Source organism: Lacerta agilis, chromosome 7 (genome assembly GCF_009819535.1).
Source record: "Lacerta agilis isolate rLacAgi1 chromosome 7, rLacAgi1.pri, whole genome shotgun sequence".
NCBI lineage: Eukaryota > Metazoa > Chordata > Lepidosauria > Squamata > Lacertidae > Lacerta > Lacerta agilis.
This window is the reverse complement of record NC_046318.1, coordinates 50,842,613-50,964,508: the sequence shown is the minus strand read 5'-3', so window position 1 is coordinate 50,964,508 and position 121,896 is coordinate 50,842,613. Positions and strand designations below refer to the sequence as shown.

The window sequence follows — 121,896 nt, the reverse complement described above, 5'->3', positions numbered from 1 at the left end:
AAACTAAAAGGCCATGAGATTGTGTTACATACATTTGTGTGTTAGGTTAGTGAGGTAGTGCATGGTGTAGATTAGGGCAAAACAAGGCAAAGGTTTGAGGATTCAATAGCACCCTAGACACATCCTTGCAGGACACAGACCAGAAGTGCCAGAAGAAAGAAAGGACAATAGTTGTTTCAGCAGCAGTCAACCTCAGAGAGAGTCTTTGACAGTAGCTGTAACTTAGCTAGCTAGCTATGCCTTAGTGACAGCAACCTCCTCACCCTGTTTTAGCAATTGACTCTGAAATACATGGAGAGGCTGTGGTTTTTACTGGTGTTCCGCACTAGCAGCCTTGCACCCAGCCTTCCTTGAGAATTCTAAGGAACCAAGAAATCAGTGCAGTTTTGAAATCAGCAGTGAAAATCAGTGCATATTTGAAAGATTCAGTTCTCCATCATGATTCAGATTGGCATTCACTGTTATGAACTGGCAGGATGACATGGTGGAAGAAGAGGATCCCGGCAAAGGGTGTAACCAGGACTGGACACATCAGGGCAAGCAGGATATAGGGGAGTAAATGCGGGGATTCGGTGCTGGAGCTTCCCGTGTGTGAGTCTAGGCCACCCACACATGGGATACCAGTTGCTGGGGAAATGCGGCCAGCGTTCCACGTGCGTATTGGCACGGGCGCCGGCCAAGCCTCATAACCTGAAGTTGCGTGAGTAAGTCGGAAATGATGATGCCTCGGAAATGAATGGATGCCTCGAAAATGAATGGATGCCTCGAAAATAAATGGATGCCTCGAACTAACTTGAAGTTACTTGCGACCTCCTGTACTGTTACTGGTGTGAAAACAAATGAACTAAGGGCAAAGTTAAAGCACTAAGGTGAAACCCCTGACGTTTTTCGAAATTAAATTAAATCCAAACCTTTTCCCCAAATAAAGACAGACACCGATATATCTTTTATGGCTTTGGCTGACCCGCATAGGCTCTTTACACTTTGCTGTTCCTAGCCCTATGCTAAGGTTCCCTAAACTCTCAGTCCCTGCGCCGCCAAATCTTCCGCAATACTAAACTAAATAAAACTAAACCGCCAATTCTTCCGCGATCTAAACCTAAGCTAGGTCTAAGGGCTATCTAACCTTCACCGCCAAGTCTTCCGCGATCTAGACCCTAACTACCACCTGCACGCGCTTCCAACCCATCCAACCCTCAGCCCTAAAACCCTTAAACTAAACTTGACTGAACTAAACCCCAAAGCAAAAGAACGAACTGACCCAAAACAATCTGCTTCCTAAGCGGGGAGCCTCAGCCTTTTATTGATCAGCAAGTGTGACATCACGATTGATATATTAACCAATAAAACCACTGTTGCTGCCCTCCAAAAAGGCGGGAAGCAGAATAAACGTCCATTGACAACTTCAAAAACCTCTGGAACTACACTTTTTGGGTGGAGTGATCTTCAGTGGCAAAGTGCTCACTGAGTTTACTTTTACTTTCACTTTAGAACGGAAGGATACTAAAAATAGTACTTAAATAAAGCATTAATAAACAAATAACCGCGGATCTTAACGGATCCACGAAGTGTATTCCGACAAGTAAATACTCACAGGGTGACGAAGGATGGCATGGGGATGGAGGTCAGTGCACAGGAACCAGAGCAGCAGGAACCATCACCAGAGGACATGGCAGATTCCGAGGCATAGGGAGCAGCAGGAGAGGCACTCTAGGAGGCTGAGACAAGCAGGGGCCCACAGCCCAGCTCTCTAGCTGGCCAGGTGGGGCTCATTAGCTCTGAGAGGAGGTATGTGATTCCTCAGCTGGAGTAGGCTCTGAACAGGTGGTGGTCACATGCCTCATCAAGCCCTGATGCTGCAATCATCATACAGAGTATAGAAGGGAAGCAGAGCTGAGGTGCTGTATCTGCTCAACTGTCCATGTTGATGAACCTGGACTCAGATGCTGCTGTACCTCTATGGAACTGTTCTTTGGGTTTGACTCTGGACTGTATCTTGACTGTGGGACTTCAGACTTGGCTGCTTGGATTGACCCTGGACTGCATTTCCTGGCCTTTGCTTGTGTGGATTGACACTCAGACTTTGAACTTTGGACTTGCTGCCAGGTAGGCCAGGGGTTCAGGACATTCACTTACTTCTAAACATAGATGAATAACTTCTCCTTGATCTTCGGAAACATCATGTAAAATTTGGTTGTGATATCTTAAGTGGTCCAAATGTGATGTCTTAAGACAGGCATAGGCAATCTCAGCCCTCCAGATGTTTTGAGACTACAATTCCCATAATCCCTGACCACTGGTCCTGTTAGCTAGGGATGATGGAAGTTGTAGTCCCAAAACATCTGGAGGGTCGAGTTTGCCTATGCCTGTCTTAAGAAGTCCAAATGCAGAGTAAACAAATAACTTTGTAAAATAGATAGTAGATTGTTTTGCTTCATATCTGTATTACAGCAAACTTGTATAGTGGATATATATTATGTCTTTGTCTATAACAAGCAGAGAGCCTCACTTTCTAGTGGACAGTAATGCTAAGCCTTCATGGGTGAGAGACCTGATTCTATGGCTACAATCCTATCCACACTTACTTGGTAGTATCCCCATTGACCTCAATGGGGCTTACTACGAAGTAAACATGTATGAGATTGGACTGTTAGGTTCTCCCCCACCCATACAATAGCTGTTGGAAACTTCAGTTAAATCCAGATGATTACCTTTGCAGGGGGAAAATATCACTTGGTCAGAGAAGACTTCACCAAATGTCATTGATACATGTCAAGTCCCACCTCCCCAAACCCAAGAATTGCTTTGCTAAGCAGCTTTTATCTTCTCATCCCATTTCCAGGTTATATAATTTAGAAGGCATTGCAAAGAAATGAAATGTAGCAATGTCCCTAGAGATCAATTATAGGATACTACAGATGTCTGCATTCCACTTCTCTGCCTTCAAAAATACCAATGATTATGAGAAGAGGGAGTAGAAATTGTGTGTAAAACATTTTACCAGCATTGCACCATTGCTATACCAGCTTTTTGTATAGAAGGAAGGACACTTTGCTTTCAGCCAGGGGATCATGGGATCATAGGAAAGTTGTGCCTACCTGGAAAAGCATCATGGCAAGGAAAAGGTCAACCTGGCCCCATCCACCAAGCAGAGAACAAACAGCCGCAGGAAGCTTCCTTCTTCCCATCCTAGCAAGAAGAACTCTGGCTCCCCCTGCCAGTGGCCCTGACAGGGGTTGACTTTGGTCTTCCCAATTTCAGCTGCGCCCAGTGTGAGGCCTTCTGTTTTGCTCAATTCACGATGAATAGTTATGAATATGTCATAGTTATTGTGCCCTGCAGCACCCACTATGCTCGGTACCCCTTGCGATGGGATTGGTTGTGCTGCCCTTAATCTGCCTCTGGCCCTGAGACCACAGAAGCAATGGGGAGATAACCCTAGCCTCTGGCAATGGCCAGAGGAACAAGGGCTCTTACGGCATTTATTTGTTGTTGTTGATATGGTTGTAACTTGTTGTCTTCTGCCTTGGAGATAATTTGATCAAAATGCAGGGCATGCATTTATAAAATAAACTCAGTACATATCATCTGTTCTTCTCTATCACACCAAGGCCTTTTTTCCCTATCACTGATTTCAGCACAGAGGTGAGGAGGATTATTTTCCTGGAGATTGCAGCTGGGGAGGAAAGAGTAAAACATTCCACCCCCTTGTGCTGTGGTCCTGATAAAAACCGCCTTGGTACACTTACTGTTTCCGAAGGGGTAGTCATCTTAGTCTGTTGCAGAAAATGCAACAAGGACTCTAGTGAGTGGTACCTTGAAGACTAACCAATTTTATTGAGGCATAGGTTTTCATGGACTAAAGTTCACCACTTCATCAATAAGCAGAAACACCTGATATGGTTCATAGTGATACATTAAGCAACAACATACCCACAACAATGCTACAATCAATACACTAACACAGCTTCTCCCAAACTGTGGTCCATGATCTTCATTCAGGTGATCTATGGTGTCTCAGTGGAGTTGTGGCTGAATATGGGAGATGGCAGATCCATTGCATTAAATACTCATGTTGATTTTAATTGTATTTTACTGCTTTTTTATTCCCTATATTGCATTTTATTGTATTACAATTTGATAACGAAATCTAGCAAAGCACATTACAATTGCTATAACAGGAAGTCATTAAGTAGTCCTTCTCTGGTTAGCAATTTTCAGGTGGCCTGGGGGGAGGGGGGAGTGAGAACCAGTGCACTAGTAAAATTAGCACCAAGACCACTTGATAGGGTTTTTGTTTTTTTAATGGTCAAATACATATCGGTTATTTTGGACCAGGGATCAGCTCTGGATATTATATGTGAAACCTTAGCAAATAGTGTGCCTGTGAGCATCAGCAGTATGTTATTGCTTCATCACTGAGTAACCACTGAGTAACAGAGACAGTTTTGTGCCCTGGCAACTCTCCTTATAAATTAAACACTACAGACATGTAAACATTATGCACCACTCTAGCCAGATTCTGTTTCTTGACGGAGTTCCAAGTTTCAAGCGAGCAGCATTTCTCTAAAAGTTGAGATAGCTTAGCAAAAAAAAAAAAAAAGACGCTTTAGAGATGAGTGTGTGTGTGTGTGTGTGTGTGTGTGTGTGTGTTTCTCTAAAAGGGAAACACACACAATCTCTAAAGCTTCCTTTTTTTCTTTTTGCTAAGCCATCTCAACTAAAGCTTGTCAGCAGTTAGCCCAGCTTGGGTTCTATTTCAGTCACTTTCCCAAACTCCACTACTGCTGAGTTGTGGATTATCCTTTTCTTACAAACTCGAGCCTCCTTTGCATGAAGGTGAAACTTATAAATTATCAAAAGAACCACAAACAGTGCATCAATTAGGGGCAATGTAAATTGAGTGGATAAGGTGCCTAACAACTGGTCATTGTGCACATTCACCAGGCCTTATGGACAATGTGCATGAAATCTGTCCAAGAAATTGTGTATATCACCTGATCTGTATACACACTCTCCAGCAGCTCTTGGTGAATGTGCATGCGTCAACTGAATTTCGTAGGTTATGTAACCATTATGAATAATCCTCAATAGGCTTTGGGTAATCTCAACAAAGCCCTGGGGAGTGTGCATATGTCAACTGCATTTTGTACATTCTCCAGGCAGCATGCACATTATCTAGTCAGTATGCATAGTCTCCAAGAAACATGCCCTTGTTTTCTACCTCTAGTCCAGAAGCATGCAATCTGCACCACTTGGATTGCTTCTAACCTACTGCCTGACCTTGCCCGGGGCACAACAAACCCTCCCACTGATCAGCTGGGCAGTGAGAAGAATGAGTGGGAAAATGAAACAGTAGCTCCAATCTGCTAAAGTGTTCACTACAGCACAAGAAAAAAGGAGTCCTGAATATATGGGGGTGGAGCGAGAGCTGTCAAGGCTCAGGAGTGCAAGCAGTTTCCTGAAGAAAATATAAAATATACACAGAGTCACCACTGAAAAGACCCTTTCTTGGGTACCTGCAGTTTCTCTCTCATCCAATGCAGGGACAATTAGGGAGGGCCTCATTTGCTGATCTAAGGTTTTTCCACACTTTTTTGGCTGCCCCTTTGGGGAATGATATCACAAGTTTTTACTTAGACATTACTGAGGAAAAGCAAGAGGAAGAGGAAGGAATTCACGTTTTTGTCACACTCCCATGATTACCCATAATTTATTTAACAATATTTATATAACACTTAATTTAGAAAGCCTCTAAGTAGTTACATAATATGGCTGGTATTTGTATGATTACATATTATATCAACATACTTTAAAAATATGTAGGCATACATAACAAAATTATTAAAATACTGATGAAACCAACTGTTTTAAAAACGAATATAATATACAGATATATTTTTTTAATGTAGCTTTCATTTTTCAACAACAGATCTTTTTGCTAGATTCTTAGTTATCTCCCATTTGTAATGTCAAAATGCTCACAAATACGTATGGAAAGATGATAATGGTGTTTGAAATTCCTGCCTAGTACAAATGAACAAGCAATAACATTATCAGTGTATTGTGATTGTCTTCAAATTTCGTGTTCAATTTAGTGCAGACCCTTCTAACCAGACTGACTCATATTGGGGAAAACATGTGCACTTTGTCAAGTTTTTTTTTTTTTTACAAAACTGTTTGAGAGTTGAAGTTGGAACAGAAAGTTATGAGCTAATAAAAACCAGCTTTCTTATCCCATTCACTTGTTCAGTCCTTTTCAAAGGAAAACCACCCATGCAGATAGAAGGTAGTTTAATATTCAGTTGGTGGAGCTCATGTTTCCAGGTTCTTCCAAATAAATACTTCTTACTCCTGAATAAGGGAGCTTTATATCTAATCTGGATGGAGGAATGTTCATGCTAATGTAAAAGTTCCACCACAAGAGGATTTAAACACTTCCTAGCAAAGGGGGGGGGATAGCTGCATGGTTTCCTTTCAAATTAGACCAGACTCAATTTAGCCTATGATCGATTCATCCTCCTTATAGCCACGTAAGCGCTGAGGTAATTACAGTCACTTATCAATCATTATCATGCAAAGAATAGAGCTACCATACACGAAGTCAAGCCCATTAAGGAGTGTGTCTTAATATTAGGCATGACATACCTTCAAAAAAAGTTTCCAGATATCCTCATTGTGTAATTGTGTTGTCCAATTCTACCAAGTCAAATAAGACATTAATGATTTCTGATGGCTTCATAAAGCATGGCAAAAGCACAGCTCCTGTGTTATGCTGCTTCCCTGGAGAATGAGGGGTGGGGGTTGGGCTAAAATGTTCCCCAAACTGCCTATTTTCTTCCTTCCTTTCCCAGTTGTTTGATTGGACCTTCCTGATTCCTATGGCGAGGCAGTATAGGAAAGGGAATAAACATATTATAGGAAGCAGCAAGGTAGGAGGGAGAAAGAGCTTGTTTTGAGCAAATAGAGCCTTGCTCATAATCTACTGAGACTCCAAAAACAATGATACTTTCCTTTTGCACAAAATATTTCCTCCCCTTCTTTTCTTTTCTTTTCTTTTCTTTTCTTTTCTTTTCTTTTCTTTTCTTTACAATACTGGAATCTTCCCATGAGATTTTTCATATTAAACAAATCTTGCTTACCCGATAAACTCTTAGCTTTAGATTTTCTTCTTCTTCTTCTATTCATTAACATGATCAGACAGTTCTCTAGAGACTGATGCTGAATTAGCATCACCATCGCAGAAGCTGAGAGGGGAAAGCAGTTTAAGAATAAACTGGCCATAGATGACCTAAAGTCACACTGAAGCATGATCAAATAAAAGAATAAAGGATTCCAGGTGGTTGATGTTTCTATTGCCTGCTCTTGATGGGTTTAGACTTGATAGGTATGTAGCTTATGGGTATTTCTGGATCCAGTACGGTTGCTTGAGGCTCAGGTGGTCTTCCATTAGCTTCAGCTGGACAGAGAAGCCTAACGTCTGTTGCCTGTGCTCTGGTAACCTGTAAATTAGATTACTGCAACATGTTGTATGTTTTGGAAGCTTCAGCTGGTGCAGAATTTGGCAACCAAGTTGCTCACTGGGCAAGATGGTTTGAGCATATTACACCGATCCTGGTCCGACTGCACTGGCTGCCAATTAGTGTCCAGACCCAATTCAAATTCCTGGTTTTAACCGATAAAGCCTTAAATTGCTCAGGACCACAATGCCTCAAGGACCACCTCTCCCTTTATGAACCAACCCAGACCCTGCGATTGTCACCTGAGGCCCTTCTTTATGTGTCTCCTTCACAAGAGTTCCAGAGGGTGGCAACATGAGAACAGGCCTTTTCTGCACTGGCTCCTTGCTTGTCAAATGCTCTCCCCAGGGAGGCTTCAGAGGCAGATTTATGGAAGCATAGCCAGTTCATCTGCACTGGGCACCAAGCCAAGAGGGCCCTGCAGGGGCCACTGTAACAATGCACTTGACAGGTATGTAGGGAACAAATTTTGGTAGTGCACAGGGCACTGCTGAAATTTGAAAGCCCAAAGTCCGCCACTGGAGGCTTGTCTGTTGCCATCATTATACCTGTATATCTTTAGAAATGTTGTTAAATGGGATGGGGGAACCTGGAAAATGGTAAGGCAGCACAAGAGAGCCAGTGTGGTGTAGTGGTTAAGAGTGGTAGACTCATAATCTGGGGAACCGGGTTCGCGTCTCCACTCCTCCACATGCAGCTGCTGGGTGACCTTGGGCTAGTCACACTTCTTTGAAGTCTCTCAGCCCCACTCACCTCACAGAGTGTTTGTTGTGGGGGAGGAAGGAAAAGGAGAATGTGAGCCGCTTTGAGACTCCTCCTTCTCTGTCTTCAGTTTTGCCAGAGAAGCCTATCAGGACACTGGAAATGGCCGTTGCTTAGAGTCTTCACCGAATTTTGTACGAGGGAGTTAAAAAGAAAAGAGGTTGGAAACAAGATGAGGCTTCACCAGATTAACAATACAAAAACTGAGCAAATAGGTTTTTTTTAAGCACGTTGATATCAAGGGGTTGGTGGAGGTTTTGTAATTTGTTCATTCATTTCCGATTAGGACTTGCCTGCTGTATTTTGATGAATTTTTAAGTATCTTCCTCCATTGCCAAAATCTAGCCCCAAAGAACATGAAATACAAACATTAACATTACCAGTTTACATTATGGCATAGCACCTTCCAATGTTGGATTAAGATGTATACTGTGTTAGTTTAGTGCCATCAAGTGTCCAAAAATGAGAAAAGGCTCTGAATCTTTCTTTGTAAAACGCCATGCCTGTGGAGGCATTGATCTCTCAGTCTCCTTCCAACAGAAGCTGCAAGCTTGCCCTTATTCCCATGGACATCCCTGGTGACCCTGATGACACATTGATTCTGGTTCTGCTATGATGCTAGCTCATGCTCAGCTACTCTACCAGCCAATATCAGCATGTGTTCAAATAAATATATTTTTCCACTGATGTATTTTAACCAGCATATGGCTATGGAAACATGTGCACTTGTTTGTGTGCCTCCACAAAACTGTACTGATTATGGGGAAGGGGTGTAGCTCAGTGTCACTGCATGCAGAAGGTCCCAGGTTCTATCTCTTGCACCTTCAGGCAGGACTGGGACAAAACCCTGCCCAGAATCCTGGAGAGACACACCCAGGTCAGCGTAATCAATAATGACCTAGATGGGGGATTTTCAACCTTTTCAGACCCAAATGCACATTTGGGGACCTATTTCTTCATCTTTTACCTTATCGTTGCATGGTGGTAGTGCTCCTGCTGCGACCCAAAGTTATTTATGCCTTTCAAGTGTTATGGTTCCATTGGCTGCATCCAGTTAAAATGTACCTCTGTGCTTGCACAGATGTTTGGGTGTCTTTAGCATGTAGTACTTCACAACATTTCATTGTTCCCTCCATTGAAATATCAGATAGTGAACATGATGAAGATACGGTAGCATATATATCTAGAATAATCAGTATGTTATAGTGTGGTGTGCAGTTGCCATCTTAAGCACGGTTACTCAGAAACAAATCATACTGCCTTGATTGTGTTCAAGATTGTGGTCTTAGGCTGCAGTCCTGGGCACTTACCTGGGAGTAAATCCCATTGAATTGGCTTCCCAGTGAATGTATGTGTGCACATGTGATTGCACTGTTAATATAGCAAAACAAACAAAAACATCTAGGTTACAGTCTAGATTTGTCTTGTGGTCTTATTCCAATGAGACATTTGGTTTTCACCAATGCTTCCCTTTTGAAAGTGATTCCATGCAGGACCACACATGGAAATCTTCTTCAAAGATTGGTCATTCACATAACTTTTTAATCAGGCAGAGTCTTGTGGCATCTTCAGGGCCATCTTTAGCATATGCACCGCAGGGGTGCAAAGATTCGCCCAGCGCCTCCCAAATAAACTTTTATTGTGCTTATGCCACTATTATCATTTGATAAATAGCGCTCATGCCTGCGCGGCTCCAAAAGGTGTTGTGTGTGTGTTTTGTTTAAAACCAGCTTTTCTAAAGAAGACAAAGAACACATTGGGAGTCGGTGTAAAGACTCCACGCATGCGCTTACGGTCATAGGGAGGTGTCTGAAAGATGAGATGGGCGGGCATTGTGCGCCTGCGTGGGGGAGCCATCTCGGGGAGCCTTTCTTTGTGGCAGGCAGGCAGAGCAAGATCAGTCATGTCGAAGGTGCTGCTGACCCCACTGCTGCATAGCAGCTCAATACAATACACTTAGGCGACTTCAGCGGCGGGCGCTTGGCACCCCCCCCCCCAAAAAAAAAATTTAGCACCTGGGTGCCCTGCACCCCTCGGGGAAAGATGGCCCTGGGCATCTTAGACTAAAAATAAATAAATTATGGCATTCTCTTGCTTTCATAGGATTGTTTAACATGTGATTCTTCCATCACCAGAGGTTAAAAAGGGAACTGAACTAAAGCCAACAGCAACCCATGAATTCCTGGTAATGGATTGGATCATGACTGTAAAGAAAAACAAGTAATCTCTGTTTGCAAGGAGACATTTGTCTTCAATTAGCCACTAAGCTAACCAATTTTAATTGCTTAAGAGAACTTGTTTCTGTGGCAGTCAATCCTTAATGAAGTGGTTTTATTGAACTAACTTTCTAATTAACTAACGTCAAGATGAAGTACAGTGGTACCTCGGGTTAAGAGCTTAATTCGTTCCGGAGGTCCGTTCTTAACCTGAAACTGTTCTTAACCTGAAGCACGACTTTAGCTAATGGGACCTCCCGCTGCCGCCAGTGCATGATTTCTGTTCTTATCCTGGAGCAAAGTTCTTAACCTGAAACATTATTTCTGGGTTAGCGGAGTCTGTAACCTGAAGCGTCTGTAACCTGTACCTGCTCTGTGTTTAATTTAATTTAAGGACGTTATGTGTTGTAACCATACATGACCACAAGGAGGAGCTCTAAATCTGGGTTTTTCCTGTGTACAGTATTCAACATGCTAACATATTTTCTTGTAACAGAAGAGATATTCTACATTAAAAACAAACAAACGGTTGTTGTTTCAAAAATATGGGTTGCTTTATTATGGTCCATGACTGCATGCAACCCACACACCATACTGTAAAATAACAACTTTCCTTCTACCAAATGATTTGTGCTCTAGAACAGCGTTTTATGAGTTTCCTTGAGGCTGGTTTGTAGCCAGAGCTCTGGAAAATACTACATCTGTCTGTAAACACATGCCTAGCACACAGGGGACCCGTGGCCCTCCAGATGTTGTTGGGCCCCAATCATTGGAAATGCAAGCGCACCACAGACTTGTGTATCTGGGCAGTATGACATCAGCAGTTTTATTTTTGATTCCTATACGAACACCCGCTAGCCTGGAATTTGAGCTTTTCACACAGCTGCAGCACACTGGGTCAGCATCTTCATTGCGCCATCCACCGCGACCCCAATGCTCAGCCAGTGCCATTTCAGACCTCATGAACCTATATGCGAAACAGATGTTGCTTTTTGCCCCGGCGACGTGCCTCCCTTTGCGCTCGCAGGATCACTCCCTGCCTCTTCCCCAATTGCTCTGGAGAGCGCAGCGCTTGGGCCTAAAGTGACTGGCTAAAGCGGAGGGGGAAGACGAGGGCGCGCAGCCACAGCGTAACGCTGAGACACCTCCGGCCTTTCCCCACCGGAGAGCTCTTGGTTTCCGAGGGCCAGGAGAGAGCGCAACGCTGGGGCTGCCTTGAAATCCCCGCGCGCGGCCCAGGAGGCGGAGAGGCCCACCGCGGCCGAGAGAGGGCAGGCGATGCCTGGCAACAGCCCCAGCCGAGCTCCTGGGACTGCGGCCTCTGCAGTATAAATGGCCGGCCCTGGCGCTGCTCGGGGCCCCTGGCGGTGAGCGCGCGGGGTGCGCGCTACAAAGGAGCTGCACAGCGGAAGCGGCGCCGACTCGCCTCCATGGCCTTCATTCGGAAGCGGCGGCAGGAGCAGCAGCAGCTCTACTCCAAGGAGAGGTGCGTGAAGCGCCCCGGCAGGGCGAGCTTCCTCCCCTGTTGTTAGTGAGTGGGGCCGCCCTTCTCAAGCCTGGCGGGGGCAGCTGGGGGGGGGGCGGAAAAGCAGCGCGGCAAGAGGCGGCTCTGGCGTAATGCGCGCACCGGCCGGCTGCTCAGAAGCGCCCCGGAGTCACACAGTAAAGCTGAAGCCGGGCTGGCGAGGGTCGACCCCCCCCCCCCACCCCACGCCTGCGAAAGAGCCACCTCGGTCCTTTCCCCACGGTTAGGCCCCGCTCTCCCAGCCGCTCAGATGGGGGCGACCAAGATGCGAGGGGGCGGCAGGGGCGAGGAGGGCTGTCTCGTTTGGGGGCGACGAGCAAAAGCTGCCCGCTTGGGCATTGTTGCGAGGGGCGCGTTGCGCCCTCTGGTCCTGCACTGCTGCATGCGAAGGCGGCCCTGCGACGCGGAAGTCGAGCGGGGCGTGTTTTCTTGGGGCACCGCAGTGCCTGCTCACTGCCGGCTCGGCTCCGAGAGCTGCAAAGGATGCGCAAGGTGCGGCGAAAGCAAGTGGTGGTGGGGCGTTTGCGAGGGCATCGGGTGGCGCTTCATGTTTGGAATAGGCTTCCCTTCTCGCGCGCAAACCCGACCCGCGTAAAATTCCGCCCACTCGCCTTCGCTTTTTTTCTCCTTACGAAAAAAGAGCAACTTTCTCACTTTCTATCGTTTGGTTGTTCCTAGCGGTGCTTTGAGTAGAAAGTGTCAGGCCAATAAACTTTTGGTTGTATTTACTGGTGTAGCTGGGAGCTTTTGAGTGTTTGTATTGCTCCACCAGGTGTGATAAATTTGCTCACCGGCTTTAGTTTGTGCCAGACCTGACTTCCATAACCGGGACTGCCATGCAAGGAATATGTGAAGCATTTGAGCATGTGCAGAATGCATCTCCCCTGTCACTGAGTAGCTGCTGCAACTTGTGTTATAAACTTAGGATCATGGCTCACAGACGGGCATTTTTGGGGTGAGGGGCATGAGAGGATCGGATACATTTCCATAGCTGAAATGCAGATTGAAACATTAGGCTAAGGACATTTAGTTGTATTGGATATTAACTTTTTAATAAGTGTGAAAATATTTGCCCAATGCTTGTCGGCTGTTCTAGGACCTCATTGCACATACTGGCCAAAACATTGGCATTGATTGTACCCTCTCAACATTTCATGGATGAATAGATGAAACAATTCTTCCCATAGCCAAGAACTTGGGTAGGGCTTTGGTACTGTCTGGTAAGGTCAGGGAGGTGGGTCCATAGTGTGCCCTAGTTGGAGAATGGGGAGTTAGAACCAATCACAGGCCAGGCACAAATGGGCACTTAGGGTTCATACACCTTGTCATTTAACGGGGATAATAAACTTTCTGTACCTCCATTAATTCTCCATTCACCTCCAGATCCCTTCCTTCCTGCACTTCCCGCTCCCTCATTCTGGATTTTCTCATACCTGAGATAGTATGACCAAAAAAAAAAGAATCTTAGAATTGTAGAGCTGGAAGGGACCCCAAGGGTCATCAAGTCCAACCCCCTGCAGTGCAGGAATCCTGCTCACAGCCGTCCCTGGGTGGGCTTGAAGCACCAGCCTTCTAGTTAACAGCCAGTCACACCCACTTGCACCACAGGAGAATAGGGTATTTTCTCTTGGATTTAAACCATGTTTAAACATAAGAATGATCTTATGTTTATTGTGTTAATATTTATATGACTATATTAATATTTAAAGTTTTGACTCCTGCGTTAATGTTTGTGAACCACCCACAGGACATGGTTAATGGGCAGTCATTAGATGTCTAAATAAATGTCGGCTGACGTGGTGGGACCCTCTTTGTTGCAGTGTCCCGCTTGCATAATTGGCAGCATATGGTATAATGATAGGGGACTGCAGCATGATATTTTGCATTAGAAAGTTTAATGGGACTTCCAAATCTGCACACAGTTGTAGTCTTAATTGTGTGTCTCTTTCACTACTATGCAACATTGTTCTGTTGCCAGCGCCAGGTATGTTGATTCTGCCTGCAAGTAAGTCCCACTAACTTCCATGGGTCTTATAAACATGCTTTGGTTATTTAAAATGCAAGGCTTCCAGAGCAGATAGTGTAATTCCAAGTCAGGCATAATCTATCATGTTTTTCTAAAGAAAATAAACTAATAAAAATGGTATAATGGAATAGTTTATTCCCTTACTGCACCTTCCTCTTCTCCACTTTTTTTTTAAAAAAGCAAGCTTAATATGTTTCATACTTCTGTACAAACTTCAGGTTAACCCAAAGGACAAACATATATCTTAGCTCTTTGTTTAACTGTAAACACATCCTCCATATTTTTATCTTGCATCATGCCTTATTGTATCTTCAATATTACTTTTTGGTTCCTGAAATTCATTTTGATTGTGCAGATAAAATATATAACAGATAGACTTCTGCAGGGTATGTAGCTAGTGTGTGAAAATAGTCAAGATCTAAGGATCCTCAGGCATGCACCTCCAGACGATGGATACCTCAGGTGCCATCCTGGCATCCAGGCATATTCACTTGGTTGCAAATGGCTGATAGGTGCAAAATACATTTGGCGCCTGACGAATTTCAAACGCTCCATCTATGGTTCAGTGCCTAAGGCAAGAAGCACTGTGTAATGCAGTGGGCTATCAAGGATGGGGTTTAGAAAGCCCCTTCTGTCCCAGGTGAAATTGGAACCATTGGAGCAAGTCCTGAGAAGGGCCATTTCTGAGAGACTCTTGTCTGAAACTCTACTTGCACTTTGACGTGCTTTCAAACTGCTAGGTTGGCAGGAGCAGGGGCTGAGCAACAGGAACTCACCCCGTCGTGGGGATTCGAACTGCCGACCTTCTGATTCGCAAGCCCTAGGCTCTGTGGTTTAACCCACAGTGCCACCCGCGCCCCCTGAAACTCTGCAAAGCAACTGCTTAAAGTTGATGCTTAAGTAGATAAATCAAAGGTCTGACTCTGTAATCAGCTTCCTAGGTTCACATTTACTTCTTACTGACTACTTGAATAGACTGCTGCCTAAACTCTCTTCCTTGAATCTATGCAAACTAAAGGGAAAATCTGTACTCTGGCTGAAGCTGGCATTTACGTGTTTTGTTTGTGGGTAATCCCATAGTTGTACTAAAGGGGGATTTTTCATTGCATATCACAGTTTGTAGCTTGGGCCTCACTGTTGTGACCATTGCAAGTGTGGGTTCCCCACCTAAGCGGGGGAATGCCTTTGTGTGAAGACTCCAGTACTCCCTCCAATTTCTTTCTGAGCAATCATGCTGGAGGAGGAGGAGGCGGCGGCACTGGTCACATGCAAATGTTTCACAGATGAAGTTTCTGATGCAAAAGCATCTCTGCATTCTTAGCGTTAACACAGAGGTCACCAGCTGCTCAGCCTTAGAAGAAATATCACATGGGTATGAGACAGGGGAAATGGTTGAGGAAGAAAAGGATAGGTAGGCTGAAGCTAGAACATTATGAAAAGTAAGTTAGCTGTCTGCTTTGGGGGCGGACTATCCTTTAATATGTGTTTAATTTTCTGCACCCAACTCCAGAAGAAAACACTCTACCAGGTGGGCTGGGGCTGGGGCTGGATTCAGGGTTAGTAGATATCTTCTGGAAAGAGCCATAAGTTATTGACAGTTGTGGGTTTTTTAAACGAAAGTTTTTAGGACTGAAGGAAATTTCTTACTTTGCTTGAAATCTTACATATCTTAGAGTATGGAAAGTAAAATGCTCTGAGCAGAGTTTAATTGCATTTTCTGCAATATATTTCAAGCGTTTGTTACATTTATGATCTTTATATATCCTTACAACAGCTCCCTGCATTACTATCTTCCTATTGCAAGGGTTGTGGGTTTCCTAAGGCCACCAAGTGCATCGTCTGGCCAGCTGTATATCTTCAATACACGTGCGACCTGCAACAGCCTGTTGCATTGGGGCTAACCAGTTGTGCCCTTTTCCAGAAAGCTCCCTTCCATTCCCCATCACCCATCACTTTTCATTTCCTCCCCTTTAACATCCTATGGCCACTGAACATGCTTAACCCTCCTTATGGGGTGTGTGTGTGTGTGTGTGTGTGTGTCCCTCCTTAGAAAAACCACTCCAACATATTTTTGTACTTCTGCAAACCTAGGGGTTCCCCAAGCCATGGCATGTACCCTACTATTGTGTGGATGATGCCCACTCGGAGAATTAGTCCGCTCTCAGTACATCCATAACCTAACCTATAATATCCAGTGAAGAACTTTCTAATCATAAGCATCAAATAAAGGGCATGAGGCCATGCAACAACATTTCAGACCTTTGTAAGAATCGTGCCCTTGGAATTAATAGAGTCTGTGTAGCCACAAATGCCTGAAGGGTTGTCCTTTTAACTTCTACTTGGCAAGCTAAATCCGATCTTTGAGATTTGCAGATGCCTTACATACACACTGTTAACATTTATTTGTTTAGGTGATTTTCTGTATTGCTTTATGCCCCAAAGAAGTCTGAATGTGGTTTACGGTATTATAAAACCTGTCCCCAAAATGCAACAACAAAAATTCCACATTTTGAAGCAGCATGGAACAATCAGATAAGATGCTCTTAAAACATAAATACATACCAAAACAATAATAGGTGAGAGTCCATAATAACTACCAGCAGACTGAAAGAAAGAAAGAAAGAAAGCAGAGACTACTAATCCTACCCATCAAATATGCAAGCCTGCAATTGTAAGTAGCAGTAGACTCTCACTTCTGCTGTTGTATCTCCAATTTAAACTCAAAATAAAAGGTGGGGCAAAATTACACACTTCCCATCCCTGGTGCTCCCTGGTGCGTTCCCTAGGGAGCACTTACAATCATTCTTCCCCCTGTTGGTACCCACAAAAACAGCAGCAATCAAAGGTGGTGGTGCTTTAGCCCTTGGTGGAACCCAAAAGAGTTGACTTCATATTAAGAAATATACAGCTTGTAGGTAAAGGTGCCTTGAGTTGCTTGCAGTGAGAGCTTTTAATAAACAATAGTAATAAATATCACCTAGAAATGTGTTGGTATACAGTTTTTCAGAGTGCATGTGAGCATGCACATACAGGTTCTACCCATGAAAGCCTATACCATAATAAGGCTATTAGTCTAGAATATTTTTTTTTTGGTATTTGCTCTTTGTTTGTGGGTGTACGCAGTTTTTTTTATGATAATAGGCTACCACACTCTCCCCTCTAAATCTCTTACATTATCACTAACGATAGATCATCACTGCCAGATGGTGTAATTTGTGTTCTGTTTCCTGACAGATTAATCATAATATTTCAAGATCTGGTTGCTGGCAGAGGAAAGTTTTTATATTTGAGCAGAATGGAAATTTGGCAACAGACTGCTTAAAAGAAACAACAGCCAGTGTTCAGTGCAAAGTGGTCAGCTGTTAAACCCCCATGAAACCCCTGATCTAGCTGCTTCGCTTCCTTCATACTTCATGTGCCAATGCGTGGTAATTAGAGGATAACTTGCCGATTGCTGTGTCAGTGCAAATTAGCAATGTTTTGAATTAGGATGTGGATTCATGCGTCTATAATCTCAAATCCTTGTGAAAGTTGTGCTCCAGTCCAATGTGCAGATTTGTTTTCTACTGTTCCTTTCATTGGTATGGAAACAGTGGGTGGAAGACAAGTTTGCTGTGTTTTACCCCTCTACTATCGGGGTCATCATGCTTTTGAATACTGCCTAGTTTGCAAACTTCCCACAAGTGGCATCTGGTTGGCCACTGTGAGAACAGGATGCTGCTCGACTAAATGGGCCATTGGCCTGATCCAGCAGGTTGTTCTGTCCTTGCGTCCTTATGTTCATGCAACTAATGATAGAGTAAGAACTTCTTGAAGGCCCAAGTACTTGCTGCAGGTAGGTAGCCTTAGCTCAGTCTACCCTAAAGGGTTGTTGTTGTTGTTTTTTGCTTTGGATGACCGGTAGTTTAACTGAAAAAGAAAACTTGACCTGGAAATTCTGTAAGTGCAGTGAATACTGTCCTGAAAAACATACATTGTTAAGAGATTTACTTTATTCAATCCATCAAATGGAGTTCTTCATTTTGTATATTTATGTGACTGATAATGTTATGCAGTCATTGTTTCCCTTATGCTTATGGTTTGAATGAAAAACGATTGTGCTGTGCTCAGATGAACCTGCACTGGTCCGTGTACTGCCTGCTGCTTTGCTTCCTGTTTAGAAATCTCAACGGCTTATTCTTTCACATTGAGTGTTGCAGCTGTAGTGCCACTTGTTCCTTAAAAGTCAAAGCACAATGTGAGTGTGTTTATGTGTGTGTGTGTGTGTGTGTGCGTGCATTCACCAGCCTTGTAAACAGGTCCACAAAACTTAATAGGGTCACATCTATATCACACGTTTAAAGTACATGGCTTCCACCCTTTTCCAGGAAAAAAAGGGAACCATAATTTACCCATCACAGAACTACAGTTCCCAACACCCAGCACTATAGTTAGTTCCCAGGATTCTTTGAGGGAAGCTCTGTGCTTTATATATATATGGCGTGGATGTTTCCTGCCTTGCTGGGGTCTGGCAGAAGAGAGATGGAGAGCTCCATCCCTCCTCCAGCAGCCTGCTACATTTCCCTGCTGGGTGCAGAGGAGGGACAAAGTGTTTTGTCCCTTCTTTGCCTACCCATTCACTTGGGCTGCATGAAATTCCTTATTGCCTATGGCTATTGGGTATGTGCTTTAAATACAAGGCTAGGGTACATGCACACTTCATCATCCGTACCTAATGCCATGAACAGAAGTTCAGAAATCTATTGTCAAGATGTATGACTAGAAATTGGTAGAAATTTCCATCATAATTAGCTTTTTTAAATAAATAATGTGGCGGCCTGTTTACTAAATTGAGAGAGTGCATCATAATTGTTTTACCTTTCTGATGCACTTCATCTTCCGTGGTATTTTCACCTGGTTCTATAACTCATATCTTTAAGAAGCCAGAACTGGAATGCAATCTTGAGAATGGCCCTAAGTGCAGGTACCATATATTGGCTCATACTAAACAGCTTTAAAAAGAGAGAATTGGATTTGTCCAATTTTCAGATCTGAATTAATACTTCATGTTAAATTAGGCCTTAAAAAGGAAGGAGACTTGATGGATGAAGATCATTTCATAATTCACTGAAGCTTTAGAGTCCGCATACTGATTAAATATTTAAATTAAAGCCAAGAGCCCAATCCACAGCTTAGCTTTTATTGCAGTGTACCTCGTTTAATTGAAACAAAATAAAAATTAAAAAAAATTCCTTCCAGTAGCACCTTAGAGACTAACTTTGTTCTTGGTATGAACAAGTATTTGGTATTTTGTTTTGACTATGGCAGACCAACACGGCTACCTACCTGTAACTCGTTTAATTGAGTTGACCTGCCGGCTAAGTAGCACGGTTGGAAATTGGTTCCACTAAAATCCATGCATGTTTTCCATTGGTGTATATCTTGCTTTTAGTCGAAGTCGTTTGGTTCAGCTTGGGCTTTTGAAACTCACTATGATCAGCATGGGGAGGAGAGGGAGTTGGGAGGAGGTCTGGTGTTAGACTAGACTTGACTGACATCTACCGGTACTTCATTCCTTCCTTACCATACCTTTCACCTTTCTCATTCTACAAGCCTTAAGACTGATTCATGTAATCTCATCTATCACATGTTTACTGCCACTTTCATAATAGTTCTGTTATTTGAAACTGGTATTACGGGCCTGTCATTGCAAATAATTCATCTTCTTGCAACGGAATGATATGTCTGTTGATGGAAGCAAATTTAATGATGATCACCGGGTGGCAAGATGATAATTCAACTGGTAGTAAGACTTGGCCATTTTAGTGTTTTAGGAACATAAAGGTAAAGGTAAAGGGACCCCTGACCATCAGGTCCAGTCGTGTCCGACTCTGGGGTTGCGGCGCTCATCTCGCTCTATAGGCCGAGGGAGCCGGCGTTTGTCCGTAGACAGCTTCCGGGTCATGTGGCCAGCATGACAAAGCTGCTTCTGGCGAACCAGGGCAGCGCACGGAAACGCCGTTTACCTTCCCGCTGGAGCGGTCCCTATTTATCTACTTGCACTTTGACGTGCTTTCGAACTGCTAGGTGGGCAGGAGCTGGGACCAAGCAACGGGAGCTCACCCCGTGGCAGGGATTCGAACTGCCGACCTTCTGATCGGCAAGCCCTAGGCTCAGTGGTTTAACCCACAGCGCTGAATAATTCCTCAAGTACAGTGGTACCTCAGGTTAAGTACTTAATTCGTTCCGGAGGTCCGTTCTTAACCTGAAGCGTACTTAACCTGAAGCACCACTTTAGCTAATGGGACCTCCTGCTGCTGCCGCGCCGCCAGAGCATGATTTCTGTTCTTAAGCGGAGTTCTTAACCTGAAGCGTGCTTAACCCGAGGTACCACAGTAATTTGATAGGGTGTTTGTTCCCAAGAATCTCAAGAGAGGATAAGCATCTCACCACACAGATAAATGGAGGAGCCACTTAGTGATTCCCTGCAAGTTACTCTTCGTTACCATGCAATGATTTATTCAGTACACCTTACATTATTATTGTCTATTCATCTTGTGATTAGAAGTGAGAGAAACTTCAGTCGTATAAACCCATGTTGTTCAATTTCTGCTTTCTCTTGCTCAAATTATCCAAAGCTGAGCTTTGCAGTGTTTATGGGACACCATCTGACCTCTGAGAAGGAAGACAAGAGCAAAGGAGTGAGACAATTCTAACAGCTCTGCAGCCTCTCCTGAGTCAGATAATAAAATAATAATAATAATAATAATAATAATAATAATAATAATAATAATAATTTATTTATTTATTTATACCCCGCCCATCTGGCTGGGTTTCCCCAGCCACTCTGGGCGGCTTCCAACAGAATGTTACAATACAATAATCTATTAAACATTAAAAGCTTCCCTAAACAGGGCTGCTTTCAGATGCCTCCTAAAAGTCTGGTAGTTGGTTTTCTCTTTGACATCTGGTGAGAGGGTGTTCCACAGGGCGGGTGCCACTACCGAGAAGGCCCTCTGCCTGGTTCCCTGTAACTTGGCTTCTCGCAGCGAGGGAACTGCCAGAAGGCCCTCGGCACTGGACCTCAGTGTCCGGGCAGAACGATGGGGGTGGAGACGCTCCTTCAGGTATACTGGACCGATGGAATGGAGAGAGGGAGGGAGAGAGTGCCTTGTCTGCTCCCAGTTTCTTCATATAGATCTTGAATAGCCTAGGAGACAGGATGGGCCTTTGCAGGGGCTTGGACTAGATGACCTTTGGGGTCTCTTCCAACTCTGCAATTCTATGATTCTGGATCCAGAGAAGGCCTCTTCAAAGGAAGATGCACCTCTGCCTCTTTCAAGGCAATGCCATTAAAATATAGATTAGCTCTTTCTCTAAAAACATTTTTTCTTCTTGTTTGCATGAAAGCTGTGGCCAACGTAAATACTTTCTGAATAATTGGGGTGGGGAACCTGTGCAAAATGGCCAATGGTGAGGGATCTTAGAAATTGTAGTTCAACAACACCTGGAAGGTCACAGGTTCCTCACTCTTTTAGTAAAGCGCAAAGTGCAGTGATAGTTAAATAATAATAATTCTGCTTTTATTGTTTGCAGGTTTTCCTTGCTACTCCTTAATCTGGAGGAATACTACTTTGAGCAGCATACAGCTAATTACATTTTTAACAAGGATGGCAGAGAAAGAAGGTACGGTAGCACTTCCATAAAACTGAGAACACTGGAGAAGTTATGGTGTTACATCTGCTTAGAATTCTGCAATAACTTTTAAATGTTTTTTCAACTCTTAGGAAAATCAGGGGGTCATTAAAAATCTGCTCAAAATCAGTGATATTTGAACCTGATGAAATAAGCCACCCCATTATTAAAGTAAGTACAGTACGTTAGTAACTGATGCCAATGGATTGTGGTCTGCTTCAATTTCAAAACAAAATAATTTAATGTATATTTGTGTAAATTCATATAGATTCCATTGAGAGACTGCATTAAAATAGAAGCACCAGAGGATAGTGATACAAATGATTTCTATGAAGGGTATGTGATTTTTTTTAAGCATTTGTAGAGATTTTTTCGTTTTTTTAGCTTGTGGTTTTAATTGGTGTGGTGATTGGTTTTCACATCTGTGTTTTAGGGCCATCCCTGGACAGATTTCTATTTTATCTAATCAGGTAAGTTCCTCATTCTCCAGAATTTAGTAAAGGGTTAGGTGCAACAGAATCCTAAACTCATTTAGTTTAGGATTCTGTTGCACCCAGACTCATTTAGTTGAAAATCAGCCTAACCAGGGACTTGCTTGTTGTGTGGCTTAAAAAATACACACATATATATAGTACAGTATATTGCAATCACAGTCCATCATGTTAATTTGTGGGGAAATCTACCCGTGGCAATGTTTTTAATGATAGGGTGTTAGGTGTTAGGTAACATTGACATACAAATGAGTGTATTCTGTTGCTGAATAAACCTGACAGAAAATACATTGGAACAGAGATATCAGATAAATTGTGGTTGTGAATAATGGGAGGGCACACATTAGAGCTACAGGTAAGATGACTTATCCAAAAAATGCAGTTCATGTAACCATTAAAAGTCTTCTAATACTAAGATAACTGAAAAACAAAAATGGTAGGTGGGAGGAGATTGAGCAGGAGTGGCAGGATGGGGGGGGGGGGTTTGACATGGACATCTTCTGCATGCAAAGCAGTTGCTCCACCCCTGAGCTGTGAGCCTTCAAGAGGAAAATAACCAACTGGCTAACAGCTGTTGAGACAGTCTCTTGACAAGAAGATGGGAGGTGCATTTCAAGTAATAGGAAGAGAAAAATTCAAGGAGGAATAATCATAATAAATATAATATAATCAATACAATATAATACAATATATTTATACCCCGCCCATCTGGCTGGGTTGCCCCAGCCACTCTGGGTGGCTTCCAGCACATATAAAAACATAATAAAACAATCGGGTTTGGTAATTAGGGGAGGGGAATGAGATGTTGAAACACGGATGTAATTTTACATTACGAAAGAGAAAGATGAGAGAACATTTAAGGACTGAAAACACTAGCATTTGGGGGAACAATGAAGAAAGACAAATACGAAAATTTATCCTAAATATAGTTTTTTTTTAATTAAAAAAAACTGTTTCCCAAAAGCACTCTCAATAAACTATCCTCTTTCTTAGGCTTTTCTTACGAAAGAGCAAAATGTCATCGCACCTTTTAAAATGGAAAGAGTGAGTATATATTTACCCTGCTCCGTGCATGCAAATATCTTAATGTCGTAAAGCCTGTTGCCTTGTTCCTGAAAGAACAGTAGCAGTAAGTTATTTGAGGAAGTTCACTAAAAGAAAGCAAAGACTTGTGTTTGAGCGAGAGAGAACGCAAATAGGTAGCATTAGATGGCACTTGCCTTTGTGAATTTTTATATATTAATATATTAATTACAATATGAAATTTAAACAGATGCTGGTGCCTTTAAAAAAAACACCCCAACAATAATAAACTAGTTATTGGGGAAATAAATGAATGGTGTTTGTAAAAGCATTTGTTTTGTTCACCAAATACTGCAAGCATGAGAAAGAGGTTGAAGAAACTAAGGGGCTAGTAAAACAGCTAATGTAGATCCTATATTGCTGCTCAGGGAAAGGGCTAATGATATTACACAGAAATGTGGAAGGTCAGTGTACATGTGACTTGGGTGCCTGATTTATCTGAATTGAATTCATAGAATTATAGAGTTGGGAGGGACCCCGAGGTCATCTACAGGTATTCCAACCCCCTGCAATGCAGGAATCTTAATTAAAGTATCCATGATAGATGCCCACCCAACCTCTCCTTAAAAACCTTCAGATATGTTAGAACCAGTTGTAAGGGCAGTTCATGTTACCCACAAGGTGATATTTGTAACTTCCCCATTCTGTCTATTGTATGAAATGCAAAAAGCTGATATATGAGTCTCTTGTACATCCTCTCATCGGAAACTTCCATTTTCTGATATTTGAATGGTCTAATCAGCTTCATGTCAGGTTACTTGCAAAGGGATATTTATGCACATTACATCATATGCAACCTCGTGAAAACTCTTGCTTTGCAGTTCATATCCTAATGTGAACAGCCTGAAAATCCTCAGAAGAGAGCAGCCCATAACTCTAAAATGCAGTGGGTAGCATCGCTGCCGTGCAGATGTAACAAGTGCACAGACTGGAGGACAGACTCAGACCATTGGTCCATTTAGCTCAGTATTGACTACGCAGAGATGGCCAAGCTGGTGCCTTCCAGACATAAGGGGCTCAAACTCCCATTGTTCCCACTGGCATGGCCTGTGGTCAGGGGTGATGGAAATCGTAGTCCAGCAACCTCTGGAGTGCACCATGGTGGTTATCCCTGTTCTATTTGGAGTGTCAGCATCTCTCCGACCTTTCAGGCAGAAGTCTTTGCAGATTCCTGGGACTTTTTGCGTAAAGAACATGTGCTGGACCACTGAGCTGTAGCCCTTGCCTGTTTTAACTGCTGTTTTTCTTTAAAAGTGTGGTAAGTGGGTGTGACCCCTGGGTTTCAGTGCAATTTTTAATGGTTCACTTTTCTTTGTTAGGGTAAAACTGAATACCTATTTCAACTGGATGTTGCTGGGAAAGTTGACGATGTTCTGCATACCCTTCACCAGGTGAGAATGCAACTTGACACAATGGCAAACGGCAGTTGTGCATTATTTTGGTACCTACAAAGGAGCATAAAATCTCCTTTGTGGTCAAAAAGTTTTGAGCAGATAGCTCGTACAGGTGCAAATAGTTCCTCCTCAGCAAAGGCTCAAGTTTGTTCTTGTCTGTCTTGGCTTAATGAGGCACGGAGAAAAAACACTGGCTTCTCCCGGGCCGACAGCCAACAGCCATAAATCGTCCGGCACGCTGCTTCTGCGTCGCTTTGCTGGCTGCCCCTTTTGCAGAGTGAATGCGCAGCTAGAAGTTCGAAGTGAAACGTTATGTCTCAAATAAGGCTTCTTGAGACAGATGCTTCTAATCTAAAGCATTTTATTGTAGAAGCATAAGAAACAAACATTTAACCGGGAGAGCACTCCATTTTGTGCTTCCTCCGGCCAGCGTAAACCAAAAGCAATAATACATACAGAAAGGAACACCCTATAGGTGGGTGGAGCATCCAGTGTCAGAACGCACTTCCTGTGGACTGTTAACTCTGTGTTAACCAGAAACCACTACACTGTCCATAACCGAATCTTGAACTACAAGCTTTCCTGGTCCAGGAAATGGCCGTAGTTGTCATGCCAGTCTCAGTTGGAATGTGGCACTTCTAGCCACTGAGGCTACCTAGTCCTCAAATGACAGAGCTAGATCCAGAAGTTGTCTCCAGACTGCAAACCTCCAAGGAGAGTGGGTTCCCATCCAGAATAGGCAGTTGACCAATTTCTTGGAAGTGGGGGACCACTCACCCTCAGTACCTCATTCTTGCTGGGATTTAATCTCGGATTGTTTTGCTCGTCCATCTCACCACTGCATCCAAGGTGCATCCAAGTACTGGCCAGTGGACTAGACCAGGGATGCCCAACAGGTTGATCGCAATCTACTGGTAGATCCCTGGGAGGTTTTGGTACATCGCGGTACATCGCTGGCTCCCTTTCCTTAGCGGTGGTAAAATAGAATCTGGCCCCATCCTGTCCTCTATTGTTGCATGATCTCCAGAACGGAAGATGGATTTTTTCTTAGGCTGATTGTTTCCTTAGTGATCTTTTGGTGAGCGACTGTTCCCCTTTCTCACTAATAAAGCTCTGCAACTTTGCCCTGAATCCCTAAAAAAAGGGACTTTCCTCCCTAAAAAAAGCTGAACAACTTTGACCTGAACTGTGAGTAGATCACAGTCTCTTAGGAGTTGGCTGTCCCTGGACTAGTCCACTGTCCCCCAGACCTTGTGGGGGGCCGGACTATATTTTGAAAAAAAAATGAATGAATTCCTATGCCCCACAAATAACCCAGAGATGCATTTTAAATAAAAGGACACATTCTACTCATGTAAAAACAAGCTGATTCCCGGACCGTCTGCGGGCTGCATTTAGAAGGCGATTGGGCTGCATCCGGCCCCTGGGCCTTAGTTTGGGGACCCCTGGACTATACAGTGTCTCCTGATTCAGGTGTTAAAGAGAAATAAAGCCGAGTGACACCAGCATACTGATGCTGCCTTGCCCTCAAACTTATAATGTCTGTTCCCAGAGGCTTCATATAGGTATTAAATAGTGACTCATGGTTGTGGAGGCAGCTGTTCTACAGACACATGCCTGGAGGTGGAAATGAATCTGATGCAGAATGCTTCTCTATAGGCCTGACCTATCCCTGGGGACTCCAGGTGTGTTAGATATATCTAAGGAAACTCTTATTTTAATCTGCTTGCTTTTATATTTAAACAGCTGTACAGGGCATCTCACCTGGACAAACTGGGGGACCAGGCTGCTATGGTAAATATATACTATGGATGTTGTATTAGTGGAAACTAATGTCTTAGGTTCATGTCCAAAATGTAATGTATTGTTTCCTTTTTCAAATTAGATAACTGCTATATTGCAGTCACGCTTGGCCAGGACACCATTTGATAAGAACAGGTATGCTTCTTAATATAATTAATTAACATCATAAAAATTCCTTGCTTTTAAATTTTATTTCCTGTATTTAGAAACCATCTGCATAGGATGACGTAAGGCAAATAGTGTACTAGCAGCAAAAGTCATCTGCTTCCTTTAATGCTGGCCTAACCAGTTACACCCTAGGACAGGATCCCTCAAACTTGGCCATCCAGTTGTTTTGATACTACAATTCCCATCATCCCTGCCTGCTAGCTAGGGATCATGGGAGTTGTAGGTCAAAAATAACTGGAGGGCCGAGTTTGAGGAAGCCTGCCCTAGGAGTTCCTCTGTTCCCCTTCCCTCTTTCAAGATTTTTTAAGTTCTATAAATTTCTTATGAATGCTGGAGTAAAATAATTGAGTTATTGAGAACAGAGAAAATGTCCAAATATGCCTAAATGTGAAAAATGTGGGGCATGCTTGTTGCTTTGTTTTATCCTGAAAGGAGAAAAAAAATCTATAAATTCTGCAATGCATTATGTGCTGAGGAGTCTTCAGTTTATTGCAGATTATAAAGGTGAGGTAAAGAGAATTATTAGTTAATAGAAATTAGAAAATTGAAGTGAACTTTGTCTTTTAAAAAACACATTAAGAGGTGTGAGATAACCCAGCTAACTTTTAGCAGGTGCCTGCATTGAACAAAATAATTGTAGTTTGTTCCTCTTCTAGATTTCAAAATGTTTCGGAAACGTTGCATATGGAATGCAAAGCTGAAATGGTCACTCCATTGGTGACTAATCCAGGACTTGTATGCATCACTGATGCAAACTTGTATTTCCAGCCTCTTAATGGCTACCCTGTAAGTAACCTGCACTAAAAATTTCCATCCTGCTGTTCTTTTGAATTTCCAGTTGGGGAATCATACCAGGCATTATATTTCAGGTAGATCAAGGATGGGCAACCTCTGAGCCTCCCGATATTGTTGAACTATGCCTCTCATGCATGTTGTCTGGCACTGATAGGAGCGAGTTCAACAACATCTGGAGTCTCAAATGTTCTCCACTATGGAGGCAAATATGGTGGCTTATTGAAGTTCATCCCTCCTTGTCTCTCCCCCACCCTTTGAATCTTTTTGCAGTGTGCAAGGATGGGGAATCCTAAACCCCTGACTTCTATTTGAGCTGTGAGTTGAGTTACTACCAGTGGATATAGATTTCAGGATCCACTTTGAAATGTCGCATTTTCAGATGTTTCTCTAGTGAACATTACCTTCAACTTTTTATTTGTCTGTAGTTGATGTTCACTGATTCAGCCAGAATGTTAAAGAAGTTGAGACTGTTAGCAAACTATAAAATACTACAATTCCTCATAAATGAGGCACACTGTGCTGTCTTGTTTCTTCGTTTTCAAATCAGTATGTGTAGTGAGCTGTTCACTTATGCCATTGGGTGTTTAATATATTGCAGTCAGACTTGGAGCTCTGGTCTATGTAAAATGGTGGAAGTGGATTCTTAATCCCTAGTCACAAGTTTGATTTCCCCAGCCAACAAACAGCTTATCCATCAAACTATTTCAAGTTGGCCTTTCTTGGAATGCATATAAGTAACCTAGGTAATTAATTACAAATGCAATTCCTTCGCAACTAATAGGCTTTGATTTTGATTTGATTTTTAAATTCAACTATTTATTTTTTGCATGTAAAATCACCTCTGGATAACAATGGAATATAGAGGGAAATTCCCAATCCTGTAAAATGGAGAAGGTTTACCTAAACCCAGGGGTCAGAAGCAGTCCTCAAGGCTTCTCTGCCAGGCCTCTGGGACTTCCCAGGCCACACCCACCCCAACAGCCACTGCCTTTCTCCCCAGGCCACACCCCTTACCAGTTCTGCTTTGCAGCCTCCTTGGGTGTTTTTGCCCGTTCTCATATGAGTCCTTAAATAGTATTTTCTTGCTTGAGCTGGCTAGCTCAATTGGTTAGAGCATGGTGCTGATAACACCAAGGTCTCGGGTTCAATCCCTATACAGGTCAGCTGTGTATTCTTACATTACATAGATGATCCTCCGTGTACCTTCCAGCTCTATGATTCTATAATTGAGGAACTAGGTTCCAGTACAAAGCCCAAATTCACATTTGTTGCTCTGCCTAGTTTTGCCTTAGGCCCCACCCACCAATGGCATGTGGCCCCCAGAAGCTTGAATGGTGGAAAGGCAGCCCTGCCACTACTATAAACAATGCATGTGGAAAATTGGGAGTATTATATATATTTTTGTTCTGTGCATTTCGTTACAGAAGCCAGTGGTTCAGGTGATGCTGCATAGTGTCAGACGTATCTATAAAAGAAGGCACGGTCTATTGCCGTTGGTAAGATTAAATTTTACTCTTGTCCCTTGGTAGCACAAATGTGATTCGTTGTTTAAACTTGCATCTTGACATTCTAAGGAGAACACTGTTTGTACCGTCCCTCAAACTGTGGCTCCAGTTTGACATTCATGTTGGCTTATCTGTGTCAACCGTATAAGTGGGAAATAAAGGTATCTGGTTACAGTGCAGTTGCTCAGTAGTCTATGGCATAGCAAGTCCTATCGTGGATTAAAACACGTCGTATCATGTTGCAACATTCATATCTGTATTGCACATTTCTATAAAACCTATGATAGCTCTTGTGAACAAATGTGTTGGGCAGAGAAAATTTGACAGAAAAAAATGAAGAGATTTGGAAAATATAGAATAAGGATAAAAGGATATAGGATGTAGTAACACGATTATAAAAGATAATATAAGGTATTGAATAAATAAAATCACGTACGAGTGAGGGGGAGTGAAGGGGGTGGGATAAGGGGATTTAATCATTCCATTGCTTTTATTGTATGGTTATATGTTGGTATGTGTGTTTGTGTTTTATTGAAATCAAATAAAGATTATTTTTTTAAAAATAGCTTGTATTCCTCTGACAAACAACTTCTAATATTATGAGAACAAGAACAAAAATACCAGAGGCTTTGTTTGGCCTGAAGTATACTGTGCTAGTATCCTGAATTACGAAGCTGCCTGATGAACTTTTTCACTTCTGTCTCTCTCCAATTTTGAAAGGGCCTCGAAGTATTTTGCACTGAGGACAATCTGTGTTCAGACATCTATTTGAAGTTCTACAACACTCAGGACAGAGACAACGCCTATTTCTTCGTGGCAACATATTTAGGTATAAATAACTTCTCTTTGGCAAATTGGGATGTGTGAGATAAAGTTTGTCTCCTGTTTGTTTGTATAGATTTAAACTTGATGGCAAGTTAAGTGTGTATTATTTTGGAATGAATGTGAAGTTGCAATGAAATTAACGCTAACACGTTGAATTAGAAGTTTTTAACTGAAAATTCTGAGCACCACCTTAAAGCAGTAATGTGTAGGATAAGTAGTAGAAAGCAACTGGACATTTGCAGTTGGTCAAATGCTGCCTTAAGTTGCAGGCTAAGTGACAGTAATGTGGGTTTCCTAGAGAATTTTTCATTTGATTTTTTTTTTTTTTAATGCAAGTTAGGGTAGTATGCATCAGAAAATTTTCCAGTGCGAACTGAATTTTTTCCAGTGCATATTACCTTAGAGAATGATCAAAATTAGCATGTTTATTTTACTTGTATTTAGTAAACAAAGCTAAAAACTTTGATAATGTGAAGCCTGCTTAATATTTATTTGTAGTTGGCATACATTGTTATCCATGAACGTATGAAAGTGGAAAAAATCCATTACTCATCACTGACAAACATGTTCCTACATACAAAACTCCTAACTTGTATTGATTGACCTGCAAGAGTGCTGCCCTGGGCTTCTGTTCCCTGTTGTAGCCTTTTATCCCTCTCTCTTTAAATGTATAAATGTGTATATGTTACTGTAAATGTAGGATGGCATTCAATTTTGTTGTACTAAAACATACAATGACAATAAAGTATCTATCTGTCTAATCCTTAAGTATTGCCATCTCAGCCTATCTGTGTCCGCTTTCTTTAGTTCCCATTAAATGCTACTTTGTGATGGCCTGTCACTGTCATGGTTCATTTCTTCCCTGCCCCACATTATCCTTCCCATTTCATAACTGGACGTGCATGCTGTATAAAGATCAGGGAAGACCTGTGAGTTTGAGGGCAATTGTTTAATCTGCTCATCTTGGTGGTCAGTGAACAGTTTGTCAGGCCAGTGGTCTGCCTTGCCTCATGAGTGATGACTGAAAGCCCTAGATGCCTTGAAGGATAAGTGCAGAGAAAACTAGTGGAGCACCCGTTATGCCCATTAAGTATGCAATGCTTCCAGAAGATTCGTTTCAAGTGGCATTTATCTCTCCTCTGCTCTCTGTTGTCTGGTGTCTAGAGAATCATGTTGCAGAGCACACAGCAGAGAGTTACATGTTACAATGGCAACGAGGGCATATTTCCAACTACCAGTACCTCCTTCACCTCAACAATCTGGCTGATCGGAGCTGCAATGACCTCTCCCAGTATCCCGTGTTTCCATGGATCATAGCTGATTATTCTAGTTCAGAGTTGGGTAAGAACCTGTGTAGAAGAACAAGAGCAAGGAATTCCTGGTTTCTTTTTCAAGAGTGAATGTAGTGGGATGGTGCAGAGCATGCTTCTTGTGAATTCTGATTCTTATGTTGCCAGAGGTGGCTGCTTATTCCAGCCTCTTCATTGCATTGCATTCATATGTCCATGGTGTCAGTGGTGCATAGCACTCAGTTAAGTAGTTGCTCGGCATTCAGTGGGTTAGTGTACTTCATATAAGGAATATGCAGCTTGTGTCATGAAAATTTGAAACTGAATCAGCGAAAAAGTGTGGGTCAAATGCTGATGGTCATAGTACATGGAGCTTAGCAGAATTTGAGTAATCAAACAAACATTGCTGCATAGCCTCTGTTCATTCGGCAAGGCTTGCACAAAATCCAGTGCAGTTTGCGATCATTATCAACAGTTTGGGGATACCTGTGTGTAGAACATTCAAAGCATGTGTGTTGAGCTAGATCTGCCTTTGCCACAATTAGCTTACCTCAGGAAGCTTACCTCCATTTTGGAGAACTGTTAACTTGATTAATATAAATGCTATTTTGAGATATTGAAGGAAGCATAACTGAGTTTACAATTTCACAGACAGGCTACCATTCAGAACTAAAATGGCTCAAAAAGTAAAATGGGTGCCTTAATTCTCTGCCTTCCTGATTCAGTAAACTTGTGGCAAACCCAGATGTACACATGCATAGCCAAACCACTGAGTGCAAGTTTAGCAAAAAGCAGAAGTGTGGGGATCTCCTTAGTTCACTAAATGAACTCCTTAGTTCACTAAGCTGCGGATGAAAGTGGAATCTGCCCTCTTTCTCCTGCCCCCCTCCCTTTATCTTCAGGTACTCTGCTGCTTCTGTCTTTCCTCTCTCTAGACTGGCTCTGATTCCAGGAGTCCATCAACTTGGTGGGGTGGAGAGTCTTCAAAAGCAGAGAAAGCGGGGGGGGGGGAGGGATATTTTTGCTCCCATTCCACTGCACTCCATTTTGTGGTAAAAGTAGAGCCTTATTCGCGGTTCATTGTCAAACCAGTGAGCGAATGTTAGTGAACACATGTGTGTCTTGTTTTGTCCCAATTCCTGCAAAACGAAACTTGTGATTTTAAAAGATTAAGGGCTAATATGAGAAAGTTGGCAGTTGGGTAAGATTTGCCATGGTAGTACTTTTCCACATGCACTGGAAAGGAGAAAAAAAAAATCAGTGGCCGTTGCTATTTAGTTGTTGCAGTATACAGAAGATTAATTCTTTTGAACTCTTTTTGTAGACTTGACAAAGCCAGAAACCTTTCGGGACCTCAGTAAGCCAGTAGGTGCACTAAATAAAGAAAGGCTGGACAGACTGTTGGTATGTATTCGTTTTCTGTGATTTTATACACTTCGTATTTTTTTAAAAACACAGTCAATCTAGTGCATTTCTAAATATGGACAGTTACGTTATAATGGATGAGAAATATTTCATGTTTCAGTAAAGTTCACTGTACTTCCTATTGAACTGCAACTTAGTATATAGAATTCCCTTCCCTTGTCTACCCAAAGCAGTTAAACCACCTGTTCCTATCAAACTGCAGGATCTAAAGAGCATTAAGTGTTTGCCCAATGTTAACATGCTTTGATATTTGCACAAAGAGTGGCAGGATCCACAGAGGCAGCAGATCCAGCCTCCAAGGACGCATCACCCGCTGCTGCTCCCGCAGTGGCAATAACTGCAACATGTTCCTTGGAGGCCAGATATGCCACCTTTTCACCTCCCACCCGTTTCCAGTGTAGATCTTCACACACACACCCCTCACACTTCTTCCCTGGCTGGGGACGGTGCCATTTTGTGGCTCACCTCAGGCACCAAATTGTATTGGGCCGCACCTGATTCCCAGCCTCTTAACAAAGCACCCAAGGAAATTGTCACTGAGCAGTTTTTCTCCCTCTCTCTTTCTCTGCTGATAGATACGTTATCGGGAAATGCCGGAACCAAAGTTTATGTATGGGAGCCACTACTCGTCACCAGGTTACGTTCTGTTTTATCTTGTCAGAGTTGGTAAGTCACCTGCAAAGGTTCTCCTGAGTTTGTGGGTCGTCAAGCTTGACTCAAACTGGTGTGATATCTGAGCTGTCTTGCTTCCACAGCACCAGAATACATGCTTTGCTTACAAAATGGAAAGTTCGATCATCCTGACAGAATGTTCAACAGGTCTGCTTCTTGTATTTTAATGGCATTGCTGTGTTTTTGTTGATTATCTAAGTTAGTACATATCAGGAGGGGTAAAATAGCACAGGGGTAAACAATGCCTCATTTGCATGCAGTAGGTCTTCTTTCAATCCTCATCATCTTCAGATAGAAAAGGGAAAAGACCCTTGTCTGAATATGCTGGGAAGCCACAGCCTGTCAGTGTGGACAAGTACTAAACTGGATGAACCAGAGGCCTCACTCTGTATAAGGGAGCCTTCTGCTTCCAAAGTTCCTAAGTATTACTTGAAGGCTGATAAACTTATTTTAGTCTCTACTATGATCTACCCTAATGGGATTATTGCAATCCTTTTATGTATTGGTGTGTTTTGGGGGGTGGCTGATACAGCATTTGATATATTGTTTTATTTGTGTTTTGTAGACTAAATTTTTGTATGGCTCCTAAAAGATTAGCTTATTAGGTGACATTAAATAAATAAATAACCTATTTTGCTACCAAAATCTTGCTCTAAAATAAGACATATCTGCAACTTTTTATTTTTGTTTTATTCTCCTGCTATTCATATCCAGTATTGCAGAAACCTGGAAGAACTGTTTAGATGGGGCAACAGACTTCAAAGAGGTAAAGAATCTCCAATACTTCCGTTTATGTTAACTGGCTTCCATTCTTTCTCTTGCCTACTGAGAGTTTGAAGCATTCCATTTTTTAAAATACAGAATCCAGAAACAATTTACAATAAATCAGTTCAGGACCTTATCAGAACCATTGGGAAGGGGTCACAGCTCAGTGGTAGAACGCATGCTTTGAATGCAGAAGGTCCCATGTTGAATCCCAGCATCTGTGGTTAGAAGGATTGGATTATATGGGACCTCTTCATGTCTGATCTATAGTCAGCTAATAATACTGGGTTACATGGACACATGTCCCAATTTGGCAGAACGCATCTGCTTAAACTTGAAACCTGGCAGAGCACCTTCATGATCTCGGTGGTCTCTTTTGACATATTATGTGTAGGCTGCTGTTTATGATTAGCCTTCGAGACTACTTGAATCTACTGGATTCTGGTAGGTTTATTGGCAAAACCATGCAGGCAACCTGGAATCTACTTTTAGGCCTGAATGCACTTCCAGAATCTAGGTTAGGAGTCTGCTTATGACCAGGTGTGCCTGGAGCGCAAACCAGCAGCAATATAAGGGCATCTTGACACCAGTTTTTCCTCTGCAATGTGTAGCGGTACTTACCTGTATTGTGGCATCGCATTATACTTTTCCCTACTGGCCAGTGAACTGTAGTAGGAAACATGTGCAGTGTGTCATCAATAAGTGTTCCTAAATATTGCAGAGGAGACAGGAAGAACTTGCCAGGGATGCAGTCTTTGGCAGCATTGTCATATTTTGCCCACAATCTGCAGTTCCAGTCCATGATTATAAGGCAACCTTTATGCTGAATGGGACCTAATTAGGTTCTGGATGGTGGCCAGTGCTGATGCTCGTTTCCTCTGTGGCATCTTAAGTGGTGGTCTGTACTTGGGAAGGGAGCTGAGCCATCCAGTTCTGCTTGATGCGTAGGTTTTCTGTTTCGTTTTTTAAATCAAAACCCAGAGCGGCGAACGTAAGCGGTGAGATACCTTTTGAAACACTGAAGTCTGTTGTGTGATCACATCCAATATGAATATTCCCCCCCCCCCTGTGTGCTAGGTTTGGAAACACTGATGATAGTTTTTAAGTACTGCAGCAGTAACAACAACACAATCTTGTTCCACACTTTTTATTTTTTAGTTGATTCCCGAGTTCTATGAAAATGATTCCAGTTTCCTACTGAATAGTCTGAAATTGGACTTGGGGAAGACCCAAGGAGGAAAGATTGTTGACAATGTAGAACTTCCCCCTTGGGCATCAGGTAAATAGAATTTTGGAAGCACTTAATAATCTCACTTCTGCAATGGAGATCTGCTTTCATTCACCTCAAGAGCTTGGGAAATAGTTGATGTATTTGTATCATCCCTTCTCCCATGTATCCAGAGTAGTTCTTTTCATAATTTAAGTACAATGGGTGAAATCCAGTTTGTGCCTTTGCACTCACAGAAGGATCTTTTGATCTAGCTAATAATTTCAGTAACAGAAGAAAAGAGGCAGTTTTTTCCAATTCCCTCTCCCACCTGCAGCCATCAGGTGGAAGGTGACCTGGAGGGGGGAAGACAATGGGCAAATTGGCCGGAATCCCCTCCCCTCCAGGTGTCCACTGGATCAAAAAGAGTAATCAAATGAAACTTTAACACATGGCATGGTAAAAGTTTGTAATTTTGTCAGGTCAAGTTATTCGTTGTTTACTGTGGTAACAATTGTTTTCTCAAAATTTATCTTCTGAACCATGAAAATAAATAAAAACATTTTTAAAAATCCTTCTGTTACTGCAAGGCCACCAAAAGCATTCCACTGGGTGTGTTTAATAAAAAGTTGTTGTATCCTGAACAATGATTCTTCGAAACACGCCTGAAGTGCTGATTAGTATTATCACCCAACACTTCTAGTGAGTTCTTTCTTTTAAAAAAAGCTGAGAGGGAAGAGGGGGTGGGAGTTTTATTCTCACTTAACAAGGAAACATTGGCACCATCTCTTTCAGATGCTGACGATTTTCTCCAGAAGAGCCAAGATGCCTTAGAAAGCCAGTATGTGTCAGAACATCTCCATGAATGGATTGACTTAGTGTTTGGCTACAAGCAGAAGGGAAACGAGGCCATTGCAGCTCAGAATGGTGATTCCCCCTTACCCCACTTTTATAAAAGAAAATGCAAATGGATACTTTAAACTGTTAAACTCTGTGGTGGTAATCTCAGTGTTTTTCATAAAGGAACACGGTGTGCAGAGCATATCAGTTAGGAAATTCTTCTATGTATGCTGTAAATTATAGCCATGATAAACCCAGATGTGCAATTTAAAAAAAAAAAAAAAATTAGTTGAAATTTACTATGTCTGAGGTGACAGGGTTGTGAGAATGACACAGTGTTATAGTATTGTTTTCTTGAACCAACAGTCCTGTAATCGGAAAGATTTTCACTGTGTGTGTCCGCTCTCTGCTTCTTTTTAGTATTTCATCCATTAACCTATGAAGGAGGAGTAGACTTGAACAGGTAACTGAGTTAACAGTAAAGGACTGGGTGGGCAGATTACCTCCAGCTTTAATTAAGAATATTATGTTCTCTTCCAACATAAAATGTTTTCATACCAGTTTTCTTTGTGGCGAGCTTTTTGCATGTATCTTGATAGAATGGGGCTGTTTGTTGCTGGGTTCTTAACAGCAACCTTCTCTGGGAGTAGCCAAAACACCACCATCCATGCATAAAAGGAAGGTATTATCAGGCTTGGGAAATCTTCAGGGTTTGTAGAAGTTAAGCAAACAAACCAGTTCCTGGGAAACCCCACCGAATAGGCCAGTGAGGATGCTCATTGGCCACAGAAAGCTGATGGACTGTCAGAGTGTATGTGTGTACAAAACCTAGAAGGGAGTATCATGGAAGAAGGCATGGCTAGCTCACTTGAAGAGGCACTCTGCACTGCAACATTGTGTTGCAGGTCCCACTTGTAATTGCAAACACTTGGTGAGGTGCCCTGTACCACAGAGCTGGTGGCAACTAAACACTGCAAGCACTTCAGACAGGGAAAAAGAATTTCTCACAGCTTACACAGAAAAGTTGAAAAGCTGCAAGTTTCCTGCTTCTACAGTAAGAAACACATCGAATCATTTGGACTGCAGCTTTCTTGGCTGGCTAAACTACAGTTTATGAAGCCAGAAATGAGAACTGGGCCCACACCCCTTGCCATCCTTGTATCCACTCGCACACTGTCTTCAGCATGGAGATGCTGATTTGTTTCAACCGGAGCGGGTGGCGCTGTGGTCTAAACCACTGAGCCTCTTGGGCTTGTTGATCAGAAGGGTCAGCGGTTTGAATCCGCATGACTGGGTGAGCTCCCGTTGCTCTGCCCCAGCTTCTGGCAACCTAGCAGTTCAAAAGCATACCAGTGCAAGTAGATAAATAGGGAGCGCTGTGGTGGGAAGGTAAACGGCGTTTCCATGCGCTCTGGCACTCATCACGGTCCTCTGTGCCAGTAGCAGTTTAGTCACCTGGAAAGCTGTATGTGGACAAACGCCGGCTCCCTCGGCCTGAAAAGTGAGATGAGCGACACATCCCATAGTCGCCTTTGACTGGACTTAACCATTCAGGGGTCCTTCCTTTTACCCTCTTAACCTCCCAGCAACCCCTGCTTTGAACACCCAGGAACTCCACACTGAAGCTAGTGTACATAAGCTGGTAATGCAAAAATGCTTATGAAAATGGGAACATTGTACCCTATCAGCTCATTACAAGCATAATTTCTTTCTCTAAGGCCTTACAATGTACTTAGCTGGCAAAGCTACTTTATCCTATTTTGAACTTGTGCCTTCCATTTTTGTTCTGTAAGGTCCATAAATTTGATGTGCATGTCAGCAGGAGCGATGCTTACTGCATACATGCATGACATATTTGGGGAGTTAATATAAAATCCATTTGCGTACACAAGTAAGGGGAAAAGCAGTTCTGGTTAATGCATGCCTGTCGTTGTTATAACATATAAACTGGAGTTATAGATATTTCCTGTTCTAGATGGATTAATGTGGTATAACCAAATTTGATATCCATACATTTCTCTTCTCTTTTCCCATGAAGTATTATGGACCCAAATGAGCGAGTAGCACTGTTGACACAAATCCTAGAGTTTGGACAGACTCCAAAACAGTTGTTTACAATCCCTCATCCTCGGAGGATTATCCCAAAGTTCAAAAGTTTGCCTCGAGCATCCAGCCACGATTTTTCGATGCCTGAGTCTCCAGGTAAATTTGGTGGAGATATTGCTGTTAGAATCATAGAATTGCAGAGTTGGAAGGGGCCCTGGGGGGTCTGTGTACTGTATTTGATAATTCAGCTGACTTTAATTGTGTTTCTTTGTTCAACAAGTTCAATATAAAGATTTAGGTCAGACGCTCTGAAAAATAGTGGTTTATCCGTTTGCAAAAATCCCTTCCAACAGTCAGAGTGGGAAAGGAGCTTTTGCATGCTGTTATTATTGCCTGGGAATTTGCAATTTGGGGGGAAGGGGGTATGTAGAGATAAATTGGCCCTTTCTTGGAAGAAAAAAAAAGTTTCTTAATTTGATGCCTCAAGTTTCAGCCTACTTTTTAAGCTTTGGTGCACTTAGTGTGGCCTTCCGTGGTTTCAACCATGTCTCACACCACACTCTCCACATTGGTTAAACTGGTAGGGTATCATAAAATGCTCTTTAGGAGGCAACATGTAGACAGAAGGGAGTGTGAAAGAGGCTGAATAAACTGTAGTTGGCTTACTATAGGAAATCTGTAATATATCTCTTCCTTGCTACTGTATTTGCTTTTTTTTGGGGGGGTGCATTATTAGTTGACATATTTTCTTGTCTGTTAGTTTCTCCAGGTGAAGAATCTTTTGAAGATCTAACAGAAGAAAGTATAACGCTTGCTTGGAACCACATGACCAGATTAAAGATAAATGGGCAACACAAGATTCACAGAGGGTAAACTTTGTAGCATACAGAGGTGGTGTCCAGAATGAGACAGTAAAACACTTTGAACCTTGTAGAACACGTGCAGCCTAGTCAATGAGAAGAAAAATGCAACATTTTGAGGGAGGGGGATTTTGCTTTGTTGGAACGGGTCAAATATGTGGATTTGCAATGCAAGGATTAGGCTAAACGACATGATTGTCCTTACTGATATTAGTTGCATTTTTTTATTTACTGCATATTTTTATCCTGACTTCCTATAAAATATTCAGAGCAGCAAACAAATATATAGAAACTAAAGCGATTAAATCAAATATTAAAAAACTATATTCGGTTACAAGATTGAAAATAATACAAAAGGAGCAGCTGTCAAATATTGATTTCAAAAGGCAATGCCTATTTGGAAAGAGAAGTCTTGTGGGTATCTTAAATGCATTAGACCCTGGCAGTTTAAGACTTTAAAAGCCCAAACTCAGCATATCAAATGAGCCTGGAAACAAATGCGTAGCTGGCACAGATAGCAAACATAGTTATGGTTGACATACCAGCATTAGCCAGCCACCATCAGGAAGCACAGGTGACTTACTGGTACTAGTTTGACATCAGAATATCCTACTTGCCTCGGTAGGGGTGTCTTGGGCAACAGATTGCTGGAATTTTGTGATTTATGCCATTCCAGAACTCTGTAAAAGTATATCAACATTTTCAGATGCATTGAATTTGGTGGGACTTACTACTTAGACCTGATTAGGTTTACACTGCCAGATGTTAATCACAGTTCCTTGCTATGTTTTGAACAGGGCAATCACTGGAATTGCTGTGCCTTACAGTTCCAGCCAGTCTTCTATTTTCACTACATCTCAAGGTGAGTCGTGTTGTTTGGCCGGCTGCTGTCAAGCCTCAGGAATATGAACATTATTCAGTGACACTGTGTAGCCCCTTTCCAATGGTCAGCATAGAATTCCTCTTTGAATAGACTCGGGAGAGACCTATGATCTGTAAAAGCAGTACAGTGGTGCCCCGCTAGACGAAAATAATTCGTTCTGCGAGTATTTTCGTCTAGCGGGTTTTTCGTCTAGCGAAGTGGTAATGCAAACCGCAGTTTTCGCTAGACGGAAAAAAAAAATTCATCTCGCGAGGCAAGCCCATTCAAAAATTCGTCTTGCGAGACAGGCTTCCGCTAGACGAATGCCTTCGTCTAGCGAGTTTTTCGTCTAGCAAGGCATTTGTCTAGCAGGGCACCACTGTATTTGTGTTTTTTCACACTATTATTCCTAGAAGCCTTAGGTCAGAGTTGTAGGTTGTGTGCAGAAAAAGCACAGGGTATGTATGGTATGCATTCAGAAGCTGGCATTCTTTTCTTTTCTTTAATCAGTTTTCATTGTTATTGTTTTTAAAAAAGTATCCCACATCATGTTTCTATCTCTGATTACTATGACAGAGTTCACGGTGTATTGTCAATGCTTCCTGACATTTCATAAGCTAGGGAAGCTCTACAAAGCAACATTTTCAAAGGTTGGCAATTGAATTTTAGTATCTCACACTGTTTATTGCCTCTCCCCATGACGGGAGAAAAAAATACAACATAAATTATGCAGAACAGGATGATCTATGCAAGTTATCATGCACATATACTAATAGCAAAATCAATCTCTGAGTGCTGATATTTATGTAGCTAAAAATAAAGTGTTCTTTGTATTCTGAGGAGAACTGGCCAGGAAAGGACACAGTTCCCAGCACACCCCTTCCAGAGCAGCTTCTCCTTGCTCTGGGCAGCCTCCCCACCTGCAGAGGTGCTTTGAAGGCTCAGACAACTGGCCTGATCTGTGGCTCAGAGTCAAAGTCGAGAGAGAGAATGAGACAATCCAGAGGACAGAATTTTTTTTGCCCCTCTGGGGAGGGGACTCGTGTTTATACTCAGGCTGGGCAAAATATCCTCCCCTTTGCAGCACCATTCAGCCCCACAAAATTGGAGCTTAATGGTGATTCTCAGGGAGAGGTGCAAATGCGATAACTTTTTGGTGGGAGATGGACTTACCATTGAAAACAGGGCGGCCAAAGTTTGTTTTTCTAGGTTTTCTCTAATGGGGGGGGGGAAGAGTTTTGCTGCTGTTTCTAGTGGCTGTTTGGCTGCCCGCAGCACTCTGCTGCTGCTGTTCTTCTGGTAACTGGGGACAGATTGCCTCAGGGGAACCATGATACATTCCTTGTGCAAAGGAAATAAAAGCATAGTGCAAAGATTAATTTTGCATGCGTCAGCAGTTCCGCGTGTAGTCTCAGTGTATGTGTGTGTGTTGTACTAGCACTTCTGGATCTGCATAGAAATATACTCCAGTGGTTTGCTGATGGGATCTTTGTATCTTGTTGATTTGATAAAACAATTTGGAAATCACTGATATGGTGCTGCTTTCCATTCTTCTCTCAAAATCTGCATTAGATTCAACCCTGAAGATGTTTTCTGCCGAATCAAAAATGCTGCAGCGGAGTATATCCTTTTCAAACATGGTGAGTGCTTCCAGGCTTGTATAATGGTAATCTTACAGCTGATCTTGCGGAATGTCTCCATAATTTAATACTACATATCCCCCTCAGGGGTAACTACTGTAGCTTACCAGTTTAATTCTAGCAGGTATGCTGTAATTGGACTTTTTTGCTGCTCAATTGTCAAGAGAGCTACTTCCAACTCTTAATAGACATTGTGTAGTAAACCTGTAACTCACAAGTGAACATAGCACAGCCATATGTGCTTCTCACCTTGTGTTGCCCCCCAATTGACGATCTGCTCCATCTAGGCAGGAGGAAAAAACTGAGTGGAGCAAGCTGACCTCCCACAAATCATTGTTCCTGCCTACAGCAGGGCACGTGATTGGAATAGAACCCAATCCAGTTAACCCCTCGTCAACCTACGGAAATTTACCACAGTTGCAGTCAATCTTGCAGCTTCCCCTATCCATTTGCAGGTCCCTTCCATGCTCTGGCAGCAGCTCATAACAACCAGATAATGTTAAGACTCCCGACACTCATCAGCCCCAGGCAGCATGACAAGAGATCTGGAAAGATAGGGAGTTGGGAGTCCAACAAGATTCAGGTCATAGGCTCCCATAGCATCTTCTGGATGCTTTGTGTTATGTACTGTTGTTGAACACTGAAGCTGTACTATTTGATACAGAAGTGATGGGAAGGCGATAGTGGCAGGGTGCTTGGTTGGGGGATGGGCAGTGACTGGCAAATACTTAATTCAGATATACCAGCTGGAGTTGTTGCAGTAGAGTCTCTGAGAGCAGAAGCTGGAGTGTACCGGTATGTTAGTGTATTTCTGGGGAAAGGAGGCACCTCCCTCTTATCTCCACCCTGGATGAATCAGTGGCTGAGCAATCTCTGTTAATGACCATTCTCTTTTTAACTTGGGAGACAGAAGAGCATCACTCGGGAGTCCAATGTAGCGGGGGTGGGAAAGGGAGAGGCTTGTAAGAATATGTGTGCTATACCTCTGTGTGCAGCCCCACACCCACCAACATGCATGTGCAACAGCACTTAAAATGTTTTCCACCCCTGCTATAGCTTCATTACCTTAGAGCTTTATCTGCACACAAACAAATTGTGTTATAAGCTTCTGGTAATAGATATTTGTTCAAATATGTTTATTTTCTCTTCTTTTCTTTTTGCAATAGCAAAATTGGTTTGTGCCGCTGCACAATCGGATCATGAGCTCCTAAGATACAGATGGTGCTTGTGATGAGACAGGCTCTTAATGTACTAATGTGTTCTTGCAAGTCTATCATTAAACTGAACATTGTCATCTTTTTGTCATAGGCTCTGTCATCTTGTTTAATCCTACCAGGTGATACTACTGTCGTATGTTCTTCATGGGACAACAATATGTATGTAATTTTACATTGTACCCAATTGTATATAGTACCAGTTGGTAGCTACTTTATACTTTTATATTAAAGAGCTAAAAATGAATATATTTCACCTGCTAACTGCCTTACTGGGGAGGTGACTTCAATTACTGGGAGGCTACCACCGAAAAGGCCTTTTTATATTGGAAGCACTGTTTCAAAGTTGGAAACATGGACTGATTAAAATAAAAAAATGAACTGAATAAAAATTTGTGCTCCGAAATAGAACTATTTAAAATATTTATATCTATTTTATTATTCGTTAGCTATTTCTATTCAATAGCTTTTGCAAGGCGGCAGGATACGTTAATGGGACATGACGATGCTGTCAGCAAGATCTGTTGGCACAATGATCGTTTATATTCTGCATCTTGGGATTCAACTGTAAAAGTACGTAGAGTTATCCACTTGATATGAATTTATTGTGATGAAAGCTTTTAATCGTTTGAGCAAGGATTGCCATTGTATCCTAGATCTGTCAGAAACGGCTCTGGTTGTCCATGTAAGTCACCTGTTTGCAGTGGCAAAACTGACTTCCAACTATTTGGAAGTAGTGAGAGAAGCATGGGGTACGAAATATAGTAGGATCACCATTGTAGGGTAATTAACAAAAGAATTGTCTGAATCCCTAGATTCAAAGCGTTGCGCTAAACATTTTAAAATAATCTCTATGTGGTGGTTATTTCCTGTAGTGCCTGTTGGGTAGTTCATCCATGAATTTCCACCTTTTTCCATACTGCTGTTGCTGAGACTTTAAAACAGGACTGGGCAAACTCCAGATGCTGCTGTTATAGAATCATAGAGGAAGATACCCAAGGGTCATCTAGTCCAACCCCCTGCTATGCAGGAATCTCAGCTAAAGCATCCATGACAGATGGCCATCCAACCTCTGCTTAAAAACCTCCAAGGAAAGAAAGTCCACAACCTCCCACCATCAAACAGCTCTTATTGTCAGAACGTTTCCCTTGATGTTTAGTTGGAATCTCCTTTCTTGTAACTTGAAGCCACTGGTTTGAGTCCTACCCTCCAGAGCAGGAGAGAACAAGCTTGCTCCATCTTCTATGTGACAGCCCCTTAGGAGATTTGATAGCCATCTTCAAATATCTAACGGTCTCCTCTTATCCAGGCCAAACATATGCAACTCCCCCAACCGTAAGGCTTGGTTTGCATCACACCATTGACTCATGTTGTTGGCTTAATCAGCCATTATTCTTGACAATTGGCAGTGCTGGCTGGTGCCGATGGAAGTTGGAGTCCAGCAACATCTGGAAAGCCACAAGCTCTCCATCCCAAAAATTACAAATTAGCTCTTACTTTTAGGTTACTTAAATTGTCATATCTGGCCAAAGGAGAAACTTACGTCAGCTCAAATATTTGTGTTCTAGGTGTGGCAGTGCATTCCTGCAGACTTACTGGGCACCAAGAAGCGGTTTGAACTGCTTGCGGAATTGGAACATGATGTTAGTGTGAGTATAAAGATATTTGTGTGCACATATATTTTGTTTCAATTCAATGGGGGGTGGGGCAGGAGGGAAGTCTGTATGAAGGCTTATTTTAAAGATGTATTGCCATTGCCTGAAAGGTCAGAATTGGTAACAGTAATATGCAAATATAATGTGATGTTTTCTTCATATTCCTGTGATTATTTAGACATATGTTTGAGAAACCACAGGAAGTAGGAAGAGGGGGACACACACACACACACACACGAGAAACCTTTTTCCTGTTTTTAAATGAAAACTTGATTTCAGTTTCCCACTTGTGGAGAATGTTCTGCGTTTCATTATCTTTACATACTACCATCTATACACCTGCTGCTTTACATAGAATGAGACAACAGGTTCAAATGGGTTACAATCTCAATCTCAAAAAGCAGTATGAAAGCCACTTCTCTTGATGATTTCAGCATAGTTATGTCTGTGTATTTGGACTTGCTTAATACATAAAACAAGTGTATCTAGATTAGATTAACCCAGCGATGTATCTTCATGAATAAAAACTAATGTATAATTTTTAAACTCATTTACATGTTGGGCTTAAATTTTGAAAATGCAGTCTTAACAAATTATGTTTGTATTCCTGGAATATAGATCTATAACGCTAGGAGAATTCAGTAATAGTTCCCTTAAGCATTGCCAAAAAGGACCATGTAGAAGATTTATTTATTTGACTTGTTAGCATCTCACTACAAGAGTCTTTAAGCAGCTTACAAAAAATTAAGAATCAAAGGATAAAAACAAAAAAATACATTACAATAAAGCCATTACATTGACTGTTTATAAGACCATAGGATCCAGGCCCCTTCAATGTTTGCCTTCAATGTTTAAGTGCTCTAGTCACAACTGGCTGCCTTTTATACGCTTGCTTACTTGCCTTTGTTGCTTCATGGTGCTCGTTACTTCTTTAATCATCTCATACATATGCTTAATTACCTAGGTAAATACAATCAACTTGAATGCTGCATATACCCTGCTGGCATCAGGAACAAAAGAAGGATCCATTAGTATCTGGGATGTTACTACTGCTTCTATCTTGCATCAACTTCCATGCCATTCAGGGACTGTCTCTGATGCTGCTTTTAGTCCCGGTATGTTATGTGTTAATGTCTTCTAAAATATATACATTGTGAAGAAAACATACTTCAGTCTGCCGCAAGATAATTCAAAGACATTCGTATTGACTTGGTACATATCCAGTGTGACCCTATGCATGCTTATTCATAAGCAAGCTCCAGCGTGTTCGGTTGGGCTTACTCCTAGGTAAAGTGTGTGTAGGATTGCAACCAACTTGCTCCCCCCTGATCAGGGCTTTGTAATTTTAGTGTGTATCCACCCTCACTTTGCAGTTGTACAAAAGACTGGAAATGAAGTAACTCATGAAAATTGGTAGTAGTTTGCCTACCAAAACATCCTAATGTTAAGTCATTTGTATTGCATTGTTGGCCTGAAACAAAAAAAAGCCATCCAAATAATTTTGTTTGCTTAAAAAAACCTTTCTGCCAAGTTATATAGAGATGTTTTGGTAAAGCAAGGCACCAGCTAAATTGGATTTATAAACACCAATCCAGTTGCCTATGGTGGTTTAAAAATAAAAATAAAACACTGCTAGTTTAGATTATTTTAAGAGGAATTGTGCTGATCCCTAGGAGATGGTTTGTTCTTTACTCAAACAAGTAATTGATAAAGCTGCCTATTTTAAAGACTACACAGAAAGGGTATTCATACATAACATTGAGCAAGTGTAGTGTTAGTGAAACTGTAAGCACAATACTGGAACTGTACACTCAGTTATTATAATGCTATTCAAGTGTAGAGTACAACCACTGATCTGTACAAATCAGTGTACACTCATATAAACAGTTGTTCATGTGTCAAGACAGCTTGTATGTGTGTTCAGTGTCCCATGTGAACAAGCCTCCTGTTGCACCATGCAAGTTGAGTTTTGGCATTGCAGCCTATATGGTGCCATGCAATGGGATTTGCTCACTAGTAGCTATCCATAGAACTTAATGGGGCCTGTTTTAAATATGCATGGGAATGGACTGCATGTATTTTGTGCGGTTGACTTGAATAATCCAGAGCCGTTACCTTGTTTCACAGATAGCAGGCACCTACTAAGCACAGGAGAAGATGGCTACTTTAAAGTGACAGATGTGCAAACTGGAATGATCATCTCTTCCATGCGCTCGGAGGAACCCCAAAGGTAAGTTTTGGAATGCACTGCTGTTTCATATAGGGATTTTCAGTAAAATCATGGATAGCCATCAACATGCATGCCCACCAGATTCTGTGCGACTTCCATCAGTCTAAGGCAGCATGGTCAATAGACAAGGATGGTAGGAGTTGTAATCCAGCACATCTAGAGGGCATTAAGTTGCCTGCTCCTGAGTTAGATCAAGTTATTCCAATGAATTCCATCAGTATTGGTATGTTTAGATAGTGAAAAACGTCACTTTATGCAATGGTGTGCGCACACATGCATGCATGGATACTTATATAAGAATGTATTTTGTGTGTAGCATTTGCTCAAAGGGTTTAATGTCTAGTATGGTTTCAGATTGGATGGGAAACTGTGTGTTGAGATTCCTACATTGCAGGGGGTTAACTAGATGACCCTTTAGGTCCCTTCCAACTCTACAATTCTGATTCTGACAGATTCTCACAGCAAACAGTAGAATGGGTCAACAGTATTTTCTTAAAGACCAATCAAGGAAATCAAAATTAAGTAGTCTATTCATCTCAAAGGGATAGGCTAAAGTATTCTCATTTGGAATCTTCCAAGTACTCAAAAATTGACTTGCATACTTGAGTAGCCAAGTGTATTTAGAATGGGTTTAACCTTCTTATACATGGGTACCTAAAGCAAATTATGTACAAATAGTAATACAGTTTACCCCTCACCAAATGGACACAGGGTGGGTTACAAAAATGTGATTTGAAAACTGATTCTTTTGGTTATATGATTAAGAATTTTATCAGTATCTTTAAAAAATGTCTTTTAGAACTTGGGCACACAACAACTACTTGGCTAAAAACGGGGTGATGGTTGGTGTTAAGTAGCATTGTCTGACTCAGTTGTGATGTAACAACTTGCTTTTTGCAGATGTTTCAAATGGGATGGCAACACCGTCTTATCAGGAAGTCAATCAGGAGAATTGTTGGTTTGGGATATTGTTGGAGGGAAGATAGTAGAAAGAATTGCAGGACATACTGGTATGTGTGAAATTCTCAACTGTTAAAAATCTTTAAGCACACTTTGAAATCTTTTAAGTAGTGGGATATTAATATGCTGATCCTGGTTAGGATGTGTTTGAATGTATCATACCCTGGGGTTCTGTTTTATACCTTAGAACTTAAATGTGAAGTATTAAGAACTGAGCTCCCTCATATTTTCCATTGCAACAGCCTGAGAAACAAAAGGCCAGAATTCATCAAAATATGGATGTATAGCTGTGGCCCTAGCACCTGAAAGTTGGTTGCAATGATGTGCGACCTGATGGTCTCTGGATCAGGGCGTATGAATATAATCTATATGCATAACTACAATAGGGTGGAGTGCAGCTCTAGATGATTATGGGCAAATCTAGCAATGCATTAACCAAATTAGACCAAGATTTAAAGATGAGGATAATAAATGGTAAGTAAAACAAGTATCTGATGTACACCTGTCTCTTTCCTAGGTGCTGTAACATGTATGTGGATGAATGAACGATGCAGCAGCATAATCACAGGAGGGGAAGACAGACAAATCATGTTCTGGAAACAGCAATACTAAAAAGTGCCTTCTCACTCAAACACATATGGATATTTTAAAGAACTTTTTAAAGGACCTTTGCAAGTAGCAATACCTGCTGAAGTTCAAAGAGCTGAGATTGGGTCTAGCTCCAAGCTGCAAATATTACAATGCTGAACTACAGTATGCACTTGTATTTCCTTATGAATGTTATTATTGCCTGTAATGCTTGTCAAATAAAGACTTATTTTTCAGTAACCAAAGCGGTTCTAACTTGCAACCACAGTAATCTACTCAACATTATTTGTCTATATTTTCCACAAAATGGAGATAAACCTCAGACCTTAGCCAAAATACAAGTGTATCCTATCTCTGAATTTAATCCTGCTCATTACAAACATCTCTTTACTAGTAACCTTGCTGCTAGAGACAGCATGAACCACTACCATTCTTGGTCTTTGGCCATGTAGGTGTGGACTGCATCTGCAAGCCCTGCTCTAATGCTCCTTTTAAAGCATCAGGATTCACTTATGTAGAGAAGTAGTTTTTAATAGGAACATAGCAGCATTCATTACCTGTAAAAATGGGGGTTAAGGCCTTTGTGTTTATACAATCCCACCTTCTAAAAGTCCTCACCAGCATACTGAAATGGCTGTGTAATAGGGACCGGCAATGTAAACAACTTCAACCATTGTAGAAAGCTTTAAAGTCTTGAGCAGCAGCCTTCAAAGAAAATGTCAGTTGCCAAATAGCTGTACATAAACTAATAAAATTCAGAAAGGCAAGAAATTAAGGTAACACTCTCTCAAAACTAAAATGAATCATGTTACTTGTACATACTGTTCCAAGCTAGGGTCCACACCTCAACATGACAGCTCACCCTCCCTTTCCACTAAGTTATTGGCTTTTGAAGGGAGAGGGGGAAAGATTTAGGGACCTTAATCAGTATAGTTAGAAAATGAAAACCTTGTTTTTCAGACTTTATTTCTGTTTAACATGGTTAAGGCAACATAATTTAAGCACGTTAGAACAACTTGTAAAAGAGCAGCAGTAAGACAAAACCTAAATGCGCACCTGTGCTATTTAAAATGTCTATGGAATGATATGTTATGCTCAGTTTAACTGGCATGCTTTGTAAACATGATTACTAAAATCAGCAGTTAACAAGCACTACAAGTCATAACTGTAAATATCCTTCCTAGCAGAAGGTAGTAGAAAAACTAATTCGTCTGAAAAAGTACAAAGGGCAGCAATGTGCTTGGATCACAAAAGACACAAGATACATTAGTTTTCATTCCAATGGCTTATATAAAGTGGAATTAAACAGTACAACCCTATGAAAAAGTGTTATACTGGTTTTTGTCAGACAAATATAAGGCTACAAAATTCATAGTTTGAGCAAGGTAATATGTTGGATTGTGACATTCCCAGCCATCATAATGTAAATACTCAAGGCAGTATATCTGCTTTGGGCTTAAAGAAAGGCTCATGTGCAGAACATAAAAGTTGCAGACTAAGTAGCCCATGTTTAGCAGAGTTCTCATTACAGATGCACCCAAAAACAGATTTCTAGACTTCAGGGATGGTGTGATCCATCAGGTTTTTCATAATGCTTGAAGCCATCCTGAAAATAATAATGAATCTTTAACAATGTGTAAAAAGCAGATTCATTCCAAAGCTGCAAAAGTATCACAGCAAGGAGTGCAACACTTGAGACATTTGTTACAAGGCACAATACCATATGCTGTAAACTCAAAAACTGAAGGCAAGCTTACTGCAGCAGCTTCTCAACCCATTTCCTGGCAGCAAAAGAAAAAATAAAGTTCTACATTCCTTCACTCCTAGAATTAGTTTTGGTGCCAATAAAACTTTAAAATCAATAGTGGTATGAAGCATTTATAAGCTTCATTCTAATTGAAATTTGCCTTGTTTTGAAATTTCAGGAAGCAGCTTGACAAGAATAAAGATTTTCAGACTCTGCCATTGTTAGCCACATTTGTATAAGAGTTTAACACCACATCCATATTATATTTGTTGATATTTATTCTGAAGATGCTGCAATCAAAGCATGCCTATTCTTTTAAGAGATTGTTAGAATATTTAAATGGAGAAGTATTTTACACGTACCTTTTGATTATGTGTTCAAAAATTTGAGAAGGCATGATAGTGATGGTCACCACGTTGCCAGCTGATGTTAGTATGTCTGCAATTTGGGCATCCTATGAAGCAAGATAGAAAGTCATGAATTGACTTGAAACTTGGCACTTACGGATGTAGCTTCCACAATAGTTTTAATTGTTATTAGCTGTCTTAAGCACTATTGAGGTGATAAATTCTGTACGCATATACAGGTACACATATACACACTGGGGAATATGTGACTCTCGTGATGTTGCTGGACTACAACTCCCAATACCCCTGACCACTAGCTTTACCATCTGGGGCTGATGGGAGTCCTACATCATCTGGAGGGCCATAGGTTCCCCATTCCCTGAGGTAGTAGTGTAAACAACCCCTTTCATAAAAAGCTGGACTATATGTGTTAATGTCACTACTAGGGAACTGAATGTACAATTCTGTTTAACTTTCTTTCACTAGCCTGAGGAACCAGCAACCTTTTTGAAAGAAGAGAGCCTGATCTACGCCAGTCTAGCAGCAAGAATACTTTGTAGGGCAAAAGGATCAGGATGTTTTTAGCTGCTGTTGAATCTCTCTTCCCCAGAGAACTATGGAAGGTGGTTGAAGGTGCAATGGCCCCTGACACACACTCCCAGGGACCACAGGATTGCAGGTCCTGTTTTCTACTAATCAAATAAATTTATATGGACAAGCTTTTGCATGTGTCTTCTGCCCATTTAGAACAGTATCACTTCCTTTTTTCAGAATGCATTACTTGCTGAGTGTGTGTTATCTTGCATGTTACTCACCTTCAGGCCAATTACATTCTGACCATTTATTTCGCATATGTTGTGTTCTGTCAGAAGTCCATTTCTAGCAGCAGAACTGTCCTTTGCTATTGAAGTTATCTTTCCATTTTTGAATATAAAGCCAACATGCCCAGTACTATCCTTGTGCATGGTAATAGTTCGCCCAAAAGGCCTGTAAGAAAAACGTTCACAGTTTATTGTTTGGAATATTTACTTAATGTCCTACATCACTAACTTGTATCCAAAGGTATTAGGCTGTGTACACTTCCCAATTTTACGATTCTATGATATGGCAGTTTAAAGTAGATTCAATACATCCCATGTGTACATGCCTTTCGTGTCATCCATGTGACACTGTCATCCAACAACATCCTAATTAATCTGGATTCTCCCAATCTGTAGTTAATATATACAGTGGTACCTTGGTTCTCGAATGGCTTAGTTCTCGAACAAATCGGCTCCCAAATGCCGCAAACAGGGAATAAGTGTTCCGGTTTGTGAACATTTTTCAGAAGCTGAATATCTGACGCAGCTTCCACTTGAGTGGAGGAATTGGAAGTCGCACCTTGGTTTACGAACGGACTCCCGGAACGGATTAAGTTCGAGAACCAAGGTACCACTGTAATCCAATGTATAATCCAGACATACTGAAGCACATTGGGCAGCTGGGCTTTTTCATGTATGATGTGTGTGTGCTGTTCTGCTGTATCACCACACGTCCTACTTCTGTTAGCAAGGCACTACTTGGTAGGCTGCTGGCAGAGCCAGGCATGACCCATAAATTTTAAAAAAACCAATAGTTTTATCAGGTGTTTTATGCATGTCTGGTGTACTGGAAATAAAATTGGCCGAATGCACAGGGAACCAAATATCTGAACACATGCCCACAATGGACCTGAGTTTTCGGGAACTCAGGGTGGGTAAATATTAATTTAGGGGAGGAGATAACATTTAGTGCAAATCCCATCAAGCACCAATCACTTGTGTGGACTGGAAAGCACTTGGGCAGATGAACGTGTACATAGAAAAATCTCATCTGTGTGACCCATGGGCATATTAACATACCTTTGTGTGCATAACCTTAGAACCTGACCTTAAGCTAGTCACACTAGGAAACTGAGGTTTGAAAAAAACAAAAACCCAACACATTCAACTTCTAGGCACTCCTTAACAACTATGAAACTCCAAAGATGTCTAGGAAGGTGTGTAACATTTCTGGAGGGTTTACCTGTCACGGATGATCATTGAAATTCTCTCTCCAGGTGCCTGCTTCAGAATTTTGTGGGCTTTATCAGAGCTCCAACCTGCACAGTTTTCACCATTAATTTGCAGAACCTGGTCCCCAAACCGCAGGCCAACTAGTGACGATGGAGAGTTGGCCTGAACCAACTGGACAAAAATACCCTAAACACAAAGATACGTCCACAAAGTAAATTAACATCCAGTATCTATCCAATGCATTTAGAGAAAACATGCAAGAGAAGCACAGTGAAAAACACAGAACACGTGCATCACATACACATTTGGCAACAGCTACCAATAAAAGAAAAGATGGGAAAGATGGAGGGCACAAGGAGAAGGGGACGACAGAGGATGAGATGGTTGGACAGTGTTCTCAAAGCGACTGGCATGAGTTTGGCCAAACTGCGGGAGGCAGTGGAAGATAGGGGTGCTTGGCGTGCTCTGGTCCATGGGGTCACGAAGAGTCGGACACAACTGAACGACTGAAGAACAACAACAACAAACCAATAAAGGGGGGGTAGTTTTGGTTTTCATTAACATGCACATACATTTCATTTTATTCTAGAAATAAAATTAATTAATAAAAGATATCCAGCCAATATTAGACTCTCTTAAGAAAGTTGAGTAAGCTGCAAAGTTGATTATCTGTGGAAGGGCTCCATTTAAGAATGCCAATGATTTTTAGCATGCTTGCTGAGGCTGAACTTAAGCAACATGTTGACAACCACATGTGGACAGCTTTCCACACCTGCCATATACTGTGTTTCTCCTAAAATAAGACATAGCCATAAAATAAGCCATAGCAGGATTTCTATGCATTTGCGAAATATAAGCCGTTCCCCGAAAATAAGCCACAGTGACGCGGCACCTCCCATTAAAACAGCCTGGAGAGGCGTGGCTATGCAGCGTACCGATGCGACGCGATTAAAATAAGACATCCCCTGAAAATAAGCCATACTGTGTTTTGTTGAGGGGAAAAAAATAAGATGGTGTCTTATTTTAGGAGAAACATGGTACTTTCAGCACAGCATTATGAGTATGTATTAGATTAGGAATCGTTCATCTGACAAGCTGAAATCTTATGCAGATGGCATTTGTGCAAGGCTTCAGTTGACGGGGCTCATTATGTGACTCTTATCCTGTATGTTTTACTTAAAATCTGTTTTCCTACAAGCTCATGTTGAGCAATGATCCAAATTGATGAATATCCTCACTGTATTTTGATTATTTTTAATGCTTTGATTTTTTAAAATGCAAAGTATTTTATTATATTTTTACTTGCACATCTGTACAATATTTTATATGATTAACAGTTTTAATATGACCAAATAGAGAAATAAAAATAGTGAAAAATGCAGATTCAGCCATAAAATTAACATCTGGATTAGCAATTATATAGCAACTTGACTGTGTTCAGCTCTAGATAGCTGAAATTAATGGGTCACTTTTTATTTTTTTTAAAATCAGATTTATCATACATACATTGTCCACTGATTTAAGACGTAGTCCAATTTTTCCATCCTGATCTTTACAAAGTATTACTTCACGGATTCCTTGCTTAATTTCCGCTCTGCGAACTCCTACATCATTTCCAGTTACTGGAGCCACCATGTAATTCGCTGCAGAAGGCCTTGCAACAAGCTGAGAATTAGAAAACCTTAAAATAAGCAGATATTACAAACTGGCAGAACCAAGTCTCATTTATAGGCCTTTTCTTTAAATGGGACAAACCCATGAATGACTTCAGGACAACAATTTTGTGCTTTATAAAAGTTATATTATTTTAGAAGCCTTAGGATCACAGGTATTGATGGGAGCAAAATCCATCAAACTGGGTTTCCAAGGCAGACTCATTTGATGTACACCAACCTGCAGATTGGGGGTTGATTTCCAAGTTGTTGGATTCCTTCAGCCCTGAAGCAAACTGGGAAATAATTCACTGCAACTAAAAGCAAACAAAATATCTCCCACCTCTCCACTTTCCTCAAAGCTCTGGGTGATGATTCAGTCAGTTTGGTGCAGTTTCTCAGAAAAGCTGGGTAAATCTGGTGTGTGTGTGTCTTTTTTAAAAAAATATGTTGCAACAGTGCTTCTTGGAAGGTTTAAAGCCCCCTGCTATGACTTATTAAGGGCACAATCTGACTCAGGACCTGAATCACCCCAATTTGTATCATCATTTGGGGTACAGAGAGGATGCACATCCCTAATATTTCAGCTCTTGCTTTTATAATGTTCTAAATATGGAGAAGATTGAAATTTTAAAAACCCAAAGAAGCAGCATGCATCTTTTTTCTTTTATTTAAGCAAAACACAAGGAAACTTAAATTAGTCCTACTTATATGGTTGATACTTACTTCTTGAGAATTTACAACACGCAACATTGCTATGTTTCCTTGTATCTCTTCTTCATTTAGGCCTATACCCATATACTGGGCAAGTTCAGGATACAGTTTGGGATACAAGTCTATAGAAAGTAAACAAAAATAATGTTAAACTATTACTATTATTTAGAGCCTGTTGAGATGATACTTGTTCTTAATTTCACAGGTGAGAAGACAAGTATCAGACTGGAGCAATCCTATTCTCCGTTAGAATATGCTGACAGTTACCACTGCACTTGGAACTACTGGATTTACATATTGAAAGCTTATTAGGATCACTGACCAGCAACTCTCAGATTAGAAAATCCACATAAGGATTTTACAAAGTGGCCCGAGGACTGCCTTTAAAGAAATAAAACTTTTTTAAAAAAGTTAATAGCTGCTTCAAGCAGCCACAAAGCACAGCTGATGCCAGGTATGTTGAAAATAGGGTTTCACATGCCACTGGGAGCAGTGACATACCTTCCCTCCCAGGAACAACATGTGCAAAAAAACCTGCCCTGTCATCACATCCCAATTCTCCTGGGGGCAATTGAGGCCCCCATTATGAATATGTGCAGCAGCAGCAGTTAGACTTTCTAGCCACTTGGAAAGGGTATTATAAGTAAGAAGAAGAAGACAACAACATTCATTAAAAGGCAGTCCGCAGGCTGCTTCATAAGTACTTTTAAACAATATTGTGCAGTTTCCCCCCTCCCAAAAAATAATTTAACACATTTAATGCAGGAGCAGGATGGAACAGAAATCCTTATGTACACATGCAAAAGTAACTCAAACAGATTTAGACTGACTCATTCATCCCTACAAGCCCCCAACTCCATTTAATTCTCTTTAAAGCAATTATCTTTATACAGCCTCTCCTTACGGTATCATTTCCAGAGATCAATAAAAACCTCTCACTTCAAACCAGTGAAATAAATAGTATCAAACCCTTTGTTTAGCTAGAACTTGTGTTATGTCTACTGACTTTTGTTAAGGTTGTATTTTTTTGTGCAATACATATTTAGCTTCTGCTACCTCATATTTTCTTGGCACTAAAGTAACTTACCGGTACTTCCATGTTGAAGGGTGGGTGCTGAGGCTTCAGATAAAATTGCCGGATTGGCTGGGTTTGAAGCAAAAGATGTCTGTGCCTGCACAGGAAGATGAAATAAAAAACACTTTACAAAGTTTATAAACAGACATAATGCTATAATACAAGAGGCATGTGGGTTGCATAGCCAAAAACTTTTAATTATGCCTTTAGGTTACATAAATATATCCTTAGTTACAAACCAATATGTTCCAGTTGTTAAGAGTAACAAGTTACATTACGAAGTTTGCTTGCTCACAAAAAGATGTGAATTTCAAAATGGGGAACTTATTTTCAAAACAATTTTCTAACATGTTTAGGATTAACTTTGTTTGAGAAATGGAACTTAATAATGCTGGAGGAAACACATTCTATAATAGCTACTTTCATCAAAATCAAACACATATTGAATGTATACTACAAATACTTCTATTCTTTTTCTTTTGCTTTACTTTTGAGTTTCCTAAATACAAATCTGGAAATTTATCTGATAAATAAAAACAGATCAGGTTCTAAAGAACTATACTAAAGAATTAGTTCCATACACCTAAGAGGCTTTGGATTTGTGACCCATTCAAATAGTGCATGGTAAAGTTACTTTTCAAAGAGTGAATTTCAAAGGCAATTTGTGACACTGTTTGGAACAGCATCAAAAATAATTCAAGTATTACATCAGAAAGGTGCACAGGGTGCCTGCATATCCATCCATCCACACACACACACAGGGCTGTCTCGTCCATAGGGGCTGATGGCACGCCGCGCCAGGCCCCCCAGGGGCGCCCCCGTGAGCCCGCCGGCATACCGGCCGCCCCCTCCCCAACCCGCCCCCGCGGGGCGGGAGGGCGCTTGTGCGCCGGCGGGCGGGTGGGCTGCAAGCCGGCAGCCCTCGCCTCCCGGAGCCACAGCTGGAGCGCTGGAAGGGCGCACAAAGCCCTGAGCCACTCCAGCGCCACACCCCCATCCCCTGCTCGCCCACCCCCTCCCGAGGGGCGGCCAGCGGGGGAGGGAGGCGGGCGGAGAGGCGGCATGCCGGGGGTGCCGAGGGATCGCCGCGCCACGGCGGCCGATCCCTCTAAGACGGCCCTGCACACACACATACTTTGAGAGGCCTAAACTGTTGGAGCTCACACTTAGTATAATTATTATAACAGCATAAACTATGCACATAATTAAAGATAAACTTTATCCAAGAATATATTTTTATGTGCTGGTCTAGAATATACAGAAATACATTTTTCAGAATAGAATTTTCAAATGGTTACTGTTTTGACCTTCAGCAAACATTGGTTTCCTCCATAAAATATACTTTGATATACCTGAATTACTTTGTCCACCTTCAGATCCTCCAGGGAAGGATACAGCGACATTTTCACAGAATTAGCCTGAAAGAAATAAAACAAAGTCTTAAAACGAGCAAGTAGCACTTATATGCATTTTGGGTACAGAATTGCCTAGCATAGCTATATGTTTTTAATCCCTCAGAAATGTTTACTTGATGCTGAAAAAACTGTAATTTTTTTCAAGTCATATCTGTGCACCATGCAAATTACAGCACAATTCCATGCAAACTTACTCAAAAGCAAGTTCAGCAATATACAACAGGTCTTACTGCCAGGAAAACATCAATATGACTGCACTGTTACCTATGCTTAACAGCACAAGGAACTTGCATGGCACACAAGACAGTATTGACAGACACAGGGGAAAGAATAGCCTTTCCATTCCTCGCAATACCCTCTTATGCCGTCTCTCTGCATACCAATGTGCTTTCACTCTGACAGAAGTATGGAGAAAGTAAGGCTCTCTTGTATCCATTGGGATTCCTTCACATGCATGTTTTGCACCTGCACCTGAGTAAATTGAGTCTCAGTTTTTTTCTACTATATGATAGTTGGTTATCCTATCCTAGAATGCACATCACCTAGAAACTTGTCATGTAAGTCATGCACTTTCCATTACAATATCTAATGCAAATATGCAGTTCAACAGAAATCAGATGTTCTGAGTGCTAGTCACCATTTGTAGGCACAAATGTATCTTGCAGAAATCTTATCAGTTGTAATTTATGAAAGAGTACTGAAAAAGCATTGGGAAGGCTGAAATTTGTTCTTAAACACTATTTTACAGTTCAGGTTGTTATCTTTTCCCATCCACCCCACTATTGCATACTGGAATCCTCACTTTCTGAATAGTAGCCAAGGTTGTCAATCTGAGCTACAAATGAATCCATATTTTTACTGGGTTAATTTTACAGATTCCCTCCTCTCCATCTTTTCATTCGATACAAACTGACTGCACTGGGAGTCAAATGGACAGTACAGTCATACCTCGAGTTGCGTATGCTGCATGTTACGTACATTTGACTTACGGACCTCCACAATCCGGAAGTCCTGCCCGGAGCGTGCGCAACACACAGATGTGCAGAAGCGTTCTGCGCACTTCACGCATGCATAGAAGCGCAAAAACGCACAAACTTCCGGGGTTTTTTTTGGGGGGGGGACGTTCGTGTTAAGCACGCCCGTGTTACGTAGCGTGATCCAGAATGGATCGTGTGTGTAACACAGAGTACCACTGTACAGTGGTACCTCAGGTTAAAGAAGCTTCAGGTTACAGACTCCGCTAACCCAGAAATAACGCTTCAGGTTAAGAACTTAGCTTTAGGATAAGGACAGAAATCGTGCTCTGGCGGCACAGCGGTAGCGGGAGGTCCCATTAGCTAAAGTGGTGCTTCAGGTTAAGAACAGTTTCAGGTTAAGAATGGACCTCCAGAACGAATTAAGTTCTTAACCCGAGGTACCACTGTATAGTGGTACCTCATGTTGCGAACGGGAACCATTCCGGAGCCCCGTTCGCAACATGAGCAGAACGCAACATGAAGTGTCACGTCTGTGCATGCTTGCCACATGATTTGGCACTTCTGCACATGTGTGCAATGTCATTTCGCACGTCTGCGCATGCGCGTGATGTCATTCCGCGCATCTGCACATGCGTGAACCGCTGAACCCAGAAGTAACCCATTCCAGTACTTCCAGGTTCGGCGCGTTCGTAACCTGCGCCGAACACAACCTGCAGCGGCTGTAACATGAGGTATGACTGTATAATAGAGGTGAACTCATATTTCCAAAACCTTTGATGGGGGAACCATGTGTTTAGATTCCTGCATTGCAGGGGGTTGGACCATCTGGATCCAACTCTACAATTCTATGATTCTATTATTCTCTCTTTCTAATTTTCTTCTCTTTTCTGGATAAGTTTTCCAACCTCTTATTAGGAACTATTATTCCTCCACCTTTCTTATTAGGCTGGAGCAAAAAGAGAGTTGCCCACAACATGCCCCAGGATATGGATCAACAATCTACAAATATTGGCTTGATTTACTAACAACTTATGTTTGAAAAGAAACACAAAAAATTCACACTAAAAGCCAAACTTCTAAAATATTTCAGGATTTGCATGTAACCTAGGAGATAATTAGCCAGTGGATAAATGCTTGGATTATGTGTGTGCTCACTGCCCCCCCCCCGGGTAAGAGACCTTGGAAGTTGTTTAAAAACAATATTAGAAGCTCAATATTAGACGCTGCAAATCAGGAAATGTACCACAAGGACCAAGAGGATGCCAGCATGCTTAGAGACAATAAGGCTTCCTTCAAAAAATGGAAGTCTTGTCCAAATGAAGAGAACGAAAAGGAACACAAACTTTGACCAAAAAAAGTGCAAGCAGACAAAAGGTTCTTAAAATATATTAGTAGCAGGAGACAATCTAGGGAGGTGGTGTGCTACAGGATAATAAGATTGCAGAGAAGCTGAATGAACTCTGCATCTGTTTTTACAATGCTAGATACATGACAGATCCGAGTGCCTGAACTAACTTTTACTGAAGGCAAGTCTGAGGAACTGAGGCAGATAATGGTGATGAGAGATGAAGTTATCGCCCTTACTTGACACAATAAAAAGTGACAAATTGCTGGGTCTGGATGGCATCCAACCAAGAGTTCTCAAATACCGGTAACTCAACTGTGAAATTGCTGATCCTCTAAAAAATGTATGCAATTTATTCCTCAGATTAGCTTCCATTCCTGAGGACTGTGGTCCAGGCTTCCTCAAACTCTGCTCTCCATGTGTTTTTGGCCTACAACTCCCATGATCCCTAGCTAGCAGGTCAGGGATGATGTAGTCTCAACACATCTGGAGGGCCGAGTTTGAGGAAGCCTGCTGTAGTCAATGTAACATTTTTTTTAAAAAAAACAGATTGGGCAGGGAGAGAGGATCCTAGAAATTAAAAGCTAGTTAGCTTAACGTCTGTCCTCGCAAAAACTGGTGGAAAATACTGTTAAAGATAAAATAATCAAGCATGCAGAAGAACAAACCTTATTGAAACAAAGCCAGCATGGCTTCTGCAAGGGTGAGTCCTGTCTAACACATGACAATTCTTTGAGAGCGTCCAAGCATGTAGATAGAGGTGATCTGGTTGAGATTGTGTACTTGTACTTTCAAAAAGCTTTTGACAAGTTACCTCACCAAATATTCCTGGGTTACCTTAACAGTTGTTTAATAAAAGGTTATCTTGTGGATCAATAATTGGTTAAGTAGCAGGAACCAGAGAGTAGGAATAAATGAAGAATTCTCCAAATGGAGAAGTGTAGAAAGTTGGAGTCCTTCAAAGGTCAGTATTGGGGTGTATGCTTTCTAACTTAACTCATAAACAATCTAGAGTAAGGAGGTGAGCAACACAGTGGCCACGTTTGCTGATAACACTGAATTGTTCAGGGTTGTTAAAACAAAAAGACATTGTGAAGATCTCAAAAGAGAATCTCTCCAAACTGAATGAATGGGAAGTAAAATAGCAAATTCAATTCAATGTAAACAAGTGTAAAGTGTCAGGGCAAAAAAACCTAAGTTTCACATATATGCTCATGGGGTCTGAACTGGCAGCGACTGATTAGGAACAAGAGAGTTGGAAAAGGTTCAGAAAAGAGCAACCATAATGATCAAGGAGGTGGAGTGACTCCCCTATGATACCGTAAATGGTTGCAGCATGTGGGACTTTTTAGAGAAAGGTTGAACAAGAAATGACATGACAGAGATGTTTATTTTATATATATATATATATATATATATATATATATATATATATATATATATATGGTATGGAGTAAGTGAATGCAGAAAATGTTTCCTCTTTCTCTCATATCAAAAGAGTGCATGCACAATCATCAAAGCTGAATACTGAAAGATTCAGCATAGATAAAAATAACTTCTTCATGCAACACATAGTTAAACTATAGAACTCGCTCCCACAAGAGACAGTGATGCCCACCAACTTGGATGATTTTAAAATAAGACTGGACAAATTCATGGAGAGTAAGATTATCAATGGCTACTAGCCATGATAGCCATGCTCTGCATCCAAAGTCGGAGACAGTGATGTTTCTGAATATCAGTTGCTACAGGATGTGAGAATGCTCTTGTGCCCAGGTCCTGCTTGCAGGCATTTGGTTGGCTGCTGTGAGAGCAGGATGCTGGATTTCGCATATTTTAAAAAATGACTGAACAAATACAGCCAAAGTGTCAATTTATATTGAGAGTGAAAAAGTGGGGTTATGGGCAGGAGAAAAGTCTGCCAAAATATGAAGTACAACTTCATTCAAAAAGGCTGTGTGTGTATTTCTTCTAAGTATACATTTGGAACAGACAGCACAGATCCTCTAAAGCTGCAATCCTGAACACTCATACTACAAAGTTTACCTAATTGAAAACACACTTTCACATATAGGACTGTGTTAGATAGAATTCAAAAAGAACACAATTCCCATTCATTTTTCCAGAGGAATAGTTGTGTTAGCCTGCTGCAGTAAACCCAACAAGGAGTCTCCTGGCAATCAAATGTATTATGGCCCAAGCTTTTGTGGACTACAGTCCATCCCATCAGAATGCAACATCCACTAAATTCAACATCTCTGATAAAATGGCCTGTGGCTCATGAAAGCTTATGCCACAATAAATCTGTTAAGTTTTCAAAGTGTCTCAAGACTTTGTTTTGTTGTCATCGTTGTCATATCTGTGTGGGGTACACACATGCAGATGAAGAACAAGGTAGGTATTGAATACTGTAACGCAAAATAAAGGTTAGATGGATCCATGTAGGGTTTGCTGTAAATATCAAAACAGATCCCGACTTTCAGAGGATGTAAATCACATGAGTGGAAAGAGCGCTGCGCACTCACAGAAATAGGACTACATACTTCCTTCTCCCACCTTTAGAGTAAACAGTCTACGTAACGAAACCGAACGGACCCGAGTCTTGCTTCCTCCGCCAACCTCAACTTCGCTCTTTGAGCCAAAAGACAACACTCCCAGTCCCAGCGCTAACCCCCCTGCCCTTTATTGGCCCGACTCTTCCCCTCCTATTTCAATCTTGTTCCCAGCCCCTCGTTGGAGACGGAGATCCGCGTGGGCCGCCCGCCCTCCTTCCCTCCCACGGCAACGCCGATCAAAAGCCCGGGAGCCCCGCCAAGCTGCTGCTCCCCCTTCGCCCTCGCGAGACTCAGGGGGAAAGGGGCTCAGAGCCGCTTCCGACGAGGCTTCCCGCCCCGCCACCCCCCGCCGTTAAGGGGGGGGGAGGCAAAACACCCGCGCAGAAACCAGGGGCGTCGCCCCGCTACTTCTCGCCTCCCGAAGCCCTTTTTTCCTGACCCGAGGCGCGCCTCTGAGCATACGGAGAGCGCGCTCCCCAGGGCCGGCCCCGCTCAGCCGAAGCCTGAGGGAGAGAGGGGAGGGGGTGTTTCCGTCTCAAGCGGGCCTGGCCGAAGCCCCCGCGCCGCTTTACCGAGGGAGGGAGACGCCGCTGCCCCCTCAGCGCCATTCAGGGCCTCCCCCGGCCCAGCCGCCAAGGAAGAACAGAGGGCCCAGCCAGCCCAGCCTGCTTCGGGCCTCTCGCCCGCCCGACCGCCCCGCTTCTCCCCCGACGGTGTCCTAAAAGACGAGAGGCTCACCGAACGACTCGAGGGCGACGGCTTCGATTCCCGGACCGTTAAGCGCAAGGCTGGCTGTGAGGCGGAGGCTCTTGCTTCTGGTCCTGGCGTTTCCTCTATGAGGAGGAGGCGTCGGACGAAATACAAGCCAGCTGGCGGAGAGTCCTGCGCGCATGCGCCACCAGCGGCGGGAGGGGGTGCGGGCAGGTTAGAGTCACGCTGGTGGTTGTCTTAGGCAGGCCTCTTTGATTAGGCACCTCGGCTCAGTGGGGCACAAGTCAGCTGTCTCGAAGCACGGGACTCGCTTTGTGTATGTGTGTTAAGGCAAGGCTGGCCCAAGACATTTTGGCACCTGAGGCGGACCCCACAATTGCTGCTCCATCCCCAATAGGGAAGAAGGGGTGAGGCAAGATCTAAATCAGGAACAAAGCAGGAAGGGATGTTGACATTGGGATCTGCTGTCCCCCGTGGACAGCCTGAGGCAGTCACCTCAACTTGTCTCATGGGTGGCCTGGAATAAAGATGTACATCAAGATCTGCTGTCCGCTGTGGGATCCTGCTGCTTGAGGCAGCTGCCTCAACTCGTCTCATGGGTGGGCTGGCCCTGTGTTAATGTCTAGCTGCCAATGGAGTGCTGAACAAGGGGCTCAGCTCTTTCATACACACAGTTTGTCACTTCAGCTGATGAATGTGCCCCATGTAGAGACGGACTTGCTTTACAGATCATAAAGGTGTACATGGACATAAAGAAAGGGGGAACCTTAATAGCAACATTGGTCTTTGAATCACATTAATATATTTTGAGCAGCATTTATCTTTGGCAAGTTTGCTCACTAGAAAAATAGTGGGACTTAGGTTCTGCAATTTCCCCTAAGTTCTATAAAGCAGTCTCATGACAAGCGGCAAAGTTCCTCAAATTTCATGTGTGTTATTCATCATTCAAATAAGAACTTTCATAACAGCAGCTGATTTCTAAAGGTCATGGATTTCTAGAAGCAACCCACTGTTGATGCCAGTTCATCTCCACAGTATAGCTGTTTTAAATAATTTCTTTTTCACACATAAAACAAATAAAAAATTGATTTCATACTTCCAATACTGTACTGCATCTCAATTTACTACCAGGCCAAGTTTACAATTTTGTTACTGACTTTTAATGCCCTAAACCAGTTATTTTCAACCTGTGTGCCATGGCACCCTGGGGTGCCTTGAATGATGATCAGGGATGCCACGAGCAACTCTGTCCTCTGTCCCTCTTTCTTTACCTTCCTCCTCTGACGCCCTCTCGCATCTCTGCCTCCCAAAGGCTTGCACAGTTGCTTATTGCATCAACCCTGGCTATAAGCTCCGCAGGTGAATGGTGCCTCTGAGAGCCAGGGACCAGGGATGGCAGCAGCTGCTTCCCAGAGGACTCCCAAGGAGAGGAGAGAGGAGGCTGAGGGAACACTCCACAAGGGAGGGTGTTTGAAAAGGGTGAGAGACTGCCAGCTCTGCAGGCAAGGGATGACATAACTGGACTCCTGAACCCCACAGGGGTGCCACAGAAAGAAATGTAGTTGGTTAAGGGATCTGTGGATTCAAAAAAGGTTGAAAACCTCTGCCCTAAACAACTTGGGCCCCTCCCTGATATATCTTTCTGTTCATTAAGTTATTTGGATGAGGCCCTCCTGTTGTGTTGCAGATTGCTGACATTCATATTGAGCAGGGTCTTTTCTGAGTTGTTGCCCAGCTTGTAGAATCCTCTCCTTTCAGAAAGAAGATAAGCACTAGCTTGCTAAAAAACATACTTATTGGCCCAAGCACTTGATGGTTGTTGGTTATTGTAGATACTGCTGTCCTCTGCATTTAATGGCAGATTTTATTTAATTTGTTCTGTATTATTCATGGAATAAATTTAATGAAAGGTGCTATAGAGGTGTATTCAATAAATAAATAAACCTCCTACATGATCAAATTGTATCACAGTTCTGGGGCACCAATGTTCTTGTGCAGGAGATATCAGTTGTATTTGATGGGGAAGTGATGATATTAAATTTTGAGGGTCAGGAGAAAATGCTATTTATGTTAATCCATTACTGGATATTGCAGTCAGAATTACATTTTTCTTAGAAGAATCTGGATTTTTCTTATAAAAACTGAAGTCTGGGTTGTACCCATTGAAATTGTCCCATCAGTGCAGTGACTCCCGCCTACGCAATGGGGCTTTCTCTCCCTTTTCTCTCCCTGTGCACTCCCCAATTCTGTTCTTGAGGTTATCCCAACTCTCCCGAACAGATGTGAGAAAGGGTACACAGAGGAGAGGAATTGCCATTGCACAGGCGGAAGTCCTTGTGCTGATGGGATGACTTTGCTGGATACTGCATTATTTCATTATGATCAGCCTTTCTGGTGACTCATCCTGAGAACTAGCTCGCCTGCCTTCAGTACTTGAAATTGTATCTCTAAACATCTTTCTTGACCTTCAGAAACCTCTGACACAGTGTATCTCTGTCACACTAGAAACTGTAGTGTTCATCATCATCATCATCATCATCATCAAAACATGAACTAATCTATTGGGAACATTTGGTCAGAAAGACTTTGACATTTACATGCTCTTTAATTCTATAAGTCTTGTGGAATTCAATTTGATACCTATTTACATATGTTCTTTCTCCTTTATTGTGTCCGGTCACCCCTTTTATTTCCCTCTGATTCTGAAACTAGTTGTCTTTGCTTAAGAAATTTCTATTTCCATTCCCATTATTTAATAATGCATTCTGTTAAATATTTTACATCATTGAGTTTGCAGCTCTTGAGTGAACCACAGACACATGGTAACATTTGTGGTTTGAGTATGTCACATTTGAACTACAGTATTCTACCACCACAAAAGTGAATTCAGGACACTTGTAGATGGTTTATTTTTAAAAGTCTATTCAGTAAACCCACAGTCTGAGGGAGGCTTGCGTAAATATTTATTCAATGATTTTAGCTACATGCTAAATTTATAGATGTGTTATATATATAAACAACATGCAAATGAGATGGGCAACAAAAGCCTGCTGCTTCTTGTGAAAAATAACACAATATAACACACATATATATGCCATATATATAATTGCAGGCAAATCTCAATTTGCTAAATCCTAGTTTTTTCAATGAGACTTTCAGATGTATGATTAGACTTTCAGTCTGAAGTTGGAAACACTGAAACAAAAAACATCAAGGACAAATGCAAATAGGATCTATGCCAAACTTGTTTCTTCCCTACCTACCCACAGGGACAGGGAGACAACCTGAATATTAGAACTCATGCAAGCAACCCCAGATTCAATCATTGGCATCTCCAGGATCATACAGCCTTTCCCAAGCTGGCATCCTTGAGATGTTGGATTTGCATGAGGTCCAGCCAGTCAGGCATGATGGGAGCTGGAGGGCACCAGCTTGGGGAAGGCAGGAAAGAGCTTGTTCTGAGACCTTTGATTGCTTGCTGCTAGAGTAGGCCATACTGTGCTCAATGGCTAGATAGTCTGACTGCTATAAGGGACGTTTCAATGTTCTAGCTCCACTAACAGAACAAGTCTTCCCTGTCTGTTGCTCTGAGTCACAGAGAACCTAATTAGTTGTGTTTTAGGCCTCACTAACCTATACAAAATACACTCGGCGGTAGGATAGTTTGTGCTTTTCTTAATTAGTTTCTGTTTCCATTAAATTGCTGCTAATGTTATTTTGGCCTGGCCTTAAGTGTACAAGAAGACAGGAAGAAACATGAAAAAGTGGAGGAACAAAAATGGCTGAAGGTAGAAGTTGTACTACCTTCCACTACCTTTTTCTTGCAATCATTTATCATGTAGGATTTGAAAATATTTGCACAAGGACAGGTGACTTAGCAACCTGAGAGAAATGTAAATACAGTGTTAAACAAAGAACAATGTTGTTGGATATTCATACATTGAAAAGGCCAAAAATAACCCTAGGTCTCTATAACTAAGACAATCCAGATAATGATTCTATGAAAAGAATTAGACAAAAGTATACAGTTCCTCAAGCTAGTTTACTCAGATGCTGTCCTAAAAATAGGCCTTGTTAAAACTACTATTAAACAGGCACTCAACTGAATACTCAAAATATTCAATTTAAGAAGCAATAAAAATGCTGCCCATATATTATACGTGTATTATATGTGAGTGAAAGTTATTAGCAGTGGTGTGCGGTGATTTTTTTGTAGGGGAACAGTTAGGGCCAGAGGCAGCAGCTTGCAAGACTGATTGAGTTGGGGGCAGACATTGCATGTGTGAGCATCACACCTTCCTCCCTAAGATGGGCAGAAGCTTCCCGGGCTTTGGGAGGAGGTGGCAGGAGTGTTCTTAGACCCTTTAGGGGGCTAGCCTAGTCCATTGACTGCACACCACTGCCCATGATATTTGTTGTTGTGTCACATCACACCCACTGTTGTGAATGAAATTTAGTGCAAGATGCTATTATGCTTGTCAAAAAGCCACAGTTCCATAAAGCAGCAGGTCAACTGCAGTGTGAAAGGAAAGTTAGCACAGAAGTGCTAGCTCTATAAACAGGAAAACTAACCCAATATTCTCCATGTCGGAATGCACCCTCAGTTCTCATACTTCAAGAACATCAGAACAATGACTTCATACAATTGCACCCATTCACCTCATTTCTTTTAGCCAATTCAAAATGAGCCTGCACCACATTCTATTTCAAGATGCCCTGGTCTTTTCCTTTTCTTTTTTGAGAATGGATTCCCCCCCCCCCATCCCCGGAATAAGGGGTCTACTGTGATATGGCTTAGTACAGTGTTTCTCAAAGGGTGTGCCAGGAGAGGATGGCAAGTGTGGCATGAAGATTCAAGGACAGTCAAAGAAACATTGAAACATAATATAGTATAGTAGAATAGTATAAAAAATATTGCAGAATATGGATAGCTTTTCAAAATCAAGCACTGTTGGTAGTTGTTTTGTTTGTGTTTGTTTGTTTGTTTGTTTGTTTGTTTTGTTTCCCAATGTATTTCCTATAAAAAAAATTCAGTGTGGCACAAACAAATTTTTATTCTAAAAGTGTAGCCCAGAGAAAAAAGTTTGAAAACCACTGACTTTGTAGGATACAACATTTTTAAGTCCAGGGTTCCCAGAAATATCCATCTGGCTTGGTAAGTGAGCTCATTTGAGAAGAGAAGGTCCTTTAGGTGTTTGCATCCCAGGCTGTGTAACGTTTGAAAGCTGAAACCAATACCTTAAACTGGGCCTAGAAGCAAATTGGAAACCAGAGTAACTAGCACAAACCCAACACATTGAAAATATGCAGCAGCACTCTGTTACATTAGTCTTCGAGGACAGCTCCATGCAGAGTGAATTGTAGTAACCGAGTCTGGAATATACAGACACATGGACCAGTGTAACAAAGTTTGGCAGGGGGGAGGGGGAGGGGACTCATTATTAGCCAAAGATGGAAGAAGATACACTTCGGAACAACAATGACTTCGTTCTCTATGCTCCCCCAGATTCTTTGGTTGATCAAGATCACAGAGATTCCATCAATCAGGTACATGCTTCTATCAGGTACATGACATTCCCTTACCCAGTGCTTCCCCCCTAGAAAAATAGGTGCCGGTAATCACCATGAAGTTGTTACAGTACATGCCACACTTTTTAACCCCCCCCCAAAAGGTACCAGTACTGCGTACTTTTCAGTACCCCCTGAAAAAACCACAAATTGCCCTTACCAGTATTACCTCTGTGTTGTCTATATCACATCCTAGTCTATTCTTCCTCATCCTATTGTCCACAGACTTCCAGTACTCGTTCAGGACTGAGATAGTTGCTCCTGGAGGCTTATGGATGCTGTTTAACTTAGGAAAGATGGTCAATTAAATTACTATAACCATAGCTGCACCTCAAAGCCTGTGGACCTGTCTTTAAGGTGTTTATTACAGAGGAGCAATGATAGCTCATTTGTTCTGTGGCTTTCTCATCACCCACAAACTATTATTTATATAGTCATGAATTGTAGTTTCCATCTGCCACACAGTAGAGAAATTACAGCATGTTGAGGAAAGAAAGGGAATGCACAGCAGGTCATGACAATGCACTTACTGCTGCTTTCTGCATCACTATAAAAAGAAACAGGAATTTGGACCCTGTCAGAGAAATCAAAGACAGGAAAGGCCTATCAGGAAGTGGGCAGAGAAACATGCTATTACTGTAACTAAAACCTCAAGTGGAATTTTACCTCAAGACACAGTAATGGGATTACGCAATCATTCTTCCCTGTCTCTTAACATTTTTGTTTGCATGTCTGAATGTCATGTTTATTGATCAATTATTTTATATCTCACCAGTTTAGCTCCCAAAGATACTCAACATAGTATGATAAAAATTACTGGGCCAAGTATTAGTAATTAGTTTCCTATTTAAGTAACCCGCCTAATCTATAATATAAGACTATAAGAACAACACTGCTTTTCCAGATCAGGCCATGTTTCATATAATGTAACATTCTGCTTCTGTGAGAGTTCAGCCAGATACCCCTGGGCATCTGGAAGGTATCAAGCAATGTTTCATGGCAGGATGCAACAAAAATAACTGTATTTCCAAAACAGAAGCTAACTTTCATTTTATTGAAGATTGGCCATGAGAGTATGATGTAACACCATGAAACAAAAGACTACAGTGGGGTGTACATTAAAGACTAAATTAGCCCATGAAACTAAAGAAGCTAGGGTATAAATATTTTAGAAAACAATACTTTGACTTTTAACAATGCAGGATTAAACACAACCAATACGGAATGGTGCACCTATCTATAATGACCTTGTGGACAGGGGTGAGGTTAGGTAACTTCCAACTCTGTGTTCGAGAAGATGGGGCAGGGCACCAAGATATGGTTTGCCACAATGTTTGAACATAGCCACTCCTTAAAAAGAATAATAGAATCACAGACGTCTAGAGTTGAAAGGGACCACAAGGATTGTCTAGTCCAACCTCCTGCAATGCAGGAATCTTTGGCTCAATGTGGGGCTTGAACCCTGAGATTGAGAGTCTCATACTCTACCAACTGAGCTATCCCAAACAAAATGTTCCTGTATGGAACATTTTGGTCTTTCCAGGATTTTTTGTCTTTCCAACCTTCATTCTATAAATTAAAACTATTGTGATACAACTTTGCTATTTACAGAGGCAGAGCAATTGTCCGTACACAGAATTAAAATTGAAAGCTATGGGCTAATTTGTTCCTATTAAAATACATGGTTGGGTGCTTTTAAAGGGCTGTTTCAGACTTCTTGCTCCATCTGCTGGAGCAAGCACAACACAAGCAGTCACATGTTGCAGTATGCAAAGTGGAAATCATAGAAACTAGAAAGTGATGCAACACTGGGATTTCATTTCCTCCCCTCCCCCAGTAAATTTTGAATGCTTAATTAACTGCTGGAATTTTGTTCCTGAACAAAGGTAAAGGGACCCCTGACCGTTAGGTCCAGTTGCGGACGACTCTGGGGTTGTGGCGCTCATCTCGCTTTAATGGCTGAGGCAGCCGGCGTACAGCTTCTGGGTCATGTGGCCAGCATGACTAAGCCGCTTCTGGTGAACCAGAGCAGCGCACGGAAAGTATTTGTTCCTAACTACTTTAGTGTTAAATTGTAGAGCATTTTCCTTCAATATTTCCCTTTTGCTTGACACTGTATACCTGCATACAGGAAATGCAAGTGGTGTAAAGACCAAGGAGCCAATAGCTGCTAGTGAAATAAAATTAATGATCATGATGGTAAGGCACACTTAGGGCTCTGCCTCCCTCTACTGGAAATCCTTAAATTATATTTTAGTATTATGGTCTGCGTAGCATCTTAGCTTGATATCTTCCCATTTTTTTCATGCTCTTTGATGTATGTGTGTGTTTGATTGATAAATTAAAATTCCAAATTGATTTTTCAGCTCACATAGAGAGAGTTGCAGCATTCTTTTACCTTGCTCTTTAATCTGCCAGTTGATGATATTACAGGAGGGGAACATGTGGAAATGTCCTTAAAGTATTGACGGTGTAGGTAAATAAAGTTGTGTTTAATTAGGCATCTGTAGAAGGTATTTCTTTGTCAATTGTTATTTTCCTGCATTCTTTGCAAGCTTGTATTATTTATGTTTAGTGTTATGAGTTCTTTTTGGGGTGAGGCACTCTGGATTAAACTCTGGGCCCCCTTTCAAACTTTGTGATCTTGTATCTGTGAGGGTAGAATGTGTAATGTGAAGCTTGCCAAGCCAATTCCGTTGTCAAGGTAATGGCTTTGACTGGCTAGTTAAGTGCCACAATTTAGCATATCCAAAGAAGTTGCTCTGTGCCATAGAACTAATGAGTTGGTCTCTCCTCCACTTCCCCTTACCTACTTGCTATGTAGAAGAACAATAGTGAGAGTTGTGTGCAAGTGCACTGAAAGCAGGCTGGAAGCTGGATACATAAAGGCATGTATTGCTCTGTGCTGGGGTTTGGAGCTCTCCTGGTAAACTAAAGCAATATCCAGATTGGGGGGGCGGGCGTATTTTACACTCAGATTGTGCCCTGAGTTGTAGTAATAGTAGTAGTAGTAGTAGTAGTAGTAGTAGTAATTTATTTGTACCCCGCCCATCTGGCTGGGTTTCCCCAGCCACTCTGGGTGGCTTCCAACAAAGATTAAAAATACATTAAAATGTCACACATTAAAAACTTCCCTAAACACTAAGTACTTGAAACCCTGGAGTCTGTTGCTGCTTGGAGATTAGGGTTTCGTGTTACACTTTATTTGAGAAGATGAATATGCTTGACTTACATAATGTGAATATTACTATATTACACACAATGGTAAATAATAAAATGCTGCTTAATCAGATGCAAATTAGTTATTCTGTATTATTAATGGAAAATTACTTATGAAAAGAAAAATCATTTAAAAATATAAGCCACACTTGGCAGATGGTGGAGTGTGTATTGGGAATTAAGAAATAGACTTCAAGTAAAAGCTTCATTAGTATTCATTATCTCATTGAGGAAACATCGAAAATGTATTCGTAGAACCTAGAGGGGCCAGTTTGGAGGGGAAGAAGAATTCAAAAACTTTTTTTTTTTTTTAATAAGGTTTTATTATTTTCCAATAAGACAAAGAGAAAACAAAATACAACATCAAAAGATAAGAAACAATAAAAAACAAAATCAACATTGGACATAATCAACAATAAACATAATCAACATTCGAAACAATAACAGCAATAAAAACATAAAAAAAGAAAAACATATACAAACCTTAACCAATATCTATCTTTGTATGTTTCCTGTTTCTAACTTCTCTATTTGGGGACTTCCCCCGTTCCCTCCACTGTCTTCAAAGAAACAAATACTTCTTCAAGGTAGCTTTATATATTGTTCGATTCACATTTACCCAAATTTTAATATACTTAGCTTTTACTTAGTCAAATATCTCAATAACTATGTATCTTATCTTGACGACCTATCTTAACATATTTTGACACATACATCTTTCACATAACAACAATTCCTCTTACCATTTATATCTGACACATATCTACCAAAGCCGATGTTCTGTCTAATTCTGCTCAAATATTCAATTTAACTGATTTAACTAAATAGTCTTTAAATTTTTTCCACTCCTGCGACGCCTTCCCCTCCCTCTGGTCCCGGACTCTGACGGTCAGTTCTGCGAGTTCCATGTATTCCATCATCTTCATCTGCCATTCCTCCACCGTTGGTATCTCTTCACCTTTCCATGTTCTTGCCAATAGAATTCTGGCTGCTGTTGTGGCATACATAAAAAACACTCTATCCTGACTGGGTATCTCTTCATTGGTTATGCTCAGAAGAAATGCCTCTGGTTTCTTACAAAAGGTAACTTTCATTACCTTCTTAAGCTCATTGTAAATCTTATCCCAGAAAGCACTTACCGCTGGGCACAACCACCACATATGAAAAAAGGTACCTTTCGCATGTTTGCATTTCCAACATACATCTGACATTTTGGTATTCATCTTAGCAATCTTAACTGGTGTCAAATACCATCTATAAACCATTTTCATTATGTTTTCTCTTAAACCATGACAAGCAGTAAATTTGATACCTTTTTGCCACAATCTCTCCCAGTCATCCATCATAATATTATGTCCTACATCTTTTGCCCAATCTATCATTGAGGATTTAACCAGTTCATCTTTTGTATGCCACTCTAGCAGAAGATTATACATTTTGGAAAGGTTTTTGAAGTTCGATTCTATCAGTTCTGTTTCCAGTTTTGATTTTTCTACTTGAAAACCAACTTTTTTGTCCATTTTAAATATTTCATAAACCTGATGATAGTGCAGCCAGTCGGGGACCTGACTTTTTACTTGATCATAGCTTTTTAGCTTAAAAGAGTCCCCTTCCTGCTGCAATATGTCCATATATCTTAACCAGTTTGCAGACATATTCGGTCTCTTATATGCCTTGGCCTCCAGTGGAGAGATCCATCTAGGAGTCTTTCTCTCAAACAAGTCTTTGTATCTAGTCCAAACCTGATATAGGGATTTTCTAACAATATGAGACTTAAAAGTTCTGTGGATTTTAACCTTGTCATACCAAAGGTATGCATGCCAGCCAAACATATTATCATATCCCTCCAAGTCCAACACATCAACGTTCTCTAATTTAAACCAATCCTTTAACCAGCAAAAGGCCGCAGCTTCAAAATAAAGCCTTAAGTCCGGCAGGGCAAAGCCTCCTCTGTCTTTAGAGTCTGTTAAAATCTTAAATTTTATTCTTGGCTTTTTGCCCTGCCATATAAATTTCGATAGGTCCTTTTGCCATTTCTTAAAACAGTCTAGTTTGTCCAATATTGGTATGGCTTGGAATAAAAACAGCATCCTTGGTAGGACATTCATTTTAACCACTGCTATTCTTCCCATTAACGACAATTTAAGTCTTGTCCAGATCTCCATGTCTTTTTTTATCTCCATCCACAATTTTTCATAGTTATCCTTATACAGGTTCAAGTTCTTATTTGTGAGATTGATACCTAGATATTTTACAGATTTAACAAAATTGAGGCCTGTGGCTTCTTGAATTCTTTGGATCTGTTCTGCACTCAAATTTTTACCTAAAACTTTGGTTTTCTGCTTATTTAATTTGAAGCCAGCTACAAGTCCAAATTGTTCAATTAATTCCAAGGCTCTGGGGACACTGCCTTCTGGTTCTTGCAGGGATAGCATCAAATCGTCCGCGAAGGCACTATGAAGGAACATTTTCAATATTCAAGATAGCTGTTCATTTACATAAAAAAAATGAAAGAAAAATATGAGAGGATCTCTGGAAATTAATTTGGAAAATAGAGGTACACATAATTCCTTTGTCTGTAAAACTTTCAGCTGTCCACCCTTTCCATACTACATTTAGCTCCTGAGAAGGAATGCTTATTATTTAAAATGTAGAACAGAAACAATGACACATTTGGCTCATTATCCTCATTCCCCCCCTCCCCATATATGTACCCTGTTCTTACTTATTAATCACCACCCTACAATAAACATGGTATGTGTAATGTGTAAATCCTTGTATATATTTGATGGGTTTTTAAGCAGGAGTATAATATATGGCACTCCCCACTCCCCAGATGTTGCTGGACTCCCATAGACTCTAAAAACCATGGCCTATGGTAGAGGGTTATTTATTATTTTATGTATTATCACATTTATATCCTGTCTTCCCTCCAAGAAGCTCAAGGTGGCTGACAAAATTTCTTCCCCTCTCCATTTTATCCTCAGAACAACCCTGTGAGGCAGGTTAGGCTGAGAAATTGTAACTATGGGTTTGTGGAGGTTGTAGTAGAGCAACATAGGGAGGACACCCTGTTGGCTATACCTGCTCTATAGGCTGGAAGGATCATTCTCCAAATATATAATTGGGGACCATATATTTACATGTTTGACGCTATCTTTCTGTATATTCTGCCTGTGTTCTCCTTGCTGCTTAGATAAATGCATGAACCTGACTTTTGGAATGTTTTGTAAGTAAGGAATTTTAAACTTACTTAACAGTGTGTGATCTGCTCATTGCAAGAGAGGCAAGTGTTTATGCACTATATTTCCATGTTCTAGTACTGCAAAACTTTTGAGAGTTTAAACTGTGCACCTGGAGGCTCTCTTCCGCTGGACAGTGAGTTTAGCCCACATTTTGAATCCAGGCACCTATCCAATTCATTTGTTATTTATCCCCCACACATGGGTCAAATGGTTCATATTTACCCCCACGATATGGCCACTTCCTAAGTTTGTGCATGCTAAGGAATGAGAATTGCTCATGGTAACCATAATTTATCTAGTTGCTTCTAGATATTTTCCTGGTGTGATGAGCATCAGTTTCACTACACCTCTAGAAATTTAAGCAGAAAAAAATAGCTGAAGAAGAAGAGTTTGGATTTGATAGCCCGCTTTATCACTACCTGAAGGAGTCTCAAAGTGGTTAACATTCTCCTTTCCCTTCCTCCCCCACAACAAACACTCTGTGAGGCGAGTGAGGCTGAGAGACTTCATAGAAGTATGACTAGCCCAAGGTCACCCAGCAGCTGCATGTGGAGGAGAGAAGACGCGAACCCGGTTCACCAGATTACAAGTCTACTGCTCTTAACCACTACACCACACTGGCTCTCAAACTCAACAGGATAAGCACTATGGGTGGTTTACATGAGAATGTTTTTCGCTTGCATCAGCATTAATCTAGCGATGACTTTGGTATTTCAGTGCATCAGCAATTCAGCTAGGCTCCTCCCATGACTCATCAAATTGAATCCTGGACCCATGCCAACCTATCACTTTTATTCTTAGCCACTCCTGTTTCCATTCCTGGCACCACACACACACAAAAAAATGAAATCAAAACTTGGCAACCCAACAGAGGTAAGGTCATTAAACAGCTAATGCACTTACAGCTAAGACTGAACTATAAACTGTACTTGCTAAATCTACATAATAGATCAATACATGTCTGAGAGACCTTTACATTATCAGTTATTAAAGCTCCTTGATTACTTTGGCCACTCACTGATACCGTGATTATCAGCTCAAGGCCACCATCTAGGTATCTAATCCAATTCTCTCTTGGTCTTTACGAAGATTTTGGTCCAACAGCAGGCACAGAAATTTTGTCCAGAAATGGTTAATTAATAGCTTACATGGGTTACTTAAGTACAGTTAAGTGAATAGGTGTTCCTGCTGAATATAAAAAGTGGCCCTTTGTCATCTTGTCTATCAGTCTCGGGCTTCAGTGTAAACCATTGTTTCATACTTGACATTTCACTATAATTGTCTGAAATGGTTTCATTGCTTTTGATATGGGGAATAGTGGTGATTCTGTGCTTAATGCTATGGCTTGTTCTGGGAATAAGGAGGAGGTAAGAAGGATTATTTTCATACATTATTTCATGAAGTTTTCTTCTCTGTTTAAAATCATAATACATTTGCATTTGTGCTTGTTAATTAAAATTAATATATATATATTCATATATTAGTAATGTGTATAATTATATAACATATGTGTGTGTGTGTGTATATACAAAAAAAAAGTCTGGTTTAGTGGTATCTTGTTTGTTTATTTAATATTTCACTTTTTATGTGTACATGCATTCCAAAACAGGTGCATCTCCCAATTATTTAAACTAGGCACATAATAAATATAAAGAAAAGGAAGAAATGCATGCAACATATCTGTGTCAGCTAATTATGTGAACTGGAATAGAGAGAGTCTAATTTATCAGGTGGCTAGCACTGTTGTTCCTTTGGTCTGCGTAATGTAAACAGGGTGCTTAATGACTTTTCCTGTATTGTCATTATAATGTTTCTGTTTTTTGCTCGTTACATTAAAGAGAGAGAGAGATGAATGTTATCTGTGTGTGCTTTCTATTGAATGATAAGAAGTTATACTACTAAAATGTAATCTGCAGCAGACATCCAAACAGAGGGATATATGCAAAGACATAGCAATTCAGCATGTGCTTGCTATTCCTTGCCCCAAATTACAACCTTGGTTCAAATATGAAGCTCTAAGTGTGAAAGAAGCCAACAATAATTCATTATCTTTCTTTGATGGGTTCAGATTATTTGATTGCCCATGATATTAATGATCAGTAAAGTTCCACAATACTGCATTAAACTTTCCCCACTTGCTGTTTTACATGAGCAGCACTATTGATGACTTTGGATGGGGGAGAGAACACACCTGTGTAGGCTTCTAAAGATTCAACCAGGCTGTTCAAGGAGGCCTGAATTAGCAATACAATGTGAATGTGGACATGCACATTGGCTATGCATGCAAGCAGCTGCTTTTGCATGAAAATCTTCACTGAAAATCTTCACATGAAAATCAGAGCAGTAGTTGAGTAGTAAACATGCAGAACAGTCAACACAGTTAAAGCTGGCAGGCTTGATTTCTACACAGACGCACACACAGCAGCAATACTAGTAGATCTATTGTTCCAAAGAGCAAACAAGACTGAGCACTCAAACCAAACAGATATTGCATCTATTGCAGCAAACCAGCTGCCAAGTCTGGGCTTGGCAGACTCTCAGAAGTGCCTTCTTTCACATAGAAAATACATTTTAAAATACTTATTTATATCTCAGCTCTGCCCCCCAACACACATGCATGTTCTGTAATATTCACTTGGTAATAAAACTTATCCAGGTAAACATATTTTGCCATGAACTACAATTTCTATTTAAAATAAAAAGACACACCAACCAAGAGTAAACAAGGTAGAAGTGATATGTTTAAAAGCTAAGGTAAATTTCATCAAATTTGATTTACAGTGTGTCCGATGCATTCTCATTATCAGGGCTATAACAAGCTTCTGTATTGTACCAAACTCATTATTTGCCAGTTATCTACTGCCTTCTTAGTGCATTTATTACTCAGAGGAGGGCAATTCCTTCTAGCAGTGATGGATGTGTGTAATAAATAGATTCTTGGACAGCAAATGTGAAGGTCGTATATTAATTTACAGCCATATTCTTCACCATGTATATTTTGCCTTTTGCAGACGTCCAAGTGAGCCACCCTTGGAGAATGGGCTACTGCCTTATCTTGGCTGTGCTTTGCAGTTTGGCGCTAATCCTCTCAACTTCCTCAGGACAAGACAAAAAAAATATGGTCCCATTTTTACTTGCAAATTGGCTGGAAAATATGTTCATTTTCTCACTGATCCCTTTTCCTATCATGCAGTGATGGGACATGCAAGACACCTGGACTGGAAAAAGTTCCATTTTGCAATCTCTGCAAAGGTAACCTTTAACTTTACCTATTAAAAATATTCACAGTCTATCCTTCATCTATACAGACGCTAGGACTACAGAATATGAAATAAAAAGCAACAACAACAAAATACGTACAAAAATAGAATATCAGGCATCTTAAAACAACAGAGCGAGTTAAACAAATGTCAGCTTACTGAACTTAAAATGTCCCAAGAAAGGGGAAATACCCAATATAAAAATTGTGGCACTAAACAGCAAATTTGAGCTGACATTACAAGTGAGACGTAGTTTGCATTACGAGCCAAACTGGGGCACTTGCTGGGCCAAATTTGGCCTAGGGCCCAGAGGTTCCCCACCCACCAGATTGAAATTGACTCTTACTTGAAACAAAAAGATCTTTACTCAGACTAGTAACAGTGCAGGCTCGGCAGCAAGCCCAAGCTCCAGAAGTCAAGTTTCCAAGGTACACGAGCGAGACCAGAAGTTCATAACTGAATGGAAGCTATGAACGTGCCCCGACAGTTGACGTGCTCCTCCCAGCAACTTTTAAAGAGGATCTGGAGTGAGCTATCTCACAAGACTATCTCACACTATGGTTCTACCACGTCTGCACATGGATGCTCCATCTGTGGAGGTGTGCCTGATCCCACCTATGATAGTGGCACCTGGTTATTGGAGACAAGACTGTGTCCTGCCCCTCTGCCTCCAGCTTCAATGTCACCTTGCCCTGATCAGCCTCTGTCTCTGACTGGTCAAATCTTCCCAATTCCCTGCTGAGGCTCTGTGCTCCATGAGAAGGATGGTGGAGAGAGCCAGCCAATCTTCTACCCCTTCTTTCTCATGTGGAGACACAAAGGGAGGACCTCCTTCCTCATCCTTTCATGCTAGCTGTCCAGCCCTCCCCCCCATCTGTTCCTTCGTGTTCCTCCTTCTCTTCTTTCTGGGGCTGCCAGACCATGCCAGATCCTAATGGAGCTAAGGGAGATCCTTTTTACCTATTTAAAGTGCAATTGGAAGTGGACCCCAAGGTTCTCATTAAGTTGTAATTAGTTTCCCTTAATATCCATATCTCAATAATACAACTGTCTCCACAATGAGCCTTATATCCTTCCTTAATGTACATGAAAATTGATTTTACGTACATATTTAAATGAATCAATATTGGTCCATTTAAGAAAATTAAGCTGCAGTCTTTGTGCACTTACTTGGCAGTAAGCAAGCCCCATTTAAATTCCTAGGCTTTACTCACGAGTAACATGTATAGGATTGTGAACCACAGATTGCTGGAATAGATATTAGTTTACGATATAGTTGCTATGAATTGATTTGTTTGGATGTCTAGGTAAGTTTTATTTTAAAGTAAACGAATACATACTGGCAGCAACAATGCACAGATTAAAATTCCACCAGATCAGTCTTACCATGACCTAAATCTGATTGATTCAGGCTCCATTTCCATCCACACTAACGTAGATTAAGGCCCAATGAGTCCAGTAGGGCTTTGTTCAAAGTAAGCATGGAAAAGAGTGTGCCCTCAGTAGTACTTATTTCCAGTCATGTATGCTCTGGATTACTGGTTCAGTGTCCAAGCCTTATCTATTGTCTTCTCTGAAATGTGGAATGCTATTATGAAAGCTGAAGTACATTTCTACAGGGGGTGTGTGTGTGTGCATGGCTCAGTATCGGTAACAGCAAGTTTTGACGGCTAATTGGCTTCAGTGTCCTCCTTAAAACATAAACCTTCTTCACCAGACAGCCATTAAAATGATGGACTTTGTAATCTGGAAGAAAAGATTTAGGATTACTCTCAAATTTAGTACTTAATATCATTTTGCCATCCTCCTTGGCAAAACTACAGCCTGTTCCAACTCCTCTTGGAGACAATTATAAAGCCTTAAATGGATACTGGATAGGGGTCCTAAGTGGTCATACTTTATCTGTCAACATCCATCAGGCGTCTACATGTTTAATAATTTCTATTCCTGTTCTAAATTATCGAGAAAATATTTTGCCTCTGATTTCACTTGTAAATTATTCTTCATTTAGGGCAGCATCCAAAGCGCTGCAGGCAGTTTTCTGCTTAGACACAGAAGCTTTTCAGCTCTATCTCAGGATTCAGCCTCCCAACAAAGGCCCTCAGAGTTGGGATGCTTTTCATAAATGGCACTCTATGAGATGCAAAGGACTGTGCCTGCCTGCCTGAATAACTATTTTGCTCTCACATGCCAGCAGGCAGAGGTGTGGGAAGGCGGAAGGGGTCGGATAAATAATAAATTGTGATGGGTGGCACTTAACATTCCCCATTTTTCACAACAGGCATTTGGACATGGTAGTATTGACCCAAATGATGGAAACACCACTGAGAATATACACCAGACCTTCACCAGAAACCTGCAGGGTAACGCCTTAACCTTTCTCACTGAGTCTATGATGGAAAACCTGCACTATGTCATGGTAGAACCAAATGCATCGAGAACTGACTCCAGTGACTGGGTAACTGATAAGCTTTATGAATTCTGCTGCCGTGTGATGTTTGAAGCTGGGTTCCTAACACTGTTTGGTACAGACTTTAACCCAGTAGGCCATGACAAGGGCCTTTCTGCCAACCAAGAAGCCCACAGAGCCTTTATCCTCAGTGCCCTGGAGAACTTCAAGGCATTTGACCAAGTCTTTCCAGCCCTTGTGGCAGGCCTACCAATCCACCTGTTCAAAAGTGCCCACAGCGCACGAGAGAAGCTGGCTGATGCTCTGTTCCACAAGACCCTTAAAAAAAGAGACAACATCTCTGAGCTCATTTCCCTCCGCATGTTCTTCAATGATACTCTCTCCACTTTTGATGAAAAGGAAAAAGCAAAGACCCACCTTGCAGTCCTGTGGGCTTCACAGTCTAACACAATACCTGCGACCTTTTGGACTTCATTCTATCTTATTAGGTAAGTAGTTACATTTCCCATGCTAGACTTTGGCTTACCATTTACCAGATGGAATGTAACATGGTGGACCTGTTGCTGCTAATGAGCCGCATGAGCTGCATTTTTCAGCACTGGAGATTGACAGTGCAAGCCTAATGATGTCTACTCAAAAGTAAGTCCTATTGAATTCAATGGGGCTTACTCCCAGGCTCCCAGGTGAATGGGATTAAGACTGCAGCCTTATTTCTTTTGTTCTTTTTACTTCTCCCTCTGCTATCCCAGAGTTGTCCTTAGGTATGGTAGCTCCATGTTCAGAAGCGATGCAAATCTAAAAACTAGATTCTGGGGACAAACAAATGATTGAAGATGGCTATTGCCCTGATGACCTGCTTGTATATTTCCCAGGAGTGGGGACGGGCATGAGGGTTTGGCCAAAAGCAAGTTACTTAGGTAGACGGTGTTACATGTTTGGAGGGTGTGGTTCAAAGTGGTCATTTCATACTGAGTTTGTTGTGAAAGACAACATTCAGTGCTAGGGCCAGGGTACCTAGAGCGGCCAATCCCAGCCTGGATCTCTCAAAGCCTCTAAGATACAACTAGATGATCATACCATCCTTGATAATTCAGGCCTGCCTGCAACTCTCCCCTGCTTTTGGATGCACTTGCAGACAATGACTCACACGTTTTTTCCCTCGCACTAATTGCATGGACTAGATTATAGTAATAACTGTACTATGATTTCAGTATGCCTTTTTTAATTTCAGGAATCCAAAAGCAATGGAAGCAGCTATTAAAGAAGTGCAAAGGGTGTTAGAAAATGCTGACATAAAGATTGACTCGACCAGGAAACCTATTTCTTTGAATCGAAAACAGCTGGATGACATGCCTATATTAGGTATACCGGTAGTTGCTTAACCTGAATCCTCCACTTTTACATTCTAATGATAAAAACATATGCCAATATTTAGGAACCATTATATGATTGAAACTGATCTCTAATGCTTAGTTACAGTCACATTATCTTACATATGTGACAACAATCAGTTTCTAACTACAATAGAGTTTGGTGGAAGCATACAAAATCCAATGAATTTTGTTGTTCTCCCCATTGACTTTCTCTTATTTGTGTCCATCACATTACTTTGAACTTTGAAATCTGAGCAGCAGCACACCTGTGTATACTGTATCTAGGTTGAAGGTTTCTTTTTCTTTCTTTCCTACACAGATAGTGTTATCAAGGAAGCAATAAGGCTCTCCAGTGCATCTATGACAGTCAGAGTTGCTAAGGAAGATTTCGTTTTGCAATTAGGCAGCAACTCCTACAATATCCGCAAAGATGACACCATAGCTCTTTATCCCCAGCTGTTGCATTTTGATCCAGAAATCTACTCTGATCCCCTGGTGAGTAATTGACAGCTTCAAAACAAAGCTGCGCACATCAGCAGAATTGCCTTAGTGCTTGCAGCCAACCACTTGACATCAATATTGTTGCCTCTTATTGCACACAAGTGCTGGTTTTTTGCTAGATGAATTCCAGAGCTTTTTAAAAGAGGCATTCTGGAATGTGGCAAGGAAGGAACATTTAGCATCAGCAGTTGTATACCAAACAAGCTGAAACTTTGGTAAAAAATTAAGATTAAAAATGTTCCCTCAATTAACGTTCTCAATTAACTGAGATGAATTTATTTTATCTTTATTGAAAAAGAACGGTAGAACATTTGGCAACTCAAGCTTTTGGAGGAACTTGTATACAAATCCAATTTAAAGTATTAAGGAAGATGAATACACATTAATATTTCATTTGCAAATCTGAAATAATCTTATGCTTCCTAAATGATGTTGAGTTTAAAACTGCATTATTTTGGACTCTTTTTTTTTGCAGACATACAAGTATGACCGCTATCTTGAGGAAAATGGAAAGGAAAAGACCACTTTTTACCGCAATGGTCGCAAATTAAAATATTATTATATGCCTTTTGGAATAGGACTTGCAAAATGTCCTGGAAGATTATTGGCTGTTCATGAAATTAAACAATTTTTGACTTTATTGCTATCTTATTTTGAAGTGGAGCTTCTTGACAAGAATGTGACAAGCCCGTCTTTAGACCAATCGCGGGTAGGACTTGGTGTTTTACAACCCGCAAGTGACATTGATTTCAAGTACAGATTAAAATGCCTATGAATGTGTGGAAGAAAAACGTTGTTTGTGTATTTGGTCCCCACAGGGGTAAAAATTTCATGCAATGATGGCAATGGAATGCATTAGGAGGAATAATGAGGGCTGGGAGAAACTATGACTGTTGCTTAATATGGTTTGTACAGAAAATGTTTACTTTTTTATAGGCTCAAAAATAACAAGAAATACTATACATATCTATGTGCTACTGCTGGGTCTCCAGTGGAGTTTTTGGGTCATAGTAGGGGTGTCAATGTGAGGAACGTGTGTTCGGAGAACAGAGTTTTGTGCTGGCTAGTAAGGACAAGAGAGATGGAAGAGACCAGCAAATCCCGCTTACTGATTTTGAGGCCTGTGATTTTTGTCAGGATTGAGAAGGGGAGAGAAAAAGCACCTGGGCCGTATTGACACCATTTTTTTATTTTGTGTTTGCTTTTTTACCCAGTTGCTTCTATAGACAAGGGGTGAGATGCTTCTTGCTGTGGTTACCTGTAGGCAACCATTCATAAATAATAAAAACACTGCTCAGGATGAGAGCCTGAATGGATTGCAGAATAGGGATGAAAGGTCTTAAGTTGCTCAAATGTCCCAGCACGAGTCTGTTGTCACAGAGTGGAGCCCTCCTTGCGTGAGAGGCAGAGGGGGAGTGAGTGGGCTGCAATAGGTGAAAAATGGGGTGGGAACTGTTGCTAAAACCAATGGTTGTTTAATCTGTTTGAATGTTCTGTGTTGTTGTTGTTTTACCATAGGTATTTGGTTAAATATATGTATATATGTATTGCAAGTAAGTAAATAAGTGACCAAGCTTCTGAGCTGACGGAGAGGTTACTTTATCTCTTTCTGTAGAAGCTGGTTGCATAATGCCGCAAACAAAACTTGCAGACAAACAGACAAAAAGGGGTTACGATTTAGCGTCACCAGGGCAGTTGGTACAAAACTTGTCCTGATCTGTGGAAGAGGATGAAATGCTTATGCAGGCAGGGCTGGTGCTTATTTAGGCTACTATATCCTGGTCTTAAATGTATCATGTTCCAACCTTCACATTTGTCTAAATGAGGTGTGTATGTGTACACTGTTTATTTCTGTTCATTTCAGATTACGTTTTCTTCAATAAAATATTTCAATCACTTTGCAAAAGTGTCTGATCAATCTTGTGAAATATATAAGCAAGCAAGCAAATAAATAAATAAATAAATAACTCAGCCATGGGGATGCAAATAATGATCTTGGGAAAAACTCAGAAAAAGCACTATCCTTGCTCATGAGCAAACAGCTGGTGGGACATTTTGCTTATAATCATGCAGCAACACTGTCAGGAAGCAAAAAACAGGGTGCTTACAAAATACCATATTTTTTGCTGGGATTCAACCACATATTGGCAAATTCAGGTTGTGCAATTAAAGTTGATTTGGAGGTCTTGCAAAACAAATCCACTTCTCTCAAAAAATTGTTTTTTGCGATAAGGAAAGTGTGGGATAACAGTTCCTTGGTGCACTGTAATCAGATGAAATGCTCAATAAATAGGCTTACTGGAAGTAGGGATAGAGAACAAATTTGACTCAGTTTGTATTTAAAGGCAAATCTACCTTTTTCGCAATTTTCAAAACATGATTATGATCCAAAACACAGTCATCCTCCAAAACTGTCACTCTCCAAACGGCTTGTAAAATTTGTCAAAACCACATACAAAAATGTGTTTATTAAACTTACAAGTTTTAATAAAGACATTGCAGTGAAATGATTAATTTTCATTAAAGCTGCTCGGCTGGTGGCAATGGCCGCAGCTGCGTTTCAAAGCACAGAAACAGGAATTTAAAACTGGCAAAGTGAGAAAGCCAGCAAATCGAAATTGCCCATCTGCAAGTGACCTTAGATATTGTATATTACAAGAAACTGAGCACGCTATTACAGTAAAATATTTTAAAAATATGTACCATGTTCTCTCCCTAGAATACCAATAGACAATAGTAACCCCACTCTGGCTAATTCCCATCTGACACCTGACCCTTTTATCATTAAAGTCAACAGAACTACGCCAGTTTGCCTAATATGAAGAACGGAACCCTCCTGTTTACTTAACCTGCAATAACTTCAGCTTACAAGGCTCTTCTGTCCAAATTACCTGAGAACATACAAAGGATTTTTCAGTGCAATTCATGAAAAGACCAACAGTGTCAAATTCGTTTTTTAACATACGGAGTAGCAATATAGGCTGTAATAATCTGCTTATTAATTATTGGTACATAGATGTTTCCTAGGTTCAACTGGACACTGACTTCCCCAGTTGCAATTGGAAGGAAAATTCCCAAGTCTTATATGTGGTTTATGTTTCTTATTTCCAGGCATTCCCAAGCCATAGCTTCTGGGAAGCACAGAAGCAGGCATGTATTTATTTCTCATTTTTCTGACAGCTCTCTCATTTTTTGCCCCCTAGCACCTGATATTCAAAAGGTACTAGTGAAAAGGTATTATTGTAGTGTGGATAGTTCCTGTTCAGGGCTACAGCCAGCAAACCTCACCCACTTCCAGAATACTCCATTACATCCCTCCTCCTCCTCCTCTTCAATTTTTTCCCACAGTCAGTCAGCATTCCATGCACATGGACCATGATCTGTCCTCAATAAGCTGGTTTTGGTCTCTTCCCCTGCTCCACTTGAGTTTTCCACCCTGATGTGGTTTTTTGTGCTTCTACAAACCTTGGGGCTCCACTACCCACCTCCAAAGCCTCCTGGTACCTCCATCTTATGTGCAGATGGTGCCATTTTTTGTGCATAATGCATTCACTGTCTATCTATAGGATAAGAGCCTCAGAACTTGCAAGCCCTGCTTAGCTAATTAATAACAATTGCCAATTGGCAAACATTGGAGGAGAGCTATCATTTCCTTGTGGACTTCCTCCAAACCTCTGGCAGGCCACATTAACTAGGTAACAGGAGCATTAACTAGATAAGCCAGGGGTGGTCAGATCTAGCAAAGCCACAGGGAGCACCCAGTTTGCCCTGTAGCTCAGTTACTGCACATGTTCTACAACTATGTGCCCATTTTGACTGCTCTCTGAGCAATGAACTGCAAAGGGACCAGGGAAAGCTACATTGGCTGAATTGCCTCCCACAGCAGAAGGAAATTGTCTACCACAAAAGTCTACAGAACCTTTACTATAACTAATGTAAGCATATATGTACCACTAGTTAGCTATTACCGGGTAACTCTGGGGAAAAAACAGAAAGCTCCATCCATGGGTAATTGAGATTAAATCTAAATTTAAATTTCCTGGGAAACATCACAACCATTTTTGACGAGGGTCAGCTCTGTCACCTGGCCTTGAGTTTTGATTGGCTAGAGACCTCCTCATAGAATTGCAGAATTATAGAGTTGGAAGGAACCACGAGGGTCATCTAATCTACAGGTGAAACTCGAAAAATTAGAATATCGTGGAAAGGTTCATTTCTTTCAGTAATTCAACTTAAAAGGTAAAACTAATATGAAATAGACTCATGACATGCAAAACGAGATATGTCAAGCCTTTATTTGTTATAATTGTGATGATTATGGTGTACAACTGATGAAAACCCCAAAGTTGAAATTGTTAATTTGGGGTTCTCATCAGCTGTACGCCATAATCATCACAATTATAACAAATAAAGGCTTGACATATCTCGCTTTACATGTCATGAGTCTATCTCATATATTAGTTTCACCTTTTAAGTTGAATTACTGAAAGAAATGAACCTTTCCACGATATTCTAGTTTTTCGAGTTTCACCTGTGATTCCCTGCAGTGCAGGAATCTTTTGCCCTATGTGGGGCTCGAACCCACAACCATAAGAGTCCCATATTCTAATGCTCCATCAGCTCTGCTATCTCATGGCCTCCCTGTGACCATGCAGTGGGGAACTTAGGTGCTCTGGACGTATGTGCAGTAAGGAGGCGCACAATCCATCCAACCCCCTGTGGACTTCAGCACAGTAAACAGGCTACAAGAACTGCCTCAAAGCACACACAGTGTGAAAACTTGGAACATGCCTTTTGAAAGTTTGTTCTATGCAGGTGTAACCAAGCAATCTTTATCTGATTGCAAACACTGCATGGCAAGTATGACTAGCAAACATTAAAGCCATCTCTGGGCTCATTGCTCCTTCTAGAGAACTGGGACATATGAATACATTTCTCAGGAAAAATACGAGCTCAGGAAACACTGAATGTACTGCCTTTTTACAGCAGCTGAACGGCGTGTGCCCAGGCAACTTTTGAAATGTCCTATGGTGGAAAAGTAAAAGCACCTTACTTTGTTTTATTTAGATCAGCAATGGGAACCTCCACCCCACACACTAAATTAGGCCTGGCAATGGGCTGCAGCATTCTGCACTAACTGGGGTTTGCAGGTCAAGTGAAAGGGAAGCCCTACACACAGTGCATTGCAATAATCCAACCATGAAGTCCCCAGTGCCTGAACTAAAGGGGTCAGCCTTTCCCACCCCAGGAACAATTTGTAGTTTGTTCAGTATTAAACCTTTATTGGCATCACTTTTGTAGTTTGTTGACCCAGTACATTTTTCCTGCTCTTCCTATAGGGTAGGGGTGGGGAACCTCAGGCAGGAGGGCCATATATGACCTTCCAGGATCTAGCCAGTCCATGGGACTCACCGCAGACTCTCTCCCACTTGGGCCACACCACACTGCTGGCCCTGCTTCACACCTTCCTTGTGTGTTTTGCTTGACTAGGTTATGCTCTTGAACTGTGATAATGCCTTTTGCTTGCCTGGATGGAGAGATGATGTGCTGAAACCTCTTACTTTAGGATGACCAGAATAAAGGCTACTGCTCTATCCACTTTTGCCTCTGACATTGCCTACATACGCAGCTCCCAGAAGGTTCCCCAGGAGGGGCTGTGGGCCTTCGGCTGAAAATGTTTCCACACCCTGTCACAGACTTTGTATCAAGTGCAGGGCCGGCCCACTTAGGAGGCAAGGTGAGGCGGCCATCTCAGTTGGCAGAATCCATAGGGGCATGGATGTAGATCTTTCTTTCCCTGCTTGTTCCTGGTGTATTTTCCCTCAACCCTTCTTCCCTGGTGGGGAGGGGGGCACTATTTTGTGGTCTGCCTCAGGTGCCAAAATGTCTTGGGCTGGCCCTGTCCAAATGATTCTCTCCATTCCAACAACTTACTGTTCTTACATTCTCCTTTAAAACCAAGTACTCTAGCTTTCTTTGTCATTTCACATCACGGGTTCAGTTGTACCTTGGTTCTCAAATTTAATCCATTCCGGGAGTCTACTCAACTCCTGAAACGGTCTGAAAACTAAGGCACAGGAGTTTCCTGCAGCCAATCAGAAGCCGCGTAAGCCGCGTCGGACGTTCGGCTTCCAAAAAATGTTCGCAAACTGGAACATTCACTTCCGGGTTTGCGATGTTCGGAAGCCAATTTGTTCGACAACTGAGGTGTTCGACTACCAAGGTACGGCTGTACATTTAACACCCTGTCCACTACACCACCCTAACTTGGGCTCAAACTACACATGCTTTTAACCTGAATCTACTGTAATGACAAAGGCAGCCAATTTAAAGAGCAGAATGGGAGGATGTGGGTGAAATGTGAGGAACACTCTCCTTGCATGCTGCTCAAGCCTTTGCAGCCCCTCTGCCTATGTACTTTTATCCCAGATTTATTCACTTCTGGGAACAGACATGTGAGGCCTCAGGTGAGGAAGGCCCCATTGCTTTTTCTCCCAACTCTGCTTTCTATGTGCTTGGGGCAGATTCAAGTTTGAACACAGAGATCTGCCACCGTGTCATGTGTAGTTTGAGCCTCAGGCTATCAACATCAGCTTTACAGAAGAACACGTATTTTACAATATACCAGATAAGGTGTATTGTCAGTAGCTTGCTGATAAGCAGTCAACCTTGAGTATAAACAGCCAGCCTTGAAAATATAGCCTTGACTAGCACTGGTCAAGGGCCTTCAGTACTCCAGGTATCTTTAATCACTTGTATAGTAAATGGAACCATCAATTATCCTTGAACCTTTGAACAACAGAAGTGATTTCCATTAAATAGATGCCCAGAAATATTACAGTTCAAAACATATTATGTTAAGACACAGAGATATAAGCAACACCTTACAGATATAAAAAGACCTTGATTATTGAGCCACATGTAGTTGCCAGGTGATTGAAACTGAGGAATTCCTAGAACGTAATGCTTACATTGTCAATATGTACTTATAGAGTATTTGACTGAGAAACCAGATAGATGTCCATATTGAATTAATAAAGTTTTAATCTTAGCAATGGATGAAATTGGATCTGAAATCAAAAGAGCTACATAAACTGCAAACAAACCTTTAGAGTATGTTGTACATCAGGCATGTCCAACTCCCCAAAGACTGCAATCTACTCCCAGTAGTGACCTACCTATGGGGGGGGGCAAAGCCAAAGTTGTTGACTTTTGGGGGGGGAGACATCGCTTGCCTAAATAAAGATGCAGCGGTAACAACTGCTTTCGTTTTCAAACTAGTTGGCAAAATACCCATTTGACACAATGGAGGAACAGACCAACGGCGCACGGGGGGGGGGGGAGAGCGGGCACTTAAACTCTGCTGCTTATCACTATCGCAGATCAATAGGGATCCTGCAATCAACCACAATCATCATCCGGAGATCGTCCAGTCAATCACAGTCGACCGGTTGGACATCCCTGTTGTAAACCAACCATTTCAGAACACTTAATGCCTGAATTCTTAGTATGAAACCTCACTGCTCTTGCCAGAGGTTCCATAGAAAGAAGACAGTCTGTTTTAGTACCTCTTCCAATATAGCCATTTTCAAAGGCATTTAGTCTAATGCTGGCAATGCTTTTATAATATACTTTGTGAATAGTCTTTAATAATCTACTAAAATAAAACCATTCTAATGCTGCAGTTTAAAAAGACCAGTTTAATGAATCAAAAGCTTTCAATGCATCTAATTTTAAAATAGCTAAAGGTATTCCATGTTGTTTGCTATGCCATATAATATTTAATAATCTATGAATTGGATCTGATATTTGCCTACCCTTAATATACCACACTTGATCTTGATGGGCCAATGATGGTAGGATTGTACTCAACTGATTAGCAAGTACAGTGGTACCTTTTGTTACGGACAGGATCTGTTCTGGAGGTACATCCATAACATGAAAAGCATGCAACTCAAAGCGCTGTGCCAGTGCAGGCGCGTGGCGCAATTTGGCGCTTCTGTGCATGCAGCGAAACCCGGAAGTAACCCAATCCGGTACTTCCGGGTTGCCAGGGGACGCAAGATGAAAACACACAACCTGAAGTGGATGTAACATGAGGTATGACTGTACAGCTATGATTTTTTTTAATCTTGATTTAACAAATTGATTGGTCTATATAAGAATTGACAACAATTTTGTAAGAAAAATTATTTGAGATGATCTCACCATCGCAAGTTTTACTGATTTCATCTTCAGTAATTCTAGAATTTAGGAAGGTATTTTGTGCTGTAGATAGTAACTGATACAGTAGTACCTCAGGTTATTTCATCTTCAGTAATTCAAGAATTTAGGAAGGTCTTTTGTGCTGTAGATAGTAACTGATACAGTAGTACCTCAGGTTACAGAGTCCGCTAACCCAGAAATAGTACCTTAGGTTAAAAACTTTGCTTCAGGGTGAGAACAGAAATTGCATGGCGGCGGCAGCGGGAGGCCCCATTAGCTTAAGTGGTACCTTAGGTTAAGAACGGACCTCCAGGACGAATTAAGTTCTTAACCCGAGGTACCACTGTATAAGCTTTTTGTGTCAGATTAATTTTTAGGGACAGGAGAATATAAAGATTGCTAAAATGTTTTAAATTCCTCATGAATTTTCCAAGTATCAAAAGCATGTACACCATCTGTGTTCTATCTTGCACCACACCAATGTGATTATGAATTCTGCCATTTCATGTCACCTAATAAAATCATGGAGTAGTGACATGCAGAAATTATAAGCAGTGCGCACACTCTCTCTCTTGTGCTATTTATTCCTGTGTATGCGCTTCATGAACAATCTTAAAGCACAAGCTTCAGTTCCTGGATGTTTTTGAATTAGCACCCATAGAGTAAGACTTGCCACACATGATTTCCCATCATTAGTAGGCAGCTTCTTTAAAGTACCCAGACACTGGCTTTAAAGAGTTTCATGGTTAATAGGTGTTTGGCAGAGAGATGATCAGCTGACGTAACTTCTCATGTCACTGCAGCACTGTGACAGAAATAAGAAGTCACACTGACACAGCTGTCAAACAGGCCCTTTGGACTGGGGAGAATGCTAAATCAACTTTATTAAGAACTGAAATTCATAGTAATATGCAACATACCTACTGAAGTTGTTAAATAATTAGCAAGTATTCAGCTGAAATATAATGATGGAATAGTAACTCTTCTTATCCAAAAAGCCTCCCTAATTTAAAGTTAATTCTATTTAACTTTTTATGCTCATTGCACTAACAAGGGCTGCAGCCACCACTGTGTTCATCTACATTAATGGTTTTGCAAGAGACTAAAGGTTGAAAACAGTCTCCAAGCTGGGTGGCACCTTTTTATGTAGATTGGCTTAAATCCAAGAAAAGCAGTACTGGTTAATCATGGGACCAATGCTACTTAACAATTCCTATCCCTGACTAACTGATTTATCAGTTAATCTTCTCCAGGTTTAGCACAGAAGAAATCATGAACTCCAAATTCTGCAAGTCACAAATGCTGTAATTTGGATGATTTCTAACTTTGGTATTTGACCAAAACAAGAAGCAAAACAAGAGGCATTATAATAATTGATAATGAAGATATTCTCTCAAAATGAATTTAGCCAGAAATGCTTTAAGGCATATGATGTAAAGGTAGGAAGTTAGACCTCAAGGGTTATTTCAAGGTAAGGACCTCTTGAGAAGCTTGCTGGCTTCCAAACCAAGAAGACCACACATTTTTATTTAAACGAAATGAATACATTAATAAAATATCTAGTGAGTGACTTAGAAAAACAGATTTTTTTTTTGGTCAATGTAAAGCAAAAACTTTACTTTACCTGCACTGTCCTCCATCTCCAGCCTTCACCACACAGCTTGGCTTGTAGTAGAAATGAAATGTTAAAGGTGCCTCTGTCCTGTCTGCTTTTAACTGTTTGCATCCCTTTACAAAAGCTTCTTTCTCCTAACCTGCCTTAGAGTGGAGATGAAAATTTAAAGGGAAAGTTAAAGGGACTATTCTTCAGTATGACTGGTTTTCACCGCTTTACTGTTTGAAAAGTTAACGAGCTTGTTGCTAACATTTTACAAGCCATGCCTATTCAAGTTAGCATGGGGCTTTAAAAATGTTTTAATACACCCCAATTGAAACAGACACTTTGTTAGTTAAGGAATCCCACTCAGACAAATTTATCTTCAGTTTCACCCCACAAGCAACCATTTCAAAACATTGCTTTCTTTCCCTCTCCTAATCACATTACAGCACAAGCCTATAAGTGTCTACAGCTGGGCTGTATTCTAAGTACCTCAGAAAGCCCCAAGGCTGGAATTTGAATTGCAAAAGGGAGAGGTGGTGGTTGTGCCCACCTTAGAAGCACCAGCAGGCTGAGGATGCACAGAAGAGGGAGTAAAATAGATCTTACTTGGCGATGTTAGGAGCAGCAGCAGCACAATGCCTCAGCCCTACACACACACATTCGCACAATATTGTCCCATGCTTGTGTCAGGTCCTGGGGCATGGAATCTTGGGCATGTACCCAGTTCATCTGAATGATAACATTTGGGTTACAATGGGTTACACTCAAGCTCCATTGTCTTCACAAAGTTAACTTAAAACCCATAAGCTGTCTTGTGGTTCCACTTACCTGTTCCTCAGATTCACAGCAGGCACATACTCAGACACAGGCACATTTCCACTTTTTTAAAAAGAAAATGAAATATGAAAAACATGTAGAAGCCCTATAGTTAAAACATTCTTTTTATTGGTTACCACAGGAGAATTTGCGATTGGTTCAATCATGCAGACATTAGATTTACAAAATCTTCCCCCAATTTCTACTAAACCTTTTCAAATATTTGTTTGAAATGTTTGTAACTCTGAAATGTATATATATATATACATGTGTGAATTTCAAGGGAAGCTGCTATACAGATCAAAAGGGGGAAAAACATGGTTGACCAACTCAAAATTAGTCAGAAAAAATATTTATAGTTAAAAAAATCCCCACATACCAATTTCGACATAAAACACTTCTCTTAATGTATATCCCTTCTTCATTTTTGCTTTGAAAAACAGCAACAAGCTATACTGGAAGTGCCATTTTTCATCATTCAAATAATACTGAGCATGAGATAGATAGCTCAAGGTTCTCCAAAAAGACTACTTTTCTAAAAAGAGTCTCAGGATTCAAAATCAGTCAGCTATTAACAATCTGAGTAGAAATGATAGTGGTCAAATTGTCTTCATGTTAAAACTTTAAGTTACTTTAAGCAATATATTGGCCAGATATTTGAATATTATAAGGTGCAAATTGGACTTCTATTTAAGCAGAGACAGTGCCGTCCCACCATACGTTGTTGAATTCCCAGACATAAGAGCTGTGCAACAGGCCAAATATCTCACTAGCACTAGATTAAAGGATGTGTTTATATTATGCTAGATATGTGGAAGACAACCTATGAACAGAGTATTTCCAATATTTCATATGATGGGGCATACACATATCTCAGCTGATAAAATAGTGCAATCCTGTTAAGTGCCTATTCAGAGGAAAATCCCAATGAGTTCAATGGGCTTACTCTCAAATAAAGGAGCATAGGACTGCAACCCTAAATTCTTAATGGCTATTAGCTGATGCAGCATGAAATTCTTCCACAGTTCAAGTCTTACCAGAAAAGAGACCCTTTCTCTTTCTACAAAAATGGCTTCTGCACCCTTATAAATTACCCTCAGCCCTCACCCCCCACCCAATAAAAGAAGTACTTGAATTCACACCAGTTTATACAGGCTGTTTTGGAAGAATACAAAAAATCAATTAATATTTATTAGCAAATTTCTGAATTCCAATTCAGACGAATTATCACTGGAAGACAGAACAGTACTAAACGCCAATTGATCTATTAAAGTGGGAAATGGTTAGTTTCTCTCTGTCATTTTTTCCCTTTACTCCTTGGAAGCATTTGTGAGGAACAATATGGAACATTATCCATTCACAGAAGCAATATTGCACTGAAAAGCTCAAGATTTACTTTAGTTGCTGAAGAATCACAGTGTTCAGAATATCCGATTCTTGTAGTGTCAGGCTTTCATCTGTAAGCTCTTTGTGTGGAAATGTAGTCAGAAGCACAAAGTCAGTGGTGGCAAACAAAGGGCGAGACTGGATAATAAAGTTCCGAATATCTATAATCCTATTGACAAAAGTATAACAATGTATATTTTAGTCTTTGGATCAACACAATATGCTCTGCACTTTAAAAACAAACCACTCATCAGCTCCGAATACTGGCGATAAGCTTCAGATGACAAATTGTGATAATCTGGAACTAAGACCCGATGTTTCAGTACAGTTAAACAGTTAAGCTTACCTATGGGTATGATTAAATCTTTGTATTAAACGACTTCCATCTGCCAGCCTAATCTGAATCTTAGTTGTTGGCACAGAGTCATCGATCAGAACCACAGCATCAAGGAAGGATTTTTCTTCTTCCTCTGGGGAAGATGGTGTACTGACAATCTCAGGTGTAAGGCTAAAATTAAGAAACAAGTGAAATAACTGAAAGACAGTTGAAATGGCAATGTTAAAGACTTTATCTATAAGCCAACCAGTACCACTGAAGTCAATGGGGCTTACTTGCAAATGAATGTGTCTACAAAGAGAGTGCAAGGGTGCCTTCTAAATATGCTCTCTTGCCTTCCTCAGTACCTCATACAATTCAATAAAACATAATTAGTTAAATTTTGTGCTCTTGTATTTGTTTAATACAAAAAAGGATTGAATTGGATGTTAAAAACATTTCAGTCCCTTAAGGGACTGGTTATAAGTAAATCTACACTCACAAAATATAAAATAAAATAAGAACATACGTTAACTGTCCTATGCCAAGTCATACCACTGTTCCATCTAGCTCAGTACTGTGTACACTGATAGGCAGCTGCTTTCTAGGGTTTCAAACCAGCAGCCTTTGCCAGAAGTACCCTGAGGTGCTGAGGATTGAACCAGCGATGTCCTGACTGCAAAGCAGATGCTCTACCACTAAGGTATAGTGAGTCTATCATAGCAGGGAAAAAATCTGATCCCATGATCTAATTTGAAAGTTTTACTGCAGAAGAAGAAAGTCACACTTCTAACATTGCATTTTGTAATTAAGTGCAGTGCCAATTATTGTTTAATATGTCAAAAAGCAGTAAGGAATCTCAACACTGACAGAATATGGTCAAAAAGAACATAGTGCTAATGCATATCCTGGAGCAGTATATGTAAACTTCCAACAGCCATAAAAAAGATTTATTTATATACAACAGGTTGGATCCAGACATGCCCTTCTGCAAACAGAAAAAGGCTCTGTCTGTTAATGGAAGAAATACTATTCCAGCAGAGGGAAGGCAATTTTCATCAATTCCCTCTTCAGCTCCAAGAACTACTTGCAACATAGTTGCAGAGGGTCCACCAGTCCTCTAGAACAGTTTCTCAAGAGGAAGAAGAAATTGACAAAATAAATTCCTAGTCCCTTTCCTCCAGCAGAGTGTCCTTGAAGCAGAACTCTGTTCCAGGGAAATCTAGATCCAACCTAATATCCATAACCTGCCAGCCTTCAAGAATAAAGGAAACCAGTTTAAAACAGCAGAGCAATTGAAATGTATTTCACTTAGCAATACCAGGCATATAATTACCATTAGCTTGGAGGGGAAAAGCTCCAAAAGAGGAACAGCCCAATCTTACACATGTTTACTCAGTCCCACTGAGCATCCTTAGTCTAATTGCTTTTGTAAAGTAACCAAACTCAAATGCTAAGATTAGATTAAAACAAACTGTTTGAATGGGGTAGCAAGTGAGAAGCATATAGTCTGCATAGCATGCAGAAGACCTATAGCAGGGGTGGGGCACCTGCAGCCTGTAGGCCAGAAGTGGCCAGCAGGGCCTACACTTTCATCCTGTCTCCCCTTCCACTCAGCAATGAATTGCTGTTTGTTAGGTGGGGGGAGACTTTTGTGAGGAGACACAAGGAGGAGAGAGCTAAGCCCCCCCCCCTCCCAACATGGCAGTTAGGCATAATAATAATAATAATAATAATAATAATAATAATAATAATAGGTTTCATAGCTGCCAGTGGAAGCTATTTTTCCAGTCTAATTGCTGCATGGGGGAATGAGGTGAGAAGAAAAATGTAGCTGGGGAAGAGAGACACATATAAAAGAGGGGCAAAAGAAAATGGAGTGAAGGCATGTCAGATGTGGGTGTGCATGAGCAAGAGGGCAATACAGTCAAAACTCAGTTGTCAGACGTATTCTGTTCTGGAAGCCCATTCGGCTTCCAAAATGTTCAACAACCGAGGCGTAGATTCTGATTGGCTGCAGGAGCTTCCTGCACTCAAGCAGAAGCTGCGTCGGATGTTTGGCTTCCAGAAACCGGAAAACTTACTTCTGGGTTTTGGGGGTTCGGGAGCTGAAACGTTCCAAAACGGAGGCGTTTGGGAACCGAGGTTTGACTGTAGCTCTGAACCCTTCTCACTACTGGTATAAAGTCCCCAACAGATTTCTGAGGTAATGTGGTTTTCAGCAGCGGGGTGGAGAAGATAATAGAATGGCCTTTGGTATTTTATATTCCAATAATCAACTGTATCAATGGCAAGAATACAATATAATTGTATTTTTATAAATCAAGGATTTTGAAAAAAATTAACCTTCCAAGTTTCTGGCCTTCTCCACTGAAAGCTTTGAATCTCAATCTAGGCCTTTCATATTCCTGCTCCTGGTGGTCTTCCATATCCAGATTAACTTGGCCTCCATGCACCAAACGTTGAAGTTCCGCAGGAATCTCTCTTAACAGCAGAAATAAAAGGGGAAATATCCAATTTAAGCACGTTTATTGATTTATGCAAGAGCATAAAGAGCAAGTGATGAAACTGAAAAGTATTCAATTTTGTCATTAAAATGTGAAATAATGATAACAATAGTTCAGATTCACTATGCTCTAATCTTCTTTACCATCCTCACATACATTCCACAATGCTGATAAAATGGCTTATTTAAGCTACTATCCTATACACGCTTACTACATAATAAGAACCAAAAAGACTTATATTTCAGTAGACATGTATAGTATTGTGCTGTTCATCAGGCATACATACAAAAATGCTACAGGCAAAATTATGGTCAGGAAGGGGGGGGGGGGATTATATGTACTTCACTTGCTACATGTTGAAGCTGCAGACTGAAAATAAAAGACTGTCTAGAAGAGTCATCACCATGTTACAGGGCTGGGTGTTCAAATCCTATTCAGTGGCTGAGGATGATACAGCCCCTAGTAACAGAAAAACCTTTTTGGTACATTTTTAATACAAAAAGTCCTCTATCAAAACCAACCCTTTCCATAAAGCAACATAAATAATAAACATGTTTCCTCACATGTCATTTATGGGATATATGGACTTCCCTGGTAATTGTGATCTATTCGCTTGATCTGGAAACAGCTTGTTTTTGGTGCCAGCTGGCTGCAAATTACCATCCCTTCCCAAAATATTTATCCTTTCTTTATCAAAATGGTCTATTGCAGCCTACATTTTATTCTAAGTTAGAACAGTTCCCTTGACACTAACTGGACCAGTGCTCCAGATGCTAAACCCTCTGATCCCAAGACCAATCTCTCACTCTTAAAAAAATAAAACTCTTCTTTAAGCAGTTCAGCTGGAGATTTGGGGAGGGAATTGCTCCCAGTTCAAGATGTAAACAGCCAAACAGAAACACTTCACCAGAAGAGCTGGTTGTGCCAATACCTCTACAGGGTGAGGACGCCATGTTGCCTTCCTCAGACTTAGTTCAGAAGACCTAGTGCAGGAGTGGGGAACATTATACAGCCTGGAGGCTTCATTGCCTCATGGGCAACCTTGCAGGAGCTGCATCCCAGTGGTGGGTGAGGCTGGAAAAACAGATGTGGCTCTCACCTTTGTAGAGTAGGCTATATTGCATAGAGATTTCCTCTCCAGCTGCAGTTTCTTCTACTACACTGGAAGCAATGTGTTCCTATAGTCACGAATACATAAACTTACCCTCTTTTAACAGACTCAAGAAACTCTGCATTCACTGGATCCGTGTACGATCTCAGCTCTCCATCATCTAAACTAAAACCGTTCCTCCACAGTTTAAGTAAAATTTGAACCTATGAATAAATCAGATATACTTTGAAAAGGTAAAAAAGTAGCACTAGATGTTTGAGCATTATATTCATCTTGGTTTGTTTTCCAGTATTAGAATACTAAACATTCTATTCAGCTAAGCTATACAAAGAGTAGATCCATTAAAAGTAATGGACCCAAGTGAGTTATGTCAATTAATTTCAATGCATCTACTATGCATACTCTGTGTAGAACTAACATTGGGTACAACCCATAGTCTAAAAGGAATGTGTTGCACTTGCCTATGAATTTGTGTCATCAGAATGTAATCAAAGACACATTAGCTCTAAGTCAGTGTCCAGAAGTGCTCTGCTGTGCCTCACATAGCTCTTTATGAGCAAGGACTGCCTCGCTCTCTTCATTGCATGGGAATTCTCACATATGAATCCACACTGCCCTTATGGAACATTAACCAATAAGGAAGACAATGGGATGGGATTTGCTAGTGGCAACCATGATGTGGTCAGGTAACACATGGTAATGTATTCTTATTGTTCATTCAGAAGAAACCACAAATATGGCATGCTGTCTAGTTAGAAGGTATCACTTTGTATCTTTCACTTCATATACATTGGCTTAAGGGCTAAGAGCTTATATTTTGGGCATATCACTTAAAGCGAAGCTTTTATTCAAATAGGAGCTCTGATCAATAAGAGAACCACCTTGAATCCTTTCCCCTAACTAGCTCTAAAACTCATTCTGAGTCCCTAGTACAGAAATAATTACATTCGCTTTAAAATATTTATCTTTGCATGACTGGAGTTCAAAAAATTATTATTGTCAAATGAAACTTACAGTTCTATAAAATGATCTAGGTATATATTGACGATATAAGGAAAAGCTATCAGGAAATCCTCTTGCAGTTGGGTATGTCATATGTTATACAGACAGGATTCCTAAAGTTAATCATCTCTTGCATGTAACAGGAAATTATGTTCATCATAATAATACTTACATCTTGCCCAAACTGATTTTCTCCATAGATATATTCAGAGCGCTTCCGAGTTGACTTCCCCAATCTGTACCCACCTCCAGAAAATGACTAATAAAATATTTAAAATACAAGTCTGAGTTACAGAGCTGCAGTAACTTACTTGCATTTATTTTAAACTAACTGACTACTAGTATTATTAACAGGTCAGTTTAGTTAAGTAAATACTTTGTAAAATATGCACCCTGCAGCTTAGAAAGGAAGTCTTCACAGGGGGAAAGATTGGCAAAAGGCAAAGGCAATTGGTTTAATCTTCGCACAATTAAGTAATAAGCAACTCAAAACAATGTTTTTATAGATAGTGACACTCTTCTCTCCTGATGAGCAGAAAGTAATTTCGTATAATACACAGAAAAACTCAACCATGCCAAATGATGTTGTTTTGATCAACCGGTAAAACAGGATCTGAAAGCATAGTTTGAAGTGGGATTGCAAAGTATATATATTTTGTATATTCTGGCGTATAAGACTACTTTTTAATCCAGGAAAATCTTCTCAAAAGTTGGGCGTCGTCTTATACGCCGGGTGGAGAATCTGCAGTTGAGTATATCTCAAACTCTATATTTTAACTGGAAAAGTTGGGGGGTCATCTTATACGCCGGAAAATACAGTATGCTCTGGCATGATGCTCAAATTGAAAAGCAAACCAGTGTCCCAGCTGTCACTCCACCTCCAGAAGTTCCTGTTCCACAGAGACAGGAGTAGATTTAAGAAGTGCTAAGCAGACAGAAAACAAAAAGCAGACAAGTAGCTCTAAACTATGGCTTGTTTGTTGGGTATCTGGAAGTTAATAAATCACAGAATAGAACAGCAGAATTGGAAGGGACCCTGAGGATCATCTAGCCCAGGGTTGACCAACTCCCAAGAGACTGCAATCTACTTACAGAATTAAAAACTGGCAGTGATCTACCCCGTTCTTTTGGGAAGGAAAGCCCCATTGGGGGGGGGGTCAGGTCAAGGTTGTTGAGCTTTTTTTAGGGAGGAGGGAAGAAGAAGAAGAAGAAGAGTTTGGATTTGATATCCCGCTTTTCACTACCCGAAGGAGTCTCAAAGCGGCTAACATTCTCCTTTCCCTTCCTCCCCCACAACAAACACTCTGTGAGGTGAGTGGGGCTGAGAGACTTCAGAGAAGTGTGACTAGCCCAAGGTCACCCAGCAGTTGCATGTGGAGGAGCGGAGATGCGAACCCGGTTCCCCAGATTACGAGTCTGCCGCTCTTAACCACTACACCAAACTGGCTCTCAAGACCCAATTTTAAGGGGTTTTGGGGAGGAAAGAGGTACAGCCACTCACCAACAAATCACTGGGAAACAAACAGTCTCACTCAGTAAACTCCATCTTCCATTCTGCAGTTCATGCAACAATGGAGGGTGGGATGAGGGGGCGGGGCCGGAATCGATTTTTAGTGATGCTAAGGAAGGGGACCCAGCCATGATCTACCAAAACCTCCCAGGGATCTACCAGTAGATAGCGATCAACCTGTTGGACACCCCTGGTCTAGTCCAACACTGCTGTAATGTAGGCAGCTGGCCCATAGGGGGATCAAACCTGCACCCGGTTTCAGTTCTAAATTATGGTTAGCATATAGTATGGGCTGGCTCAAGTCAGGCAAAGTATGAAAAGCAGTTGTCAGGGACATGTGCCAGTGCACACTGTTTGAACATGAACCTGGGGGTGGTCACCAACTACCATATACAGTGGCTTTCATTTTGTTCAGTGTAATGAAATGGGGCTAGTAGTTGCTAAGGTGATATTTACCATGTCATGGGGGCTACGTTAGACTTTGTGTTCAATTGTAGGCAGTGTTTCCATACTATTTTCAGTACAAAAGATACTGGAGTCGCACCTTTTCTTTTCACGTGACCCTCTCCCATAACCTCCCAACCTGGGACACTAGCACCTAGCGTTAATTGCTGTCAATTCCTGTCTGGCAGAAAAGCTGTTTAAAGCAGGCAAATATTATGTATTGGAGTACACTTTATCCGCTGCCTCTCTAAATTCAGCTCAGGTATTATTATTATTATTATTATTATTATTATTATTATATAATAAATACCCCGCCCATCTGGCTGGGTTTCCCCAGCCACTCTGGGCGGCTTCCAACAGAACATTAAAATGCAATAGTCTATTAAACATTAAAAGCTTCCCTAAACAGGGCTGCCTTTAGATGTCTTCTAAAAGTCTGGTAGTTGTTTTTCCTTTTGACATGTTGTAATGAAAGTAATTTTTTTAAAAAAGGAATCAAGTGCTATACTTGTTAAATAAAAGCACTTTTGCATTAAAACAATTGTGCTTTTCCCATTAAAAAAATGATTGCATGTACTTACTTTAGCTTTATGACAATCCCCCGATGCTCTTGATACTTCATCTAACGGGACTGCCCCATGTTCTTTTGCTTCTTTGAAAAGTTCAGCGACAATTTTATTGGATGCTATATTACTGGATGAGTCAACAACACTGAGCCCTCTGTATTCTGAATCACCTGAATAAAATCTTTTTTAAAAAGACAGAAAGCAAACAGCATTTATTGGTCATAAGCATTAAGAAATTTTCATACAGAAGTACATTAGTTTGTGCAGTGCCAGAAACACCACTCTGTTTCAGATGGCAAAGTGGCTTGGGCTGTCCCACCCTGCTTTCGACTGTAAGCTCTCTGGGTAAGGAACCTCCTTTGGGAGAAAGGGCAAGATAAACATTTAATAACTTCAACAAGTAAATATAGTTTTTAATTTAGAAATTAAGCTTTATAATGCCTTATATTGGAATTATTTTCACTTCATGTTAGAATCAATATTTTTGGAAGAACCTGACCAGGTAATGTTAGGAAAATATATTATTCTGGTTAATACCTTCATTTTAACAAAAGCCACCCTCCCATACTATTTAATTTCCTGACTTTTTCATATTCTGATTAGAACCACATTATGGCTTATGTGCTGTTAAAAGATTGAGAGAGTTTTGACACAGTCAGGAACTCCAAATTTATTTGTACTTCTTTAAGATGTCCAGATATTCATAAAAATAATAGGGTGCATTCAATATGCCTTTGAATCTGAGTTGCTGGGGACCACAAGTGGGAGAAGGCTATTGCGTATTCTGGGATTCTAACAGGCATTTGCCTGGCCACTGTGGAAACAGAATGCTGCACTGGATACATCTTTGCTGTGGTTCAGCAGGACTACTCTTAAGTTCTCACACAATCCTGGCACAAATAGAAGGGAACTTCACACAAGGGAATTCCCTGAACCCCATCCGTCCTTAAAGTTTTCTGAAGACCAGAAGATCCTCAGCAACACTAAGTGATTGGGCACAGGTTGCTGCTGAAAAACTGGAGAAATCTGACAGCATGCAAAAATCACGAATGGGTGTTTGCGCCTGTGTCAAGTTCCAAGATGCAGTTGAGATATCATATATGGCCCAGAGACATGCTCTTGAAAAAACTTCCCCAGGGACGAAGAGACGAAAACCACACAAAAACAAAACACTGAAGAAAGGTGAAAAATTAGACCAATTATTTTATATTTTGATTTTATACCTCCAACACGTAAGATGTGCATCTTATATTGGATGTTGGTTTAAGGAAGCATATTTTAGGAATAAAGACTGAGTGTACAACCTATTCTACCTGCTGCCTTACGGGGGCATCTTCAGAAGAAGAAAAGGCTAAGAAGTAAACTCTACACAAATTTGGAGTGGAGTTCTTAAGACAGTTGGATGGCATCTTGTATGCCTCCTTCTGGCAACTCCTGCAGCCAAGCTGATGCCAAATGTATTGCTCTGTTTTCCTTTGGACCACATTAGCGAGGCTGAGAGGGAGGCCTTGCTACCTGAGCAGCCCTGGCTCTCCATACACACTGCCCAGGCTTGACAACTCAGCAAAAACAATGCAAGAGGCAGCAGTTACAAGTTACCAGTCTCTGCAGCCACAGCGGGCGCTGTGATTCTCCAGTGATTTGATTTCACCCCTGGACGAGAACTCCATTGCCTTTCGACACTAACAGATGGCAACAACTACCTATCCCGTCACTATTTCCTACTAACGAAAAAGCATCAACATTTAGAATCAAAGGAGTTGGAAGGGTGTCTTGCAGGGCACCCAGTCAAACTTAAGCATAACGACTCTGTGATGAAAGGTTACAGCATTTGGGACTTTTGTTTGGTTTTCAAGAAAAAAGGTCAAATAAGCCCGGGAGTGGGTGGGCATAAAATTGTGCATGATTTACGAAAACCTAGCCATTCAATGAAGCTGACTGCTGGAAGATTCAGGAGAGACAAAAAACAGTACTTCTTCACACAGCACAGTTAAACTGTGGAATTCACTCAAACAAGAGGTAGTGATGGCTGCCAACTTGGATGACTTTAGAAGAGGATTAGACTCCACTGTCTTCTTCTCATGTTAGCTTATGATATTAACCCCACAGTCAATGTGAGAGGATCTGCAACAATTGAGGATGACAACTATTATTACAGCTGGGGATGATGACAACAATAATAAAAAGAAAAGAAAAGTTCAAGGGAAAAAGGAACATAAAAACTTAAACACACTATTTATGAATATTATAAATTAATTAAATGCTTATTTTATGGTACCTTTTGTTATCCTTGTCATCACTCATACTTCTTTCTGGTTTTCGCAAGCTTCTGAAGAAGTCAGCCAAGAAATATTCATTTAAACTTCCATTAATTTTACACCACCAATCTTAAATTTTGTTATATTGAAAATAAATTTGTGATATCCAACCTCTGTAGAGTTCATAGGTTGTGACAGTCAAGTCTAAGTTAGAAGACTCTTGCTATAATAAATAAAGGAATAGCATGCAAATGCTCTACAAGAACCAGTCTACAACAAATTTTATATTATAATCACCTTGCCCCAGTGTTGCTCATCAACTTTCATGAATTTCAGTAGAAAGTCCTCCATGGCCCTTTGGCTCCCAAATGAAAGACAACAACTCACACTGCAATCCAATGCACGTTATCTTGGAAGAAAGTACCACTGTGCACAATGGAATTTACTCCCATACAAGTGTACATAGGATTGCGTCTTCAGTGATATAGAAGGAGACTCCTCTACATTTTTAAAAGGCCTGCTTAATATTTGCATTTATGAAATGCACACTTATAGGAACTATGACAGTTAATTTGAACTGTTTGACAGTGTCATACAAAATTAATAAAAGCCCTTCTTTACCTTTGTACTGGTAATCTCGGATGACTGGTCACTCTATCTGTTGGTTTATCAGAATGAGATGGTTGTCTTTTCATTTCATCTTCATACAATCCAGCCAATGCCAGCTATACCAAACAACAGATGTTTTAGTCAATGTCTACAGACCCAAAAAACTAACTACGTTTGCATTCAACATGTAGTTCTCTTTTAAAAGAGAGATGACTAATTAATATGGGTCAAACATGCAGATCATTGGGCAGGCATGGTTATGAGTACTATTTTTTTAAAGCTTTTTTTTAATCACATGCTGAAAGAACAGCTGTTTGCCAAGTAAAAATTACTAATGTCACAAAAGAGCAACACTTGTTAGCACAATTAATAACATTTCTTCATGACAGCTATAAAGCCTTTCCTTATACGACTGAACATGATTTTACTTTCAGAATAAAATAGTATAGTAAGGATAATGTAAAAACTGAACAAGAAGCATGTGCTTAGACACAATGATCTAGCTCACATATTACATAAAACCAGTTTTAATTGAATATAATTGAAAGAGAAGCATGCTGGTGCATGGTGCTTCTTCTCACTCCTGCTGACCACAAGTGTGGTGCTGTCTAAAGTTGGGCTTATGGTTTGATTTCAGCATAGTTTGTTTTAAACTATGGTTTAACATGACAAGCAAATTAGGCCAACTTCTACTGACTTCTATACCAAGAATGGGGAACTACAGCTCTCATCTTCCATGACCATTGACTATGCTGGGTGGGGCCAATGGTCCAACAACATCTGAGGGCCACAGGTTTCATTTCTTGCTGTATACACAGTGGATGTTAATGCTGTGCCTAAGCAATATTCTAGAATATAAACTGAAGTCCAAGCAAGAGACAGAAAGGTTATGAGCTTTGCTATACGGAATCATAGAATTGTAGTTGGGAGGGACCACAAGGGTAATCTAGTCCAACCCCCTGCAATGCGGGAATCTTTCACCTAATGTGGGGCTCGAATCCACAACCCTGAGATTAAGAGTCTCATGCTCTACCGACTGAGCTATCCCAGCTCACAAACTAGGCAATTATCAAAATACTTTTTGATTTAAAGTCTACGAAGATTAACTTCATGATAAAAGTACACAGAAGTCCCTGATGTGTTTTGCATGTGTATTTTTTGCCCCCTCTGTTGTTTTCAATGAATGGTGGATGTGGGTTTGCACTTGGCAAAGATGTGAGAGTAAAAAAGCTGCATGTAATTTACATAATAGATCTTATTAATATCAATACAAGTGGCCCAAAGAATAAGAAGCAAAAAGTAAACAAAGAAAAATGCTGCTATATGGTTTGTTTCTACACTGAAAACCTAAACTATTATAGTTTAATTTTGTTTTTCCCGAGTATTGATGATTCACTGCAATGGATTTTTAAAATCTGGATTAGAAACAACAAACATTTATATGAAGAGAGCCAGGTGACATTTAAACGACAAGCTGCTTCAGGGTGAGGGCACAAAATTTAGGGCAAGAACATGTTTTTCATAAACATTTTAATGCTACGTAGAACTGTGAAGCCACAAATTATATATCACAGTTTGAGACTTTAGATAAGAGATTCTGATATCAACAGGCAACTCTATATGTCTACCTTTATTTATTTATTGTTTAAAAAAATCGTTCCTGGTGTCTGACCTGGTGTGCAAAAAAACCCCACAAACTTGAATTGCTGAGGCAAATATTCCCAGCCAAAACCATATACACTCTTACCCGGGAGCAAGCCCCACCACTGAGCTCTGCGAAGCTTACTTTTGAAAAGGCATGCAGAGGAATGCACTGTCAGAGCAGTTTCCCCATGCGATTTCATTTCACCAGGGAGTGATGAGGAAACGACATTTCCAGCTCTTAACTTATATTTAACAGTCACCCCCGGACCGGTACAACCAGTTGTTTGGCAACACGGTGAGATCGGCGGAGGTTTTACCTAAGGCAAGGCATGTCGCCATCAGTTGCAAGGAAAAGAAGGTGCGGGGGCAGCACACGGCAGCTCCCAATAAATAATGCCTGCTTGCTATAAACTCTCCCAGAAAGCGACAGCTCCCAGCTTGCTTTCTTACACAAACCCTGGCTGGCCATTCTGGAGCAGCTCCACCTGCGCCACGAAGGGTTTTCGAGGCGGAGCGACTCCCAGGAAGGGGAGGCGACACCGACGGCTCTCTCGCCCGCCCCACTCCGCTCCCCGTACCTGTAGGTCCCTGACGGTAGGGGGCCGCCCGCTTCCACGGGGGCCTTTCTCCCGCCGCATCCCGCTCGTGCCAGGTCCCGAATCCTCGTCCTCCGCCTTCTCTTGCTGCTGCTCCTGCTGCCCGCCGTCCGCCCCGCCGTCCGCCATCTTCAGCGGCCAAGGAGCCTCTCCCAGGAGCCCGAGCTCTGCGCTACGGAGAGGCTCGGGGAGGTGGGCGGGAGGAGCACTTCCGGCAGCGCGTGTAGCTATGGCAACGAGACCTCAGGAGCTGGACCACTTCTTCGGGCGCCCCTTGCTAAGGCTCCAACTTTGGCCCTATTCCGTTCCTTCTGCGCATGCGCAGTCTGCATTCGTTGCCCCGTCCCTCTCCATCGGGTCAGGTGGTGTCAAAAAAAAGTAAAAAAAAAAAAAAAAAAGGGTGCAGCGGCCCATCTTGCTTCCGGTTAAGCGATAATGATAATTATTATTCTTCGCACCATAATCTCGATTTGTGAAACTGGCACTGCTGCAGGTGCCACAGAATATTCGTTCTGCACTTGTAAGAAATTGATCTTTTAGTGTGACGGCGCCCACGCTTTAGAACTCCCTGACTATTGACGTCCGGCAGGTGCCGTCACTATATTCGGTGCCAAATGAAAAGATTTTTGTTTAGGCAAGTCTATTCAGACATACAGAATGCTGAGAGGTGCTATAAACTGGTTTTTAGCTGATCGTTGATTTTAATTATTTTTGCAAATGTTTTTATTTTTAACTGTTTTTATTGATAATTTTGCTGTTTTTTTTAACTGCTATAATTTCTCTCCAATACAATATTTTGCATCTATTTTTAAGACCCTTTTTACGGAGAAACAGTTTGCCACTAGGTGGTGCTGAAATAGCACTTAAATGGCTGAAGGTGTTGACCCATTTTACTTTTTCCTTTACCATGTTTGTTTTTCCTATGGATCATTGAAAATAAGAATACATATTTTCCAAATCAAATTCTTGGTGGTTCAATATCAGAAGTCAGCTTCAGAATTATACACCATGTTGTTTTTGGACTGTCTGTACTATAGATGTTGTTAGTACAGTACTCACTGAAAAACTTCAGATAGGTACCAAACAGGTTATGGAGGCTTCCATTCCTAAAATAAATTGATATTTTACTGCTATCTTGGACTGCAAGGGACACATTGCAAAGGGGAAAGGGCATGTTTCACAGAGAGGCAATTTAACTATTGGGACAGAGAAATCCAGAGGAAATTGGCCCCAAATAGTGGATCCTGTATTGCAAATAACTGATAGCTGATTTCCCATAAGTCTTTGCTGATACTACTAGCACGGGGACACTTTTCAGACATAAAAAGAGTTCTGTGTTTTATTTCATTGTTGCAGAAGTGTATCCCATTTCAAATTAGATAAGCTGTCGACCATTGCCAGACACTAATTCCTTGAGAGGACCTTCTCTGGAAAGACTGCAGACATAAACTTAATTACGTCTAGCAATTTTGTCAGAAAATGAAACTTCTGCCCTTTTGTAATAGTAAATCACCGTCATGATCATACATCTTTGTTTTGCAGCCTGGTCATCAAAGTGTCCCATTATATTTTTGCTAATATTTCCCACGGTTTGATGGAATTAATGGGGTGGTGAACATCACCTGAAATTTATCACATAAGGCACAATACAGTTCCTGATTGTTTCCTCAACGATTTTGTTCATCCCTGGCTACCAGATGCTTTGATTTTTTCATGTTTTAGTTAGACATGCCTAGGTGATCTTCATGGACCACATGAATTAATCTTGCTTGTGGAGATGTTGGAACTACTCAATTCTCAATTTTTGAAATCTTCTCACTGAGGAGGCACAATTCACTTGCTACTTGCTCGTATGTTTGCAGAGGTCTGGATAGCTTCTTTTTGCATTACTATCTTTTGCTTATATAAGATCAATAGGCGCTTGGTCAGCACTCAGGGCTACTTTCCATTCTGAAGGTATACTCGCCCCTTGGGTGGATGAGACTATTGTTTAAATACCAATGCTTCATCCGCATCTTATTTGATGTCCTCTTGGCTTAAAATCAGAACACAGGATAAGCAATCTGCAGTGGTATTCCAAATGTTTGGGAGATGATCAGTTTGGAAATAGAAGTCCCTAAGTCTGATGATCTGCTTACCTATTCTTGAGGTTGCTTGACTTGAACTATGTGTGGTAAATGCAGTAGACAGAGGTTTATGGTTACACCATAATGTTAACCTTACATCACAAGTAAGCCCAGAAGCATGTTAGAGCCTCTTTTTCAATGACAGAACATGTTCTTTTCTAATGCATTAAGCACTCTGGAGGCAAATTCAGCCGTAACTTCCCTGCCTCCTTTCATTTGCATCAAGACAACACCCAAACCATAGTGGGAAGCATCTGTGGTTACAATTGTTTGTCTGCTAGTATCAAAAGAATCAAGAGCAGGGAATGGGTTAGATGAAGAATGAACACAGTAGAAAAAGAGTATGCAACTGCCTTCTTCACAGCAACAACCCTGGGAAGAGGCAATCTGCACAACTCTGTTTGCTTATTAAATTACTCCTTATTCTATTACAGGAAAATTGCCTTTTGAATTGCTTAAAGGACATTAAGTGAACACCAAATTTACCTAGTGGCAGAAACTCACAAAACTCTTCATGTCACCTACCCCTAAGAATGCTGAGATTTGTGATTGGATTCAAGTGAAATATAAACTCTATGTGGAATATTAAAAAGGTGCTAAATAGCAAATATTTCAGACTGAGGACTCTGTTACTTAGAGCTTACCCAATAGGGTTGGGAAAAGATGTTCCAGACACTTCAGACTGAAATGAACAATTAAAAACTGTAAAGGCTCCTTTATAGCAGATGATGCCAATAAATGGACCATGCTAAAACTAAGCTGGGGTGGTGAACATTTCTTGACATAAGGGCTGAATTTACACTTGCGCAACCCTCCAAGGCTGCGTGTGAGCAATTGAAGTGGCTATGACACATGCACACACACACACACATGTCACAGCCACCCTGCCCTCATTTGATCCAAGCAGATCTACTCAGGAATAGGTAACTATCACCCACTCATCAAACAATCAATTTCATGACCAGTGAGGGCAGTTCACATCCCCACCAGTGTGCTGAGCTGTTCTTTCTTTTTTCTTCTTTCCACCTCTGCCAAAATTAGTGGGATCTTGAGGGCTCTGTTATGACATAGCATCATTCCCAGGGGTATTCTTTAGGTCAGGGGAGATGTCTGGTCCCATTGGCGAAATGTACCTGCCCTCCCTTCCTCCAGAGCCTGCTGCACAGTCTTCACACACACACACACACACACACACACAGGCTTGAGAAGAAACAGTGGGGTTCTTAAGGGTTGGTATGCTAAGGATTGTGAGTTTTATGGGTCACTTATCTGGTCAGTCATGTGAGACTCAAGGTCATATACTCAATGGTGGGTAATATATCTCCTGCCTCTGAGCACAGTTTATCAGACAGTTTTTTTCTTTCTGTTTTTCTGTTGTTTGCTTCTGTAACCAGACATGCTCTTAGAAGCTGAAGTTTTTGAACCTTACTGGGGATCCAGTAAGACCTGTACACTTTTAAACCTCAGTAAACTTACTGAATAATTCTGCCGCCTGTGTGTGTTTTACTTTGGAACTCTGCATGGCAGATGGGCCAGATGCATCGGCTACTCTGCTACTTTCTTCCCATGCACTAAGGTTGTTGTATTCAGGCATGGAAACTCTCTCTCTCTCTCTCTCTCTCTCTCTCTCTCTCTCTCTGTGTGTGTGTGTGTGTGGATTTTGCACCAGCCCTGTCATGGCATTAGTGGCAACAATGTCACACTGCTGGTCTACATTCATTTTGGGATCTGTTATACACTCCAGACTAGGAGTGGGGAATCCTTTTCAGCTTGCAGCGGCATAGCAACCCCTACTAGTGCCTGGGGCGGACTAAATGTTTTTAAGGGGAGCCACCAAACTTATTGTGCTACTTTTAGCAGAGCTCCCAAAATGTCCGTAGCTGGTGTTTTGAGGTATGGCAGTGGATCCACCCCTTGCAGCGCCCAAGATGCCCAGCAACTGCTGTGCCGCCGTGCCGCCCTACAGCCCCGCATACCACCCTGAGATCCCCCCCTGGTGCCCGGTGTGCCACACCACCATCTGCCCCTACTTTCTATCCCTATTTTATAAATGCACATTTGGCTCTTCCTTTGTATAATAATTGGACACGGGTGGTGCTGTGGGTTAAACCACAGAGCCTAGGGCTTGCCAATCAGAAGGTCAGCGGTTCAAATCCCCATGAGGGGTGAGCTCCCGTTGCTCCGTCCCTACTCCTGCCAACCTAGCAGTTTGAAAGCACGAAGTGCAAAAATAGGTACCGCTCCAGTGTGAAGGTAAACGGCATTTTCGTGCGCTGCTCTGGTTTGCCAGAAGTGGCTTAGTCATGCTGGCCACATGACCCGGAAGCTGTCTATGGAAAAACAACAGCTCCCTTGGCTAATAGAGTGCGATGAGCGCTGCAACCCCAGAGTTGTCTGCGACTGGACCTAACGGTCAGGGGTCCCTTTACCTTTACCTTGTATAATAAAATAATAATAATAATAATAATAATAATAATAATAATAATAATTTTCTTACTTATACCCTGCCAATCTGGCCGGGCCTCCCCAGCCACTCTGGGCAGCTTCCAACAGGTTATTAAAAACACAATAAAAGATCAAACATCAAAAACCTCCCTGAACAGGGCTGCCTTCAGATGTATGCTAAAAGTCAGATTTATTTCCTGTTTATTTCCTTGACATCTGGTGGGAGGGCGTTCCACAGGGTGGGTGCCACTGCCAAGAAAGCCCTCTGCCTGGTATGTAATGGGAATAAAATCGGAACCGTATCTCTCTAGCCTGGATTTTGTTTTGTTTGTTTCAATTGTCAAGATTGTTTTTAATTATAATATGATACAGCTAATTTCCCCCCATATCTGTACATTTCTTCCCAATTTGCATAATTTGTAAATTTCATGCATTAAAATTTGCCCTTAACATCTGAAATGATGTAATTCAAGATGGCAAAAATACAACTGATCTGTCCAATATAGAGAGGTTTCTGTGCCCCAGGCAAAATGGTTTAAATCTTAAGTTTAAATCTTAAAACAGAATGAAAATGTACTCCACCATGGTCTAGGGTTGCTAAACAAAGCTAATATTTGATCTGAACATCTTATGCAAAGCTGTATTATAAGGCTGAATAAATTAGACAGGTCATACTTCATTCATTATGTTTGTGTACATGTGAGGCTTAAAGGGTGAAAGTAAATTCTTCAGATGTAATAATATAATTTAAACAAGTCAGTATCTGTGTCATCATTCCCACTTCGCATTAGAGAAAAATTGTCCATAATAAAAGGAGCGGTGTGGACTCAACTATGCCAAACTTGTATTTTGGGTAATGATTAAGTAAAACAAGTCTCAGAGTACAGCCCTGAATGGGGTTGGGATATATTCATGAGCTATTCAGTGGGCTCACATTAACATGTGCAGTGCTGAATCACCCAATCAAAGAAACCTTTTTAATGGGAACTGATAGAACAAGGGATTTACTGTGATAGTTGGAATCTATAACCTACTCATCTAGGTTATTTGAATTTTGTACAACCCTTCAGTAACACCGAAGGGGACCCCCCCCCCTCTTTCTTTCTGGTTCTAGAAATTGAACCATCATTCAAAAAGTATGACTCTGATCAGCTCAGCACTGTCAGAAATTAATGCTGCAAATAGTTTTGGATTTCATGTGGGAGAAAACCATTTGTTAGCAAGAATATTTTATGTTAAAAGTGATATATCTACTGCCAAACATGTCTCTGATCAGGACTCATTGTTTCATATTCACACAAATATAGTATTATTTTTCAATCAGTGAGCTATCAAACAATAAAATACAAATGCCTGACCATTTATATTCAGTGCACACCATCCTAGTAGCTACATCACCATAGTTTCTGAAGAAACTTATCAATAAGCATTGTGAGATATGAACCTAGTGATGATGATGGTTTTATTTATACCCTGCCCATCTGTTTGGGTTTCCCCAGGCATTGTGGGCGGCTTCCAGCACATATAAAAACATAATAAGTCATATTCTATTGATGTGATCTGAATAAATGAGATACAGAGAAGATAGCCTTTACTACCAAACTTTTAAAGCAAGGAACTCAGGTTTAAGGCATTTTTAGTCCCACTGAAGGAGGAGAAATAGGGGAGGGAGGGAGGACTGTGTAGACAGCATGCAAATTCAGAAAGCAAGGCAATGAAATAGATTTGAACACAGCTGAGTGTGTGCTTATCTCCAAAGTAATATATTTGATACTGAGACAGCTTCTGAACTAATAATGCAATCAATTACAAAGCAATCTATTGTGGCCTTGGTGTGAACCTTGGAAGTTTGTACTAGGATTCAATTTGGAAGTCGAGGTTTTCCTTACAGAAAGTAAAGTTTTCTAGACCAGTGGGCAGGGACATGTAAATTAACTAGAATCACTCTGGATTGATGTGTCTGTTGTGGTTTAATAGAATCAGATGGGTATAAATCTTGTTTGGGTGGAAAGGAGCCGTTAGCTGTTATAATCAGTTAAAATGACCAAATAAAGAGGTACATTTGGACCTTTGTGGGAAAATTAACTTATTCATAAAGGAAACAGACATTAATAGTTTTGTTTAAATCACCACAGGTTTGACTTGCTAAGTCAAGCCACTAAGCATTCATTGGGCTTGAATGAAATGAAACAATTTGATTTCTAAAGCTGTTTCAAGGCTCACTATAGAACTAGAATTGATAGAGCTTCCCAATAGATACTATGAACAGTACATTTAGAAATATAGCCAAATCATATATACAGTCTACTACTGAAGTGACTATTTCTGAGCAGTGTAGCTGATTTTTAGAAATATAACATATGAAAAGGAGTCTTGGCTTGTGGTGTTCAGAATGTAAGCTAAATACATACTAAATGTATTTGTATGAACTGCATAGTGAAGCAGGTTTGGAGGCATAGATTGGCTAGGTCAACTACACATTGGCTCCTGATATTATTGGAAGAGAAATAACCTAACCCAGAAATGTGGGGGCATTTGCACAAGTCTATTTGGAGATTGTTTCACAAACAGGATGTTGCTTCTCTGCTGCATCGGTGGTCATTTTAAAACCTCAACTTATGTGTTAAATTCATAAATATGTATTCTGTAGATGACACTGCTTTTCAGACATTTGGAAAAAATTGTTGGCAGTTTAAGATTGGTTTCTCACTACCAGAGATGGCATATAATATATTATACTTACAAATGGGAGAAAATTCTGTTCTTGAGGGTATTTGAGGGATTGACTTTTCAGAAACACTCAGCATTAGTTTCCCTCTTGAGGACCTACTGAGAATTTTACCTTGAATTTAAGTCAGTTTAGCTGCCTCAATATCTTTTCACAATAGCTCTTCCTACCACAGTGCATAAAGTTCTACTTCAGTTGTAGATGTTAAAGGAGAGTGAGCTGAACTTGAATTGAACACAAAAGATTTGCTTCATATACAAAATGACAGAACTTTGAAAATGTTAGACCAATGTCATCCTGGCTTCAGGCAGGGGTAGTTTCTGAACTGTTTTGTTTGCCCAGATTGATAACCTGTGTCAGGGGAAGGACAGCTTGATAAATCTGCTTGATTTCTATGCAGCTTTTGATATCTTCTTGGACTGGCATGACTCTGTGAAATGGGAGTTGGAGCCACGGTGTTACAGTAGTTCGACTCATGGCCCATGGTAGCACTGCTGGACTCTGAGCTATTGTTTAAAAACAAAAGCAGCAAAATTTCAAAGTACCGTATATGCTGGCAGTTCCTCCTGAATGTTTTTGGTGAATTAAGCAGAGGTTGGATAGTCATCTGTCTTGGATGCTTTAGTTGAGATTCCTGCATTGCAGGGGGTTGGACTAAGTGACCCTCAGATTCCCATACACCACTACAATTCTAAGATTCTACAACATGTGGGTGGTTGTTAAAGAATGCCCCCTCCCCCTTCATGGCAAATGCAAAAAACTCTACATGGATAAAGTCCTTGCAGTTAACTTATAGTACAGTACAGTAACATATATGTCTACTCAGAAGTAAGTCACTTTATGTTTAATGGGGCTTGCTTTGATGTCAGTTAAATTGGGTATAGGATTCTGGTAAGATTGATTGAAGTTGTACTAATTTTTGTGGGGGTAGGGAGCAGAAAAAACATGGAACAAAGATGCATCAGTCTGGTTAAAGGAAGTAGAATTTGATGTCTACAGTACAAGGACCAAGTCCCCTTTTGCAGCCATTGCTCCTTCTAGTTAGGCTGAAAGTTACTGACTGGACCAAGGCCCTAAGGGAGCAAAACCAATGATGAGTAAAGTAAGTTTTTAAAATATGAAACTGCACATGCTCTTAGTATTTTTGTTGCTGTTTATCAAAGCTTTATATGTGTGTGTGTTTTCTAGTGTCCTATCACTTATACTGGCTGGTGCCAACATTTCTCATCTTTCACTTCCAGCTGAAAACCTGCTTCTTCCTTCTGAATGGCCACCTGAATGTTTAAAACAAATGGCTTGTACACTAATGTGTACAAATTGAATAGAGTTTTTTTTTTAACTGTGCTATTTGTTTTTAATGTTCTGGTATTTTGATTGCTACCCACGCTGGAGTCTTCTGAAGAAGAGTGGGATATAAATAATAGTGTCTCATTCAGTCTTGCATCTCATACAAAGGGTCTTAATCCATGGGCCTCCATTACTCATGCAGCTTTTACATACCGGTGACTAGCCAGAACGCAGCCATACTACTGGCATCCAAATGTCATGCATGAATGAGCCAATTCATGGATGAGGAACCCTATAAACAAGGCAACAAGATTACATGGAACTCTGAACAAATTGCCGCTTTTTGCATACCCAGAATTCTAGCTAAACTTGTTTGTTTCTCTGCACCTAAATACTCATATCCTCATCGGTGGCAGAGCACCGGGGGGGCGGGGGCGGAGAGCAGGCGGGTCCCGGGGGCATGGCACACTGCCTGCGGGGGCGTGGTGCCCAGTGCGGGCAGGGAGCAGCCTCAATGGCACCCCACCGGGATCACACTGCCAGGGTAGTGCGCTCCCCCCGCACTCCTCTTCCTCTGCCAGTGATCCTCATTCACCAAAGGAAGAAAACATATACAGTAATCTATTCTGTTCCTTCCCAAGAATATGTCAGGGAGTTTTATATACTGAGCAGACTTATGTGCAAAGGAGCAGTCTCTGCTTAGATGACTGTAGAAAATGTTATCATTTGTTCCGTTGGGCAACAGTATTAGCAGACAGAAAACAGTTGGTGGAAGCCAGGATGATTAAGTCACTACTAACTAGTCAGCATCACAAAGCAAGTTGTATCCAAAAATATCAATAATGCTGATGAAGGCTGAATGAAGTCACATATCAAGAAATCAAGGATTTGCAAAAGTAACCAACTTCACCAAACTCTTCCCAAGCAAATAGCACTTTCTTGATCACAGATATATCAGGGCAAATTCAGTTATTCGTTTCCATACCAATAGAGCTTAACAGCTACATTAAATGACGTACTGGCACAATCTGAAGAAAACACAAAGGCACACATTGGTCCGTAACATTAGCAGATCTAAAGGATGAAAAGGAATAATAATATACATAATACTGCTGTAGACATCATTCCAGCAGCCTCTACCAAAAATCATGCATGACCCTCCAGGACAAGTTTCCTTATTGTTTAAGGCCACATGGACAACCTCTGAAATGGTATGGAAGCTGCTTTAACAGGCGGAGCATCTTCCTGACTTGACCCCCTTGGGTACAGTGGCATTTGCGTGCCACTTACAGCTCCCACCAAAAGATTCTCCTTCTGATGGGAAACAGTCCATGTGCTGAAACATTGCACATGTCTTAGTTGCCACATGAAGCAGTACCAATGAGGAGGCTGTTTAAAGCAATCTCCATGTAGCTATTGTAACACAGAGGATCTGACTGCTTGGGGTTTGGGGAACTAATTATAGAAGATTCCCAGGATTCACATTTCCAGGTCATTAATCTAGAATCTATCAATTCTTGGCTTTCACCTTTCAGTATAAAAGTATCAGTGGATTTTTGACAACATTCAAACCTGACAGCAGAGATGGGATGTTCTTGATCTCTGGTTGTGATGGGTTTCCAATAAAAAGCTGCTCACAGCACAGGTTAGAAGTATTACAATATGCTCTGCAAAATCTTTAATAGCTGACTGCCAATTCTTCATCATCTGCACCAGAGGAAACTCTTCTGTTACATTGGCTAGGTCTCTTGGGGCCATTGCCAATGTTGGCGTCTTAAAGGAAACAGACACCTGGAGGTTTGGCATGAGTAGAAGCTGAAAGGCTTTTAATGTCAGTACTCGGTTATCACCCTGCAAGAACTAGCATGGCTACCCAAATGGAAATTGTCTTGGAAGGATAGACTTTGCTTTAAGAGGAAAATTTTTTTGAATGAATGTTTCTTAGCCATGAAAAACTGAACCAAACTAGCACATCACAAATTCAGACAGTGTACTTTGTATTAAGTTACAACATTCACATCTAAAAATGAATGGTGCACAATGGAGAACAAAGGCCATAAGGCAATAATTGCAATAGAGACTACAAAAGTTAAACTTCTATAATTGGATGTTGTATTACATAAGCACTTTATGATCACTGAAATAGTTTTGCTTTTAGTCTTAGGTGAAATATAACATTGTAAAGTGTGATTTATTTCTTGTTTATAGCTAGCACTATCCATGTGTGTGTGTGATCAGCATATGTGTCTATGGAGGCAAAAGGTCAAGCAATGCCAGAGATAGCTGTAGGTGTATCACACGATTATGCAGAGCACAAGTGAATACAGAATCCAATCAAATGAATAATCATATGAAATCACTCAACTGTTCTGTTCAGAAGTAATTTGTGGATTGTAAGTATACTTGTATAGGATTACCTATATCCAGGGCTGCTCCAGAGCCTAGTTAATATTATTGTACTGATTCAAAAACCAAATGTAATTTTACAGAAGCCGTATCAGATGCCAGAAATTGCAGGTGCCTTAATTATACATATTCTACCACACATGTACCTGTCCTGAATTTGTGACGATTTCTGATTCCACCCACCTTTCTATAGTAATGATCAGGCTTTTTCTGGAGAAAAATAGTTGAATCTAGTGCTTCCTCTCTGTTTTGGATTTACATTAGCTGCAGGGTTACCCTTTGGCATAAGAGAGAGAATCAAATGATAAGGTATTACTGATGATAGTAATTGTTTTCAATATACAGGTATTTTGACACCAGAAAACAGACAAAGTTTTATCAACCTTTTTTTTTAAAGGCTACTGTGCCCTTACTTAAAATATTCCTCCTTGTGACTTCTGCCCCTGTAATAGCCTCCTGTTCAGCATTACTTATGATTAGTTTCTTAGCTGGTTTACAGCACAATGCTAATGTCTACTCAGAAGTCCTACTGAATTCAATGGGACTTACTCCCAGATGAGTGGGATTCAGATTGCAGGCTTAGTCTTTTATTGATGTTCTTTTTATTGCAGAAGAGACAAAAATCAATCATTATACGCTTTGAAAAGTATAGGAATTGCATGATTAAGCTGCAATCAAGAACCTACTTGTTAAGAATGATGCCAAACAGGTAGAAGCCACATGGAGAAAGCTTATAATTAAAGTAGTAGAGGATCTTTGTTGAACTGGACTTATTTCTAACTTCATAGCAGGATCTTCATCCTGAGGATGCATATTGTTATGTACTATAGTGCTCTGTTAAATTGTTTGTGGAACCATCATTTCCTAGTGCTTAAGTGCCTGCTGAAGTTTGTTTATCCACCACTCCATCACTCTCTTTGTTTAGCACTGAAGCCATTCAATTGTATGGGTTCCTGGGTGTTGCGTGTCGAGACCCCAAAGCCGCCCTCCCGGGAATGAAATAAAAACACCAGGACACAGAATATAAGGTTAATGATATTGGGCAAAATTTGGCCACAACTTTATTGATTACAGCATGTGAGCAGTATTGGCTTAGGCATTGAGTGGACCTGACTATATCTGACTCCTGCCCGCAGAGCAGGAAGTCCAGTAAGGGTAAACCACTAATAAGGGGAGCCCCGTCGATTCAGACCAACTCGAGTTCCTCTTGGGTTCCAATGGGGTCGTGGCATGGCCCTAGCCCCGCCCCGGGCTTTGGACAAGATCCCACACCCCTGGATTCCTTTAACGGACTACCCTTAAGCTTGGAGGGGCAGGCGATGGCCAGGCCTCCCCTCCCCCATCATTAGGTCACTCAATGCCTAACCACCACCTTACAAAGTTGTGACGATTGCTAAGTGGTAGGCGAAAACCAAATGGCCCAGCCAATCTGCCAAGTGGAAAAATTCCTACCAGGCCCCCGACAAGGGCAGGCGACCAACCGAAGTCCAGAGCAAGGCCATAGGGTGAAACCTGCCTACAGGGAAGGGAGGGAGGGTGGGAGATCCGAGGAAGCGAGCCGAAAGGAAGTCTCTCGGCTCGCGCCTCACCTTTTGAAAGGGAGCCCCCGGCCACGCCCCCAGCCGGCTGATTGGCCGGTTGCCTGCTGACGCGGCCGGGGACTCCTCCGAGCTGCGAGGGACGAAGTCCCCCGCCCAACAGGAAGTGGGGAGAGCGGCTCCGCGGTCCACCGCAACTCCTCCCCACAAGGAAGTGGAGCGGATTTGCTGATTTACTGAATAAAACCACTGAGAGTTTTTATAACTCTGAGGTTCTAAACTCTACCGCAATTGATCTATCCCTCTCTGCAACCTATCTGTTTGCTGAATTCCATTTCATGCAAGTTCCTCATATCTTTGGACAGGCTAAAAAATACCATAGCTAAGCGCGCGCACACAAACACACACACACAACTCAGAGGTGGATCTGAGATTATCATTGTTCAGATATAACTGGTGTACATCCTTTCGGGCAGCTGTTCGCTCAGCTATAGCTTTTGATCCGAAGGTAAAGTGAGTTTATGAGATATCTGCAGCCTGTAACTTAAAGGAACCATGGGAAGTGATGCTGTCAGAAACACTCTATTTGGCATGCAGGACTGATACAAACCACTGAGCAGCAAAAAGAATCATAGAACATGCCTGTCACACAGCATTCTTGTCTTCTTTGCTTCCGAAGTCTGTCAGGACTTTCTACATGCACTTTCTCTTTAAAAGAAAACTCTTTATTGGCAATCTAGGCCATACCAATTCCTGTTGTAAGGTGGTGAATCCTATGCAGGGGTCCCCAAACTAAGGCCAGGGGGCCGGATGCGGCCCAATAGGCTTCTAAATGCGACCCATGGACGGCCCGGGAATCAGCGAAGTTTTTACATGAGTAAAATGTTTCCTTTTATTTAAAATGCATTTCTGGGTTATTTGTGGGGCCAGCCTGGTGTTTTTACATGAGTAGAATCTGTGCTTTTATTTAAAATGCATCTCTGAGGGGGGCATAGGAATTCATTCATTTTTTTTTCAAAATATAGTCCGGCCCTCCACAAGGTCTGAGGGACAGTGGACCGGCCCCCTGCTGAAAAAGTTTGCTGACCCCTGATCTTATGGATGGCCAGAGAGCTTGGGTGACCCTTACAGACTTTGGGGTGTGTATGTGAAAGATAGACAGATATTACATTCAATTGGATTGGCTGCTCCATTGTCTCATCAATAAGCACAACCCTAAGTTAAGCACTTTGAGGCTCTGTTGGCTTTAAGTGAAGAAATTTAAGCACATAATTTAACACTCCCATTTAATCAACTGGACCTCAACTTGGCTACATCATTCTCAGCAATATGCTGTATTCCTTTGTTGTCATCCAATCTTGACTTCTATGCTTACAGGTTTCAGGTTAATTGAGAACTTGTGTCACTGGTACCTCTGTAGGCATAGCTGAATACATTGGTTTCAGTAGGAATAGAATAACCTCACACCAGTCCCAGGCTGGCAAGTTTTTGCTTCCTTGCTGGGGATATGGGAAATGCTGAGATGATGTGGGTTCAAGGCTTTCCTCTATATGTTCCAATATGCCCTTGTCAAGTCCTACTACCCTTGTAGCACTGATGGTGGAGCAGTGATAGTGCCAGAGCTTTCTGCTACTACAGGTCTCTGGCTGTGGACCTCCTCAGCTGGCAGAGAGGGGTGTCTGCAACATCTAACAGCCCATTAGCTGTCTGCTCTAGTAGCTTAGGATATCTGGCCTTGGTGAATTTCTGACGATTTCCTTGATTAGTGTAAATGACTCTGGTCACAATTTTTAACAGTAGAAATTAAATTAGCTGCCTCTCCTCCTCCTCCTCCTCCTCCTCCTCCTCCTCCTCCTCCTCCTCCTCCTTCCTCCTTCTTTTTGAGATTGTGCTCGAAATAAAGGAATGTCAATGATTATCTGCCAAGATACAAATTTGCATTGTTTATATTTTCATAATGCATAATGTTTGCATAACTTTTCTGCTTGGACTAAGCTTGCCAGATTTCACTTTCCTAGTTCTGATTTGTTGCAAACAGTTGTCCTTTCCCTAATTATGTTTTATAACATGGCTGGAATAAGAAGACAACAGAAATGATATGCAGATGTAGAACTGATGTGTAGTCAGCTGTATATTCAAACTTCCAGCACACACAGCAAGAAGCGAACCCAGCAAGTTTCTGATTACTGCACTGTTGGATATCAAGAGCAGCAGAGAGATGACTGATTAACAGGTTGTACAAAAGAGGTTTTGAATACCAATTTTAAAAACCTGGAAAAAATAAAGTTGCTTTCATTGGTGTTTATATATAAGGAATCTAGACTATTTTCATATTTAGGACACATTTAATGTAGATTTTAAAATCACAGCAATATGAACTATTATTTATTTATTTCCAACTTATTTCTTATTTTGCAGTAAATTGTAAATGGTCAACTCTTTAAAATGCAACTCTATGTTATCAGTTCTAGTGTGGAATTGGTAGATACTGTATCTCCACACTCTTCCCCCAAATTAATGGGCACTTAGATTCACCTGCCCTGCAGAAAAGGGCAGGTACAACCCTGCACATGTCTACTAAGATGAGAGCTGCACTGATTTTCCATGGG

General features: G+C 41.2%; 4 protein-coding genes across 8 annotated transcripts; 2 read left to right on the top strand and 2 right to left on the bottom strand.

The window, feature by feature from the left end:
- The first annotated feature begins 11,833 nt into the window (after window positions 1–11,833).
- NSMAF (neutral sphingomyelinase activation associated factor) lies at window positions 11,834–48,302 on the top strand. 2 transcript variants are annotated; one of them, XM_033155276.1, is made up of 31 exons: window positions 11,834–11,984; window positions 21,625–21,714; window positions 21,816–21,894; window positions 21,992–22,059; window positions 22,157–22,193; window positions 23,208–23,258; window positions 24,617–24,688; window positions 26,438–26,485; window positions 26,577–26,629; window positions 27,319–27,448; window positions 28,882–28,953; window positions 29,683–29,791; window positions 30,952–31,128; window positions 32,401–32,480; window positions 33,077–33,167; window positions 33,257–33,320; window positions 33,888–33,939; window positions 35,097–35,217; window positions 35,941–36,072; window positions 36,406–36,448; window positions 38,024–38,187; window positions 38,801–38,900; window positions 39,689–39,753; window positions 41,326–41,393; window positions 42,702–42,769; window positions 43,057–43,180; window positions 44,176–44,256; window positions 45,227–45,377; window positions 46,390–46,492; window positions 47,393–47,502; window positions 47,970–48,302. In XM_033155276.1, the coding sequence occupies exons 1-31, from the start codon at window positions 11,929–11,931 to the stop codon at window positions 48,062–48,064; spliced, it is 2,754 nt and encodes a 917-aa protein (XP_033011167.1). In that variant the 5' UTR covers window positions 11,834–11,928; the 3' UTR covers window positions 48,065–48,302. The 2 variants fall into 2 exon arrangements, with proteins under 2 accessions (XP_033011167.1, XP_033011166.1); XM_033155275.1 differs by having other exon boundaries at window positions 11,835–11,984; window positions 38,792–38,900.
- A 666-nt stretch (window positions 48,303–48,968) lies between these two features.
- On the bottom strand, window positions 48,969–92,040 carry SDCBP (syndecan binding protein). 3 transcript variants are annotated; one of them, XM_033155279.1, is made up of 9 exons: window positions 92,017–92,040; window positions 56,961–57,026; window positions 55,627–55,705; window positions 54,546–54,655; window positions 53,674–53,832; window positions 52,178–52,353; window positions 50,950–51,121; window positions 50,150–50,241; window positions 48,969–49,646 (listed from the first exon to the last, which is right to left on the bottom strand). In XM_033155279.1, the coding sequence occupies exons 2-9, from the start codon at window positions 57,009–57,011 to the stop codon at window positions 49,592–49,594; spliced, it is 894 nt and encodes a 297-aa protein (XP_033011170.1). In that variant the 5' UTR covers window positions 57,012–57,026; window positions 92,017–92,040; the 3' UTR covers window positions 48,969–49,591. The 3 variants fall into 3 exon arrangements, with proteins under 3 accessions (XP_033011170.1, XP_033011172.1, XP_033011171.1); XM_033155281.1 differs by lacking the exon at window positions 92,017–92,040 and adding an exon at window positions 62,639–62,764; XM_033155280.1 differs by lacking the exon at window positions 92,017–92,040 and adding an exon at window positions 61,902–61,925.
- On the top strand, window positions 75,793–83,151 carry LOC117050009 (cytochrome P450 7A1). The gene is made up of 6 exons (XM_033155277.1): window positions 75,793–76,010; window positions 77,655–77,895; window positions 80,185–80,801; window positions 81,545–81,675; window positions 82,006–82,181; window positions 82,663–83,151. Exons 1-6 carry the CDS (start codon window positions 75,931–75,933, stop codon window positions 82,960–82,962), a joined length of 1,545 nt encoding a protein of 514 aa, XP_033011168.1. The 5' UTR covers window positions 75,793–75,930; the 3' UTR covers window positions 82,963–83,151.
- An 875-nt stretch (window positions 92,041–92,915) lies between the features above and the next one.
- Window positions 92,916–106,854, bottom strand: UBXN2B (UBX domain protein 2B). Of its 2 annotated transcripts, XM_033155283.1 has the most exons (9): window positions 106,479–106,499; window positions 104,530–104,633; window positions 103,929–103,979; window positions 101,666–101,831; window positions 99,303–99,389; window positions 98,222–98,331; window positions 96,857–96,994; window positions 94,541–94,702; window positions 92,916–94,363 (listed from the first exon to the last, which is right to left on the bottom strand). In XM_033155283.1, the coding sequence occupies exons 2-9, from the start codon at window positions 104,601–104,603 to the stop codon at window positions 94,201–94,203; spliced, it is 951 nt and encodes a 316-aa protein (XP_033011174.1). In that variant the 5' UTR covers window positions 104,604–104,633; window positions 106,479–106,499; the 3' UTR covers window positions 92,916–94,200. The 2 variants fall into 2 exon arrangements, with proteins under 2 accessions (XP_033011174.1, XP_033011173.1); XM_033155282.1 differs by lacking the exons at window positions 103,929–103,979; window positions 106,479–106,499 and adding an exon at window positions 106,740–106,854.
- Between the last annotated feature and the right edge of the window lie 15,042 nt (window positions 106,855–121,896).

Excerpts from the sequence above, each read along its gene's own strand:
- NSMAF (XM_033155275.1), top strand. The coding sequence starts at position 11,929 with ATGGCCTTCATTCGGAAGCGGCGGCAGGAGCAGCAGCAGCTCTACTCC. Across the intron at positions 21,715-21,815 it reads AAGGATGGCAGAGAAAGAAG|GAAAATCAGGGGGTCATTAA; the intron begins GTACGGTAGCAC and ends TTCAACTCTTAG. Across the intron at positions 22,060-22,156 it reads ACAAATGATTTCTATGAAGG|GGCCATCCCTGGACAGATTT; the intron begins GTATGTGATTTT and ends TCTGTGTTTTAG.
- UBXN2B (XM_033155282.1), bottom strand. The coding sequence starts at position 106,799 with ATGCGGCGGGAGAAAGGCCCCCGTGGAAGCGGGCGGCCCCCTACCGTC. Across the intron at positions 101,832-104,529 it reads CCGAGATTACCAGTACAAAG|ATTTTATTCAGGTGATTCAG; the intron begins GTAAAGAAGGGC and ends TTTTTAAAAAAG. Across the intron at positions 94,364-94,540 it reads AGATTTAATCATACCCATAG|GATTATAGATATTCGGAACT; the intron begins GTAAGCTTAACT and ends TTTTGTCAATAG.
- LOC117050009 (XM_033155277.1), top strand. The coding sequence starts at position 75,931 with ATGGTTTCATTGCTTTTGATATGGGGAATAGTGGTGATTCTGTGCTTA. Across the intron at positions 76,011-77,654 it reads GTTCTGGGAATAAGGAGGAG|ACGTCCAAGTGAGCCACCCT; the intron begins GTAAGAAGGATT and ends TGCCTTTTGCAG. Across the intron at positions 77,896-80,184 it reads ATTTTGCAATCTCTGCAAAG|GCATTTGGACATGGTAGTAT; the intron begins GTAACCTTTAAC and ends TTTTCACAACAG.
- SDCBP (XM_033155279.1), bottom strand. The coding sequence starts at position 57,011 with ATGTCGCTGTATCCTTCCCTGGAGGATCTGAAGGTGGACAAAGTAATT. Across the intron at positions 51,122-52,177 it reads TCAATGATCATCCGTGACAG|GCCTTTTGGGCGAACTATTA; the intron begins GTAAACCCTCCA and ends TTTTTCTTACAG. Across the intron at positions 50,242-50,949 it reads AGAATGTAATTGGCCTGAAG|GATGCCCAAATTGCAGACAT; the intron begins GTGAGTAACATG and ends CTTGCTTCATAG.